This window comes from Euleptes europaea, chromosome 12, assembly GCF_029931775.1.
Source record: "Euleptes europaea isolate rEulEur1 chromosome 12, rEulEur1.hap1, whole genome shotgun sequence".
In the NCBI taxonomy this organism is placed as follows: Eukaryota; Metazoa; Chordata; class Lepidosauria; order Squamata; family Sphaerodactylidae; genus Euleptes; species Euleptes europaea.
Window position 1 is genome coordinate 50,139,298 of NC_079323.1, and position 144,179 is coordinate 50,283,476.

The 144,179-nt window shown below is 42.3% G+C and overlaps 1 protein-coding gene across 3 annotated transcripts; it reads right to left on the reverse strand.

Annotated features, from left to right (window-relative positions):
* Window positions 1–6,788: 6,788 nt before the first annotated feature.
* Window positions 6,789–111,218, reverse strand: SAMSN1 (SAM domain, SH3 domain and nuclear localization signals 1). 3 transcript variants are annotated; one of them, XM_056858318.1, is made up of 16 exons: window positions 111,103–111,218; window positions 104,521–104,658; window positions 95,173–95,213; window positions 92,573–92,610; window positions 87,822–87,908; window positions 82,217–82,293; window positions 74,419–74,475; window positions 64,786–64,912; window positions 63,722–64,101; window positions 29,077–29,148; window positions 28,370–28,525; window positions 25,757–25,895; window positions 23,644–23,795; window positions 20,680–20,886; window positions 16,335–16,485; window positions 6,789–7,077 (listed from the first exon to the last, which is right to left on the reverse strand). In XM_056858318.1, exons 1-16 carry the CDS (start codon window positions 111,124–111,126, stop codon window positions 6,878–6,880), a joined length of 2,046 nt encoding a protein of 681 aa, XP_056714296.1. In that variant the 5' UTR covers window positions 111,127–111,218; the 3' UTR covers window positions 6,789–6,877. The 3 variants fall into 3 exon arrangements, with proteins under 3 accessions (XP_056714296.1, XP_056714297.1, XP_056714298.1); XM_056858319.1 differs by lacking the exon at window positions 87,822–87,908; XM_056858320.1 differs by lacking the exons at window positions 63,722–64,101; window positions 64,786–64,912; window positions 74,419–74,475; ... (4 more) ...; window positions 104,521–104,658; window positions 111,103–111,218 and adding an exon at window positions 55,827–55,845.
* Between the last annotated feature and the right edge of the window lie 32,961 nt (window positions 111,219–144,179).

Sequence of the window (144,179 nt, forward strand, 5' to 3'; positions counted from 1 at the left end):
GTCAACCTGTTCTAGCTTGAATGTGCCCCAACTAGTTTTGTATTCTACGTTTGTTACTGAATAGAATATGCTTCCTCGCGACCCAGCTTTGTGTGTCTTACTGAGCGAAATACATGATTAAAAGCAAATACCTTGCACACACCCCCTCTGTTATTGTTTCTACCTCTTCCAAAAAAAAAGAAGGCGGTGGCGTGGATTTTGACCAAACAAATGGCTGAGCACAGGGCTAAATACCCTGACCCTAGACACTTAACCTGATACCAGCCATCTGATACCATCTTGATGCAAATTAAAATCCTTGGAGAGGTCAGGGAGAGGAATCACCCCCACCTTACCTCAGGTGTTGAAGCAACTGCAGGTAGTCTTTAATGGTGCAATCGTAAACAGAGTTATGCTGTTCTAATTCCCTTGAAGACTCAGAGTCAGTGGGTTATAGCCAATGACCCGTGAACAGCATATGTTCGCAGAATAAATTTCTTCCCCTTCCTGCATCCATCCAAAAGTTGCTTTTGAGGGCTGAGGACATTCTGAACTAGAATATCACGTGGAGTTCAATAAGGGACTTCCTGAACTCTTCCACAAATACAAGTGTTTGCACAAGAGTAAGGGAGTTTTTGGTTTACTTCTTCTGGCTGAAGACTATTCAGTATTATTTCTATTCTTGAAGGTCCCCTAACCCTCAGGACACCTTTTTTTTGGGGGGGTGGGTGGGAGGTTGCACAGGGCTGCAGGAAGAAGGGGGGGGAAGAGAGAATTCTGTGAACAGGTTTGGTTCATAGGTCATTGGATCCAGAACCAACAATGTAGACTTTACGTTTACAAAATAACAGTTGTTCAGGGAACTTGCTATATCCATGGTGTATGTATTGTGTACATTACAATGTATACAACAGTCTGTTCCAGTTCCACCCTCTCTGATATTTGTGTGAGTTGGTTTAGTCTCTTGGAGTGGAGGCCCTTCTGGGTTTTGTTTGTATGTTAGAATTGTAGCTTTCATGATCTCTCTTGTCCTGAATCCAGTTGCTCACATCCCTGTATCTTCTTGCTAATAAATGGAAGTTGTTTTGAACAGACACATCTCTGCAGTGTGACCCTAAGAGTGAGAACCTGAGTACCCTATTCTTGATTTGCAAACAAAAGGAAACATCAAAATATCCAAACTCCACATTTGAACCTCATACTTTCCTAGGAAGCAATGCAAAATTTTACTGGGCTATTTAAATCTTCAATGTGATTTGGAAAAAGTGATGCATACATTAAAATCTAATTTGTTTGCTGACAGATCAGTAATTTTTTTTAAAAAAAATATTGAATTAGAAAACAGTGTCACCAACTTCTATTACAAGGATACGCCAACACTAACAGTCTTATCAGGTTTTGTTTGTTTGTTTTAAAAGATGACCTGTAGACACAGATTGATATGAAATCTTGTCTTGACTGTTGTGATATGACAGAAACAACCAAGGCTAATTTTGCTTTCTAGTGGCTTTTGGTTTTTTCTTGTTTAGACCTCAATAGGTTGAACACGGGGTATGGATAACTGTATTCTGGTTATATGCCAGACTTTTTATTCCAAGACTGGCAATGTGCCAGGCTCTATGATAAAAGGCTTGGGTTGGCTTTAAAGTTTATAAAATGATTGTTTGAACTGACAGCAGCATTCATACTGTTCTGTTCTGGGTGATGGTTTTTGAACACTCCAGTAGAAGGATTGCAAGGAAGTTGCCACTGCTGCTGGGACTTAGGCTGTTATACAAAATATTGAAAAGGCCTAGAGAATATGGTTATTTGGTTCTTGAACACTTACTAAGCTGCCCTGTAATGAATCAGACCATTGGTCCATTGAGGTCAGTATTGTCTGCTTAGACTGGCAGCGGCTCTCCAGGGTCACAGGCAGTGGCGTTTCACATCCAGCGTGGTGTAGTCTTTCACAGCCAGCGTGGTATAGTGGTTAAGAGAAGTGGCTTGGAGCGGTGGAGTCTGATCTGGAGAACCGGGTTTGATTCCCCACTCCTCCACATAAGAGGCAGAGGCTAATCTGGTGAACTGGATTTGTTTCTCCACTCCTACACACGAAGCCAGCTGGGTGACCTTGGGCAAGTCATGCTCTCTCAGCCTCACCTACCTCACAGGATGTCTGTCGTGGGGAGGGGAAGGGAAGGTGATTGTAAGCCGGTTTGATTCTTCCTTCAGTGGTAGAGAAAGTCGGCATATAAAAACCACCTCTTCTTCTTCTTCTTCTTCTTCACCTACTGCCAGGTCCTTTAACTGGAGATGCTGGGGATTGAACCTGGGACCTTCAGCATGCCAAGCAAATGCTCTGTCTCTGAGCCGCAGCCCCTTCCCTGGGTAGAGCAACCACCAAACACTCCATACTTTCCTGCAGGAAAAGGATTAGGAGCTGCTGATCTAAGAAAGCAAAGATTCAGCTCAGAAGGTAGTGATGACACAGCATGGGAACCGAATGCTCTTTCCAGGCACTTGCCCTTATTGGGGGAGAGCTTTTTTCCCAACCCCAAGCCAATACTCCTGACTCCAACCAATTGCCTTCGCTTCAATTATTTCTAAACCACCGACGGACCTTTTCGATTAGTGCTGCTTGCATAATTCTACACAAGGGCTTCCAGAGCTGCCCATCACATGGCAAACATTCTTCCCGATTAAGCAGAGGAAGAAAACACTTGATTGACTTTTGCCATAAATGCTGACATTCCCAGGCCAAAGATAAAACCTGTTTATGATCCAGGCTATCTTTAGCAAGGGATTTCAACTTCAAGAAAGGGGGTGGCAGCACAGCCTTAGATTAATGTACGTGTCTCCATTCTTTTAATAGACCCCTGTTTTTCTGATGTGTACATTAGGTGCTGAATAATAAAAAAAACCTTCATATAAAAGTACACCCAGGAGGGGCCAGTCGTTTGTTTTATTTCTCTTAAAATTATTTCCTTTTTCCAAAATTGTCTACAATCCAAAAATATGGAGCATTTTGAAGGAACTGGGCATATTTTGCCTTTGTTTGTGTACCAAAGAGCAGAGAATGAAATGATGGGTCCTCAGCTGGGTTTATTTTAGTACAAGCACGTTAACTGGAATTGAGGTTAATTGACCTTTATATAATGGATACACAGGACAGTACTTACGCTCTGCACACAGAGAGCAAGTTTATTTGAAAAGCAAATTGCATTAATTGACATTCATTGTGCAACTTTCAGTTGTTTATTGCAAGCAGCTCATGTGAATAGTTTGTTGATGGTATAGATAGGACAAACATTTGTTTCTGATAAATAGGATTTTCAGTTGAGTAGCTTTTAATTAGATGAATATTACCTGAGCTCTCATATGAAATTATAAGGCACGGTACGGTATGGAGGTAATACTAGCTAGAAATTTATATCCCTGGATCGTAACTCTTGCACTGTAACCCTTTCTGTTTCAGACCAGTATTGTGCAACCTCTCTGACATTTCCACAACAATAAAAACTTCTCTCACGAAAATGGTTGTAATGCTTTGGATGTTTTGTCTGTTTACCCAGGACGGTCTCTGTTTGCAGAGGGCTTCTATAGCATTTATTCAGCATGGTATAGTAGAGTGTCAGAGTAGGATCAGGAAGACTTAGGTTAAACCTTGTTGGATGACCTTGGGCCAGTTACTCTGTCTCTCCTTCAGCCTAACCTACCTTACAGCACCCTTTAGAACTGCCAGCACTTAATGGATATGGGCAAGTTCATTGGTGGAACCGAGGCATCTGTAGATAGGGTTGCCAACCTCCAGGGAATCTAACTAAGAACACCCTGTGCTGAATAAGGAAATAACAGGAGAACAACCAGCAAAAAGCTCAAAATCAAATGACTATTTGAACAACAAATCTAAACGACAGTCTTATGTATCTATCCACCAAAAACACCAAGTGTAACAATTGCAAGCACGAAATACAAAGTGAGTATACAATATGACACAAATAAACATGAAAAAGGTACAAGGATATATACAATATGAAACAAACAGGACTTTATTTTTGGACTTCTAGTTGCCTGTTTGTTTCATATTGTATATATCCTTGTACCTTTTTCATGTTTATTTGTGTTATATTGTATACTCACTTTGTATTTCGTGCTTGCAATTGTAACACTTGGTGTTTTTTGTGGATAGATACATAAGACTGTCGTTTAGATTTGTAGTTCAAATAGTCATTTGATTTTGAGCTTTTTGCTGGTTGTTCTCCTGTCGTAACCTCCAGGTGGTAGCTGGAGCTCTTCCGCTATCTGATCTTGCTACTGAGATTTGTCGTGATCTCTCGACACTTGCATCGTTATGCCCAGCAACGGTGATTTGCTGGTCGGATCTCCTGGAAAGGAGGTGCTGGAGAGGTGCCCACAATGTGCTCAGGGTAGATGTGACTAGGAGGAAAGTCACCAACGCTGTTGGGAGGGAAGTGATCAGACTAGGCGGAGTGATCATACGACAATGGGACATTTCTTTCCGCATAGCATCACTTTATCGCCGGGATGGCGTGCACCTCACCAGCTGGGGCATGGACCTATGGCTGCACAATGTTCGGGGAGGCTTAAGGAATTGGCTTCAGCTGTGAAGTGTGGCGGAAGCTGCAAGGGTCCGAGAGTTGAGTTCAGGTCCGAGAGTTGAGTTCGGTTTCCCTGCGGCTGCAGGGGCCTGTGAGTGAATCGGCCTCCTTGCAGCTTATTGCGGTTTAGCATGTGGATGTGTCATTTGGGGGGGGGGAAGCTCCATAGGAATTGGTCGCTTCCCTGGTTTTGGGAACCCTATCCCAAGGGTTTTGGGAGAGGCTTCTGGGACATGCCCTGGCGGCAGGGCAGGTGTCCGCCTCTTCCCAAGTGGTGGGGGATAACACCCAGTGGTGTTCGTCCTGGTGTCATCCTGGTACTGCCATCCCAGTTGCCCACAGCGGGAGTCCTGTGGGCAGTGGTTACTTCATGGCCGTGGTGGACACGGCCTGGGCGCTTGACACATCTCGCATGCTGCGCCACGAGGGTCGCAGCTGTTTGCCAATTCCAAGCTGTGGCCAATTTATTCCAAAATCAATCTAATTCCTACAATTAAATGTTTATAATGTTGTTGTTTAATAAAGTTGTGTGTTAATAAAATGTTAACTTTTAAAAAATGTTTGAACTTATTGAATAGCGGCGTTCCTTTTAATTAACCCTGGGTCAGCAATGTATATATCCTTGTACCTTTTTCATGTTTATTTGTGTTATATTGTATACTCACTTTGTATTTCGTGCTTGCAATTGTAACACTTGGTGTTTTTTGTGGATAGATACATAAGACTGTCGTTTAGATTTGTAGTTCAAATAGTCATTTGATTTTGAGCTTTTTGCTGGTTGTTCTCCTGTCGTAACCTCCAGGTGGTAGCTGGAGCTCTTCCGCTATCTGATCTCCAGGCGATACAAATCCGTTCTTCTGGAGAAAATAACCGCTTTGGCAATTGGGCTCTAGGGCATTGAAGTCCCTCCCCTCTCCAAACCCGCCCTTCTCAGACGACACCCCCAAAATCTCCAGGTATTTCCCAAACTGGAGCTGGCAACCCTATCTGTAGAACTGAGGCAGAATGAGTTCTGGAATTTGGGAAGGTGGAATGGACTTGCAACAGGCTTCCAGCTGAAAACTCTGTATCTGCTGAACCAGATCTTTCCAAAGGAAAATATATTAATTTGTATGTACAATTCTTTATTTTGTGAATAGTGTATACTGTGATTTGCTCAGTTTTTTTTGCAGCTGACAACAGACCAAGGCTGTTAATGATAGGACTTTTTGGAAGTAATTAATTAATAGGGTCATCATAAGTCAGAAGTGACTTGACGGCACTTAACACACACGCACAATAGTAGATAATATAATACACAAAATATACGCTGAATATGTTCAGAATGAGACACAGCCTTGGAAATAAAAATATTTGAAATTAAATGAATTCAAGTCATATTGGTTTATTTTCAAGGGGAACATTTTAGGAAGATTTAAAAAAACTTTGTAAAACTACAAGCAAATGAAACTCAGTGAAGGATGGACAATATGCTATGCCAATTTTAAAGGATTAGTCACTGATTGCTAATAAATAGATATTTTTATTGTCTATTTATATACTAACCACATTAAAGAAGAGTTTTGCCAAAGCAAATTCTGAAAAAAGAAAACCCCTTAATTCTAGTAATTGTATTTTCATAATCTTTACAAAGAGAATAATAGGAACAAGGAAACCCATTTTTTAAAAAGAAGCAAGTGCATAAAGTATTCAGAATACACTTTCCAATTATAAACATCATAACTGTTATGTATATAAATATTACTTTATGACATGATAAATTAGCTTAAAGTGATTACTGAATTTAACTTTGTATTATATTCAATAAAATTAAGCCTAAAGGTTTCTTATTCAGAATTCAGATATTTGGCTGGCTGCATTTTAATTTCAACAGCATTTTGGTGAAAACATAGGTTAAGAAGGACAATATAATTTCTTTGCCTTGTAAAATTACAATTATTTACACTATTTACAATATTTAGAAATGTTTTTGGAAATGAACAGTCTTAGAAATACAGAGCATTACCTAACTATTCTCATACGATAGAAAAGGAATTCGCTGTACAAATTATATATAAAAATGCAATTACTGGGTCTTTAGCAAAATTACAAAAGAAAGCAGAGGTTTGTTCAAGAGACACATATTTTCTTGTGGAAAATATTGTTAGATGAAAATCCAATAGCATAGTGCATCCCAAAATTGACTGAATAATGGACATTACTTTCCATTATTTCATTTCATGCTAACTGGTAAGTTCAGGGTGTTTTCTGAATCTGCAAACTCAATGTGAATAATTCTGCAAGAAATGTGAACCCATTTAGTTTGACTCGGTGATGGTGATTGCATGCACCAGGGCAGAGAGGTTCTCAGTATCTGGGTCATCTTTGCTGTTATCTGAATTTTCTGATGAAGTGTAACAACCAGAGTCTCTTGGACAGTCACTTAACTGTGACTTGTTAAAGCCAAGGTCAGGGCTTAAGGTCTGTGGTACTTGCTCAGAGTCTTGGTCTTGTTCATCTGCAAAAATGAAACAATATATTATATCCAAAAGTCCTTTATGTCAATGATGGGTACACGGCTACATAAACCATGGTACTTTGCAGTCATCATTTCCATTTGTGCCCATTTTCGCAATAAACAGAGACACCAGGCAGCAAACTACTAATTGCCTTTTAAGGTTGCCAGCCTCCCAGAATTAAAACTGGTTTCCAAACTACAGAGATCGCTTCCCCTGGAGAAAAAGGCTGCTTTGAAGAGTGTGGCATTCTACCATAATGAGGTCCATTCCTTCCCTGCCTTCCCAGGCCCTACCCCCAAATCTCCAGGTATTTCCCCACCCGGAGTTGGCATCCTTACATTTGATACTCCAATTCAGCAGGAGGAAACTTGCATGGAAATTAATGTTGCCTATATTTCCCAAACTCAAGAAACCTGAGCCATAGCTTTGTGTACAGGGCCACAGCCAGAGTGGGGTTACTACAATGCTATAGAGGCCACCCACCAAAGTAGCCATTTTCTTTAGGGAGATCAGTCTGGAGATCAGTTGTATCATCACCATCAAGTCTTTACTGCATTAGCAAAAAAAGCCATAGCCACAATACAGAATAACGTGGAAATTCCACCAAAATAAAATTTAAAAATAGTAAAATAATTTAAAGAATTAAACATTTTCCAGAGAGTATTAAAATACAAATACAAATTCAGTTGTAATACAGGTCTTGTTTGTGGCAGTGAAAATCTGGAACTTCCCTCCCAGGGAAATTCATCTGTTTCCTATCATTGGTCTTTTATGAGTGGGAGTTTTACCTGGGGTTCGGTTTTTGTGTTGCAAATCCCAAAAAATTGCTATGCACCAGGAAAGTCACCAAGCTCAAATGCAGAAGTGTCTGAGTCCCCGCCTCTTGAAAACACTGCTTTGTAATTGGTTGTAGTGCCTACTGTGAGGAAAACGTCCAGTTCCCCTCTCCCCTGGCGGAAACCCAAGTGCTGTTTTAAAAACCATTTAACAACCCGAGCTCTTTAAAAGGAATTGGGTGGGGTGGGTAAAAACCCAAGCGTCATTTCAAAACCCTTTCTTATGTGAGACAAACCAGGTGGGTGTCAAAAATCAGGAAGCATTTGTGTCCCTGCCCCTTGAAATGCTGCTTTGTAATTGGCTGTAGTGCTTACTGTGAGAAAAATGTCACCTCCCCCAGCTCCTCTGGCCAGCACTTTGCCTTATGCATGTAGATGAGGGCGATTTCACCCGGGCTGATCTCAGGGGAGATCAAAGAATCGGAACTTAATAGGAATGGGAAGACCCAGAATTTGTGAGGGCTGGCCGCGAGGTCATCTCTAATGGACAGAAAACTCATGCATAACTCCAAGGAACAACCGGGTCAGTCCAGGGATGAACGTGAGTGAAAGTACCCATGCATAAAGGACCGTTGTCTTCCACCAGCAGATGAACACTCTTGTTTCATATGGTATAACTCCAGTAGACTTCTATTGGCTCTCTTCCCTGTTTATGTTGTGTTTGTATTAGGGTTGCTAGGACCCCCTTGGCCATTGGCAGAGGAGGGGGGGATCTTACCGGGATTAAAATGAGGTCTAGCCTTGATGGCGTCACTTCCGGAAGTGACATCATCATGTTGATAACAATGAGGGAGATGTTCTGGTATTTGGTATCTGCCTTCACCCTCCCACTTCAGCCCACTGATCTTCACAGTATGAGGCTCCTGAAATATAGGGGATAGGGGACCCTGAAGTGAAATGAAAGGAGTCTGTAAGATGGAGGAAATGTTTCTTCCCCTTCCATTAGCAGGAAATTTAGTCTCGATCAAGCCTCATAGTTGGATTAGAGACAGCTTTCTCCTACCTTTCTCACTGTAAAATTATTGTTCTGAAGAATAGAGTTGCTGACTTGCAAGAGGCAGCTGATTATGCTGAAGTGTTGCCATCCTGGGAGGTTGTGCCCTATTGGTTTATCAAGCCAATGTGGGAACTCTAATGCCCAGTTATAAGATTTGCAGCCGCAAGACAGCAACTCATAGGATCTGGCCCTCAGACAATATGCTCAAATGTCAGCAGCAACCCTAATGCTCAAATGTCAGCAGCAACTGCTTTGCTTTGTGCCTGGAGTGGAGACCAGCTCAAGCGGGGGGGAGGAGGGAGAGGATGACACAGACACACTATGCTGGGGAGAATCAGGCCACAACATCATTGATTACAGGTTCCTCAGGTCTTGGCGCAGCACAGGCTGTGGACAATGGGTTCTGTTGGCCTCTCCAACTGCTTTTAGCACATTCCCTAACCTGCCTGCTAGGGTAACCGAGGGAAGAGAGCTGGTATTAGGACTGGAAGTGGCGGAACCTGCTGTTCCTACTAATCACCATCCTTCTGGGAGTGTGTTCAATATGTCAGCCCCTAGGTTGGCTGCCCCCCTCAGAGCCCACTCCGCACTGTGTTCCCCAACCAATAACTAAATGCCAGCAGCTAGTTGTGATAGTTACACTCTTTATAACAGTACAATCAAGCACACACAGTATATATGCACTCTTCTATGGAAAACTCCAGGGCCTATAAGCCAATCAGAGCCCTTGGTAAAAAAATTTCCCTGTCCCTGTTAACCAGCAACCCTCTGCAGACATAGCAAAGGATGGGTAGCCACACATAAATAAACTCTAAAACCATGGGGTGGGGTGGAGGTCTTTGCTGGGATAGAGGTCCTGAATGCCCACCACACCTTCAGCCCATTTCTTTTCAACCTGGGCCATGGACCACTGGGCTGTGGCTCAGTGGTAGAGCATCTGCTTGGTATGATTCAGTATAAGGCAGCTTCATGTGTTCAACACAGAACACTGACCATTTAGGGGAGGGGCTATGGCTCACTTGTAGAGCATCCGCTTGGCATGCAGAAAGTCCCAGGTTCAATCCCCAGCATTTCTAGTTAAAGGGACTAGACGAGTAGGTGATGTGAAAGACCTTTGCCTAAGGCCCTGGAGAGCTGCTGCAGGTCTGAGTAGACAATTCTGACTTTGATGGACCAAGGGCCTGATTCAGTATAAGGCAGCTTCATGTGTGTTCATGACCAGAAAGAATCTTGCAGCCCTTTGGTCCACCAATCCTCCATGCCTTCCCAGTGATCGGCTGGCTTCTGGAGACGAGGACTGCAAGAAGCTGCTTCAGAGCTACTGGACTGATACCCACTGCTGGGCCCAACTGCCCCAAGTCATTTTTGCCCCCCCTTCCCCGCCCTGGCACAAATGATGCTCCATCTTAAGTCTAAGAGCTAGACTTCCAGAATTACTGGGCATGTTTTAGAATTGTAGAGTATTGGTGAAAAGTATAAAGCACAGAGAGATGGTAAAGGCCACTATTAAATGTTGCAGATTCAGCAGAACATGGTATCTTATCAACTACTAGAAGTCATGTAATTTTCCTAAAGCATAGCAGTTTCATACAAGATAAATGGCTTTCAGTCAGAGTTGTCTGAGATAGGGTTAGCAGAGCTATGATATGCATCATTTTGACATGTATATTCTGATACTACTTTAGTCTCTAGGATTAGGCTATGGAAACTGAAGAAATATACTTCTGATGAATACACTTTGACAAGAGCTATGTTATAAATATTAATTATCTGCATTTTTGCCCTTGTTTTGCCCTTGGATCTTTTTTTTTTTTTTGGCAAAGTTACAGGTGTGCAGCTCACTATATTAGATGTGAGAATACGACTCCTTTCAAAAAGAAATATGCAGTTCCAAAGTATCTGATTCTGAATATTTGTTATAAATACTTGCTTAACCTTTATGACTTCAAGGGAACTCTGCAGATACACAACACTAGCAGATCAGGTCCATTTATAGACAAGCAGCACTTTTGTCCTAAAGCATAGTAATTTCATGAAATATAATAATCATATGGCCCTGATCTGGCAACCCAAGCAAGGGAATTTCAAGGCAAGTGAGAAGCAGTGATGGTTTACCATTGCCTTTTCCTCTGCAGAGTGTTCCTTGGAGGTCTCCCTTCCAAGTACTGACCCTGCTTAGCTTCTGAGATCTGACGAGAGATTGGGCTATACCATGCCGCTTTCCCTTTGAAGAATTTATAGCAAAAAACAAACACACACACACCAGAATGCCCACCAGAAGAATGGACTGAATCATTCAGTCAACCCAATCAGAGGAATTAGATCTACATAAGTTCCATTGAAATCAGTAGAATACGTTTGTTGTGAGTGGCTTACATTTCATTTCATTTCTTTCAGTGGGACTTAAGGATGACTAACTTTGTCTACATCAAAGCTTCTTAAGCTGTGGGTTGTGACCCCATATGGGGTCGCGTAGCTGAATTCAGGGGTCGCTAAAAAATTGGCGACAATAAAGGAAAAATTATATGTATACCCAAGAATTGTTTTAAAATAAACTTCTTTATGATTTATTATCAGTAAATGTTTGATTTGTATACCTATTTTATAAACCTGTATACCCGGGGCCGCATAAAAATTTCTTGGGTGAGAAGGGGTTGCAAGTGGAAAACGTTTAAGAAGCCCTGGTTTAGATCAGTTAGAGTTGAGTCCAGTAGCACTTCAGGAACCAACAAGATTTTCAGATTATAAGCTTTTGAGAATCAAAGCTCCCTTCGTCAGACACAAATAGGAATGGTGATCTGAGTCTTTATATCTGAGTCAGAAGGTGAAAAGGGTGTTGTAGAAAATGTGTGTAAAGGAAGCAAAGGTGCAATGCATATTGTAATCAGCTTAAATGGAAAGCCTTTCCCTAGGATGAAGAACAGGCTTGAGAGGGCTGTCTTGGAGGCAGGACATGATTTGTCTCTGCATTGAGCAAATGTGAAATAAATCCCTATTGAAACAAGCAGCTGGGAGAAGCACCTCCTAGTTTTCATACTTTCGTACTTTATCTGTAACACACTGGTACATAAAGAATGCGATTGGATTTAATATGGCTGTCTATAAGAACAACACCAATCAGACAGTTAACAATATAAAGATGGAAGTTTTGCTTGCAGGGTAAGTAAGACTGGTCTTTCTTGAGGTCGGTAAAAGTAAACTTTGAAGTTATTGCCTGAAAGACTCAATGTGATAAAGGCTTCCTTCAAACTGGTGGACATTGAGAACTTGCATTTCAGCTTTGCTCCATTTGTGAATTGAGCCAGTACAAGGTTCTATAGAAGAGCTACAGTGCTGTAAATCTGATTTTACCAGAAGTAAACTCAAGCCTATTCACAGCCCCAAACAAACCATTTGAACTGATATGCTCAGTCTAAACAACCTGGGGAACGGCTGAGCTTGTATTTTGGGGATTTCATTGTAATTCCCATAGTCAGTAACAAGATTCTTTTGTACAATTGGGTAATTATGTTTCTCACTTCTAAGCACTACAGATAATCAATTTTAATCAGGAAATCGTTTATAGTAGACAGCGTCATGCCTACTTAAGAAAAAAATATTGACCTTGGAAAGTTGATTTCAGATTCAATATTTTGTTAGAACAATGCTGTCCAGCTTTTTCAACCCAATTTTCCACTTGGGCTGACAGAAACACAGTGGTTTAGCCAAGGTCATGCAGAATTACTCACTCTGCTAAGAGTTAACCCCAGGATCACGTTGGCTCCCATTCTTTCGTTATAATTACTTGACTGAATGACCTATTATATCCCATTACACACTTTTACAGATTTCCCCCTTATCTTTTACATTACTGATCAACATCAGGGAGAAAACATTGTTGTTCTGTAGCAAAGAGGAAGGATGAGTGTTGCCAATGAGACCTCATTTTACGTTTTTTCCTTATTCGCCTACTCCTTGTACACAATGTCTCCCAAGAAACTCCATTAATATTATGGGTGGTATCACTGAATGTATTGTGCCATACATATGTTTGACCCATATGCCATATCCTCTCTTCTAGCAGCACTTTACTGTGATAGGGACATTATCCTTAATTCAGATTAATGATCTGGTGCTAGGGAATATGGCCCATCTTGTGAAGGGCAGAAAAATCATTATGTTCTTAGGTGAGTGAAATTTAGAAATAAAAATCTAGTACTGGGAACAACCCCTTCAATGAAGAAAGTTGATTTGAACAAAATTGATTCTTTTGAGATGTGGTGTTGGAGGAGAGTTTTATGGATACCGTGGACTGCTAAAAAGACAAATAAGTGAGTTTGAGATCAAATCAAGCGTGAACTGTCCCTAGAAGCTACAATGACTAAACTGAGGCTGTCGTACTTTGGTCACATTATGGGAAGACAAAAGTCACTGGAAAAGACAATAATGGTAGGAAAAGTTGAAGGCAGCAGGAAAAGAGGAAGACCCAAGAAGAGATGGATTGAGACTATAAAGGAAGTCACAGCCCTCAATTTACAAGACCTAAGCAAGGCTGTTAACGCTGGGACATTTTGAAGGATATTAATTCATAGGGTCGCCATAGGTTGGAAGCAACTTGATGACAGTTAACATATATAACATACACACTGGGAACAAGAAGAGTGCACTCGCCAACTTAGTGCTCTTGGAGAACTACACTACAGTAATATCCCCATTAAACCAATGACATGATAGTATTCATAAGTTCCATATCTAGTCCTGGTCTTGGGACATATGAGAAATGCAAATAGTTCCTTACCATTCAGTTGGCCAGACAGTATTCTGCAGACAGATACTGAGGGAACAATGTATTGTAAAGTTGTGTTTGAGTGCTTTCCTAAATAGCTTTTCTGGCTTTTCCTCATGTGATTATTTAGGATTCCTGCTTTTATAGACTACATCATTTTCTCTTATGCAATAAAGCACTGAAACACATTAGCTTTGCAATCAAGTTGTGATAGGTGGAGTTGTTCTCTTCCCTCAGTCATTATTAATACTTAAAATAGGAGAAGCATGTAAGCCATAATATGTGGCTAGCTTCAAAAGTGCCTATTTTCTTACCAACATTTTAACTGGAATGTATATGTCCTAATAGGAGCCCCGTGGCGCAGAGTGGTAAGCTGCAGTACTGCAGTCAAAAGCTCTGCTCACGACCTGGTTTCGATCCCGACAGAAGTGGGTTTCAGGTAGCCGGCTCAAGGTTGACTCAGCCTTCCATCCTTCTGAGGTTGGTAAAACGAGTACCCGGCTTGCTAGGGGTAAAGGGAAGATGACTGGGGAAGGCACTGGCAAACCACCCCGTAAACAAAGTCTGCCTAGTAAACGTCAGGATGTGACGTCACTCCATGGATCAGGAATGACCCAGTGCTTGCCCAGGGGACCTTTACCTTTTATATGTCCTAATATTAGCTAACCAAAAGCAATTTCTGCTTAGTAATCATGGAGTAACAGCTGGCCATCTATATTTTCCCTGTATGGCCAACTAAACAATTGTTTGTGATTAGTAGAGTAGCAATGGCCTACATAAATTCTGCAGTGTTTTAGGAAGCAGTCAAAATTGTAGTGTCTGAGAGTGCCTAGTCTAGAAGCTCTACAAGGCAAAAGCAAATATTGCCCAATAATTGCATTCATGGACTTCCTTTCTTACTATATGGGGGGTGATATGGATAAAGAAGATTGTTTATCTGCTTGTTCCATAAGCTGTTCCTGAATGTCAACACTTCCCTGAAGGCATCTGCTGAACATGTCACCAGGTGCAATCTAATTCAGTTACAAAATAATGAGAGATTAGCCATCGATGACCATCACAGGTAGAGTACACTCAATGTCTTCATACTGTTATTTTGCTATTCTTAAAGGAACTACTGATGCCCCTGAGGCCCTTACCCTCCACCCCATTTTTGTCATGGCTTGTTCCCTAGAATTGATAGAAGGAGCCTGAATTAAACTGGTATCAAAAGGCTGTGAGTCTCACCAAGAAAGGATTGCAGGGCAGCTCCTCTGTCAATCATGCAAATAACCACCCTAAGAGGGATTCAGTTGAGGGCCATTTCCCCCATGGACCTTGGAGCATAGTTAAATTGTGGAACTCCCTGCCCCAGGATGTGGTTTTGGCTGCCAACCTGGAAGGCTTTAAGAGGGGAGTGGACATGTTCATGGAAGAGAGGGCTATTCATGGCTTCTAGTAAAAATGGATACTAGTCGTCATGCATATCTATTCTCTCCAGGATCAAAGGAGCATGCCTACTATATGCTTTGGAACAGAGGCAGGATAATGCAGCTGCAGTTGTCTTGCTTGTGGGCTTCCTAGAGGCACCCGGTTGGCCACTGTGTGAACAGACTGTTGGATTTGATGGACCTTGGTCTGATCCAGCAAGGCCTTTCTTATGTGCCTCTTCCCCAATAATTTGATCCTAACTAACAGCCCAGATCTCCAAAACAATAAGCAACAGGCTGATTCCATTTCTTCCATATCTCAATGACCAGACAGGAAGATTCCTGCACTTCTCCAATCATGACAAGTACCCAGCCATAGATACGTACCTATCTAACTTCCAAATCTCCTCAAGGGAACATTTGTGATACTCTCAAGGTACAAAGGACCACAATACAGACAAAAGATTTCTTTTCAGGCTGGCTCATCTTCAAAAATATTAAATTTTTATTACTCTCACATTCCAGTGTCAACACTCTTTCCCCTGCTCACTCTCTGCAAAAGGGTATAAAGAGTTATCCCTCAGCCCCAGTTTTTGCAGCTAGTTTGGAATGCATCCTATTACCCCAGCCTCTTGGTTGGCCTTTCACTTTTCGGCTTCAAGGACCTGTCTCTGTGTTTCTTTCACCCGCCTGGTCAGTTCCACCCCTGACTCTGCTTTGTCACTACTGAGGACAACCCCCTCTTCTCTCCAGGAACATGCTCTTATGTCTTGTTTCCCCCCATTTAGTTTTACTCCCAAAGTAGGTAGGCAGTTTTTCTAGGGAAAGGTTTTGTGTTGTATCTTTCACTGTGCATTTTTCTTTCTGTAATTCCCATTTTACTCTGCAAATTGCTTAACTTAATTTGGCCTCTTTTCTGTTTAGTCAATAAAAAACATTTCTGCTTAAGAACCTTATTCTCCCTTGTTCTTTAAAGTGTTGGTCTGAATCTGGGCCTTGGTATACACAGGCTAGATCCCACGAATTGACGTACCCAAAGGGACACCTTTGCACATTTCAGGTCCTTCAAGTGCATGCTGCTTTGGATAACAAGCTGTTTTTTTACATTACTCATTGCTGAGGGCTAAATATATTGAAAGTCTTCTTCAGAGGCATACCTTCTGAAACCATGCCCATTGCTTCACTTTTAAAAATTTACAGTTATTAATTAAAATGGCAACACAATACCAAGGAAATACTTAGAACTCACTTTCATGGTCCTGTAGGCTTTCAATAGCAGACAGCAATCTCATTCTGTCTTCTGGTTTTTCAATATTAAGTTCAATCAAATGGCTCTCTTTTAGATCTTTTAAATCTTCCAGTTTCTCATAGCCATTTAGCAATAGAGTTGATATGTAGTCCTGCAACAATAATGCAAATTCCAATTTTTAAAATGACAGGCATTTTTACTCTTCCCCCACCCCATGACAGAACTTCTCTTGTTTTAACTTTTTAAAATTTATTTTGTTCTCAAACACACCAACCCTCACTATCTCTGTGGAGACATATAACTTGTTATGACACTGTCGCCACTAATTTTGATGGATCCCTTATTCTCTATAAAAGGTCAGAAATATATGGCACTCAAGAAGCTTTTTGAAGTACAACTTAAAATGGTTTTATTTGGGGGGATTTAAAAGTCAGGTTAGCAAAGCATCATAACAGGAATGTGGTTTGAAACAAAATAATAGAATTGAGGAACTAGAAATGGTTAGGTTCAAGTGACATATTGTAATTCAAAAAGTATCGAGGTGGTTCACATACAAGTGTTTAAACTTTTGTTTTCTACTGAAAGTGATTTATCTTGGCAGTTACTGGTTTGCTTCTTAAACTTGAGCTTTTTTGCACAGTTGTTCTTTAGTTGGAGGAATTAGGAACATTAACATACTTCTCCAGTTTCTCCTTTAAACTGGCCCGAGATCATTCCTTTCACCAGAGCTATTTCCCATCAAATCTTCGGAATCCCTCTATCCACCTTAGAGCTATGTCCCTAGACAACATGTTATGGATCCTTCCTGATCCAAAACCCAAATGTGTTCCTTTTCACTCCAGAGGAGTGAAATTAATTGTTGTAATTAATACATGCAAAACATATTTCATGATGGAGAAAAAATTAAACACATTATTTGTTCTCTTTTTGAAATAAACGTACCTGCCTAACTGCGGCAAGATTGTGCCTGTGTCTTTAAATTTCAGACATGCACCAAAACCTTTATTTTCCTTTAATTTTATGCATTAGAATTTCAGTATAACATAACAACATATATGCTGTTGCAACAACAAATTTCTATAAATCCCTTTCTCCTATATTTACAGTCCCATTTGATGTATTCTTCAGTCAAATTGTTGTCGTATCTTAGAAATATTTATATCTTGTTTGTAGAGAAAACAATATCAACGATATCTTATAAATAAGGCATTTCAAACAATATTATATTTTTTGCACACAACATAAAGCATATCCTTATTACCACAGAGACCTGACTTTGTTGTTTTTCATATATTTAAGCATCCATTTCTGAAGTCTGAGTATATGAGAGAATTTCATTTATGTATCTTGTGGTACAAGGTTAAAAGGAATAATTAACATGTGAAAATGGCATTGTAATTGTGAAATACTACATAAATACTGTTTATATTCACTGCTACAATGTTCTTACCCCATGGTTTAAAAGAGTAAAAGTTGAATGTCTCTCTCCCTCCCTCTTTCCCTCTCTGCCTCCCTCCCCCAGGCATTTAAATCAGCTACAAAGTGTTTTTAGTCATAAAGAAAATGGAGTGAACGATTTTATGAACCAAGCTTAACAATAAGTACACAACTGACAGGCTCATCAAATGCATTTGCTGCTTTTAAAAGTGCATTTTTAGCAGGATGGGAAAAGTTAGTAGGAGACTGCTTTCATGTCATAGAATCATAGTGTTGGAAGGAGCTATACAGGTCATCTAGTCCAACCCTCTACTCAATGCAGAATCAGCCTAAAGCATCCCTAAAGCGTTTGTCCAGCCACTGCTTGAAGACTATCAGTGAGGGGGAGCTTACCACCTTCCTAGGAAGCTGACTCCACTGCGGAACTACTCTAATTCCTAATATCCAGCCAGCACCTTTCCGCCCAAATTTATACCCATTATTGCGAGTTTTATCTTCTGCTGCCAACAGGATCTGCTCCCTGCCCTCCACTAAGTGACAGCCTTTCAAATATTTACAGAAAGCGACCATGTCCTCCCTCAATCTCCTCTTCTCCAGACTGAACATTCCCAGGTCCCTCAGCCTTTCCTTGTAGGGCTTGGTGTTTTGTTGTAGCAAGCCTTCCTAATCAGCCTCAGCTTACTCGAGTTTTGGTCTCTCTTATGGTTGACCAAAGTGCCTAGCAACCCTCAGATACTCTTCTTTAGAAGTATGTCCTCGCCTCCATGTCTTGAACATTTCCTTTTTTCTCCTTAGCTCATCATGGAGTTCTCTGTTCATCCACATTGACTTCTTGGATCCCTGACCATTTTTCCATCTTGTTGGAATAGTGATGGCTTGAGCTTGCAAAAGCTCTTGTTTTAGGAGAGCCCACCCTTCACTTGCTCCTTTCCCTTCCAGCATTCTTGCCCATGGAACGACTCTCATCATGCCTCTCAGTTCAGTAAAGGCTGCTCTACTAAAATCAAACATACACATCTGGCTATGAACTTCCTTGGTCCCCCACAGCGAAAGGAATTCTAGGAGGACATGGTCACTTCCCCCTAAGGTCTCCACCAGCTTCACCCCCCATCTACCAATTTTTGCCTGTTGGTTAATATTAAGTTGAGTATTGCTGAGCCCCTCATATCCTCTTCCACCATTTGAAAAAGGAAGTTGTCAGCCAGGCAGGTCAGAAAGTTCCATGACTTTCTGGACGATTAGCAGAGTTTGTCTCCCAGCACCCATCTAGGAAATTGAAGTCACTCATAACTACAGGGCAATAACTACAATGTCATTTCAAGGGAAGACCTTGCTGACTCACCATCGAGTAAAAAAGAAACCCAACAGTGCAGATGTGTTGCCCTGAATCCTAAACCTTGCTTCCATTTGCAGCACTTTTTGTCCATGGCCAAGGTGGTCTTCCACTCTTTCCTCTGGTACTTCTCAGCTCACTGAAAGACACTTGTATGAGTGGAAGCCCCCAACGATGGAGGAATGCATTCTGCATTCAAGGACCGCCTCTACAACAAAAAACGGTGCAGTGAAAAGCAAGGCTTAGAATCTAAGCCTGCGAGTTTATTTTCAAGTTGAAGTGATGAAAAATGGATTGGATCCTACTGATGTTCTACTGGAAATAGGTCTTTTCCCTCCTCTCTCTTCCTGCATAAGCCCCTTATTGACCCACCCAAAAGGCATTACTGAGGCTCAGAGGTTCCTTGCAGAGAGAAGCCATGCTGATTGCAGGCTGCAGTGAGGAGAGGAATTGGGTAAGATTACCCCCTTTCCAGCAGTGGAATATCCACAGGATGCAATCCATTGTGCTACTCCATCCTGTGTGTCTGATGGTAAGAGAACAGATCACAGAGACTGCTAATGCATTTGGAGCACCATGATTTGAAGCTTCAATGACTAATTTCTGCTAGTTAAATAAAATAAAAAAAACTATATAAGAAATGGTTTTTTCTTCTTCTCTGTATTCAGGTGAGGTTACCATTGAGACTGAGTTACCAACTGAAATTTAGAAAGAGTTAGTATTGAAAAAGGAAAAGAAATGGGAATTAGGAACATCTGAGATGTATACTGGAGACTGTTCCCAATTCTCCCTTCCTTGTGGGATACCCAAGCCCTGGAATAGGCACATGCTCAATACAGATCTTATTCAACTGGCTGAGATTTTCCCAGTTCCACTTCATACAACATTTTACTTATCACACAACAACATTACTTTAGGAAATACTTACCCAGATCCAGAAAGGCAAATATGTGCTTAAAAGCAGGATTCATCACACTTATTGCTTGCTGAAGACCTCTGAGCATAAACAGGTGCTGGGCATATGTTTCTTAGCTTGCTCAAGCATCATGTCAGTATTATTTAATGATCAGAGTGCTGGATTTAGGTCAATAAAGACCCAGGTTCAAATCCCTATTCAGCCATGATGCTCATTAGATGACCTCTTACTAGTCACTCTGTTTCAGCCTAAATTACCACGGGGAGTCGGTGCGAGATAAAATGAGGGGAGACCAATACATGCTGTTTTGATTTTTTGGAAGTACAAAAAAGGTTGATAACTAGATGGTATACCCTAGTGATTAATAACATCAAGGGGGAGGTTGAAACAGGTTTAGTCCTAAATATCTAACCAGCACATATCCAATAAATAGTCAATCGTTTGAGAGCATCTGTTCTATTTACTATGGAGTGATTTTATCTCAGAAGACAACAAACTGTCTCTAGTCAATTTCAGACAAGGACAATAAATGTATCCTGTGCCCCACAAATCAAGGCCTGATTTGAAACTGTAGGTGTTGTAGGCTTTAAAAGAAGAACATTTAATTAAGTATGTGCAAGAGAAATACAAAAAACTACAACTGTATTTACTTGACTGACCTGGAGATGGATTCGTTCCAAAAGTTCCTGAAGAGATTTCGGCTTGGCCCTTTTACTTCTCTTGTGTGGCTTTATCTTTCTGGATGCAGATTCTTCTTCTGCAATAAGATCCACATAAATGAATTTGAAGTTTCCCACCTTGTTATTCAGGAGCCCTGTCCACATGCCCATAGGAGTTTTGCAGATGATGTCAATAATGTCTCCTTTCTGAAAGAAGGAAAAACCATGAGAGATATCGGAAATCATACAGGTTAGAATCCCCAAGACTAAGTTACTCTAGTTGCTCAAAAAAGAGTCACTTCAAAACAAAGATCTGATTCCTCTCAAATATGTATGTGCATTTAGAAAATAAACAGAGCTCATATTACAGAAAACTAAAACTGACAAGAATGAACAAACATGACCCCATTCAAGTTTGCACAGTATCTGTTGCAGCACGGTTGCCTTCCATACCTTCCCAGTAAGAAGGAAAGACATACTTATGAGAGAAATAATATAATATGATATACAAAATATACCCTTCACTTTGGGTCTACACATTCCCAAGGAGTCAAGAAATAATAGGACTACCTCTTATGAGATGTCTTTTATACGTCCAAGGAGAATGATCATAATCACTGTTTTTAGGTACCCTAATCAAATTCAATTACTACAAAACACCTAAAAGTGATAGTTCACCACTTTTTCCAATCCCACATCCCCAATTGCCTGTCTGATGCTTCTACTTCGATATTTTATTGCCACCTGTCCAAGATGGAAATTCTCATCTTCCCACCTCCCCACATCCATTGATATCATCCTCCTCCTTGCAGAAAAGGAACAAAGCCATGGCTTTATTTTTGAACAATTGCTACCAATTTGCTTCACCATTTAGAGCATTACAAAAATGTAGCCATACCTCTCACCTTCCTTAGCAAAAACTCTGGAGCACACGTTTATCATCTCCTACCTTTGACTACTCTAACCTATCCCTATCTGGTTTCTGTTGTCACACCTCATTCCAATTACCCTCTGTCCAGAACGCTGCTGAAATTCACTTCTCTTGTCATTCTGACCATGCAACAGTCCTCCTTAAACTCCTACATTGGCTTCCTAATAGTTCCAGGTCCAGCCCAAATTCCTCATTTTTATGGTCAAACCCTCTATGGCAATACCCCCCTTTTACATGTCCTTTCTCATATCTGAATACACTCCTCCCTGTGATCTGGGCTCATGCACTCACATCACTCTTAACAAGAGACCTTGGGATGGCTACCTCAGTAGTATTTCTCATTTGCATACTTATGCATGGTACTTCCTTTCCTAACACCTGCATGACACAACTTCATGTACTTCCTTCAAAACCCATCTTTTCTATTAAGCCATTGGTACAACCCCCTTTGTAACAAAATGAACCTAAAAGGAAAGGGTATAATAGGGATGAACACATATTTTGTCCTATTGATCTCCACCCATCTCCCCTATCTTTCTCTGTGTTAAATATCCGACCATGAGTACCTAGGTGTAGGGACTTGTCTTCCTCTACTTTGTAAAATGTCATGTATGTTAATGGTGATACAAATATAAAGATCTAGATAGACAGATATTATAATATTACATTTCCTTAAACGAAGTACTAAAGCATCCAGATCAGCATTTTTGTTCAAAATCAAGATAAGTTGATCCAATAAACGTAGGCAAGTAGTGTATCTGGTTCCTGTGTCATTTGTGCTCGATTACTGAAGTTTTAGAGGAGTTACTGGTTTCTTCTTTAGATGTAAACCAAGAGCAAGCCATTGATAAGCTCCAGTAAAAACTGACAACTTAGGCGGATCCTCCATTCCCACGGGGCTCAAATTATTACTTCAGAGTTCTTAGTCAGCAATGAAGCAGCACTTAATCACACCTCACAATGCTTTAAAGATGGGCACTGGCCATCATCTTGTCTTTGCTAATATGGAAAAGTGAAACACCTCTCCCCGCACTACCCTTCCCAGCCATAATTCAAGGTCTTACAGCAGCAAAGTGTTTGGCAGTATTGCGCAAACTGGAAATCTCCAGACAATTATTAGTATGTATTTTTGGACAGACACCTTGTGAAGAAATCAAAAAACCCACGTATATATTTGTATACATATGATTGTAAACAGAATAGTATATGAATGAAAATTGGTCTTTATGTCTATTAGAAACCTGAACAATCATGCAAATGTGGGGTTTGGAAAGCTAACCAATTAGAGCAGATGGAGGGGAAATAGCACTAACTTACTGGTCCATTAGCTTGGTTAGAGAAGACCCAATCAGGCAGCAGGGAGAACACAGCAATCTTATTAGCCCCTTTAGCAACCTTTGATAGGAGCCAATCAAAAGTTAGGTGTTTCAATCCCTCTTCAACATATACGTAGAACTAGCTTAGTCATCCTAATGAAACCTGTACGGTCCCTACAGCTTTTAGACGTGTGCGCCATCATGTCAGGTTTTTAGAATTTTATTGATGGTTTTATTATGGATTTTACTGTATATTTATATTGTACATTGTTGTATTTTTTAAATGCTGTTATCCGCCCTGAGCCGGTTTGCTGGGGAGGGCGGGTTATAAGTCTAATAAATAAATAAAACAGAGGAAGAGCTCTGCAAGGACTTCAGAAAATAGGGACAGAGCTGAAATCCAGAGACTTGCAGCAGAGAATTCCCCCAGGAGGTGGAAGGGAGCCTGAGAGCTGAGGAAGCTGTAGACCAGGGGAAGGCTGGATAGCTGTGAAGAGAGTTAGGCCCCAGCAGCCTGACTACAGCCAGTCTCAAGGCAAAGTCCACAAAAGGAGCTGCTACAACTGAAGTGCAGGGAAGAGGAGATTCCCCTCCACATGAGAACACTGGTAGAAAAGGCCTCAGAAGATTGTAAGCTGGAATTCAGATAGAATAAGAACAAAGACAATTCTTATGTATCCAGTTCTGCCTTTTTCTATTGTTATCAAGTTGTCTCACCTTGATTTTGAGAGAGTCTGTGTCATAAGGACTTGGGGTGAAGTCTGTGTGCACTTTGGCTCTGCCGCAGAACGGTCCTGTGTAAGGGACTTCGTCATCAAGCCTCAGGCTGTCCCTGTTGCTGATCCCATCTGAGCAGCTTGTTACTCCACCTGAAAGTAATAAGGATGGTCACCCTTAGATGGCATCAGAGATGGATTGTGTATAATGCCAAAAGGCTATACGAGAAATGTTTTAAAAATTAAACAAAAAACGATCCCTACTGCAAACACAGAAAGATTGTCTGTGTGGTAGGGGGATGCACTTTATTGCAATTTCCAAATTCAAATCAGTGGGATTTAAAAGTGCTTCATTTGGGCTGGATCATGCCTCGCATAATTTATTAACAAATGTTGCAGGATAATCTTAATTGTGATGATGTTCTAACAGATGGGCATTGCAGTCCTCCAAGTCCTGAAACAGCACAATTGCCATTAAAATGATAAAGCCCACATCAGCAGAGAGCTGTGAAGACAGGAGCCTGGATTTTCCTTGGGGCTTGTTGAAATAAGGTTGAAACCCAACAACGTGTGCTTTTAATGCTCCAATTAAATTATCATCTGTTTAATGTTTCCTTTTTATTCAGGCAGCCAAGAACAAGAGTTTACTGTAAATGTCCTAAGCTATGCTAGGCAGGGAGCTTCCAAAGAATGAAGCATTGCAGAGGGGGAAAGCTTGAAGATCTCTAGACAGCATTTTGTTTGAGCCAAACAATCCTGCATCAGCACATTTGAGCAAGCTCTGCTACATTCCCTCTAAATATTTTTAAGATAACAGCATTGGTACCTTGAATTTCTCCCCAAAAAACAATTTAAAGGATCAAGTATTAGGAGATGTGGAAGACTTCTACCAGGAAACCTGGAGTGCCACGGCCAGTCAAAGTTACAGTACTGACCTTGATAGACCAATAGCCTGACTCAGAATAAATTAAGCTTCACGTGTTCATGTGTGTTCACATCTGCCATATGAGACCTAACTTGCTGGGTGAGTGTAAGGATTATTGAAATACAATGTACATGAAAGGCTTTGAGCACTCTGAGGCATAACACAAGTATTATTATATTGCAAAATAAAAAAAACTACTTTAAAATGGGCAATGACCACAACCCAGTGCACATCACTGTCCATATAATCTTAATAAAATCACTGAAAGAAAATTTACCTCTGTGTTGGACTGAAGCTAGTAATTTTACATTGCTTTTTTTCAAATTTAAGCATTATAGCATTATTGTCACAACAGTTCTTTCTTGATTGGGGACACCAAAAATTTCAACTATTGGAGTTTAAATAATTCTGTGGGAAAACACTTAAAAAAAATCCTGTCATCTCTAAACAGAGCTCTGTTATAAACTGGAGTGATGTATCATATCTAGTCATGTTCTCTGCTGATGCATTAACGGCTCATTCCTGAGCCTTTCAGCAGCTGGGGATGGTGTGGCCGAGGCACCACAGCGGTGCCTCCAAAGAGGTTTCCCGGCCTCTGAAAAGCTTTAAACAGCCTTTTTGAAATAAAAAAATTCAAAAATGGGGCATTTTCCCCCATTGAAAACAATGAGGCTGCCCCAGGAAAAACCTAGAACAGCAATGCTGTTGCTGGAGGGGGCATTCCTGGCCTGAAAGGGGTCAGGAAGCTGCCTACTGGCTGCTCCACCCCCTGGAACGCCTTGGGAACACCCCCTGGGATGACATTGTGGGGGCTTGCACCAGCAGGAGGTTGAGCCAGTATCCTAGGGTTGCGCTGTTGCGACAGCACAGGGGGCCGGTGTGAATGCCCCAATGCCGGCGTCCGTGCCACTCTTGGTGGTGCAAATGGCCCAGCTGCTGGGACAAGCGGCTCAGACACCGGCGCGGCCACTTGCCCACCTCCTGAGCTCTTTTGGCCCCAGAGCTCAGGAATGGGCTGTAAGGGGGTCAATCTGTTGAGTTAAAGAGATGAGCATACTACACTAGGGGTTCAACTTGATGGCATTTTCTTCCCTTCCCTATCTACAATTCTTTATGATAAATTAAGATATTAACATTGATTAAATCAGACATATTTAAGATGTTAAGTAAATAATGGTTTTGTACTTACTTGACGAGCTCTGACCGCTATTAAGACTATAGAGACTGTCCATGGAGTCACTGGTTTTCAGAGAAGCTTTCTCAGTGTTTGATCCTCCTCCAGGGTCACTGTCTCTATTAGAGCTGGAATCTTCTTTTCCTTCCTCATTCTTTAAAGGAAGGGGAAAGAGTGGTTAAACATTAGAATATATTTGATTAATACAGTTTTCTCTGGATGAGTGTGCATTATCAAAGTAGTCTAGCAGTGTCGAAAAATATGTTAATTCAGTTCACCTCCCTGTTCTTAAACTTGACCAGATTCATTAACATATCCCTAGCTTCCAGGAAATAGGGATGCTTCTGAGTTCCGTCCAAAGTCATATTTAGTGGTAAACTGGAATTATAGAGCAACTGAACTGGGATGAAGCCTGGACTTACTGAAGGTTCTGCTGTGTATTTCAGAGGCTTCCATTGTTTTACGATGTTTTAATTTTTTTGTTTTTAATGTTAGCTGCCTTGGTAGGGTTGCTAGCTCTGGGTTGGGAAATACCTGGGTATTTTGGTGGTGGAGATTGCGGAGGGTGGAATTTATGGAAGGGAAGGACCTCAGCAGGGTACGATGCCATAGAGTTCGCCCTCCAAAGCAGCCATTTCCCCCAGGGAAACTGAACTCTGTAGTCTGGAGATCAATTGTAATACTGGCAGATCTCCAGGCCCCTTCTAGAGGCTGGCAACCCTATGCCTTGGTGGGCCTGACTGCGCACAAAGGCAGCATACAAATTTTGTAAATACATTAAAAAATAGACTTGCCCTCGTGTGTGTAAATAAATAAATACCTTTGCCCTTATTCACATGTTTACTGACACTCTTAGAAACTGAATTATACTATAAGCCCATAGGTGAAGAACTGGTTGTTTGGCTCAAATCAGTATGTGTAATTCAACTGTCATCTTTCTCAGTTGTTAGTCCCCATCTCCTCTGCTTTCTCCCTCTAGCTTCCTTGTTTTTCCTTCATTGCCCAGTCTCAGCCTTCCTTCAGCTTCCTTATCTCTGGGCTTCCTGCCCTTAGCTTCTTTACTCCTTTAGATTTCTTTCCTTAACCTGCCAGCCAACGGAACTCCTATCCCTAAGGCCAAACTCCCCTTTTCCATCACAAATAATAAACATTATCTGCTCCTCATAGCAGCCTTCATTGTCACATGTGATACAAATGTTTCACAATAAAAATGCTTTCCTTTACAAAATTCATGCTGTCTCTAACATTGCTATTGAAACATTTAACCTAGTCTGTTCTTGACATGCATAGTATAGTACTAACAATACACAATAGGATAACACCCTGATTCTAAACCTTGCCCTGATGTCTTTGGCCAAAAACACATGGTCCCTTAACCCACTTCATTCCCCATTTCAGCCAGGATCAAATTTACCTGAGCTGGGGGTGGGGGACTGTACGCATTACCTTGAAAAGCAGGGACGAAACTGTGCCAATCGATCCATGTAAATAGAAAATGCGGGAGCATGAAGTTCCTGTTTAGTTTGGCACACACCTCATGCCCCCGGTGATTGGTCATTTCAAATTGACCAATGAGGGCTTTCCCTGCCCCGGGAAATGACCAATCACTGGGGGCGGGGGTGTTACAAGCTAAAAAGGAACTGTGCATATCTCCTGCATTTTCTGTTTACATGGATGGATTTGCACACAGTTTTGTCCTTTGTTTTCAAGGCAGTGCATACAGTTTTCCCCCAGCCTGGGTCAATTTGATCCTGGCTGAAACGGGGAATAAGATGGGTTAAGGGACCATGCATTTTTGGCCTCTATGTACAGAGTGGGGGACCTCGGCAGTCATGAATGCACAGTCACTTGAAGAGATCTGCTTTTGTCTTCCAGAAACACTTTTCCCGTGGAAAATCTGTGAGGAGCAGGTGAAGACTGCTCAGTTTTGGCCCTTAAAGCCAATAGCTAGAGAAGTCCTATTAGTTCCATCTTGATCTCTCTTCTCCCTCCTCACCATATGCAGTCCACCAGTCTGAATATAGAAGCACCTTCCATCTCTCTCACCCATTCCATCATATGAATCTCTCTGAGTTACCAGCCACTCTGAACCATGACCCAGACAGGGCAAGTCATACTGATTACTCAACAGCAACCACAAGAGTATCTGAACAGTTTCTTACCTCATAAGGAATTGCAAAGAAGAATTTGAGTCTTCCTCACATTTAAAGTAGATTCTTGTTTTGATACTGGTAATGTAGGGAGCTCTTTTATGCAAGCAAGGGCTGTGGGGAGGGAAGCACTCCCACTAAAAGGACATCTTGAACGTTTATTCACTCCGGTTCAATGACGCTTATGTCCAGTAAAGGGATGTACACTTAGCTGGGCATGAAGATCTCTACCCACACATCCAGGCAAACAGAGTGGGTGGGTAGAGAAAGATCCTGAGTTCAAAGCGTATTCTACAACTTTGTTTTCAAGAACTTCTCTAATGTTTGTTGCTGTGTCATAGTGTCTGACCTTTTTAGGGTCCAGAAGTTGCACACAGCTAACTATGAGGCAATGGAATAATTTTCAGAGTAGAAATCTGCAGAAAGCAAGCAGTAAACACACACACGTGATCATAACAGAATTTAGCCATCTGTTTACCATGTCCTCTGAAAGTGCCTTAATGTACTTTTTCCCCATCTTTTTCTTCATGGTCATGGAAATTGCCCGCATTTTCTTTCCAAGGCTTCCTCCATTATTTGTGATTTTATTTTGTCCTTGTTCTCCCCCATCACTGACAGCCTCTGCTTCACAAATCTGTGGTTTTAAAGAAAAATAGAAACTTGTGAAAAATAATACATGTAATGAAAAGCCAGGGGTATATCCAGGAGCAGTTTAATTCTAACATTTACAGGTTGAATGATATGGCCATAGAGTGTTTGGCCAATTATTCTTTTCTAATTCAGATTGAGGTTTGTTTATAGCAGGTGGATTATAAAAGCTCAATTGTAGCCCTAGTTTGTGTTTGGTAGAGTAGCCTAGTTTGTGTTTGGGCATGCTATTGCGGTCTTCCAAAATCATGAATGTGTCATGGATCACAAACAGTATTACAATCAGCTATTACACCACAATGTTGTTCATGCAATGTCAGTCAATATGGCACTCTTTAAGCCAGGACACCTGGAAGAAACATTACACTTGCCCAAGCAGAATTGGGTCTTGGAGTTGGGAAGATCTGTGAGGAAAATCCTGGAGTGGGAAGATCTATTCCTCTATACCCCACAACCAATCATTAGCTGGGAGCTGTGTCATTTTGACAAAGTCAAGAGAACATAGTGTAAAAGAAGTAGATGGTGCAATATACAAACCTCAGATGAATCATCTGGTTTTGATGATGACGGATGTCTGCTATGGTCAAATTTTCCAAAGCTGCTTGCTCGCTATTAAAAAGAAAAGATGTTTACACAAGCAGTCTCATAATTCATTTTATTTTAAAAAGCCATTTGATTCCAAGACACTAGAACTGTACTAAGTGCCCTTTATAGAAATTACTAGGAGGAACATTTATTAATATCTGTCATATATTTGGGGGCCACGGTGATAAAACTCATGGCTGAAGCAATCAGAGATTTGCAGATTTTGAAATTAGAGGTCACCATCTTGCCACTCTCATCCCAACAGAAGGGTTCGCTGTCAATACCACATGGATTCAATCCATGCTGTAAGAGGCCACAAACATAACGGGCAGGTCTAACTGATTCATACAAGAAAGATGAGTCACGTTTGTAATTGTCTGTACACATATAGTACACATAATGTGTGACAAAGTGTTTTTAACTAAGGTTGGAGCATAACAGCATCATTCATTATATCCAAGTTTCTTACAGAAAATTGTTTCACATCAGCCTTATAGGCGCTAAAAGGGCCACATATTATGCCACTTGCATTTCTCCCCCCCATACAATTTTATTTTATTTTAATGAATGCAAACAACCACTAACACATCAAATCATTAAAACATAAACTCAATATAACAATATATATTACATTGCTGGGAAACCCAGGTTTGAATCCCCACTCTGCCATGGAAGCTTGGGCCAGTCACACACTCTTGGCCTAACCTACCTTACAGGGTTGTTGTGAGGATAAAAGGGAGGTGAGAGGAACAACGTTAGCTGCTTTGGGTTCCCAATGGGGAGAAAGGCAGGATATAAAGTAAATAAATAAATAAGGGTTGGTTCTCTTGAGGAGGATGTAAGTCATAGTCAGACTGCAAGGACAGTGCATCTAGGGTTTCACTCAAGCCACAGCAGAAAGAATCCGCGATTTTAACTATGAGACAGACCAAACATTTTTTTATAGATAGACATTTCAGAACAAAAACTTAGTAATGAGTTGCGTAGATTTACATGAAGTACCACCAGGAGCAAAACTGGATGTGGGTTGAGGGACCATAGCACACGCACCATTTCCCTATTCCCCATGCTCTACCCCTCCCCTTCACTCTCTTGTATCTCTAAAAGATCAATAATAACAATGACGACGACGACGACGACAATGATGATAAAACAAGACATGTAGATGGGCTTTGCTGGCAAGGACACAAGATGAATTGTAAAATCTTCCATATCTGTCTTTTCCCTTTTTTTCTTTTTCTGTACCCCTTTTAAAAATGAATAAAATCATTTTTAAAAAGCAGTTGGTTCTCTTGAGGATGATGTAAGCTGCTTGGTGTCTCCATAGCTAAGGTTGCCAACCTCCAGGTACTAGCTGGAGATGTCCTGCTATCACAACTGATCTCCAGCCGATGGAGATCAGTTCACCTGGAGAAAATGGCTGCTTTAGCGATTGGACTCTATAGCTCCACAAACCCCACCCTCCTCAGGCTTTGCCCCCTAAATCTTCTGCTGTTGGCGAAGAGGGACCTGGTAACCCTATTGATAGCTGATTATGGGAGGGGTCAGATAAAAGGTAGATTGAATGTACTAATACGGCTGCTTTCTTATTTCTTGCTTCCCCACTGGCTGACCCATCTCCTTCCAGAAAGTGAAAGTGAACAAATAGAGAAAGTGAACCAATAGCAAGGAGTAGCAGGAGGTATTCCCCCGCCCGAGTTTCTTGTAGGTCCCTACTTGTCTTGTAAATCACAAATTTACTACCTATAGTAGGTCCTATATCTTTTTCACTCATTTGAAAATAAAATGATTGTTGAAATAGTAATAGGCAGTTTAGGAACGGCTTAAATTTATCCTATGCAGACTAATCCTGATATATTTTTTTTATAGCTCACGTTAATCCTAAAGTTCGGGAAGGATAGCAATAATTTCTCATATGGATCAGCAAACCCATATAATCTTACTAGTACGTACATTCCACTGAACTCAATAGGACTGATCTGTGAGTTGATATGTTAAGGTTTACACTGCTGTCCATTGTCTCAAGAATTCTTTAGGAGTCTTAATATGACTTCCATTTGAAATGGAAACTGAGGTTGAGAGAGAGAGAGAGAGAGAGAGAGAGAGAGAGAGAGAGAGAGAGAGAGATATTCAGACTTATAGCTAGCGGCATGATATCTTCTTGGTAGTAGTGATATCTTATAGTCCTACAGTAAAAATCTAAATGCAGGAACAATGCGGGTTAGGCCAATTACATGGGTCCTTTCTAATAAATCATCATCTCACTGGAACAAAGAGAAATAACTGGAAGGATCTGAGCAACTGGCCCCAGTCATAGCCCCCCTGTATTTGCGAACCGTAGGATGTAGGAACTGTGAGCCAGGACTAAGAGTCTAGGGTTGCCTACTCTGGGACATTCCTGAAGATTTGGGGTGGAGCCTGAGTAGGGCAGACTTTTCAGTAGCAAGGGAGCTCAGAGGGTATGCAATTCTACAACATCTGCTCTACAAAGCAGCCATTCCTCCAGGGGAACTGATCTCTGCAGTCTGGAGATCAGCTGTAATTTCAGGAGAACTCCAAACTCCTCCTGAAAGCTGGCAACCCTGCCTAAGACTGCATTTATGTGGAAGTAAGCTTTCCTGAAATCAATGGGATTTTTCTTTCAAGTAGATATTCTTAGGATTTAGGGTGTATGTTTGCAATCTGCATCCTTTTTAAATTATTGGTTCCCTTAATTGAATGTATTCCAGCTGAGTATTTTTATTGGCTAGCTGTTAACCTTTTTGCTTTATATAAAAAAGCTAATGAGAACTGATTAAAGAGCCCTTTAGCCTGTACAGTTAACATTTTATTTAAAGATTTTCTATATTAACTCGATGAACAATATCCTGACAAGTGACAAGGGGCAGCTCAATAGTGTGATATAACACACAGCCCTGAGGATTATGGGTCTATCAAGTAAGATTAACACCTTTTGCTGACTTTTCATCCTTGCTGAATGTGCCCCACAGCATTGTGGATAGATGGGAGAGAAGGAAAGACAACAGACGGCTGGAATTCACAACCCTGCCAGTTAATTTGGAAGCAGGCTTAAGGCACGATACAAATTTAACATCCGACACCTTTCTGTAACATTTCATAATTTCAGCAGCCCTGCTAGGACTCCCCATATATTGCTGATGCGCCAGCGGGCCACTGAGGAGCAGAGGGGAAATAATGCTTATCGCTGCTGTTCTCATAAACAGCTGGAGCTCAGGGAAATCAGTTATTCCTGCAGAGCCTCTGAACACTCTTATATCCTCTCTGAACAGAGGCCTTGGGCTCTTTTGTCATGTACTTCAGCGTTGTTCTATACTTATTAAACATTAATAAGGGCTGCAAGACGGTTTCCACCATTCGAGATAATGGGCTTTGTTCCACAAAACAGCACAAAGCAGGGCTACTTCAGCAATCCTCAGCCTTAACTTTTCTCCATTAAGCAATCAATACAGCTGCCACCTCTTAAAATGCATTCAACCCCCACGACAACGGTATAGGCGGCGGCGGGGGGGGGGGGAGGACCCACTGAAGAACTGAGTACCGTGACAGTTTTGCTTCTACTAGTGCATGTCGGCCACCACATTAAGCTTGGGCGAATACCTGCTTGGTGCAGCCATTGGAGTAATGCGCAAACCTTATTTCCAGCTTCAGGAAAGCTTTTAAAGCAAATGCAAGTCTATTGGAAGAGAATGGGCCATTGATTTTGACATGGGTATTCAGTATCCCATAAAATTAAGTGATTCTTTTTGGCAGAATGGCTGCATTAAGCAAATTAACCTTCTTGAACATAAAAATGTGTTGCCAGAGGGAAAGGGCTGCTTGCCCCCATTAAGAAAGGAGAAGGAGCAAGAATGTAGAGGGCCAAACACTCCCTTTGAGTCTTGACATTTTTTTCTGAGTGGGTGATTCATTGGGGCAATATGCATACAGAAACAAGACTTTTTGGTTAGTTTGTTTGGGCTCATGGCTTTGGCACTAGCGGATAAAAGCAGTCATTTGAATATGGGATAGTTGAATGAGTTTTCCAGCATTTCTCGTTTCTTCTTCTGCCTACAGCTCAATTCATTTATGTGGGCCAAATTGTACTCTCCCCCCCCCCATCCTGTGACTGCATTTACTCCACAGATGTACCTTAACATTAACTCCATAATTTGATAGAGGAATTCACACAATGGATTTTTAGAATATGCTCTTAGGTCTATTTTTATTTGATCACACCCTGATCTGTGATAGATCCAATACTGCCTCATTCTCTGCCATGCACAGTCACTGCCCATAACTTTGATTCCGATAAGCCAACCCTCCTTATTCTACTAAGTGGTATAAAATTGATGGCAAGGACAGTTCCCGGAAATACTGTGGGAAGGCTGGAGACCTTGGCATTGTCTTGGGAAGCTCCCATGTGATTTGCCTGTATCACATGATGCCAACATCCAAGCACTACTAAAATAGTGTGGAAACTGGAAGCATGATGTATTCATAACATATGAAGTGACCTTTAACTGGGAACGTCACGGATTGAACTTGGCACCTTGTATACGCAAAGCAGTATCACTAAGTTGTGAATTCACACGTCGCACTTAAAAGTGTTTTTCAGTCCTTTGCCTGTTGCTGGTGTTATACACATAAAAAACAAACTTGTATCTCATTTCTGAAACAACTGATGGTCAAACCAGAAACTGATTTACATTATAATAGCATTTTGACCTTCTTGTGTTTTACAATGCATGTATGGTTTGGGTCAGAGGATCAATCACTGTTTCTTTCCATGGTTGGAAGATTTTTTTAAACACAAATGTGTTTGTCACTTTTATTTGTGTTGGGGTTTTTTTCTCCTCCTCCTCCTCCTCCTTCACTTTCATCAAATCCTTTGGGAAATCAGCACATAGAACTAAAGCTGCAAACACCTATTAGTTTAGATACTGACATTATTATATTTGCATTTTCAATCCCGGTCTAAATAATCACTAAATCTCCATTGCCGGGAGTGGAGAGGGGACTGTCTGTAGCTCTCTAGAAAAGCGGGTGCTTCTGGAGAGCCGTCCAAAATTCCAGTATCGTATTCTTGAGAAGTAATAATCAGTTTCTAATAATGGTAAAAAAATAACACCGTAATGAGGCCCAAGAAAGCCATTAGCCGTACCTTGTGCTTAGTTAGATTGTTCTATCTAAAGAGTTATCTGTTTAGCTCATTAACATTTGGTGAGGGAAACAGTCCCAGTATGCTCAAGTTAACTCTTCTACCAGCTCAGTTGAAATTAATGCAGGGTGTGTGTGTTTGAGATCAGTGTTATTAGACTGCACCTGTGGTAAATATTCACTTCATTGGCTGTCTGCTGTGAACATGGCCAAGCACAGGGCTTCTTGGACCCCTGAAAACAAAGGATAAATCAGGAGGGGGACTTTTGCTGAACAGAGGAGTTTCATCCACCTGGTTTCATGTCATTGGCCTTTATTTGTCCCCAGTGCAAAATCTTGTCTTTATATAGCCATAAACTCTTTCATCACTGAAAGTACTCCTTTGGAACTAGGTTACAGCCTTACGATAACTGTTGCAAGACTGTAGTAAGCTATTCACATCTCAGATCATCAGCACTATTTTTTTTCCTTTCTGGGTTTTCTCGTTTACACCTTACAAAAATATTTTTGCCGTCATTATCTTCATTATCTTCTTGTCATATTAAAAACTGTGCATAAGAATCCAGAGAACAATGGAATATCTGTTTGACTGGAGGCAGGGAATACATCCACCTAGGGAAAACCTTCAAAAGTAGAATGAACCCTTTTAACAGTCCTTCCCAAATGTCTTTATACCTGTGTGTGTAAAGTGCCGTCAAGTTGCAGCCGATTTATGGGGAGGGTCCGTGGCTCAATGGTAGAGCCTCTGCTTGGCATGCAGAAGGTCCCAGGTTCAATCCCCGGCATCTCCAGTTAAAGGCACTAGGCAAGTAGGTGATGTGAAAGCCCTCTGCCTGAGACCCCGGAGAGCTGCTGCCGGTCAGAGTAGACAATACTGACTTTGATAGACCAAGGGTCTGATTCAGTATAAGGCAGCTTCGTGTGTTCATGACCCCTGATGGGGTTTTCAAGGCAAGAGACTAACAGAGGTGGTTTGCCAGTGCCTTCCTCTGCATAGCAACCCTGGCATTCCCTGCTTAACTTCCAAGATCTGATGAGATCAGGCTATACCATGCTTCCTTCCCTCCCATCTTTATACCTATTTGGATACCTATTTTGAATGCTGTTCTTTTTGTATTCTTTTTGTATTGTTATATTACTTGTATATCTGTTATGTATTCTTGTCAATTTCACAGAGTGATGGTCCCACCAGCTGTATTCACAATCTGTCTTTATTTGCCGGTTACCTTATGATTTATTATTGAGCTGATGAAGCCCTTCGAAACGTGGACGCAAGACTAGCCACACGTTCTCATACCTCTAGACTTGATTTTGAATCCTTTGGACCCTCTCTTTTGGGCTTATATTTATCTCCCGGAACTCCTGGGCGGGATACCTTTTTTGGAGGCTTTGTCCCGGTTGAATGAACTGCTTTGCATTTATGTATGTTTTATTGTGGTTTTGTTCTATTATTGTTTCATATTGTTTTGCATTTGCGTGAGTGGCATGAAGTTAATGCCTCATTAAACCACGTGCTGTATTTCTTTGCCTAATTGGCTTGTATATTGAGCCTTGGTGCTGCCCATTTCCTTAAACTGCTTTAACTCTGGCACAGGTGTTTTCACTTATGATATTTGAGAGGCCAAAGACACCTACATTACCTTAAAATATTTTCATCAAAACGTGTGTGTTGAGAGGTAGAGGAGAGGAAATCTTTAACGAGTTTTCCCCCCAGCACAGATCTAAGTCTAATGGGTTCAATCCTATGGTTATGTGAACAGAAGAAGCGAGATCAACGGGATGTTTTTGTTTCCCCTTTCCTTTTTCAGCCATACAAACCCACTGAAAACTCAAAAGCTGAGAGTCAGGTGACTCATGAAAAAAAGTATCATATGTAGGTTGTCAGAGTATCAACAGTTGAATGAGGAAGATCCACCCGTGTAGGGTGTCTGCCAGCAATTCCATTCACCCAATCAATCCCCAAAGCAATTGTATAACGTCTTAATGTTATTAATAAATATGTATTGGCATCATGGCATAAGCCAGAGTTACACTACAGGAAAACCTGCAATCACAGCTCTTTTGACAGTATACCTGTCTTCATCTACTGTTTCACAAAGGATTTTACTGTGGAAATCAATGTCAAGGTTTGGCATCTAATCCTTACAAATTAACTTCTGTGCTTTTGTACTTTTCCCTGTAGCCCAGTATAGCAGAAAAGTCCATACGGCTGATCACACTGCCCCTTTACAGTTGAGGTGCGCTAGCATTAACAGCTGATCTTACTGTGCTGCATCATAACAGAAGAAGAAGAGTTGGTTTTTATATGCCAAATTTCTCTAAGTTTTTAAGGAAAATCAAACTGGCTTACAATCTCCTTCCCTTCCTCTCCCCACAACAGACACTTTATGGGGTAAGGTGAGGCTGTGTGAGCTCTAAGAGAAATGTGACTAGCCCAAGGTCACCCAGCTGGCTTCATGTGGAAGAGTGGGGAATCAAACCCAGTTCTCCAGATTAGAGTCCACCGCTCTTAACCACTACACCACGCTGGCTCAATGCTCCTAGGCTAACAACAGCCACTATTTCATGGCACCTCTGGTGAGGAAAAAAAAGCATTTGACACTATCTGCCTTCTATGTATCATATTTTTTATCCTTCCTTTTTTCCAGGGAACTCAGGGTGGGATACGTAGTTTTTCCTTCCTCTGTTTTATCTTTTCAACGGCCTTTGAGGCTGAGTGGTACTGAATGGCCCAAAGTCATCCATTGAATTTGATGTTTTTGCAGGGATTTGAACCTAATTCTTCCCAATCCTATACCAAAATTACACAGGTCATAATTTGTACATTTGTATTCCTGAGACTCGCAGTACCATCCTCAGTGGCTCATAATGCTTGCCTTCCTTTCAAAGGCAAGCAGGTCTGCCCTGTATTTGCATATCTGAGCTGGAAAAGAATTCATCTCATCCTCCTTCTCACCTCCCAACACCATCTCCAAGTCACCCGAGCAAGGTGCCCAGTCAAGTAACTGGAAAGAACAAAGAGTCTTCCTCTCTTCTTAATCCCCTCTTCTTGTCTTCTGCCAGCCACTCTAAATTGCTTTGGAAGCACCCAAGATGCAAGGTGCTTCCTGGGAACCTGATAGATTTTGAGACTACAGTTCCAAGGTGCACCTAGTGGCAATTGCCAGTGCAAGGTTTGAGAATCCAGGGTGCAGTCGGAGATGGGGGAAGATTTCTTGTAGCTGCTTGTCCTTCGGCTGCCTGCACATTAATGGTGCTATCAACAATGATAGCAGTACTAATGGCCACCAGTGAAGCCAGATAATTGGGGGTGATTGGATGGAACATTTAGGAATGGTGCTTTTAGGAATGGTGCTTTTCCAGCAAAATATCAGAGTTTACTGAGACCAATTCTGAATCATGTTTTGGAAGCGGAGGATGGGTTGCCCAGGTCTAGAATATAGATCTTAGCCATCCTGGCTATCCAACAGCCTATAAACTTCACACAGTCCTAAACTCTTGATTCTCTGGAGGGGCTTGTTCTGGTGAGTTTGCAATGAGTAAGCAGCATAGCAGAACTGACTTGCTGCCATAGACTGCTACAGTGATTACATCCACAGAAACCACATCCTGCGACTTCACAACAGTGCACATCCGCAGGACTGAAGCATACTGACGCATGTATGGTGTAGTGGTTAGAATGTGGTAGTCCAGCATGTGAAATGCAGGCTAAAAATCCCACATTCATGAAGGTCACTAAGTAGCCTGGCACCAGTCATTATATGTCAGGCTAATCCACACTGCAGGGTGGTTGCAAGGACAAATGAGGTAGGAATTATGAAGCACTTTGCACTCTCAAACTTGTTATGTTATGAAATTCTATAATAAACACAACCAGTTTTCTTTTCATTTACTGGTTATTGCCAGGTGTTCTAAATTTTATTTTGAATTGTGATTTTGAACGTGCACACTGACATATACCAGATTACATATACATACGGCCACGACCTTCCTAAGAAGATAACAATATCTACCTAGCACACTCTCAATGCAATTGTGCTTCATAATTCTTACCTCGTTTATCCTTGCAATCCTTGCAATGAACTTAGAAGGGTATAACTCTGCTTTGGATTGCATTGTCAACTGTGCACGGGATTACAAATTGTGGTAATTTACTCATGAGTTGGATGGAAAAGAAATGTTTTTAGGATCCATCAAGGGTGACAAAAATTCAACTTATTTTGGAGAATAAAAGGAATATGTGAATAGTAATACTGACCCATCTAACTGAGATTTGGGAAGTTTGTCCCTTAGTTCAGAATAGCTTGAATGGAGAAGCAGCACAATTTATGGGAGGGCCAGCCATTATCCTTCCCCTACATTACTCTGCTGAAGAGCCATTGAACTGAACAGGCTTTTGAGCTACAGCATGGTGTCATGTGTAAGAACATAAGAAAGGCCCTGCTGGATCAGACCAAGGCCCATCAAGTCCAGCAGTCTGTTCACACAGCGACCAACCAGGTGCCTCTAGGAAGCCACTAACAAGACAACTGCAGCAGCACCATCCTGCCTGTGTTCCACAGCACCTAATATAATAGGCATGTTCCTCTGATACTAGAGAGAATAGGTATGAAGCATGACCAGTATCCATTTTAACTAATAGCCATGAATACCGCTTTCCTCCATGAATATGTCCACTCCCCTCTTAAAGCCTTCCAAGTTGGCAGCCATCACCACATCCTAGGGGAGTTCCACAATTTAACTATGCGTTGTGTGAAAAAATACTTCCTTTTATCTGTTTTGAATCTGTCACCCTCCACCTTCAACAGATGACCCCGCGTTCTAGTATTATGGGAGAGGGAGAAAAACATCTCCCTGTCCACTCTCTCCAAACCATGCATAATTTTATAGACCTCTATGATGTCTCCCCTTAGCCGCCTTCTTTCCAAACAGCCCTAAGCTTCTTAACCGCTCCCCATAGGACAGTTGCTCTAGTCCCCTAATCATTCCCAGGATTCTAAACTTTTCTAGAAATTCTTCTAATAGAGATTATATTTATTTTTAGGGATGTGCATTCTTTTATGAACTAATAAAAAACAAAATGAAAAATCCGGTTCATTATATTAGCTCATATTAATATTAACTTTTGAAGGCCTTCATTCTAATTTAGTGAGGTTTTTTATGACATCCTTGTTCTTCGTTTTGTCAGTAATGCTTCCTGACTATTGTTAGCTCGGGGAAGACTTCCTGGGTTCTATAGAAGCAACATTCCCAGAGATAACATTGCTTGAGTCAGTTCTGTTCTCTGAGTGTTTTCAGGTTCTTGTAGATGTATTGCAAATTTTTGATACATTGCAAACCACTCCAACAAACAATGTTTTTGATTGACCCTAAGTTGGGTGGGAAGGTGGCATCAATATGTTTTAAATAAAACGATGAAAAATTAAAAAGTCACTGTGTAACTTACTGATAGAGCTGCATGTGACAGAATGTGATGTGTTTATATTATTTATCTACTTTATTTATAGCCTGACTCAAAACAGACCACATTGTATAAAACAGTGTTGTCAGACAGCATAAGGTATCCAGTTCCAGAGGATTAGTCCACGATAGCCAAATAACAAGTAATTATGGATCACTTAAGACTAAGAAATATATTGTAGCAGACGTTTTTGTGAGGCAAGGCCCACTTCTTCAGATCCACTCAATTGACCAATGTAGCCAGTTAGTAACACTCTCTCATGTTATTTGCCATGCATGCAACTAGTGATTATGGAGTTAGACTAGGGCCTGGGAAAACCAGGTTTGACTCCCCGCTTGTGCCATGGAAGCTTGCTGGGTGACCTTGGGCTAGTAATGTATTGTCAGCCCTGACCTTGGCTAGTATTTGGATGGGAGACCTCGAAGGAATACCAGGGTGACACGGAGGCAGGCAATGGCAAACCATCTCTGAACATATCGGGGCTTGAAAACCCTATGAGGTCGCCATAAGTCAGCTGTGATTTGATGGCAAAAAATATGTAACTACTGAGTTCTTGTGCGTTACTCATATTGAATGACATCATTTTAGTGAACATGATCCTTAAATGATTGCTACCAGCCACTAATTTTCCACACCCATTGTCTAAGCACTGAAGACTTCACACCTGACTTCCAAACCTTCCTTAGGGTACTACATACAAATCTCTGTGTCCATCCTTTCCTTCTCTCTACTGTGTTTCTAAATTCCTCTTTTTTTGACTCTCTGCCTTCTTTCTTGCCAAATACAAGTGTCTGGTACCTTTGACTGCCAGGAGTGATCTGGGAAGATAAAATGGCCCTGGAGCAAGCCAAGGGGAGAGGCCCCTACAGCACTACAAGCTGAGATGGCAGAGTTAATCAAGAAAGCAGGACCAACAAATGAGCTGACCTATTGCTCTCTCCTACAAACTAATGGCAACGCAGGAAGAGGCAATTAGTGATCCCCTATCAGACCTGGCATCAGCTATTACTGCTGCTGAAGTCTGAGCCAAGTGGCCCTAGAGTTTGGTTCTGTTTGGTTCAGGCTGTACAAGTAAAGTAGGGTTGCGAGGTCCCTCTTTGTCACTGGTGGGAGGTTTTTGGGGCAGAGCCTGAGGAGGGAGGTGTTTGGAGAAGGGAGGGACTTCAATGCCATAGAGTCCAATTGCAAAAGTGGTCATTTTCTCCAGGTGAACTGATCTCTAGCGGCTGGAGATCAATTGTAATAGCAGGAGATCTCCAGCTAATACCTGGAGGTTGTCATAGGAAAAAACAGCAAGGAGCTCAAAATATGAATACAAGTGTTGTATTATACTAATAAAAAAATGACAAAACATTACTCACAGTGTATAAGTGAAAAACACCACCAGTGCAACAATAATAATACATGCAACGTATAAAGACTCATACAACAAGACAATTAATATATACAATAATATGTGTTATTTCTTCTTTCATGTACGTGGCATTAGGGCTGTTGAAAAAAAATTAGGTAAAATTTGGATTCGGCAAAATTCGGCCCATTTTGATTTGGGAAATGCCGAAGTCTGAACTCCTCCAATTCGGATCCGTGCAATTCGGCACGAGATTCTGAGTTTGGGGGGAAATTCAGCCATTTAAAGCCATTAAAAACACATTCACTCCTTTTCGTGACTCTGGGGGGGGCATGTTTGGAGAATGAGGTACCAAACTTTCAGCGTAGCTTGAGGGGACCCTTCTTGCAAGAACCCCCAAGTTTTGTGAAGATTGGGTCAGGGCACCCCGAGGTATGGGCCCGGAATGGGTCCCCCCATTCACCCATTGGAATAAAGCCATTTAAAGCACATTCATCGCTGGTAACCCTACTTCTGATATCTCTGTAATAAGATAGAGGACCTGAGAGGAGAAAGAGTCGTGGCTTGCTAGAGATTTTAAAAGAGATTAGAAAGGTAGGAGTGTGTGATGTAGGGTGGCCAGATCCCTCTTCGCCACTGGGGGGAGGTTCTTGGGCTGGAGCCTGAGGAGGGCGGGGTTTGGGGAGGGGAGGGTCTTCAAAGCCATACAGTCCAATTGCCAAAGTGGCCATTTTCTCCAGGTGAACTGATCTCTATCGGCCAGAGATCAGTTGTAATAGCAGGAGATCTCCAGCTAGTACCTGGAGGTTGGCAACCCTAGGGTGCTGGCCTGATCTACTTGTAACCTTGAACCTGAGAGAGAGATGTTTAGAGGGTGGATGGCACTCTGTGCGAGTGGAGAAGGGGCGTCACAACTGCCTTACATAGTGCAGCCTGGAGATCTCCTGGAATTTCAACTAATCTCCAGACAACAGATCAGTTCCCCTGGAGAAAATGGCTGCTTTGGAGGGTGAACTGTATGGCATTGTACCTTGCTAAGGTTCCTCTCTTCCCCAAACCTTGCCCTCCCCTCCAGCCTCAAATCTCCAGGAATTTCCCAACCTGGAGTTGGCCAAACAAAACAAGTCTAGTGGAACAACAGATAGTACAACTATCCCACTGGAATTACATTTAAAATGCTGAGCAATCCTATCGTATTTGAACTATATTTTCCTGACTTTGTACTAGTTTGAAACCCTTGTGGAATCAGCAACACTAAGCCATTCCCTCTACATTTTTCTTTCTAAGCACCAGCTTGCTGAAGGCAAGATGCAACGTCAGCATTTGTTAGGCTTCCAAACTTTCTCCTACAAAGACCTGAAGAAGAGATTTACTCATTTTTTACTCATTCTTTACTCATTTAGGATTACATATGGCATGTTTGCTCTGCATAAAGCTGTCATTGACTTAAAAATAAAAATAAAAACAAGCTTCAGATTCCCAAAAAGCTGGGAGGTTGGTTGTGGCTTGAGCATGGGATTGTTTATATGCTATACTATATTCATTGCAGCACCCAACCTCAGGTGATATAAAGCATGCAAAAAAGAACTTTCTGTCAGTTTTATTATTTCTAAAAAGGTTCCCCTTGAAGGAGAAGAGTGACCTTGTTCTGCTGAGCTGACATGTGCCATTGAATTAATGGCTGAGCTTTGCTTTAGGGAAGCTTGCAGAAACATTACAACTCTAGCGGCTGAGTTTGCTGTGCACATTAATCAGGTAAACCAAAATGATGCATCAAACATTCATTTAAAAGTAGTAAAAGTCCTCCCTCCCCTCGCCATACTTAAAAAAGAAATCTTCCTAAGAATTAGTATACTGTTGGTCATCTCCACTGGTCAAGGGCATTGTTGCATGGATACAGTAAAACATAGCAGAGAAGGTTGAAATGTGTATTAATCTCCAGAAACTAAGCAGGCTTAGAAGAAAGTAAGGTGAAACAGAGAGGTTACAGCCTTTATTTAATACAAACGTTTATCTCCTAGAACAGATTTCCTCTCATTTCTCCATCCATTAAATGTTTGACAGACATTTTGATTCATACCATATGGATAACATGATATCAAGGAATTTAAAAGTTGCACCACACTTCGTTCAGTGATCAGCATTAAATCACAAAAATCACAAAATCACACAAGGTTGGAAGAGACCACAAGGGCCATCCAGTCCAACCCCCTGCCATGCAGGATCCCAAAATCAAAGTGCTCCCGACAGATGGCCATCCAGCCTCTGCTTAAAGACCTCCGAAGACGGGGACTCCACCCTGCCCCCCCCCCCCCGAGGCAGGGCATTCCACCGTCGAACCGCCCTCACTGTCAGAAAGTTCTACCTAATGTTTAGATGGAATCGCTTTCCTTACTTTAAATCCATTACTCCATGTCCTAGTCTCTGGAGCAACAGAGAACAAGCTAGTTCCCTCATTAACATGGCATCCCTTCAAATATTTAAACATGGCTATCTTGTCACCCCTTAACCTTCTCTTCTCTAGACTAAACAAACCCAACTCCTTAAGTCTCTCCTCATAGGGCATGGATTCCAGACCTTTGACCATTCTGGTCACCCTCCTCTGGACACGCTCCAACTTGTCAACATCCTTCTTAAATTGTGGAGCCCAAAACTGGTTAATTGTGGAGCCCAAAACATTAGTTACCAACAGATTCAGACACCCAGTTTTAACTGGCAGTATACACTTTTGCCTCCCATACTGTTGATTGCACAGATTGCGATCATCATTAACTGGGACTTCTCAGGAGTTTTTACAAGACAAACTTTTACAAGACTTTTACAAAAAACAGAGTTTATAACAGAATTGAGTGGAAAGCCCTGCTGTGTAAATCTCCTCAAAATATAAATCTCAGCATAGTGCAAAAAAACCTCATTCTAAAGTCTTCAAAAATATATCTTGCCATTGGAATGTGGAAATAAAAATGAGTTATGAATTTAACAGTGAAGAGAGTGACTAGGTATTTTGTTTATTTTGCTTTGCTACTGATTTCAACGAATTGACAGAACAAACACAACCCATTACAATATATTCATTCAAAATAAGCTTCATCTTAGTTCTTTTATCATCTCAACTTTATTTTACAAATTTGGGTCAAGTGGGGAAAGATACTTATCTTTCCTGTAAATTCAATTAGGAAAAATTGAGTTTAAATACTGACGTTCATTAGCTCCCCCCCCCCACAAAAAAACCCATAAAGCATTCTATGGCACTGTTCAAGCATTCATTTGGGTACAAACTGATTCCCTCTGCTCTCTGCAAGGTGTTATAGCACTGCATTGCCTGCATCTTGGACCTATGTCATCTCCCGCCTACACATATATTCTCTGTCCTGCCTAGCTACCAGCCCACCAGTGTGTCTCTTTGTTGGGCAATCAGGCAGGTTGGTGCTTCAGGTTGCTGGTCTCCAGGTGGTGGCTGAAGATCTCCCAGTATTACAACTGGTCTCCAGGTTACAGAGATAATTTCTCCTGGAGAAAATAGCTGTTTTGGAAGGTGGACTCTATGCCATTGAACCCCAATGAGGTCCCTCCCCTCCCAAACCCCACCCTCTCCAGGCTCCACCTCCAAAATCTCCAAGAATTTCCCAACCCAGATTGGGCAACTCTATTGGTGTTGCCTCTCTATCAGAAGGGACAGTAACCTCTGTGCCTTCTAACACAGCATTTCTTTGTATTAACTGCCAGGAAAGCAGGGCTATGGATCTAGAGCTGGGAACGGAGGAGAAGTTGTTGCCCACAACAAAAGGCAGCTCACCTGCCTTATAGACACACTGAGGCATTTTTTAAAATTTGTTTGTTAAATGTTAGAAATAAGAAATACTGTTGGACTGAATTCCTAATTCAACAATGCTTACTTCTAATATTAAGCAATCTGGCTGACATTTAAAAAACGAACTATAACCCCACTTCAGAGGGGGTCAAAAGACTAAGAACAAAAAAAATGCAGCTGTATAAATATTTGTTGAAAGTACACTGAATAAATAAAAACTAGAAGTACACTGGCCAAAGCCAAAAATTGGGAAACGTTTTAAAATTACAGCAGTGGGCTGGTGTAGCAACACTCCACATCTGAGAAAAATCTGCAGAGCAAAATAAGCAATGCTTGGTTCTTCATTATTGGATATTTCACTATTGCAGTTAGAATGGTCAACTGACCGTAATAAATATATATTCATATTCACTATTGCAGTCATTCACCTCTTGGATTTTCCTATCCAGATAGTCTATCAGACTAACATCCCATTCCTGAGGTGGGGGGCTGAAAGTGGTCTGGAGGTGGATTGACCCTGCTTCCAGCATAAGTGGCCTCTTATCACAGAATAAGGGGCAATTACGCTGGTGGTAGGGGCAGTTCCATTGGTGCCTGGGTGCCACGGAACTGCATGCTGCTCCTCCGATGCCGCAGTCTTTCCAGGATCTAAATCCTGGAAGAGATATGTGGCGCCGGCGTGGGGAGGCATTTCCAGGGGCGGAGCTTCCAAAGCCCCTCCAGCCTGGGAACACCCCCTAGACCAATAGCGTTGCTGCACCAGGTTTTTCCTGGCACAGCAGTGTTGTTTTCTAGGGGGGGGGGGGAAACCAATTTTCTTTTAAAAACTTAAAAAAAAGCTTTTGTAAGCCTTGCGGCAGCCAGGAAACCTCTTTACGAATGCCCCAGTGTTGCCTTGGCTATGCCATCCCTGGCCGCTGCAATGCTCAGGAATCAGATGTATAACTACTAAGACCACTTATACTACTTACATTATGTATACATTTCTGCAGTATTCATCTGTATTTGTATTTATTACTTGCATGCTTAAATTAGCCTGCAGTAAATACAATGGGTTGTACTCCCTTGAAAAGATTTGAATGCTTAAGGCACCCAATCAGCAGTTTTCACCAATTCTTTCCCTGCTGTGGCAGCCCATCAACTCCCTCTCACGCTGTTCCTAGGGGTCTCCCATCCCCCAGCAGCAGCATTCAGGGGGCTTTTCAGTCCACATAGGAAATAGGGAGGGGGGGACCATAGCATTTACATGAGATCCAACCTGACGGGATCATCGATTATGAATTATCGGAACATTTTTGTTGTAATACCCAACCTTTCACTATTTTATCTATCACTATACAAACTTTTTCAAATAACAGCCCATTCCTGAAGGGGGGAAGCTCTTTAGGATCTGGCGTGACCCCATGCTGGCGTAGGTGCCTCCTGAATAAGGTGGCTCCTACATCGGCGCAGGGGCAAACACGCCGGCATCCAGAGCCAGTGGCCCCTGCCGCCAGCACAGCCATTCCAGCATCAATTTCCCAGGAGGGAAAGCCCGCACCGGTGGTGGGGGGGCATTCCCATCGGCGGAGCTGCCTTTGGGTAGCTTCCTAACCCTGTTCGCTCGGGATTGCCCCCTCGAGCAGCAGCATGGCTGCACCACCTTTTTTGGTCATGCAGCCTCACTTTGCGCAATGGGGCATTTCCCCCGTTTTTCTATTGATTATTTTTAAAAAGTCTTTTTTTTGTCTCCATGGCGGCCGGGAAGCATCTGAGGAGGGGGCATTGCTGCACCTCTCTCAGTCGTCGCAGATCTACCCCCCTCTTCAGGAATGGGCTGCCTGTGTTAAACAGGTATATCATGATGGATGTGATCCAACGTTAGAGGGGAGGGGACACAAAAATGTAGCACTGATCCAAAATATATTAAGCATCTTTTACATTTTATACATCACTGCAGAGTTTACTACAAAATCATTATGAATTTGTTATGAAGTTGAACTTCCGTAGTCAGAAGAGTTTGAAAAACTGGGCCTTTATCATATCTTGCTACAATATAAATGGGCTATTGTGTATAATAAAGTAAGTAAAGGTCCCCTGTGCAAGCACCAGGTCATTTCTGACCCATGGGGTGATGTCACATCCCGACGTTTTCTAGGCAGACTTTGTTTACAGGATGGTTTGCCAGTGCCTTCCCCAGTCATCTTCCCTTTATCCCCAGCAAGGTGGGTACTCATTTTACCGACCTCAGAAGGATGGAAGTCTGAGTCAACCTTGAGCCAGTTACCTGAAACCAACCTCCGTCAAGATCGAACTCAAGTCATGGGCAGAGCTTGGACTGCAGTACTGCAGCTTACCACTCTGTGCCACGGGGCTCCTACATTGTGTATAATAAGCTCCTAAATAATCTTTTAAAATATGTTTCAAATCCTCAAATTACAGTATATAAAAAGTCTTCTTTTGATGCTAATGAGATGTACATAGTAAGTTAAAAACATGCTACCACCGGTGAAACCTACAGAGTACAACCTACAGAGCAATTCTCTTGCACAGGCTCACTGGGAGCTGCTAAAGGGCACAGCTTTCAGGATACTGAATCGAAACTATTCAGAAATAAACACAATAAAAGATGCAGCCTGGTTGGCTGGGGAAGTTTTAGATAATAGACCACACATACACAAGTGTATGTGATGCAGCAACCATTGTTAGCTCTGACCTAGTTTATTTACAAGGCCTGCAGGAAACAGGAAATCCTTATCTTAAATGTCACCTGCAGTTCTTTTTATTCCTGTGCATATGCAGACTTGTTTCTACAGTACTATATGTGTGGACCTCATCTGATAAGGCTTACAGATATTGCCAGTAGAAATTTTCCTAGCTGAATCTTATCTGTTTGGGTTTTTTTAAAAAAGGATTTGCAAATATCTTGGCAGTTTTTTTAAAAGATTGTGCTAAAGACCTTTGATGACAGCCCTACGTGCCACCTTTGTCTATGAGGATAAATTTTCACAGTAGGAATCCAGGAGAAAATACATTACCATCAGCTCATCACCTTTCATTATTGTTAGAATAAAATGCAAATGGAGAAAAGGCTCCTGCCAAATAGGTTGTAAAAACTGGCATCAACGGTAGGTAATTAATTATTGGCTTATTTTATTTTAAAAAAACCAGACTAAATTTACTATTTTAGATATGAACTTCAGAAATGCCTTTGACATAGAAAGCTCAGCTTTACAACATCCAAACACATAAAACCTTGTTAATATTCATTAATACTGAACAACTACCACACAGAAGACCTGACTCTTCAAAACCTACAATTATCATTTGAATAATGGTGTACGTTTAGTTTGACGTTACCTTTTTATTTTATTTTTGTAGGTTGTTTGGGAATATACTTTATCCACCGTAATACAGGGAAACAGCAGTAAGAAAAAAAATTAAAAGTATCTGCCTAAACACATTTACAAAATGCCACTAGATTGAAGTGCACCTAGACTTTTATCAAAGATGGATATTCATAATTTGATAATTACAACATCAAACAATGAATTTGCATAGGTGAATAAGTCTTCAGTGACATAAAACAACACATTCTGTAGGATCCTACCAATTTTTTCCACTGGTGCTGCAGAGAGAAGGGTCCCTTTTGATCCCTGTAATGTCTATGCCAGGGGTCACAGGACCCACACGATCAAAAAGTCATGCATGATGCAATGAACTGGGGAACCAAGTGAGATTGCATCTCCTCCTTCTTGGGTTATCAGAAAAGTTGGTAGAATCTAACCCACAGAACTTCAGAATTAGTGGAGTCACATACTCAGTAGCCAGTCATCAAATGCAGACATATTGAGTGATGCAAATGCATACGCGAACCAGTCCTTGATTCAGCAACTTTTCATGTAATTCTCCCTATTTACCTATATATAGAATTAATATCATTCACCTCACTGAGCGCTCACTCCATGCATAGGAGGTAAAATATGCATGTGCTCTTCCCTAGGTACTTCCAAGGACAAACCAGTTCTATAAGTGCTTTTGATTGTGAAGCTTCTTCATCTAGTCATTAAAGTGAATAGGAAAATCTTATTTATGTTGCTCATGATGCTGTAGATCAGGGACGAAGCATCTCGTGAAACAGAGCAGTTTGTATTTTAGGCGGTGACACGAAATTTCTTTCTAATAGTTTTCATGTAAAGAGCCATATCTGGCCCTTTTCTATACAAGCATACCTAAGAGATACTGTGGGTTCGGTTTAGAGTTGCCAACCTCCAGGTACTAGCTAGAGATCTACTATTACAACTGATCTCCAGCCGATAGAAATCAGTTCACCTAAAGAAAATGGCCACTTTGGCAATTAGACTCTATGGCATTGAAGTCCTTCCCCTCCCCAAACCTCACCCTCCTCAAGATCCACCCCAAAAACCTCCTGCCAGTGGTGAAGAGGGACCTGGCAACCCTAGTTCAAATATCGCGATAAAGAGAGTCACACAAATTTTTTTTGTTTCCCAGTGCATATAAAAGTTATGTTTACACTATACAGTAGTCTATTAAGCATGGTGTAGCGATAGAGTCAGCATGTAGAGAGCAAGTGTACTTGGGAACCAAGTGAGATTGCATCTCCTCCTTCTTGGGTTATCAGAAAAGTTGGTAGAATCTAACCCACAGAACTTCAGAATTAGTGGAGTCACATACTCAGTAGCCAGTCATCAAATGCAGACATATTGAGTGATGCAAATGCATACGCGAACCAGTCCTTGATTCAGCAACTTTTAATGTAATTCTCCCTATTTACCTATATATAGAATTAATATCATTCACCTCACTTAGCACTCACTCCATGCACAGATCTCTTTAAAGGGCACCCCAAGCCCCTTCACGGGGCTTCCCTGGAGAGGCGCGGGGTGCCCTTTAAACAGATCTCCGCCTCCCAGCTGGGAGGCGCAGATCTCTTTAAAGGGCACCCCGCGCCCCTTCAGGGGGCTTCCCTGGAGAGTCGAGGGGTGCCCTTTAAACAGATCTGCGCCTCCTGGCCCAGGAGGCACAGATCTCTTTAAAGGGCACCCCGAGCCCCTTCAGGGGGCTTCCCTGGAGAGGCGCGGGGTGCCCTTTAAACAGATCTGCGCCTCCCAGCCGGGAGGCGCAGATCTGTTTAAAGGGCACCCCGCGCGTCTCCAGGGAAGCTCCCTGAAGGCGCGTGGGGTGGGGGAAAAGGCCCGAATCGGCCGAATTTATTCGGGAATACCTCGAACTCGGCCAATTCGGCTCCCCGGTTCCCCCCCCTTTTTGAGTTCAGTTCGTCCAAACTGAAAAACGGCCGAATTGAGAGAAATTCGGCTGTTTTTCGGTTCGGGCCGAACCGAATCAACAGCCCTAAATGAAAGTCCTCCAAATTTTCCTATCTTTGACAGCCTTGCTCAGATCTTGCAAATTGAATTCATTATATACGTAGCTAAATTAGGGATACTTGGCATGGCAGAGTGGTGATTCAAAGCTAATGCTTTTTAGTAATAACAGAAGTCTAATTGCCCCAGTGAGTGAGTGTAAAGTGCCGTCAAGTGTGTGAAAGTGAGTGTAAAGTGCCGTAAAGTGAGTGTAAAATGCTGACAAGTTGCAGCTGACTTATGCCCCCCCCCCCAGGGTTTTCAAGGCAAGTGAGTAAGCAGAAGTGGTTTGCCATTGCCTGCCTCTGCAATGCATTCCTTGGTGGTCTCCCAATCAAGTACCAACCCTGCTTAGTTTCTGAGATGACGAGATCAGGATATGCTGTACCATTCCACATCCCCCCAGTGAATAGCCATCTGGAAAAAGATTTTTTTAAGTGCGTTGTCCAACAATATTAAAAATAAAATATTTATTCAGGATGAGAAAGAAGACAGAATAGGAGAAGAAAGGAGAAATCTCAAAAACAGCCAACTTGTATTACAAGGGGAAAGGGGGGGGAAATGCTTTGTAGTAAAAACAGAGCAATTGTTTCCAAATTAAACTACAACAAATGGAACCTGCTGTAAAATAAGGATCAAAACCGTATGGAGTGTAACAGGTCACAACATTTGTAGAACAAAACTCACTTTGCTAGCAGGAAGACACAAGGAAGTCAATTGTGCAATTCGGCCAGGGGCTTTGTAACAAGATGCGTGCTTTAAGCATTTCCCAACCATATGGTGAGTTTGGTAAATTGCTTATTCAGAGGAAACATTGCAAAATTCAGCATGACAAATGTAGGCTTGGTTTTAGTTTGTTTCCCCCCTAAGCCTTCACATCAAATATTTAATTCTTAAAATTGTCTAATTGTCTCCTTATTTTAATAACAGGCAAACGGAATTTAAAAAGGGGTCTGAAACAGAGCAGTGAAAATATACTTTCATAGTGTCTTGCTAGCACAATATGGCTTTAATAATTTCTTCCACTATATTAAGTAGTTTAAGAATTTTAGCACAAACACACTCCAGATTAAATGAAGTTTCTTTCCCATCATATGACCTAGAACTAGGGTTACCAGGTTCCTCTTCGCCACTGGCGGGCGGTTTTTGGGGCGGAGCCTGAGGAGAGCGGGGTTTGGGGAGAGTCCATAGAGTCCAATTGCCAAAGTGGCCATTTTCTCCAGGGGAATTGATCTCTATCGGCAGGAGATCAGTTGTAATAGCAGGAGATCTCCAACTAGTACCTGGAGGTTGGCAACCTTACCTAGAGCCAGTGTGCTATAGTGGTTATATCTTAGAGAAACACGTTCAGATCCCTAGTGAGTGACCTCGGGCTGACCAGTCCCTCTCTGTCAGCCTAACCTATCTCATAATATTATTGTAAGGATAAAATGGAGGAGGGAAAAACCAAGTAAGCCACTTTGGGAGACAAACAGGGTATAAATAAATAAATCTAAACAAACAAATTTAGGCACCAAATGATTGGAGACCTGTCAAATTTTGTAGAAATGTAGGGGACATCAATTCCCAATGTCCATACTGGTAGTTTGCTGAGTGGCAGGCATTAAACATTCCACATTCACAATGAATGGCATATTACTGAGTTCCATGCCTCCCTACATTACCGAAAGGTAATGCTGTTGCTTGGAATGTCTGGAAGTACATCTTGACATAAGGCCACCACAAGAGAAATTATTAAAGAGAGGTTTAAAGAGTCATCCACCTTTGACATTCACTCCATTTGCTGAATGCTGGGCTGTAGAGATGCCAACCTCCAAGTGGAACCAGTTCTCCCAGAATTACAGCTGATCTCCAGATACAAAGGTCAGTCCCCCTGAAGAAAATGACAGCTTCTGAGTATGGATGGACTCTATTATATTACATCTCTACTGATCCCCCCTCTTTTCCCCAAAGTCCACTCTCCCCAAGCTCTACCCTCGAAGCTCCAGGAATTTTTCAAATAGGATTGCCTGGAGATTTTGGGGGTGGAGCCTGAGGTGGGAGGGGTTTGGACTTCAATGCCATAGAGTCCAATTGCCAAAGCAGCCACTTGCTCCAGGGGAACTGAGGTCTATCATCTGGAGATCAATTGTAATAGCAGGAGATCTCCAACTAGAGGTTGATTACCCTATTTTTTATGCCAATAAAGGCGTTGTTGTTGTTGTTGTTGTTGTTGTTGTTGATAACCCTATTTTCAACCCAGAGTTGGCAACCCTATGTGGACCCACTTTTATCTTCAAAGAGCCAATACAATTTCACCAGTGAACACATGAAGCTGCCTTATATTGAGTCAGACCATTTATCTTTCAAGGTCAATCTTATCTGCTCTAACTGGCAGCAGTTGTCCGGGGTTTTGGGTAAAAGTCTTTCACATTGCCTGCTACCTGTTCCTTTTAATTGGAGATGCTGAGGACTGAACCTTCTGCTTGCATGACCTTCTGCATGGAAAGGAGATGCTAAGTGCCATAGTCAGAAACACCACAAGGGGTAATGCTTTTTTAGAAATGCCTGCCTATGAATTTTCAATGTAGTGTCCTTAAAGCAGGTACATGGCAAAGTTCGAGGAGTCTGCTGGACCTACCAACTGTTTGGTCAGTTTAGGGACCAGGGTATTTTTCATAGGTGGGACATTTTTGTTACTTTGCGGATGGCACACTAATTTAATTCAGTCAGGGTGTGAAAAAATGTGCATGATTGTTTCTGTTAAAAGAAAGACTTTTCCTTTACAGGAGAAGAAGAGTAATAATAATGAAAGGTAAGAAAACAACAGTCCTTCCCATTGCTTACCAGTATCACTTATTCATATAATTCCCCTTTCCTCTCTCATATAATACAGGTGCTTATCTACATAGTATGTTTAAAGGCAAATGAACCAATCTTCAGTTAGAAAAGAATCTGGAAGAGATGTTCTTCAGGGATTTCTCAGTGAGATGATACTATTACTATGTATTAAAATTCAGTTCAATAATATTAATACAGTTCCTCAAGTAAGTAAACCAGTATAAATACTGATACCAATTATCCACCTGTTATTTTTACTGTGTCCACTATCTTTTTAACCAATGAAAAGATGATTTATTTATCCATTATTTCCCCCCAGAAAATCTTTTCCCATGAAAATGACTATACAAAAATCAGTTGATCTATTTTCCTCCTTCTCCATGTCTTGTACGACAGGGAAGATAATGGAGATGAACCTGAGAAAATCCACAGAAAGTTAGCAGCCTGCCCACAAACTGCCTTCCTGCCTGATTATACCATCCAGTTTGGTATAGTGACTCTCTGGGCCTCCTGTACAGAACTCAACAGATAACCCCTCTGCTTCGGTCCAAGTGGCTCCTTGTAAAAATGGGTGTATTTTTGTGTATTCAGAGGGAGGGCTGGAAACGATAGAGAGATCCAATCGACAATTAAATGTACTGTCATGGAACTCGATGGGATAGGGGAACAAACTTCATGACTCTTAATTCCTTCTGTTCCTGCATAGATTTGACCTTTTGCGTTTACAGGAAACATGGATGCAGGAGTCAGGCTCTCCAACCCTCCAGGGTTATCACGTCTTTGCTGTATCAGCTGTTAAAACATGTGCAAAAGGTCGAGGAAGCGGGGGTTTGGTAACGTTTGTTTCAGTTGACTTAAACGTAGATGTCCAGCTATTGGAAAAGGGGTCCCAGGACCACATACAGGTTCTACTGATTCAAGGTCAATGTATGGGTTCTCTTTTCTGTGTTAATGTCTACATTCCTCCTAAACTTTTATAACCGCAGGGCACTGAGAACTTCTGGGACCTTCTGTCCACCACCCTTGACAAGTTATCTCTGCAATTCCCTAATTCCCATCTTGTCTTCTGTGGGGATTTCAATGCTAGAACAGGCCCTGGCATTTCTAACCCCTTAGTTAGCGTCAACAGTCAGGTTGCAGTGCAAGCCTGTCTTTTAGACCAATCATCACAAGACCTGACTACAAATAAGTCAGGCCTAAAATTACTAGAACTGCTATCCATCCATCAGTTGCATATAATCTGGGAGCTCCAGGCTCAAATTCCCACTCCACTATGAAGCCTGCTGCATAGCCATGGTTCAATCGCTCTCTCTCAACCTCACATAGAGGAGTGGAAAATGATGTATGCTGCCTTGGGTGAAGGGCAGGATAAAAATATACTAAATAAAACAATAAATAAATGTATTATATTTAACATCAGAAAATCAGTCTTTGGGAATCTGTCGTTGGAATGAGTTTAAATTTTCCAGAGTATAGGACTTTTCTCACTGAAAACCTGCCCTGAAATAAATGAAATTATTTACAAAATACCAGATTATACAATTTAATCTATAGCGGCAATACCAAACCATGAACAAGGTGGTTATCTATGACCCCAAAACACTTCTTTTTTTAAAAAAAATCAGCTGTTTATTATTCAGTCCCATTACCAGAAATGCCCAGAGAACCTTTCCTGAAAAACATTTCCGAAGACCAGTGGCAGATTATACTCCAAGGTAGACAAAGCGATTACCAGAAAAGACTTGGCACAAAATAGTTAATTGGTAAATATCACATTGCCCATATTCCCAACACACATATCTTAAGCTTTTAAACAGAAGCATTTACAGAAAGTGCAGCTGGCAAAATTCTTTTTAAACCACTTCCTCTACTGCTTAAAGAAGGTTTGTTTGTTTTTTAAATGAAAACAGAATCATTGGCTCACACCATCAAGTTAGGTGAAAATACAATCCGAGAAGTATTGTGGTGTTCCTACACAAGCCACACCCAGTTCACAAGCAGTCATGTACCCAATACCCAAATCTTGGGAAGAAAATACAATCCAGCTTTTTGCCAAAATAGGACTGAGATGCTAATTTAATTATTAATATTATATTCCTTCCGGTTGTATCTTTTTCCCAACAGCTAGTACTAACAAGATGTTTCTAAAAAAGCAGCTTTGGCCTAATCATCTAAGGGGCACACGTGCATTACAACAGGCTTCCAGTGTAAATACTTTTAACCTGCTGGACTACAAACATGTGTTGTATGCACAGTTCTTAAAACTATATTAGGAACCTCACATTCAACCCCCAAACAAATTGTCGGTTTTGTCAGCACTACCCATCTGATGGATAGATATATCTTTCTGCACATGTGTCTTTCGGAATAAGGGCCTTCGTTGATTACTTTATCCACAGTTCAGATCTGTTCAGGTTAACATCTAGGACAACATGTTGAAGAATCCACATTTCACTTGCTTGGAACATAAAGCATGTGCCTGCATAGTCTGCATAAAGTGACTTTGCAATTCCAATTTCATGTGAGGGGCTGTTTGTGAGGAAGTTGCCCTACAAGTAGATCCAAAAAGTTACCCTACTTAAGATGACTTTGGAAGTTAACATGAGATGCAGTCCTCATTCACCACAATCTCAAGAAAGTAGATTTGGGAGTGCAAGCCTATAGTTATAAACCATCGTAAGCACCACAGCGCTGTTTATCAAACAAAAGGATATGATTTCAAAATCTAAATTCTCTTACCTTTGGCTTTTGAGATTTCTCCTTATCTGAAACATTGGAAGTTTTTCTCTTCAGCATTTTAAAAATCAGATTTATTCAAAATAAGTTTAGAGAGCAGAGTTGGTAGACTTCTCAGATAAAAACGCCACAGTGAATGATTCACCAGAGCTCACATCAGCTAAATAAAACTTCCTTATTTTAGGGTACTCAGCTCTCTGTTAGATGTGGTTGAAATATTCATGTCAGCGGAAGGAAGACAAAAAAAAAAGAAGAAGAAGAAGACAAAGAAGGGGTGTGGATAGAGAGCATTTTTTCAGTAATTCACTCTTCCCCATGTTCATTTCAGGGTAGCTTGCAGAGAAATAATGCTGGATGCATTATGACCTTGAAAAGCGGAAGAAGTGACAGAATGAATCAACAAACCTCTTAAGTCTTTGATTATACTTCAACCTACATTTAATACCACCCTGAAAAAACTCCTGTCATGTCTGGCCTCACCAGATCATTCTATAGGAGTTTCTATGTAAAGCAAGCCTATTGGAACAAAGGTGGAGGAACCAGTTGATTCTCTCCCATCTATTATTTTTTCCCATAGAGAGTAAGCTTACAAATAGGAGGCTTGGCTGACTGTAATTCGTCTTCAGGATCCCTTTGCACAAAAAATGTCTGATTCAGCTGACATGCTGCTTCCTCTTCCCTAAACTTTCCTCTTGACTGCCAGAAATGAAATGATACTGTTTTTTTTTTTAGTTGCATGATCCACAACAGAACTAAATCAGGTATTTCATTTAAGGGTGTTCAGTACATTTGATATCACTGGGATCCAATCATCTTCATTCCTAGTATTTTTATTTATCTGGGCTGTAAAGTAACCTGACATGTTATGTTACACTGCACCACTCCTAGGAAAATCCTTATAAGTAGATAGGGCAGGTTGCATAAGACCATTTGTTGATGCACTGAATCCATAGTATTCTCTTCACTGTCCAGGGCAAAGGTCCTTAGTTATGTTAGGTATTATATTACAGTGGAGGCAAAGGCTCATGACCAAACTTTGTTGTTACCCCCTACTAATTGCACTCAGGGAGAGTAGGCTAAATGCTCTTGATTTCTGGGATTCAGATTTTGAGCCAATGTAGATTAGGATCTGGGAGACTGAAGTTCAATTACCCACTCTGCCATGGAGTGGCAAGCTGTATCAGGAAAAGTGTTAGAGGGTGTCATGGAACCCATGGACACCATGTTGGGGACCCCTGGGTTAGATCATAAAAGGTTTCATGGGCACAGTCTTGAAGGAGCATACTGTAAGTGGGGCTAGTGTCTAAAAACAAATCAATTCATTCCAATAGAGAATATCAAGAGGAGTTTCCTATATACTGGACTGTAGGCGCATCGCACGCCGGCGCACCATGCCAGGCACGCTCACACATTGTGCGCTAACGCCACGGCCCCGTGAAGCTCCCGCCGGTGTAGCTGCGGGGCCTGGCAAGCCTAACAATCCACCTAGCAATATATTCATCGTACTGTTTTTGAAATGTACATTCTTTGTTCCATAGTCATCAAAATGGAGTGCATCCTATTTGCAGTGTATTTGTAACACTCTTACCCATTTAAATAGTGTATACAGCTTTAAGACAGATCAGACTACCTTGATAATTTAAGCATTAATTCCTTTCCTACTCTTTCAAAATCTGTGTGATTAATAAAAAGAGCATACGTGTGCAGAGTAATATATGAGCCTCCTTTCACTAGAATATTTATCGTTAAACATGAAGAAAGAGACCATTTCAGGAGATATAGTACCCACCCACATCTATTTCCTCTCTTCATGCATCAGAAAAATTATAGCAGCTTGAAGGCTGACCTGATTATCTCCTTGTCCTTGAAAGTTTGACCTCTATACACTAGTTGTAGAAAATACCAAACAGAGTGAAAGACCTAGGCTGGTAACATTACAAGCACATAATTTAGTTAAGTAGGATTCTTGAGTGAATTTTAATGGTTTGGAGACTAATGCAGCCTGTGATTTTTATCTTTTTAATTCACAAATGGTCTTTAATATCAAGAATGGATTCTGTAACATTGATCATAAGGTGGAGCAGGAGATTGGGCAGCATGTGAAGTAAAACCTTTTAAACCAGATTTTAAGGGCTGATTGTAAATAAAGCAAATGACACCATCATACCTCAGATTACTGTAGTATTTTAATTACCTAATGTTTTGTATGTCTTTATGTATGTCTCTATATGGCAGAGGCCTAGATATTTACCTCCTTTTCCACTTGAGAAAAGGGGTAGGTGATTGTAATTGATCCCTGGGAGCAGGATGTTGGAGACCATGGGAATAGGGCAGCTGGAGGGTGAGATATTCAAAACAGATAAAAGGAAGTATTTCTTCACACAATGCACAGTTAAATTGTGTCACTCCCTGCCCCAGAATATGGTGATGGCTGCCAACTTGGAAGGCTTTAAGAGGTGAGTGGACATGTCCATGGAGAATGGGGCTATCCATGGCTACTAGTCAAAATGAATACTAGTCATGATGCCTACCTATTCTCTTCAGTATCAGAGGAGCATGTCCCTTATATTAGGTGCTATGAAACACAGGCAGGCTGGTGCTGCTGCAGGTGTCTTGTTTGGGGGCATCCTAGAGGCACCTGGTTGGCCACTGTGTGGACTGCTGCACTTGATGGGCCTTGGTCTAATCCTGCATGGCTTTTCTTATGTTCTTATGTAGGTTTCCTGATATAGCAGTCTTCCCCCCACCCCAGCCCTGCTGCTGCCCCTGCTGTTTAGAGGGAGCAAAACTGGGAAGTGTCAGTGTTGTGACAATGCTGCAACAGCATTTTCAGTGTACGCCTGAAATTCATATCACAGAAGTCAAGTCACTCTAGAGTTTCAAGTGAATCCTAGAGAATCACTTTCTAGAGAGCTTCCAGAGCCTTTGTCCATCATCTTCTAGACCTCTTGGAAAACCGGAGATGTACCATAAGACTGGAGGAGGGCAAATGTTATTCCAATTTTCAAAAAGGTTGGAGGGATGACCCAGGAAACTGCAGGACAGGCAGTCTGACTCTGTCCCAGGGAAGATACTGGAGCAGATTTTAAAATGTTCAATGTGCGAGCATCTGAAGGACAACTTGGGGAAGTCAGAATGGGTTTATTCCCAACTGGTTCTGCCAGACCAACCTTGTTTCCTTCTTTGATCAAGTGAGGAGCTTACTGGATCGAAATAACGTTGTTGATGTTGTTAACCTGGATTTCAGTAAAGCTTCTGACAAAGGGTTCTGATGGGTAAACTGGAGGACTGTGGACTGGAATCTAGGATAGTTAGGTGGGTTGGGAACTGGTTGGAGAACTGCACTCAAAGAGTGATTGTCAACGAAATTTCATCTGAATGGAGGAAAGTGATCAGTGGGGTGCCACAGGGCTCAGTTTTGGGCCAGTACTTCTCAATATTTTTATAAATGATCTGGATGAGGAGGTGGAGGGACTACTCATTAAATTTGCGGATGACACCAAATTGGGAGGAGCAGTGAACACACCAGAAGATAGAAATAGAATTCAACAAGATCTGAACACACTGTAAAGGTGAGCGAATGTGAACAAGATGCAATTCAACAAGGACATGTGCAAAGTTCTACATCTAGGTAACAAAAATGCCAAACATGCATACTGGATTGGGTGGCATACACACATACACCTCTGGTTAGCAGTGTGTTTGAACAAGATCTTGGGGTATAGGTGGATCGTAAGCTAAACATGAGCAGCCAGTGTGATGCCATGGCAAAAAAGGCTAATGTGATCTTGGGGTGTATCGACAGAGGTATAACATCCAAATTGCAAGATGTCATAGTCCCGCTGTACAATGCATTGGTCAGGACATGGAGTGGTGTGTGCAGTTCTGGGGGCCTCATTTCAAAAAGGATGTAGGTGGAATGGAGCGGGCGCAGAGGAGAGTGATGGGAATGATCAGGGGCCTGGAAATCAAGCCCTATGAGGAAAGGCTGAGGGAATTGAGAATGTTCAGTCTGGAGAAGAGGAGGTTGAAGGGGGACATTTGCTGGGCTGTCATTTGAAGAAGGGCTTTCTTCTTGAAGAAGGGCTTTCTTCTTGAAGGGCTGTCATTTAGAGAAGGGCAGACAGCTGTTCCTGTCGGCAGCAGAGGATAGGACTCACAATAATGGTTTTAAATTACAGGCAGAAAGGTATTGTCTGAATATCAGGTTTTTTTTTATTTTTACAGTAAGAGTAGTTCAACAATAGAATCAGCTGCCTACTGAGGTAGTGACCTCTCCCTCTCTGGCAGTCTTCAAGCAGTCACTGGACAAACACTTGTTAGGTATGCTCTAGGCTGATCCTGAATTGAGCAGGGGGTTGGACTAAATGGTCTGTATGACCCCTCCCAACTCTATGATTCTAAGAATGTAGATTTGAATTTTATATGGAGCTTAACTTCTTATTTATTCACTGGGAACATGGTGACTTTGTGAACGAGCCACTAGAGATCTTTGATATCACTGTACATCAACTCAGGCATAGGAATGAAGATAGGTCACACATTTAGCTAGCAGCCCTCAAGCAGTAACCAATGAGTAATGTACATAAGTTGTATGTAAACCAGCCTGCAATACATAATTAGCAGAATGCAGCTGTCACAGTTCTATGAGCAAATCAGTTATGTTTATCCTAGGTTTCATCACAGCGTGGTGTAGTGGTTAAGAGCGGTGGTTTGGAGCAGTGGACACTAATCTGGAGAACCGGGTTTGATTTCCCACTCCTCCACATGAGTGGTGGAGGCTAATCTGGTGAACAGGGTTGGTTTCCCCACTCCTCCACATGAAGCCAGCTGGGTGACCTTGGGCAAGTTACAGCTCTGATAGAGCTCTCTCAGCCTACCTCACAGGGTGTCTGTTCTGGGGAGGGGAAGGGAAGGTGATTGTAAGCCGGTTTGAGTCTCCCTTAAGTGGCAGAGAAAGCCGGCATATAAAAACCAACTCTTCTTCTTCTTCCATAGTGGACCACGGAAAGGGGCGTGCTTTGGACTTACACAACTGTTGTATACAGAGTCAGAACTAATCCATTATTACCATTAATATCTAGGGCTATGCATATCAATATGCCAAAACTAACACCCTCCCCCGAAAATACCTTTTGGGTATTTTTCAGGGTTATTTAATACCAAAAAAAAATGGTGGCAATAAAAGGGAGCCATAAAAGCAGGTCCCGAATACTGCCGCCATGGCCCCGCCGCCATTTTTTATTTTTCCCTCCCTCTGCCATTTTTAATCTCCCCTTCCCCCACTTAGCTGCTGTTTGCTTCATACCAGCAGCTGAACTCTGCCTGGAGATCGGCTGCGATGGCAAAGCACAACTGAAGACGGGGCTGGCTAAAGTTTCTTACTGCCAAAGCTGAACTCCACATGGCATTCAGCAGTGGCAGGATGCAGAACTGAAGGATGAGCTCTCTGCGCTGTATTTTTTGGGTTCAGGTTTATTAACCTAAAATTTTCAGATATCCAGGAGAAGCCGAATTAAGTATTCAGGTTTTTTTGGATGTTTTGAAAATTTCCGTGCCTGTTAAACCTGAACCTGAAAAATACTGACAAAAAAATTGGTGCACACCCCAATTGATATAATTCCTATACCACCTCTGCTCCCAAGAGCACCCAAGGTGTCTTGCTAAAATATAAATTAAAATAATAAATTATAAATACATAGCATTAATAATGATGATGCAAATACAACCATCACTAAAGTTAACTGGAACAGCTATGAAACAGCAGCAGGCAATAAAAGCTTTACTGAAAGAAATAAACTCAACTGTAGAAATTTCTCCATAATAATCATATTTTAAATTTCCAACGAAAGGTAATATGAGCTGGGGCTAACCAACATCCAGAGGCAGAGCTTACCACAACCTTGGGGGTTGGGGAGCTAAAAAGGTCTTGACACAAACCCTTCCGGCACACTGGAGTTACTCCTGATTTTCTTGGGAATCAATCCACAAGCATTGGAATTGGTTTGGGCAGGGTTCTTCTGCATGTCTACCCCCTTGTGCATTTTTACAGTTGTGGAGTCAGTTTATTTTCTTCTGCACATGGCTTAAATAATGAGGATTTTCAAGGGAGGGTGCTGTTGTCATCGGTATCATTATCGGTGTCATCAGTGCATTCCCCTTAATTTTTTTTACAGGCCCTAAAATAGCGCTATGATGCTGATGTGTGACAGTAATCGTTTAAGCAGGTTCTCTGAATTCTCAGCTTTCATTAAAAAAAAAAAAAAATCTCTAGCAGCTTCCCTCATGGAGATATAAGGAAAAAGGCACATCTACAAGAGGGACAGGACTAGAGACTTACTTTAAAAAAAAAAAAAAAGCTGGGAATTCACAGGACCTGCTTAAACTACCATTGCAACACTGCAGCATTATTTTGCTATTTTAGGGCTGTTTAAAAAAATTGAAATTACTTATCTGGGGGAGGGAAGGGAATGACAGTTTAATCATTAAAAGGTGGGTTAGAAGAGGGTGGGACAAAGAAAACGGATAGAAACATTACGCACTAGGAAAAAGCCAACTGAAAATCATCTTTCAGAATAGCATAGGAGTAAAGGTGGCCTCAAAAGAGCCAGAAAAAACCCAGGAGGGAAACAAAAAAAACAAGTGAAAATTAAAGGCACAAAAATTCACACAGAAATCAGAAAATAAACCCAAGCCGTTCAGAGCCAGAGCCAACAATAACAACAACAAAAAACATGCAGAAAAGCCTCTAAATAATATCTAGTCTTAATGGCAGCCCCATAAGGAGTGCATTACAGTAGTCCACTTGATTCAGGAACAGCATGCCTAGTGAAAGGCATTACTTTTTCTCTTCCATCTGCTGATCCTGAGGCAGCAATGGATATAGAAGCACCTGAAAACTGCGATCCTGATATTTCAGGAGATGAAGGCGCTGTTAATGAACCATCTAAACAACATTCACATGGGGTAACTTTTGTAGCCTTTTCATTTTAAAAAACTGCTTCACAATATGACTTTTCAAGAGGCAAATGCGATGCTATTGGACTGCCTATCTCTGATTAAAATCAAGATCAACAGATGTTTGCTCTACACAATGGTCAGTCTCTTATCAGGAAGATCTTTTAAGCTTTCACCAACTTCTATTAGCAAGCAGCTCAACCAGAATTAGTTACATCATATCAGAACATCAAATTGCTGAACTATCACAATGTTAAAACAACTGCTTAAGCACTAACTGTAGAAGCCCAGCTATATTTTAACATTTAATAAGTGGAAGAAAACATTCACTATTTTCATCACACATTATTTCATGCAAGTGTGACTGTGAGATATTGGTTAGAACTTTAAAAAAAAATCCAAATAAGTAGTAATCTTTTCTAAGTAATTAGAATATATAACAACAACAACAAAAAGTATAAATGCTAAAATTCCATGTCAGGCTTTCATGACACAGAGTCTGAAGAAAAGGATCTTTTCTTTTACATGTTAAATGTTAAGGAAATGCAAACACATAACACATGTGACAAATTTATTCTTAGAGGCTTACATCTCCAACACCTACCTGAGTTGATAACCTCTGTGTGTATATATATATATATATATATATACAGATTTGTTGTGTTATTTGATTGTAAATTGCCCTGAAAGCCTTTTCATCTGAGAAGTAGAGTAAAACCGCTCAAATACTAAACAAAGTACTTCTGTAATGCACATGTGACATGTATCATCTGTCCGGACAATATATGTAATCACTGTAGGAAGATTTGGGGTGGTGTTACTCTTATGAAAAGCCATCCATCGGTATTTTTTGATACTTCAATCTGGCCACAGTTAAACTAGAATACATGCAAAATATAGCCAAACACTAAGCTATTTAGCTGGGGGAAAAATCAACTTACCCATGACAACGGCAGATCCACATTGGTAAGAGAACAAGAAAGACGGGGCTGGTGAGAGCAACAAGTACATTTTTCCCACTCCTCTATTCTGGTAATCAGAAAATCGCAAGGGCATAACTGATTGTCGGGGAAGGGCTTCCAGTCACTCCAGAGTTGAAATTCAGTTTCTGAACGGATGGAAACATTGCCCACGTTGCTCAGTCTTGAAGTATAAGATCTGCATAAGGAAGCAGAGGTGAGGTCTGCTCGAGTTTCGCTTTCTTCCTTTCGTCTTGTGCTCTCCTTCAAGACTTTCTTGTCCTGTGGTTTTGTCAGTTTCATACAGGATGTCAGAACTTCATCCTCCTCTTCAGAGAGGCAGGCATGCTGTGGTGGCGGATCTGCAAAAAGTTTTTAAAAGATTGTGGTTTAAATGTGTGAATCAAACACACAAACAATTAAACAATGTGGGTAGATGCATCGGCAAGTTGTGGGTAGCCACTTTGGTATCAAACACGGAGAATCATTTTTTCCCCTTTCTTTATTAAAATATTTATATCATATCTTTCCTCATGGGTCAAAGTAGCTTACAGGCAGGGCTGCCAACCTCCAGGAAATAGCTGGAGAGCTCCTGCTATTACAACTGATCTCCAGCTGATAGAGATCAGTTCACCTGGAGAAAATGGCCACTTTGGCAATTGGACTCTATGGCATTGAAGTCCCTCCCCTCCCCAAATCCCGCCCTCCTCAGGCTCCGCCCCAAAAACCTCCACCAGTAGCGAAGAGGGACCTGGCAACCCTATTTACAGGCCATAGTTAAAACTTTATGATGTTGAGCCATGGTGTCTCTAAACATGCTTCAACTGCCAGTTTGAAAATTCACACATTCTTTGAGCCCATGTGGATAACACTATCTTCTCAGTAGTTTACAATGATAATATAACACAAGAATAATAACAAGGTGGTTCACATCTGAATAAATCAGGCTTCGCCTTTACTCTACTGTGCTTCTACATTCTGGACTTGTTCTCAGAACATGAGATGAAACTAGCAGAGATTGTATGCAATCAGAGACTTTTACTTACTGAGAGGAGCCAAGACATGCTTGATGTCATCCAAACTATGTACACTGGCTTTCTTGGTTCGGACTAATTTCTGCAACCGTTTTAAGGTTCCCATAATTTCAGCTTTGTTGTCATCTGCATCTGCAACCTAGCATAGCAAAAATAAAAAATAAAAATGGAGAGCTGGGGAAAGATTTAAAACATTGTGTGTCTCAATTATTTTGAGAAGCAAATAAATGTTTTCAAATTCCTTTCTTAATGTAATTCTGAGATGTTGTCTGAATGACTATTGAGGTTATTTCTCCCTCATCTGTCTCACTGATCTGATAACAGTAGCATTAAAGCATTGATTGTAAGAGCATAATCAGCAAAATAGCCCTGGTGAAAAGAATGGAGTTCCACAGATCTTTGTTCTATAGCTATACTTTTGCTTTTCAAACTGCAGAATGATGCAGTACTGTGAAAGCCTCCAGTAAAGAGGTTTTTGCTGGGTACAGTCTCTAGATTTAAGTAGCTGTGGCAGTTACCTGGAATCCTGTTTATTTTGTAGGGCTTTGAAGGAAATTAAAAGAGGGAATAGTCAGCATTTGGCCCATAAAAATAGTGCCAATGTGAAAGGATCTTAGGTAGAAAATGTCATGGGCCATGTAAGCTTGGTAATTAGCAGCACGTTGCAGGCTGAAGAGCCCCGCAGCTTTTTTTGAGTTTTGCATGCTGAACGTCATTCAGGAAGTGACTGCGAAGCCGGCGCATACCTGCTTCACATTTCTTAAGAGTCCCTTTAACACAACCTTTTGTGTTTGCTCCGACCTCGCCGCGAAGAATCCCCTCAAAGAAGCATGCAAAATTCATAGCTGCGAGTTAGCTATGCAAACGGAGGTTGCTAATGGAAGGAACAAAGGAGCAGGCGAGCGGGGTGGTGGTGGAATTTCTCCTTTTGCATTGGGACCGTGAATAAGCATTTTAAAGGTTGCATTTAAAAAACCAGCTTTGAGCAAGTGGAGCATCAAAATTGACCCTGCATAAATGGCCATGATCTCCATAATTAGCGATACAACATGAAAGAGTTTTGGTGGGTAGTCCAGTTGTGCTTATACAGCTCACATTATTGCAGGGACAAAAAGATCACAAGAACCTAAGAAGAGCAGTGCTGGCTGAGATTGATTTTATTAGTGTAGGTTATTGGCTGTGATGCTGCACAGAAGTTTGGTTGCGCTATGGGTAAAGGCAGTGGCCCTTCCCGCTTTTAACCCCCATCATCATAAAGTCTGAGCTATCATATTAAAAGGGATTTTTTGCCTCTTTGCCACTATATCTGATAGTGATAGTAAGCACACTTTCTTTAGAAACATTTTCTTGGAGGAGGGAATCCTAATAGAAACCAGTTTCCTGTCTGAGAGTGGATTTTGAATATTAAAAAGACAGAATAGCTAGAACCCACTTTAAATTACTTTCTGTTGTCACTGCTTCATTAACAGTGGTTTGTTTGTATGCAGCAACTCGCCACTCAGATCAGGTCAATATTTCCATTTTACTGTAAAGCTCCATTCTGCAAAAGATTGTGCCAAAACAGTGCCAAGGTGCTTTAAACTGAAACACAACCAAAACTGGCCTCCAATCAGCAGCAGTTCTGTATTCTTCAGATCACTAGTTTACAGATATTTCAGACTTTGAGTACCAGTAGTTCTGTCACAAGTTTGCAGAATATTAATATGAAAGTGTATTTTCATGGAATAAAATACCTTGTGAATAGAACACAATAAATATGTAATATATTAACAGCCCATTCCTGAAAACTGGGCCGGAAGTCTTCAGGAGGTGTTGTGACCTCGCCACCAGCATAAGTGCATGTAATCGCATGTTTAAACACATGCTGGTGGCGAGGCCAGTCCCACTGGCGGCAGAGCACCACAGGACCGCGCCTCCCCCCTCCGCCAGTGTGGCATCTTCATGGTGCAGGCCATGGCGTAGAGAGGCCGCGCCGGCGCAGGGGGGCATTCCGGGGGGGAGGAGCCGCCAGGTAGGCAGCTTCCTATCCCATTTCGGCCCTCGCCGCAGGTGCCGGGAATGGCGGTGCTGTACTTGCTTTTTAACAGGCACAGCCTTACTGTTCCCTATGGGGCGAAAGGCCCCGATAAAACAAAAAAAACCGCAAAATGGCTTTTTGTTTGTTTTGCGGCGTGCGCGATTCGGCCAACTCCGCACGCCGCATTTTTAGGAATGGGCTGTAACACTTTGAATAAATGAATGTAAGACTTATGAAACTAATGGTTTTTCAGCCTAAGCCACACTACACAAATCATTTGAGGAATGGGAAAGGGAACTATAATGGAAAACAGATTACAAAATAATAGTATCCTAAGATGTAATACAACATAACCAATTGTGTTAAGCCAAGCATCACCCTCTGAAATAAAAGAATGATTTTACATATCTAAGAAATTTTCATCAGAATATGCCTTGGGAGATTAAAAAAACAGTTTACAGCTTTACATAGAATTAAATTTAATTTGAGGGATCCATAGCGAGTGCATAATGGCACAACTCAGGTTGTTTCGGAGTTTATGGTTTGGATGAAATGTAATATCACTCAACACCATCTTACCGAAATATTCAGAAGTCTACATATGAGTGATGCTTTCGTGTTTACTTAAAATTTCAAAGCCACTTGATTAAATTAGGCATGCTCATTAAAATACTATGATGTGCACTGAAGTAGTGGAAAAATATTTCTCAAGCAGTAAGCCCCAGTAAGGGTAATTTTCAGCTGATAGTCCTCATGGCTCAAATACATGATACACCCTAGGAAAGACATGTGAAGCTAGAGAAAAGATGCCCCCCGCCACTCTTTCTGCTGGCAAAAGTTAGACAGGGGGGAAACTAGAAGCTCCTTCTCTCCTCTTGCAGCACCCCCTCACAGTGCCAAGGAAACAAGCACTGGTTAAGGTGAGTTCCTCTGATGTACCTCTGACTGTGAGCCCAGTCACATACCCATGACTTGACATGTATCAGGTGTATTAGGTACACCTACAGTGATACAAGCAAACTTACATATCATGATATTCTAGCTATACTGCATTTCAAGGGCCTCAGTGTGTTAAGCACATGCACATACACACATGGGAGCTATTATTTGTATAGTCTCATCCATTAGTTCACAATATGACCTTGCACCCAGATCACAAGCGATGATCTGAAGTTTTCACATGTATTCACACTGAGCAGGGTGTTAGACAAGATGACCTATAAGGCCCTTTCCAACTCTTAAGTGCTGTATAGCCCCTTTCAGATGACATTACACTTGCTGAAATAAGTGCAGAAGGGGTGTGGGCATGAACATGCTAGCTGTCTCCCACTCCTACAAATAAGTGCTAGATCATGAGCACAGTACCTCTGTATACACATATAGCCTCTGTCCTTATGATTGGGAGTGCTGCTTTTCTGAACGCTCCCCAACATGGAGACAGTGCTTACACAGGCACAACTCATATGCCCATAGAAACCACATTCACAAGCCAACGCTCATGCACAGACATGGGAGAAGGCCACTAGGCTCATGCTCAATGCACACTGATTTCAGCATGCATAATATTGACTGAAAAGAGGCTGTCAAGGCTGAGCATGCCTTGACACAGAAACGTAACCAAGCTTTACCTGGGTTTGGTGTCAGTAGCTCCCTGAGCAACACACACCATCAAGCAAAAAAAAAAAAAAAAGGCTTTATTGAAGAAATTCAAGAAAGTGTATTAAAACAAGGCATATAGTAGTTAGTTCTTAAAGCAGAGAGTTCCAAAGCATAATACAACGATCTTCTTGGGAGCAAGGAGGGGTCGAGAGAAAAAGGTAAAAGGGGATAACGGTTCTTGTCTCTAACTATACTTTTAGAAAAACACTGGCCATAACCTCCTGACCTCCTCAACCAATCACCGGACAGTATCCATGAAACTTTCTCGGGTGAGGTGACTTCCCCCTCCCATACCAGAGTCAGAGCTGAACTGTGTGACCTAGATAACATGCCTGAGTAGATGGCCTTAATGAATAGCTGCCAGTGTGGAGGGGTTGCTAACATCTGCAGAGAATCAGAGAACAGAGAACTTATCTGGGACTACCTGGAAAATTCCTCTAAGGTGGCTTCTTTCTTGACAGAGGCTTAGGATTTTATACATCTGGGCACAAGCTAGGGCTCCTCCGGTGGGAGGCTATGGGGCTGTGGTCGGGATTGCACACTCAAACTAAGAGGAAAAGGCCCCTCGCGAGCCGGCACTTCCGGTGTGTACGCACCTGTGCACTTTTGCTCGCCGACCTTCAGGTGGTCGACGGGCAGAGAGGCCAATTGCCAGGGGTTTGCCCGTCACCACCGGGCAGCTGGCAACCCTAGCACGGGCTCTTTGCAAAATATGTGTCAAATTGTTACAGAAAGCTGGCAACTGAAGAAGAAGAGTTGGTTTTTATATGCTGACTTTCTCTACCACTTAAGGAAGAATCAAACCGGCATCCCACACAAGGAAAAAAGTTTTCGTGCCACAAGAATGACATTTCTTGGTTTCAAGTTTGAGACAGTGTCTTAATTCAGACACCAGATCAAAAGATGGTTAAGGAAACTTAACAAGTACTTAGGTGGCTATCTAAAGAAATTTGCTGGCAACCCCTCAGAGATCATGGTCTCAGGTGGGTTTAAAAACTATGGTTTGTCCTAACAGTGGTTCAGATTAGAAGAAGAAGAGTTGGTTTTTATATGCTGTCTTAGTGTCTTTCTCTACCACTTAAGGAAGAATCAAACCGGCTTACTATCACCTTCCCTTCCCCACAACAGAGGTAGGTGGGGCTGAGAGAGCTCTAAGAGCTGTGATTAGCCGGCTGGCTTCATGTGTAGGAATGGGGAAACAAATCCAATTCACCAGATTAGCGCCCGCCGCTCATGTGGAGGAGTGGGGAATCAAACCTGGTTCTCCAGATCAGAGTCCACCACTCCAAACCACCGCTTTTAACCACTATGCCATGCTGGCCCTCTTGAATTAGGTAATGCTCAGCAGCCCAACTGCACGGCTGTAATGATTCAAAAGTAACAAGCCCATGAATGCTGGACATGGAGGTCTGATTTTGGAGTTGAATTGGAGGAGGGGAATACTCAAATCAGTACAGCCTAATCTACTCAAATAATTGTACTAATGGGTGAAATGTAATCCTCTTTGTTTTAAAAGCAGATAACGGGAAGAGGGAAATATTTTGTTAGCTAAAGCAATGTGACCAATATGATAAATGCATTTTTTTTCATTTATAGAAACTCATTAATGGTGATTGGGGCTGCAGATGCTGTTGTCTCAGTCCCTACTAGACTCAAATAAGGCACAGGACTTTTTGGTTGGACAACAAACTCCCTAGCCTATGGGAAGGGCCCAAAGATAAGCTATGTAAGAGGCTTCTTGCCCTTCTCATGCAGGTTTTTACTTTGTGCTGCTACTACTCCCTAAGCAACAGGGGACTAGCTGGTTGCTTTGAGGCCAAGCAGGGATTTTTGGGTGGTCCTCTATGATCGGCTTATTGGGGATTCTTTTGCCTGCTTCATATTGGTGGGGGTGGAAAAGGATAATTGCTTTGCACACTTGTGCAACATAGAAGCCAAACAGAAAATCAAGTCCATTGCATACCAAATACACACACATATAATCACCTGCACATGGAATCTTTTTGAGGCTATTTCTTATGGCTTTTACACTTCTGCAACATGAAAACAAAACAAATGCTTTTTGGAACACCAAGAATTAGGTTTGTAGAGATGTATTCTCTTTTTGTTGTTTTTTATGTGGCACAATACCCTGACCTGGATGGCCCAGGCTAGCCTGATCTCGTCAGATCTCAGAAGCTTAGCAGGGTCAGCCCTGGTTAGTATTTGGATGGGAGACCACCAAGGAATACCTGGGTTGCTATGCAGAGGAAGGCACTGGCAAACCACCTCTGTTAGTCTCTTCCCATGAAAACCCCAAAAGGGGTCGCCATAAGTCGGCTGCGACTTGAAGGCACTTTACACACACACACATGTGGCACAATAATCAGATACTCTGATTTTGACATAATGTGTTGGATCCAGCCAGCTTTTTCACTCAATCTCATCTTGTTCCCCTCCTTACTATAGCCCGATCCCATGTAGTTTTTATCTATGCAGGTCCCATGATGTTCGGCATAGCCATATTGGCTATGAGAGGGGACCCCTTCTCCCTTTTTCACCAGCTGAAAAGCTGGTTGAATTCAACCCAGTGAGTTTGGCTGTAGCAAATACAGAACCTCAGATCCAAGCAGAAACTTGGCCTGGAAAGAATTTCTAAAGATTCCTGCCGATTCCTGCAAGCCACACAGAATATATGGCAAGCAAAGCCAGATCTCCCAGTATTCTCCACAACAAAATATCTTTGTTGACCTCAATATGTATATATTTTTAGCAGTGTCATGTTTTTTCCCCCTGCAGTTTCCTTGCTGTAATGGATGGATAGTATTTAATGCAGAACAAGCTTTTTATTTATACAGTTTATTAAAAAGTTTACTTAAAGGCCCTTCATCATCATTTATACAGTTTATTAAGAAGTTTACTTAAATGCCCTTCATCATCATTTTTCAGATACACAAAATCCCAAAAATGATTTTTTATTTCTATATAACTGGGAAATCACTCTTCTCTCCAGGGAAAAGCCAGTAAATAGAACTTTTATCTCAAAAAGGACCTAAGTGATAAAAAAATATTGGAGAATAATTGCAACTAACTGGAATTTTTGGACCCAAAGTTAGTCAAATGGCCAACACCTACAATCTACTATACAAGGAAAAGTGGATGGAAAGGAATGGAGACTCTCAGACATATTCAAGGGGCAGCAAGTAGGAAAAAGAACACTTGCAAGTATGCAGCAAAGAGAGTCCTAGGAATTAGCTCAAGGCCAATCAGAGGAAGAAAGGGAGCACTCATGGAGAGAAATGTGTTACTGCTGAATGCAATCTTTCTCAAAATTCTGAGCAAATGCAGTAATCAGACTGACTAAATATTAAGAAGAGTATTATTTTCAATTAAACTGAATTGTTCCATTAGAACTATTTAGTTATACTAATAAACATTACAATAGAAAAGAAGGTGCCTTCTCATCAGCGTACACTATGGATAATAGTATAGTACGTCTAAAAAAGGTAAAGGTCCCCTGTGCAAGCACCAGGTCATTCCTGACCCATGGGGTGATGTCACATCCCGACATTTACTAGGCAGACTTTGTTTACGGGGTGGTTTGCCAGTGCCTTCCCCAGTCATCTTCCCTTTACCCCCAGCAAGCTGGGTACTCATTTTACAGACCTCGGAAGGATGGAAGGCTGAATCAACCTTGAGCCGGCTACCTGAAACCCACTTCCGTTGGGATCGAACTCAGGTCGTGAGCAGAGCTTGGACTGCAGTACTGCAGCTTACTACTCTGTGCCATGGGGCTCCTATAGTACTTCTCCAAATGCAATTTGAAGAATGTCCTGTATGGTAAAACAGTTCCCACAAGTTCATCTGTTTTAACATGGGAATAGAAAGCTGGCCAAGTCCTAAAGTAGAAGAATATGGACTTATGAAGCTACATTATATGGACTTATGAAACTACATATGGACTTATGGACTTATAAGCATATGGACTTATGAAGCTACCTTATATGAAGTCAGACCAGTGGGTTCAGTATTCGGTATTGTCTACTTAGATTGGAAGTATATCTTCACAGTCTCAGGAGAAGATATATTGCCAACTCCTCCTACCAAAGGCTCTTTTATAGGGTATCATAGAAAGAGCCTGATACCTTCTGGATGGAGAACCAGCATAGTGTAGTGCATGTGAGACTAGGATCTGAAGACCTGAGCTCAAATCTCCACTCTTCCATGAAGCTCCCTGAGTGACTTTACATGTTGTCTTGAGGATAAAATAGGGAAGGAAGGGCCATGCAGATCACCTTGATCTCCTTGCAGGAAAAGTGGGCAAAAATGTACTAGACGTATTGGAATTCTATCCTCCAATAGAAATAAGTATTTTTTAAACTACGTACACTAGCAGAAAAGGTGCTCTTGCCACCAAATAGCTTTAAACTTACATGTTGGAAATTTCCAGGCAAAACTAGTATCTTCTGTATGCCTTCTCTGACAGTGGCTCTACTCAGACATGACACTTTCTGTGTGTATGCTTACAGGTAACTTGTAACGGAAGTGTCTATCTGATTAATGGCTGCTTTCTTTGAAGTGATGCAAAGATATGAAGCCGCAGATCCTGCTTTGTGAGCTGCCAGGGAGCAGAAAGAAATATCATGTCCTGGGTGAGGCAGTCGAACTAGAGGAGGAACCGAGCAGCTTGAAAGGTCTGGGAGCCTGTGAACTTGGGTGGGGAGGGCTCATTCAAAGGGTGGAGAGGGTGGTGCAAATCTCGACAGTGGCTGGCTGAGGTCATTGGACCCAGTGAAGAATGGCCAGTCCCAGCTGGCTCAGCAGCCATTTAGTTTCCACATGCAGGGTTATCCTGCAGCTGTTTCTTGTCACTGGTTCTGTTTGGCTACCATAAAAATCCACTCGTCTCCTCCACCCTCAAAGGACAGTGCCACCCAGTTCTTCAACCCATCTATGCCTACAACGCTATAGAACAATTCTATTCTTTAGCGCAAACATCCAGAGCAAAGTATCACAGACCACTTACCTCGTTTGATCAAGAATGCCTCCAGAAGAAAAAGGACCTACGTCAGAAATTTCATGATGCAAGACAGAAAGAAGACTACCACAGCTGGCAGGAATATTATTACACTAAATCAACCTATAGCAAACTGATTTAGCTGAAAAAGAAAAACTACTCTGATCAGAAATGGGCATCACTTCTGACCGTGGCAAAATCCAACCATACAAGAGAATTCTGGACCTGTGTGACAAAAGTTTTACAACGCTCTGATAAAACACCAAGTCCAAACATCTCCGAATCAATATGGGTCCAGCATTATACCAATATATTCAACGATTATACACAGGCTTTGGTTAACAATAACAAAGTAATTTCATCCTCCATCCCAGCTTGGCTTCCAGTTGACACCGAAGAAATTTTATCATTAATTAACTCACTGAAAAAACACAAATCTCCTGGCCCTGATGGCATCCCAAATGTACTACTACAAAATTTAGTGGATTGGTGGGCTCATCCTCTTGCGAACTTTTTCTCTCAGTTGTTGTTGCTCCCAGGACTCGCTATGGTAGAAATAAACCACTAACCATATGTACCATATACCCTTATACATGGTTAAACCACAAGTATCGACTCATTGTATGGCCTTGAAACAGCCCATATTTACAAATAAATTGCAGTTCTTCCAGTCCAAGTCACGGAGGCTAGGCTTCCTCTGAGCATGTGCAGAGTTAAATAGTTCTTTTCCAAAGGTGTGCCATTTCACCACAGCCTGGTCCTCAAAGATCTCAACCCAGGCACAAATCCTGCTGAAGCAACTAAGCTATGATTGACCAAGCCCTCTGAGAATTTAATCCATAGATCTGAAGATGTCTGCCTCAATAATGTGAAGTATGTAAATCAGTAAGAGAAGTCTTGTCCAAACACTCTTATATTGCAGCCAACTAAGAATGCAGAGCAAATAACAAGAATATAAGCAGTGGTAGCTCACCATATCACTAGATGTCTCATGATTCTGAGGTGGAATCCACTGTTCCAATGTCATTACCTTGACCATGAAAGGTAAAAAAAAAAAATACAAGAAGCTTAGTAACTTTAATATTACTCAAAGACTTGCATGTTTTAAACTGTCATAACAGATTGAATATTACAGAGATTTTATAGCAAGTCCTGGCCACATACATTTAAGCCCAGATCTGCTCCCAATCATGTAGAAAGAAGGGTAGATCCAAAGGGGGCGTGCAGACATACTTCACTCACTGCCTACCTGCCTAGTCTTCTGCTGGGCACTTGGCTTTTAGTTGAGCACCAGTACCAGAAGTAAGGTAGTCTGAAGCCTTGTCTATACGTGCAGCAAAACGAGGTGGCGAAATCTTGAGGTGTTACAGTGGACTGCACCATTTCAGACTGCAAGCCAATGGACTAAATGAACGTTTTAATGGTACCCTGAATCACATTCTTAAGACATATGCTGTGAACCATCCTAATGATTGGGACCAGAGATTGCAACATCTTCTATTTGCCTATCAGGAAGCGCCACAGGAGAGCACGGGGTTCGAATGGACTGAACCCCGTGCTCTCCTGAGACGCTTCTCAATAGGCAAATAGAAGATGTTGCCATCTCTGGTTCCAATCATTAGGATGGTTCACAGCATATGTCTTAAGCATGTGATTCAGGGTAGCATTAAAACATTCATTTGGGGTCCATAAAGCTGGGGAAACCAGAACAGAATCTCCTTCCTTCCTTCTCCCTCCCCCCACACTCAGATTTTTAATCTTCTCCATGTAATAACTCCCTGCAGTTAAAAATGAACATATCAGGGGAAAGGGTTCTAGCCTCAGTCTCCACTTGTTGTACCAGTTTTTCACTTTCACAGAATTGTTAAGGTGCAGCATCAGTTGGGACAATGTCATCCCTCAGCTGCAGTGTGCTCCAATGTACCATTTAAGCACTGCATTACACCATCTTAGCACTGTGCTGGGTGATTGCCACTGCATACCCCCACATATTTAGATGAGGCCTAAGGAAGACGTACTCAGGAACAGGAACAGTGGAAGGAAGCTGTGGGGGAGATAACATTCCTGCACTCCTCCCACGCACGTTCCCTCTGTTTCCAAGTTATTCCTGGAAGATTCAGATTTAAAATATGGATATTCTAAGGTTGCCAGGCCTGGTCTGGCAACCAGTGAGAGACCAGGTGGGGCAGGGAAGTGAAAGGATGGCCATCAGCGGCAACATGGCATTGCTTCCAAGAATCGCTGATGGTGACTGTGGACCCAGGAGGCAGGGAAGGGAGCGAGGGCAAAGAGAAATGACACCTTACAGACCAAACTGGGGAACAATAAGCCACAAATTTGATTGAATATAGCAGAAGGAGCATTGGCACAGCATGGAGACAGATCCTGCATTGGGCAACCCGCCTGCCGCCCAATGTTATCTATCTCCCCAGCTCGCCTGCTGTGGCTGGGGGGACGGGGGACTGTGGAATGGCAAATTCTGGGATACCACTTGGGTGCAAGCCGCTGTGTGGTTCCCTTGCCACCTGATGGTGAGAGGCATCCGACGACAGCCCCCAATCTGGACATGCTACTGAGTGGCTCTACCTACAAGACTCCTGAAGAGAGTCCCCAAGCGAGGGAGGCGGGTATTCAGGCACAGACTCCCTCCAAATGGATCGACCTCAATGCCCAAACCTCCACAAGAGCAGGGCAACCCGCCTGGCTCCTGTTAATGCTCCTACGACTGCAGCCAACAAAGCAGTCCATTTCGAATGCTGTGAAGGCAAATGTCCACGTCCCATTCAGAGAGTTGGATGTCATCAGTGGTGAGCAGGGCTGCCTTCTTGAAGGTAGTATCTGGGGGCCATATCAGAAAACCATCTGATAATTCTATGAGCTGTCCTGCCGCACTGCTGACCTTCCTCCTGATCCAGTCCACTTTGTCCAGAGAGATGTCCCCGTGCCACTCGCACCACTCCAGGAGTTCCAACCATAGCGGCTTCATCTTCAGGAGTCTGGAGATAAGTGACTATAGGTCTGGAGCCACGGTAATGGGGAGGGTCACCTCTTTTTGGCATGGGAGATTGTCCTTGCCCAGTTGGATGATGATGGCATCAGGGAGACCCAGGCAGAAGACGTAATTTGAAATGGTAGCTAGAAGAGAGGCTCAGTGCATACCTCTATGACCCATCCAGGTGATCTGAAAGCAGTCACAATGTCCCGAGGTAGCTCCCCATTTGGAGGATGCCACATAGGTCCCTGCCCACTGGACGATGCTATGACTGATGATCCATACGGCCTTGAGATGCCCTACAGGAGCTGAAAAGATGCTAATTACCTGCCTTGGCTTGAGGCATATTTAGGTATGTAGGACCATCAGTGCCCGATGGCTCTGATATTATCGGGGGGGGGGGATCCCGCACCAATCCAGAAAGGTGTACTGCACAGTCCTTCGGGGAAGGCCTAGCACCACAACGCTGGCCTGTATGATGCTGGCAAACTGAAATCTTGAGAGGCAGGCCCCAATGGTGTGGATGAGAAAAGGGCCAGGAACAGGGGTCCTGATGGCCAGGTACTTGGGGGTGTAGCAAACTGGGCAGGGCTGGCCAGCTGGCGCACCCCAAAGGAGAATCCAGGACCCACGCCCCTGCTGGTCTGTCTTAGACCTACACAACATCATGTGGAGCTTGGAACCCTGCACAGAGACCTCCTGTAGCCCATGGGGCCCACCCAGAGTGGTCAAGGCATGAGGCTGCGGACAATTTGCTGCTGCAAAAAGGCCCTAAAAAATGCCAAAGTAAATGCTGCCTGGAAGAGGGAAGCCTCAAACTCATACCAGCAGATAGATGGTAGGTGCTGCAGCAGACCAATGAGCACCTGAATGGTGATAGGCTTCTGGGAGTCTGGCACCTGGGGGGAGTCCATCTTCCAGCCCTCGATGGCCCACTGCAAGGCAAAGGAATTGCAGGGGCCAGGGAAACTGAGAGCCTTGCTGTAAAAAGAGATGTCCATCAGGTGGGTCCTCATAGTCCAGGGTGCAAAACAGGTCACAACGAACTTGTGTACGAACCGCACAACCTGCACAGTGTAATGACTGTTACTTAATCACCCTGACCATGGTCAGGTTGTCGCATCAGAACACAACCCACTTGGTTTTGAAGAGCTCCCTCTCAATGAGTACCACCATTACGGGTTGCCAGGTCCCCCCTTGCCATCGGCGGGAGCTTTGGTGTGTGTGGGGGATTTGTGAGTACACAGTGCACATGCAATAATGTCCCTTCTGGGGTAAATCCAGAAGCAATGGAAATGCTCTAGCACATCTCTCAAAACCTATGGAAACCATACAGGTTTTGGAGGAATGTGCTAGAGCATCCCTTTCAAACCCGGAAGTAATGGGGATGCTCTAGCATATTTCTCCCAAAACTCTATGATTTCCATAGTTTTTGAGGGATGTGCTGGAGCGTCCCCATCACTTCTGGGTTTACTCCAGATGGGACATTATAGTGCCACACTTGTGCCCTTGTGGGGACCGTCTCCCCCCTTTAGCTGGCCTGTTTTCCCTGCTGGCCAACTGAGAGGCGGCAGGTAGGCCTGTTACTTGGTAGGCAATTGCCCGCCATTAACAGGCACCGGGTAACCCTAACCGCCACCAAAATTGTAATCAGCTTGATCAGAGGATAGGAGGAATGCTTGGTGGCATTGTACCTTTGCATCCGTTACAAGCGCTCTTTACAAGACCCCTGCCACCCGAATAGGATAAAAGGACTCCGATCTCCATTTCTACTCTACTGTATGTGACGAAGGGAGGTCTGACTTTTGAAAGTGTATATCCTGTAACTCTTGCTGGTCTCTAAGGTGCCACTGGACTCAAATCTGTTCTGTCGCAGACCAACACGGCTACTCTCTGAAACTGGTTTATAAAGAAAAATACTGGTGAGAAAGGGCACAAATCTCTTGTAGTTTCTAATTCAATCACTAATTCCAGAGCCAACAGCAACCATGCTGTCATTGGCCTCACCTGCTTCTGCTGTGCCTTCTTGTTCCTCAGTGTTCAGCACTAAAGAATCATTAATTACTTTTATAATATTATGCACAGGCCCAAGGGTCAGGCTTCCTTAATTACTCATACTAGTGGGTTAATTAATGTAGTCTTCTGAAGAAGAGTGCCTGGAGACACAGTATATGTTTATAAAAACGGAGAAACATTCAGGACACATACACCAAACTGTAGCTTGCCAGATTGATTGAAGCACTTAGTATAGGTCTGTGTCAGATAAAATCGTAGCCAGCTAATTTAACAGCAGGCTAGTTATATGGGGGGGGGGGGGAGACTGAAAAGCTTTTCTTCCATCTACATGGGTTGTATAAAATGAACAGTAACTCACAAAATGTGAAGTAAGACAACAACACTTAGGGCCAACCTAGACATCACGGCGACATCGTGGGCACCAAGAGGGGGCCACCACCATTTTAAACTCATTTTAAAATGTTTTGAGGGCCAGGCCCTTTAAGGACCCACAGCGCAGTGTTCTTGTTTCACCTCTGTGCCTTTTCAAATGCCTAAATAGCATGGGAGATTGTCCTTGCCCAGTTGGATGATGATGGCATCAGGGAGACCCAGGCAGAAGACTTAATGTGAAACGGTAGCGAGAAGAGAGGCTCAGTGCATACCTCTATGACCCATCCAGGTGATCTGAAAGCAGTCACAATATCCCGAGGTAGCTCCCCATTTGGAGGATGCCACATAGGTCCCTGCCCACTGGACGATGCTATGACTGATGATCCATATGGCCTTGAGATGCCCTACAGGAGCTGAAAAGATGTTCATTACCTGCCTTGGCTTGAGGCATATGTAGGTATGTAGGACCATCAGTGCCCGATGGCTCTGATATTATCTGGGGGGATCTAAATAGCCTCAGGGTGGGGGGCCGTGGCCCTTTCAGCACTTGACAGGACACAGGGGAAACCATACTGCCTCAGCCCGCCACGCTGCAGGCGCCCGTACGGCATTTTTTGAAATGGAGGCAGCATCTTTGTGGCAGCCATGAGGATGCCATCAGTTCAAGTTTGGCCCTAATTCCTTAGTTATTTCAGCAGATACAGAAGCATACCTAGCATAAATTGTGGCAAATGCACTGAACTCAATAGTAACAACTTTTTATTCCACCAGAGTGAAAGAATAATAAAAAGCGGTCTTGCTTTTTTACCCCACTAAAGATGTGCATGCAGAAAATAACTAATCAAAATCTGAACCAAGGATAGCCAGTCTGATAAATCTGAGAAGGATAAGTAATCTGAACTAAATTAACTCCAGCATTCATATCCCAAATAACTAGACCAGGGCTGGTCCTTTTCTGGTTATGTTTTGTAATCTTCAGCTGCATATTGGCATGTATCCCATGGGTCATTTCCAGTGACTGGCAGGATTTCTGTCAGCAGATTGTATTTTTCTCAGCTGCCCCCTCTTGGTGAAGCCCTCTGAAATACCGCTTGTTCATAGAATTGCCAGCCCCAGATTCAGAAATTTCTGGAGATTTTGGAGGCGGAGCTTGGGTAAGGCAGGGTCTGGGGAGGATAGGGACCTCAGCAAGGTATAATGCCATAGAGTCCACCCTCCAAAGCAGCCATTTTGTCTAGGGAAACGGATCCTCATAATCTTAAAATAGTTGTAATTCTGGGAGATCTCTAGGGCCCGCCTGGACATTGTGAAGACTAGTTGTGGAAGATAGGGACTCCTAGAAAGAGCATGGAGGGTTGTAGGACTGCAGCGGGGGGAATCAGTGAACACTGCCTGCACATTCATTAGCAGAACATTTCCACAGGATCTAACCGTCTAATTACACTTTTCATTTCCCTGCTGTGGTAAGTAGGAGTGGGTCAGCTAGAGGGAGTGAATGGCAGTAGATATGTACATGACAGGCACACTAGCCAACTTTAGGAATTTGCATTAGGGTTGTGCATATCGATATACCCGAACCGAAAATAAAACAAAAATTAGCCATTTCGGCAATATTTGGGTTTTGGGTAGATCAAATATCAAAACCTTGGAATCTGTCCGAAGCCAAATAGGCTTTTTCGTGTTTGGCTATTCGCCTTTGCTCAGATGTATGGCTCTCTACTTTCTCCCATTTTTCTATCTTTCACTGGTTTTGACCCCTTTTAAAGTAGGGGTCATGTAATTAGAGCCAACTTGGTCTGACCAGCCATTACCATTCAGTGGGTTAATCTGGATCAAGCATAAAGGTTATTTAAAAGATGGGGCTCGCCCAGTCCCACCTGGAGTGATACACCTTCCAACTAAAAAGGACCAGCTTCGACAGCTGCTCACACCACCAGTCTTCCGAAGGAGACTTCCTCACCCAGGTGGATGAGCAGTCTCTGTCAGAACAGCCCCCGTGGTCGAGACTTCAGTTGGCTCCAATATTACAACCCCTACCCCATGAAAACCTGCTTTCAAAAAGAAGGTCACTCCAAGTAGTGGCTTCGTTTCTCCACACTGTGACCATCTCTTCAAATCAGATTTTTGATGACTATAATAAAGGACTGTTCACAGGATGTCATTTGCCACCAAAAGAAATGTTTTCCATGCCTTATTTTTCTTGCATTTAAGCCTTTCTCCTCAGTTTGGAAGCTAATTTGCATGGACATCATGCTATGTGCCCCAGATACGAAGGGAGCCCCAGACGTTGAGGCACTAGCCTGCCCATTGGCTCTACCTCCAAAAATACCCCCACAGGAGGTTTAAAAAAATCCTCACAGACTATAATGATCCCAATTTTTTTGGTTAACCTGGAAATACCCCTTTACCGGTATGAGTATTCAGTTTATTCCGGGTTTACCGAAAAAAATCGGGCCCAATAAATCCGAACCTGAAATTTACCGAATTAAGGTGCCCAATCGGGCCCAATAAATCCGAACCTGAAATTTACCGAATTTATTTTTTGCATGACCCTAATATGCGCGCCAAACAGCATTGTCTGTGATGTCTGTGCACATCATTTCACCCAGTTACATTGATGGCTCATAGGTTTGGGTAGGGCTTTATATAACCAGAGCATTCCAGCTATTAAGCATGAAACAGATGGGAGGTAGGGACAAATGCCTCACTTTCAGCTGATGGCAGCATGGAAAAGGTGGTCTGGCAGGGACAGAAGAAGGAATTTTTGGCCTCAGCCAAAAGAGGCCAGTGTTGCTGCACTCCATCCTGTCCCTTCTCTCAATAAACACACTGACTGATATGCAGAGTAGGGGCTATTAGGTTTCTAACTGAAACGTTTAAAAGAGAGAGAGAGAGAATACATACACAAAAGGGTAGGGAAAAGAAACAGCAGGATCAAGTATCTCTTCCTGTTTTAAAGCAATCTTGGGAAAACCCAATTATGCAGAAGTCCATCTATTCATAGAGCAGGAACTAGAGAAGACAGATGTACTTGTAACATGAAGGCAGGGAAGGTAATGCCCTCCATCTCTGGCACCTCATTTCACTGTGTGAAATATTTAATTGTCTCTAAGAAAGTCAGTTATATCTTCAGCAAACACTGGAAATAGGTTCATTTAAGCAGAGAGCAGGAAGAAAATTGTTTTAATGAATGAAGCTAGCACAAGGTTCATTTATGTGCCAAGTGTTTAGAAACGCTTGCTGTTTCTGTTTAAAAACAGGCTCCCACCCTATGCCCACATTAAGATTCTAATGGCAGGAAACCACAGATGGAGCAGAAGCATCAACCAGCCCAGGTAAGTTTAGGACAAGGGTACCTATTACCCCGGTCCAACTACTATTTCAAAATTACCTGACATGTTGTTTCTTCTATCCTTGTTCCTTGCAGTAAATGCAACCGTTCACCAATAATAAAATCTTCATTCATTTCTGGAGGAGAAAATTAGAAATTCAGTAATATAATTACACTCAGGTAGGCTTGCTGATGACCAGACTGGGTTTGGAGATCTCCTGCAATAACAACTACTCTTCAGACTACAGGGATTAAATTCTCTGCAGAAAATGGCTGCTTTGGAGGGAGGACTGTACGGCATTACAACCCTGCTGAGCTCCCTCCCCAACCTCTGCCAACTCTGCCCCAAACTCCCCAGTCTCCATCCCCCAAATCTCCAGGAATTTCCCAACTAGGGTTGCCAACCTCCAGGTGGTGGCTGGAGATCTCCTGCTATTACAACTGATCTCCAGGCAACAGAGATCAGTTTTCCTGGAGAAAATGGCTGTTTTGGCAGTTGGACTCTATGGGGTATTCTTCATGGAGATTTGCTGCTGTTTCGACGATGTTTTGCGTCGGAGGCAAATTTTGGTTATTCACTGCAGAGCCATGTTTTCCCCCACTGAGCAAAATAAGCCGGTTTAAAAGAGAGGCAATCCAAACCACTTCTGAGCCGTACTTTCCAGTAAAAGAGCATTTTGTTGCTCGGATGCCCATGAAGAAATGTTTGCTTCGCTCCCCGGGACGTCTCCTTTCTCCTCCCCCAAGAACGGTGATTGGCTGGGGGAGTTGCCACTCTAACAGCATCGCACCAGCAGGAGGGAGACCCAAAGCAGACTGGCTGCCCCTCTTGAGAAGGGTGATGGGGGTTTTGGCTTGGATTTGCCGCTCTCAGGATGCCCCTCCCCAACACACACACACATAGGATCGCACCGGCTGGAGGGAGACCCAAAGCAGACTGGCTACCCCTCTTGAGAAGAGTGATGGGAGTTTTGGCTTGGATTTGCCGCTCTCAGGATGCCCCTCCCCAACACACACACACACAGGATCACACCGGCTGGAGGGAGACCCAGAGCAGACTGGCTGCCCCTCTTCAGAAGGGTGATGGGAGTTTTGGCTTGGATTTGCTGCTCTCGGGATGCCCCCTCCAAACACACACACACAGGATCATGGGAAGAGTGGGCGGGATTAGGCGGATTTGGAGCGGTGAGTCATGAGCGGCAGCAGACGTAAGCAGCGCAGAGAAGTGCGCTGTTTCTCCTGTGAAAAATTGGGATGGGGGGAGAATCTGCACTGCCATGAAAAAGCTATTTAAATCAGTTTATTATTTGCTCCGATTCGAAACCGAAGCAAAATCCACCGTGAAGAATACCCCTATGGTATTAAAGTCCCTCCCCTCTCCAAACCCTGCCCTCTTCAAGCTCCACCCCCAAAAATCTCCAGGTATTTCCCAACCTGGAGCTGGCAACCCTATTCCATCCCAACCCAGAGTTGAGAAACCTACACTGATGAATCTATTTTTTTAAAAGCATGGTTGTCTGAGTTCTACTCTATATGCCCAAATATTCTTTGCCAATTATCAAATTAACTTTGCATGCTTAAAGTTAAGCCTGTAGTTCAGTGTTTTGATTCATCAGGCTCTTGTGTTTTGTGGGGTTAACCTCTGTGAGGTTAACTAGTGAATAGTCACATCAGTTCTCTTTTTAAAAGAGGGGGAAAGAAGGGGAAGGAATAGAAGAGGTGACTGTCCCCATTTCATTTTCACAGGAAGCACAATGGTGTTTTTGCTAAGGTACTAGCTGAGATTTGCCAGCATCATGTGTCAGCCTTTTAAAAAAATATGTGAGTAGGCCAAACTCTGAAAGCACCAGTAGGCATTTGCTGCTCAAGCTATTCTGTACTGCAGCAAGTTAGGGCTTGTGTTTGATATTAGCTTCCTTACCTAACCCGGAAAGGTTGAAAAAGGCAGCCACTCAAATGAGAGCTGCTGGACTAAACCAAGTTTATGGCCAATGTCTGTAATAAGTGCAATTGACTGGATAGATGAATTTCAAGATTTCTTTAGTCCTCCTTTGTTATTGCTGTCACCCCACTGGGGCTCATCATTGGCAAATGTGCAATAAAAGCTTTAATGGGCAGTTGCTAGGGTTTATTTTATTTTTAATAAGAGAAAGACCCCTTGGAGTCAATTCATAATTTCAGCGCTTCTGCAACAATTCCAATGTTTGTTGTAGCAAATATGTAACAGGACCAAAGCTGAACAGATGACATTAAGGTTGCCAGGTTCCCCCTCCCGATCAGTGGGGTTTTTTAAGGGGGCGTGGTTGGGGCGGCGAGGTGCAGGCGATGACGTCACTTCCGGTTTTACTTCCGGAAGCGCCACATCACTCAAACCCGGCTGCGGCAATGCAGCGCTTCCAAAAATAAAAACGGAAGGGATGTCATCGTGTGTGATGTCACAGCCAAAACCACCCGCCTGGCAACCCTAGATGACATGCAGGAAACTGTGGCCTCACAGTATGTCTAGCGCCAAGTATCTCCCATTTACACTGCATGTGTGTACTGCACAGGGTTGTCAGCTCTGGGTTGGGAAATACCTGGAGATTTTGGGGGTGGAGCCTGAGGAGGGCAGGTTTTGATGAGGGGAGGGACTTCAATGGGGTATAATGCCATGCAGCCCACCTTCCAAAGCAGTCATTTTCTCCAGGTGATCTACCCCCCTTTCCTTTCCTTTCCTTTCCTTTCCTTTCCTCTCCTTCCCTTCCCCCCTTCTTCCCTTCCTCCTCCCCCTCCTTTTCCCTTTCTCATTTCTGGGGCTGATGTTCCTATTCTAAACCCTTCCTTCCTCCAAATGTCTGGGTCCATTGCCCCCCTCCCTGAGATTTGAGTTTTGTATCATGGGCATGACGCTGTAACAACTAGCCCAACCATATCATCATCATTCCCCGCACAGGAAACTGGGTGCCGAGGTTAGAGTCTTAGCAATACAGTGTGCTAAGGTTTTATTGTGTTTTAGAATGTTTTTAAATATGTTTGATTGTTTTATTTATATTTTAAGTAAATTTAAGTTTGTATTTAACTCTGAGCATTTAACTTTGTTGGTAGCTGCCCTGAGCCACACATGAACGCACACATGAAGCTACCTTATACTGAATCAGACCCTTGGTCCATCAAAGTCAGTATTGTCTACCCAGACCGGCAGCGGCTCTCCAGAGTCTCAGGCAGAGGTCTTTCACATCTGTCTAGTCCCTTTAGCTGGAGATGCTGGGGATTGAACCTGGGGCCTTCTGCATGCCGAGCAGATGCTCTGCCACTGAGTCAAAGCCCTCCTTGGCCAGGGGAGGGCGGGGTATCAGTAAATTATTATTGTTGTTGTTATTATTATTATTTGTTGTAATAGTGGGAGATCTTCAGCCAACACCTAGAGGTTGGCAACCCTAGTACTGCAGCAAACACAAGCATTCCCAAAGTGCCATATAAAATGTGAATTCATCCTCAATTTGGGTTAATTCTACATCAGTGGTGGCCAGTTTACCATAGAACAGATTACACGATATACAAATCACTGTACGTATGTGAAGCATTCTTCTCCCACCCTCCCCTGTCCCATGCCTTAATGTGATTTTTCCTCTAGTCTATTTAATTGGAAACAGGCTAGTAATAAAGACTCTGGCAGCTAGGGCCGTGAGCTTCTACTCTTGTCTAGGAGTGCCATAAACCCCTGCTGCCTGTGGCTGTTGTCCTATATATCAGACATCTATGTTTAAGCCAGCAACCTCTAACGTGGCACCCACAGGCCCCATGGTGCGTACGGTTGCCAGGCCTCCCACTATTGCGGGAGACATCCCGCCACCATGGTGCCCAGGGGGATTACGTTGGAGAACCTAATCTAGAAGTAAACTCCACTTATAAAAATGAGACACTGCCAACTTAATAAATGCATACTAGAAGTCACAGGGTTTTTCCTCATGGTAATTTCCCCATCACTTCTGGCCCCAAACTGTTTTGGTTTAACCCTGATTTCAGCAAGCATTTTTGTGTGCCTTTAGTTTTCACTTTGGTTCTGTCCCACCCCCCACCCCACCCCCGGGTTTCCCCCCTGGTTCTTTTGCAACCACTTTTACCCCGATGTTTTTCTGGAAACCAGTTTTGAGTCAGCTATGTCTTCATGCATAATGTTTCTGTCAGTTTTCTTTGTCCCACCTATACCCACCCACCTCCAGCCCACTTTTTGATGATGGGACTGTCATGGTCAAACCACTCCCTTTCCCCCCAAAGATGAGTGGTTTCATTTTCTTTTTTTTTCTTTTTTTTAAATAGCTATAAATTATCAATATATTGCTAGAGCATTGTAATAATAGGCTTTGCAGGTTCTCTGAATTCCCAGCTTTCAGTAAAAACAAAAAGTCTCTAGCCCCATTGTGGAGATATGCCTTTTCCCTTATATCTAACTCCATAAGAGAAAAGGATAGAGACTTACTTTTTTAAAATAAAAGCTGTAAAATCAGAGAACCTGCTTAAACTATCATTACAACACCGCATCAGTATATCACAATTTTAGTGCCTTTTTTGGGGGGGGGGGTTCTGTGATGCCACCCATGAAACCACCGATGACAACAGCACCCTTCCTTGAAAATCCTTGTTATAGAAGGCACATGTGGAAGAAAATAAACTGTCTTCACACCCGTGAAAATGCAGAGGGAGGGCAGATGTGTGGAACAACCCATGCCCAAACTGATTCCAATGCTTGAGGATTGACTGCCAAGAAAATCAGGAGTAAGTTGAACGTGTGGGGAAGCCCTCAATTTGTAACTCAGTTTGTAACTATGAGCTTTCTCTTGGAAATGATGCCTTATTTCTATGTTCTGAAGATCACCTCACAAATTAGGTTGCAGCCAGCCAGCATTTTAAGCCAAGCTCCCCCATATTCCTCTTTATTACATCCCCCATTCCACATGGCTTTTATACATGCAAGTCTAACATCCCTTAGCATATATTTTTTTTGGTAGCAAAATGGACCTCTTCTTCCTTTTCCAGCAGCAGAAAAGCACACTGTCTTTTAAAGGGCTCATCCTCCCAAGATTTTGTCAAATGCCCCTTTAAAACTATCTATACTAGTGACCAGCATTACATCCTATACCTGTAGCAGTAAATTCCAGAAGTTAATTACACATTGTGTAAAGAACTACTTTCTTTTGTGTTCCTGAACCTATGTCCATCAACTTCATCAGTCATTCCTAAGTTCCAGTAGTTTGCACCTCCTTTCTTATAACCTGAAAATCCCCCAAATCTTTAGCTTTTATTTATAGGAGAGGTGCCCAACCCCTTATTCATTTTGGTTGCCCTTTTCAGTATGTTTTCTAGCTCTACAATATGCTTTTTGGGATGGAGGGACCAGAAATGCACCATAGTATTCTAGATACTGGCACCTTTACCCCATCTGCCTTGTGCAGCAGTAAAGAAAACTGCACATAGCTTTTACTCATCTACAGGAAGCATTTCATACCAGCCATGCAGTTCCTTACTTCAATTTCTTCCTTATTTAAAGTACACATTTTCCCCCTTAGGGAAGAGTCAGCCCCTCCCCCAACAAAGGCCTTGACAAATTATTTCACTATTTTCCTCAGTGCCCTTTAAAATGTTTTGTAGAAAATGCAAAATCAGCTGAAATGCGTTTTGCAATTACCTTCAGACTGACAGTGCCTTCTGAAGTACAAATCATTCTCTTGCTTCTTGGGAAGCTGCCCGACTGTGCCATTCACATTTTTTCTATCTAAAAGTGAAGCACAGAAAGCGGTTTCTAGAATTCGTATTATAATAGTGATGGAAATGAATACCTCTACACAATCAGCTTTGGGATGTAAATCGACCAATTCCAGTGGACAACTTTTCTGCAAAAGCTTTCAGAGTAACAAAAAAAGTTGTGGCCGATTGCCATTTATCCATAACATGTACAGCTTGAGCCTCAAATCAGCATTGAACTGGCGTAGGGAGTTCCTAAACCAACGGAAGGGGCAGGTGAGCTCCCTGTGCTCGTCTTGTTTGCATGATCGCTACACAAAGTGGCTTGGATCCCGTGTTCTTGTGTTCCCTTTTCCTCAACAGTTGCCTTTCAACTCCTGAAGATTATTCCTGGAGTTGTGGGGCCTGGATGGAGAAACAGTCAGGTGGGGTGGGGGGCTGTATTGAGGAAGGAGCCAAATCATCTGCAAACACAGCCCTCATGATGGAAAATGAAGAAGGGCCCATTTCACTCCTTCAGTCTCCTCACTGCAGCCCCCTTAACCCACATGACTTTTGTCTGCAGGTCCTGCAAGTCCTACAATCATCTTTCTGAGGGTCAAAAGAGTGTGCTTCTGAGAAAAATGTGTTGAAAATCTGCATTTGCCAGTGCCTTCTGCTGATGGAGTATTGGAACTAAGCCTTTGTCCATTTGGCAATTCAGTACAATAACCAAAATCGATATATCCCTCAGAGAACATTACAGTCAACTGTAAACAACTTGCTGGTGGTCCCTGGCCCAAAGAGTGTCTGTTTGTCCTCAACCAGAACCAGAGTCTTTTTACCTCTAGCCCTGGTCTGGTGGATCTCTCTCCTTTTTCTCTTTCCTTGTTCTCTTTCCTTTACTTCATCCCCTTTGGTTTAGTCCCACTACTGTGATGTTTTAAGGGTGCCCCTTGAATTTTAATAGATGTTGGAGAATTTTAATTGTAACTTTTTATGTTTTATTGTTTGGAATGTACTGTGAGCTGCCCCAAGCCCAGCTTTGCTGGGGAGGGGTAGGATAAAAGCCAAACTAACCAACCAACCAACCAACATATACCAGCTGGTAACCTGCATTCAATGCCCAAATCTTGCCAAGAAAATAAATATGGCCTATGTTGGTGACACCATCTCCCTTATTTGTGGAAGGGATGGGGTGGAAGATGTGCCAGATAAGATCGCTGGGTGGGTATACATAATTTATTTATTTATTTATTTATTTATTCATTCATTCATTGCATTTATAGCTTGCCCTCATCCCCAGCAAGCTGGGCTAAGAGCAGGTCACAATATTATAATCATAAAACATAAGTTAAAACATACTTTAAAATTACATTCTCCATACAATACAATAAAACCAGATGGCATACATTAGTCATGGATAGCAGCCACTAGAGAACCTGGACAGGCAGTAAAGCCCCCACCCCCAAGCCAAGTTGGCAGGGAGGATGGGGAGGCCAGCAAACTATGATAGTGGAAAAACTTGCGGCTGCCATCAGTTGTAACCCTGGCAGAACAGTTCCACTTTACAGGCCCTGTGGAACTCATTTAGGTCCCACAGGGCCCTGATGTTACTAGGAAACTAGGCTGATGTTACTAGGCCCCTCTGGGGCCAGGGCCAGAAAAGCCCTGGTCCTTGTCAAGGACAGTCTCACATTCCTTGAGTCAGGGACCACCAGCAGATTATTGTTCATCAAGCATAAAGCTCTCAGGGGAGGGCATACCAGGAGAGGCGGTCCCTTAGGTACGAAGGTCCCAGACCATGTAAGGCTTTAAAGGTCAAAACCAGCACCTTGAGCCTGATCCAATACTCCAGCTGGAGCCACTGCAGTTGTTTCAGCACTGGAGATATATGCTTTTGCAGCGAAGCCAATGTAAGGAGCCTCGCCGTGGTGTTTTGCACCAGCTGGAGCCTCCTGATCAGCCCCAATGGCAGCCCTACATAGAGTGAGTAGTCTAGCCTAGAGGTGACTGTCGCATGGATCTCTGTGACTAGATTGGGATGGGAGTGGTAAGGAACCAGCTGCCTTGCTTGGCAGAGGTGGAAAAATGCCACCTTGACCACAGTTGTGACCTGGGCCTCCATTGATAAGAAGGCATTCAGGATCCCACCCAGGCTCTTGACGGTGGGTGAAGGTGTTTATTGTACGCCATCAAGAGCCAGGAGCCAGCGCCCCACCCGTGAGCTGCCTTGGCTGAGCCAAAGGGCCTCTGTCTTTGATAGATTCAGTTTCAGCTGACTTTTCCTCAACCAGCCAGTCACAGTATCCAAGCACCTGGCCAGAGTGTCCGGGGCGGAGTCCAGATGGCCATCCATCAACAGATAAAGCTGGGTGACATCAGCGTACTCATGACAACCCAGCCTGAAACCCCTGACAAGCTGGGCAAGAGGGTGCATATAGATGTTAAATAACATGGGGGAGAGGATCACACCCTGTGGCATCCCATACACCAAAGGGTGTCACTGCAAAACATCCTCTCCTAGCACTTCTCTCTGTCCCCGACCCTAGAGAAAGGAGCTCAGCCACTGAAGGGCTACATCCCGAATCCCTATTTTGGCAAGGTGGTGGTCTAGAAGATTGTGGTTCAACATGTCAAAGGCTGCTGATAAGTCCAACAGAACCAGCAGCCCTGACCAGCTTTGATCCAGTTGTCGACAAAGATTGTCTGTGAGAGTGACCAGAGCCGTCTCCATCCCATGGCCAGACTGGAATGGGTCCAACACCAATGTGTCATCCTGGAATCTCTGCAGTTGCTCAGCGACCGCTCTCTCAGCTACCTTCCCCAAGTACAAAAGATTCAAAATTGGGTGGTAGTTGGCTAGATCTTTAGGATCTAGTGATGGCTTCTTTAAGAGTGGTTGTACCACGGCCTCCCTCAATGCCTCCAGGAAGGTCCCAGAAATAAGGGACAAATTAATAATCTCTCCCTTGAGGGGCCCACACTGCCTCTCGACAGGACTTAACCAACCAGGGAGGGCATGGGTCTAGGAGGCATGTGGTAGGCCTAGCAGCCACAGGATCCTGTCAACATCAGCTTGTGAAAGCTGGCTGAAATGGTCCAAAAATGGACCAGAAGATGGGCAAGGGGCCTCTAGTTCCCTAACTGTATCAAGGTTGGCAGGGAAGTCATGAAGAAAATGACAAGACCTTATCTGCAAAAAAGCTCACAAATGCCTTACAGCTATAAGCCGAATTGGTAGTTAAATTTGGTTGTCCGTTCAAGGATGTCAGTGACCTAATTATTCTAAATAATTGTGCCAGGCGAGAGCTAGTGGACATGATTCCAGCTGCATAGTATTCTTTCTTAGCAGCTAGGGTTGTGTATGTTGATATACCCAAACCTCCAGGCTCGCAAATGCTTGGAGGATGGGGGCAACCCCTTTGCTGTTCCATAAAATTGACTCAAAGTTCGCCAAACTTTGGTGACCATCTAAGAAGAGTCACTTGCAGCCACACTGCAAATTTGGTGCCTCTACCTCCAAAAATGCCCCCACAGGAGCTTTGAAAAAATCCCCATAGACCATAATGGGCCCTAATGTTTTTGGTAAACCTGGAAATAAAGCCGGAATACCCAGTTACCGGTATGGGTATTTGGCTTATTCCGGGTTTACTGAAAAAAATGGGCCTAATAAACCTGAAATTTACCAAATTTTTCTTGCACAACCCTATTAGCAGCCTTCACCGCCATCTCATATGCCTTCATAAGAGTCCTATAAGATATTATTGTAGCCTCGTCGCAAGTTCGACTCCAAACTCGCTCTAACTGTCTAAGATCCCACGTCATCACCCGGAGACCCTCAGTATACCAAGGACTCCAGGCTCAGCAGGGGCAAAGAGGGTATCTGGGTGTGATTTCATGAATGGCAAAGGAAAGTCGGCCATGCCAATCATCCACTAACACATTGAGAGAACACTACACAGTTCAGAAATGTATTTAAGGAAATTGCCATGCAGATATCCAAGGATCACTGTCTATGTTGCATGCTGATTGTGGGCCAGTTATATCACACCAAAGATCACGTGAATGGGTGGCAATTGTGTGCTACCTTACAGTTTGTTATTGTACCTAGTTTGGAAATAACTTTAATTAGAAACCATAGACAAGTAAATATTTGTTTAATGTGCAAACTCAGGAAGGATAGTTGCTTCATGACATAAAGAAATAAACACTCCATGTGATAAGTCAGATGACTTGTTTGCTATGAGCAGGGAATCAGCTGCCAAAAGCTGGCTGTACATATAGACAGGCAGTAAAAAGCTGAAAAAATGTTGATTACGCAGTGGAGGAGATGATGTGGATTACGCTGCAAACTGAGACCCACTCCATTTATATTCCCCACATTTCAACCTGGGAATTTGAACTAGACTCCTAATATACCTAGAGAAGTCTGGAGTAACTCTGCATAACACTGCAGTATACCCACCCAACTTACATTTTTTTCCCATTTCTTTTTGAAGGTTACAATTTGCGAAACACCACACAATTTCCAGCCATTACATGTCCAAGATGTAGTGAAAATGAACAGACAGTCTACAGGGGAACAGTGTTCCTTTGCCTGAAATAGTTGGGTTTCCTTCTTTCAGTAAAAGTAATCGGGACACAGAGTGTTTTTTTTATTCACATCATGGTAAGAAACAATACAAAGGCAAAATAGAGTATACTTGTAATTACCCAATGCTTCGTTCTCTGACATGGACTTCTGGATGGACCTAGGAAAGAAAAAGAATGTGACCTAATCAAACATTTTTAGTTTCAACCTCATTCTCCAGAAGATTGAACAAGGATTTTAGCATGCTGTCTTTAAATGATGTTTGAATATACACACCACAATGGATCCTGTGATAAGACTCTATCCTACAACAGCTCCACCCACAATAAGCTTGTTAGACTTTCTAAGGTGTCCTAGAATTACATATCATTTATCATAAGGCTGGTCTGCTTAGGATGAATAAAACCTTTCCAGCCTGATTCTAATTTTCCTCCCATCTATTATTCATCACCAAGCATTTACCCAGCCATTGAGGGAACCAGACTTGTTCAGGTTGTACATCATTCATAAATAATTGACTTATATTATTCATTACATGTAATGATTGGATGGCCATCTAAAATACATACATTTGAAAAGCTGGGAGATTGTGTCTAAGAGCTGGGCAGAACAACCAACCAAATATTTTTTTTAATGTGATAAGAAGCTTGTGTATACTAGCTATAGAGTGTCCTGTGTGTGATGAGGGGGGCAGTATTGGTTGACTCTACCCCGCCTCCCTCTCAAAAATTCCTATGAATGCTCATTAGAGTACTGTTTTTTACAGCACTACAAATTTGTGACAGGGCTAGGTGGGAAAAATGCCCTGAATGCTCTCTGTCACTCCAAAGTCTTTTGTGCAACATCCTGGTCTGCACAGAGTCCCCCCCCCCCAGCAGGGCCATGGGATAAAGACAGAAGGAGGGAGTGTCTACACAACACAATCTGATGAAAAGAGAACAGTGATCCTTCGTGTTTAAAGAGCTGGATCCCATGGATGGGTAAGGGAGAGAAACTCTTGCGAGAGAATCTCCCCCAATTTCCCGATGCATCCTAAAACCCTGCAAAGAGGATCATGGGACTACTGTGAATGTGCCGTATGGTATGGGGGGCACAGTGAGGGAATAAGAGGCAAATCACTCCTCCCTCACTATTGTGTGAGCGCAGCAAACTCAGCTAGAAACTAATTCCACGTTCATAAAAGAGAGGGGGCTGTTTTACCCACCCCTTCCTCACTGCGGCCTCCATACCACAGGGCACTTCGTTTATTAATGTCTCCGGAGCCTCAGCAAAGGGACTGGGGGACAACAAGAATAAGGGCAATCATTTTAAGGAAGGTACACCACCCACAGGATCCAGTCCAATAGCAGCGGTTGTATCGGTTAGAAAAAACATCACAAACTGTACCTTTCAAAAGCCAATGACAAGAAATGCTGCATCTGTTGAAATTTTCTCTTGTGTACTAGTGCTGATGAACCAGAAACCCTGTTTTTAACTGATTATTTTAGCCTCTGAAGCCTATGTTCTATTCTCACTGTACACTGTACACCTCAAACAACGAAAGGCATACAAGTCACATGCCAATATTCACTTGCCTTCGGGAATCCACTCATGTTTTAATCAACATCAATTGTGTCTGCAGATGCTTGAAAATAAGTTTTTAAAACCACATGAACTAAATAGAATGCTTGTTGATGTACTCCAACTAATATTTTTGTTAGCCTATTATCATTCTAATAGGACAATGAGCCTTTCATTTAGCCTGCCTTGACTCTGAAGTTGAAAGACGCATGTTACTAACTGACAACAGTCTAGAACAGTGATTCCCAACCTTTTTGAGTATGAGAAGCCTTTTTTAATATCAATAAATGTCATGGTCCTCCATGCAACAGCAGTTGCACTTTTAATATTCATTGATTGAGAAAATACATTACATCAGTAGGATCCAAATGATAATACTCAGCGCACATATGGATTCACAGAACCCCCATGCAATAACTCTGTGGCCCCCATGGGTCCATAGCTCACTAGTTGGGAACCACTGGTCTAGAATAACTGAATCCTCATACAAACACCCAGGGATTCAGATGGCTCAGCACTTTCCGTATCTGTCACCGAGAGACAAATGAGCTTTCAGATGAGATTTCAATGGAAAGAGATGCCACCAACAAGGCAATAATATCCTTCCACGGGTTGAATAGAATTTTTTTCCTGCTCCAGTGCTTATCTACAAAAATTAGTACTTACTTATCATTAGCACAAATCATAACATTGGCCACACGCATCTTAGTCCAACTGAGCTGCTGTCATGGAAACGATGAAATACAATCTGGCCTGGTGCTTAAGCCAAATCGTATTCAAACTATTTTTTTTTTATTGGGATAAAAGAGAGGAAAGCTGCTAGATTATCAGGTCAGTGGTACAAACATGCTCGGAAATGGGTTGCCATTTAAGTCTTTTTTTGGGGGGGGATGGACATATGGCTAAACCAAGCTCAGAGATTAAAGACAGCTAACTGCATCTGAGTTTTGATGTTCTTGCTTCTATTATTATGGATAGAAAACCTCTGAGAATATAGGGGAAAGGTTAAATAGTGTTTGTAACGAATTACAAACCTATTTTGCTTTTAAACTGCACTCTCATTCGCACATTTATATGAAGAGTATGAAAGCCTAAACGATACCAAGCCTAGATAATAGCAGGTAGAACAACAATATATACAACATAAGTAATTTCAGCTTACTTTCTTTTTTTCATCGATGTCACTTCAATATCAGAAAATTCCTTTGGGAGGAAAAAAAAGAACAAAACAAGCAAGTTTACAATTTGTTTTAAACTACTATTTCGATAACTAAAGCCTGTTGCTGGGGTCGCTGTAAGTCAGCTGCAACTTGACTGCAACTTGACTACATACACACACACAAAAACACACACACATAAAATATTTATTCAGCATGCTTCTTAAAGATTTATTTAGGATTCTTCTCTAACATAAGAAGTAGATCAAGGCAGGCCCAACACATTTTGCAACCAGAGGTGGAAAATCCAAATGGTATCCTACAAATCTAGCAACCAGGGATGCGTAGATGCCCCACATTCCGTTCTGTTATGCCCCATTAGTTCACTCAGCCCCACCTGCCACCCTACCTGCCTTCCAATTTAATGTGAAGAATTTCTAAAATTGGACAGCGGCTGAAATTTGCCATTGCTTTCCATTCACTCCTTACAGGTTAGTGATGCATTTCAGTAGATATAATCATTGATTAAAGCACAATATAAACAGGGATTTATTTATTTAAAAATATTTCTATGCTGCCTCTTCAGAGTCATGCTCAAGGCAGTTTACAATTAAGAACCACACAAGCCATTAAAAATTTAAAATACAAGCTATTGGACATAAGCAACATAACAACTATCCATAAAAGAGCTAAGATTAAACCCTTAATTAAAAGCCTGGGTAAAAAGATGTGCTTCAGCTTAGCGTCCAAAAGAATGTAAAGTAGTCACCAGGCAAGTCTCGAGAGAAAGAGTATTCGGAAGGCGAGGTGCCACCACAGAAAATGCACTGCCTCTAGTCACCTCCTGCTTCACCTCTGAAGGTGGGGACATAGAGAGCAGGGCTTGAGAGGTAGATCTTAACTGGCAGTTTGGATAGTATGGGGGCAGATGGTCCATCAGGTACTCTGGCCCCAAGCCATTGAGAGCCTTGAGATTTATTTAGCAAAACATTACGTTTAGGAGACACAGGACTCCACAGTGACTCTTTAGTAAAGGATTGAGTAAAGTGTCTAACTGTTGACATTGTAACTCACAGGACACCTCCCTTAAACATATGCTCTGGGCATATCCAGCAGTTTGATTTTTCTGGGAGGAACTTATTACTCATATACATTCTGTAATAGAATATTCATTGATTTTTTTTAGGATGCTTGTGTATTTTTAAACTATCTGGGAGCCAGAGTGGTATAGTGGTTAAGAGCGGTGGTTTGGAGCAGTGGACTCTGATCTGGAGAACCGGGTTTGATTCCCCACTCCTCCACATGAGTGGCAGAGGCTAATCTGGTGAACTGGATTTGTTTCCCCACTCCTACACACGAAGCCAGCTGGGTGACCTTGAGCAAGTCACATTCAGCTTCACCTACCTCACAGGGTGTCTGTTGTGGGGAGGGGAAGGGAAGGCGATTGTAAGCGGGTTTGAGTCTCCCTTAAGTGGTAGAGAAAACCGGCATATAAAAACCAACTCTTCTTTTTCTTCTTCTTTTGGAGGCTAACCGATAGCCAATGAAAATGGACCCTCCTTGCCCTACTACTGCTAAAAGACTTGTATTATGACACTGGAGAGATAAATGTCCACTTCCTGTAAATCAATGGGTCGGGGACCTTACAACTTTATCAATATTTGAATGCATAGCACATAGACAACAATTGTGCGCAGACTTATTTTTAGCTATTTGGAAACCTTTCATAGAAACTTCTGTGTAGATCTGCCACCTCTGTTATATTTTTGTTTCTACTTTATATATACAATTTCCCTCCTTTTTATTAGTTGCTGGATTTTGAGTTTTCCTCCCCTTCTTGTTAGTTTTTTCTATTTTTTTTAAAAGAAAGAAATAATTTTTAAAGGTAAGAACCAACACTTTGAATTGTGCCTGGAAGCAGATGGATAACCAGTGTAGATCTTTTGTCACAGGGATTATACTTATTTTTATGCTTTGTATCCACTTATTTTTATCCACTGCATCAACAACCATTTAAACAAAGAGATTGGGCATTATAAAATAATAGTCTCTATACTACTACAACTTTTGAATTATACAGCACGTGTAGGATCCAAGTGATTTAAAAAGTACCAAGAATTTTTGTTCTTTAGCAAAGATATGAAAAAGAGCCCTTCAAAGGCACTATTGTTCAATTCAGAATCAATTGGAGGGGGGTGGGGTGGAAATAAATGCCAGGAAACTGACTGGATATTGTATTTGGTTGTAGGTTTTTACACAGTACTTTCCACAGTTGGTAGAATTATTCTTCAGTAATATGCAACAGACATTTGAAATGTCAGAACTGTCAAACCATTATAGCTGATAATAAAATATGCTGCCATTTTTAGCTGATCCTGCAGCTCTCCCTTGACAATTAATGCGAGATTCATTCCAACTCAATATTTTGGAATGAAATTAAGATTGGTGCTTCCTGCTTCCCAAGATTAAAAAAAAAATCAAGTGCTGAGCATAATTTATCAGAAAGGAGCTTCTACTGCTTTTATTTTAGCAGCTGCATGCCAGTAAGGCATCTGGAGGGTTTGACTTCTATCACTGTGCTGCATCGTCAGCCATAGCTGGTGAACTTCTGTAATAATAATCATTGGGCTGAAGTAGTGATAAGTATGTATGTGAGGACAGGTCATCAGGTCTTTCTGTGTTGATATTTCTGACTCATAAATGGTAAATGAAATGTACAGCAGTCTGCTCCAAGCACAAGTACGGCAACATAGATGCAAGCTATAGTTTAAAGGTAGCAAAGCTCAATTTCTCTCCTGGTCAACAGTGCATATAAGTAGGGTCATCAAACACATAATCACATGAGCGGCTGAAGGAGAAAATGTTCCTGATGGCAAGACTCAGCAAATGGCCAGGTTTTGTAGATCTTTACCCTACATCTTCTCAATTTCCCCAAACAAGACTAGCGTATGAAATATGGCATAGCATGTGAAGTATAGCATTAATTTCTAAAAGCAAGATTCTAGTCTTTATGGAGAAAAACAAAATGGGCAGTACCTGGTGCAAAGAGAAGGACCAGAAAAAGATTTCAAAATGGCTGTGGTTTGGCCCTCTTCACAGAATCATTTTTTTTTATTACATCTTAGGATGCTCCAGAGCTAGGGTTGCCATCCTTCAGGTACTGGCTGGAGATCTCCTGGGATTACAACTGATCACCAGGTGATAGAGATCAGTTCACCTGGAGAAAATGGCTGCTTTGGAAGGTGGACTCTATGACATTATACCCCATTGAAGTCACTCCCACACCCAAACCCCACCCTCTTCAGGTGCTACCCCAAAAATCTCCGGGTATTTCCCAACCTAGAGCGGGTAAATTTCGGGTTTGAGTTTATCGGGCCCAATTTTTTTCAGTAAACCCGGAATAAGCTGAATACCCATACCGGTAAATTTTGGTATTTGGATTATTGCCGGGTTTACCAAAAAATTCAGGCCCATTATATATGGGGATTTTTCCAAAGCTCCTGGGGGCATTTTTTGAGGTAGAGTCCCCAAATTTGCAGCATGGCTGCAAAGGACTCTCTTTGGATGGTCACTGAAGTTTGGTGAACTTTGGGACAGGGGGTCCAATTTTATGGGCCCGCAAAGAGTTTGCCCCATCCTCCAGGAATTTGCAAGCCAAGCTGTCCATTGGTTTTTAGGTTCAGAAGTTCAGTGTTGCTGAGGACTGGAGGAAAAAACTGATTGACAGGCTGGCACCTCAAAGTCTGGGGGCTCCGTTAGTATGTGGGACGCATAACATGATGTCCATGGAAATTAGCTTCCAAACTGAGGGAAAAGGCTTAAATGCAAGAAAAATAAGGCATAGAAAACATTTCTTTTGGTGGCAAATGACATCCTGTGAACAGTCCTTTATTATGGTCATCAAAAATCTGATTTCAAGAGATGGTCATGGTGCGGGGAAACAAAGCCACTACTCGGGGTGGCCTTCAGTTTGACAGCAGATTTCAGGGGGGGGGGAGGTTGTGATATCGGAGCCAGCTGAAGTCTTGACCATGGGGGCTGTCTGAAGGAGATTGCTCATCCACACGGGTGAGGGAGTCTCCTTCAGAAGTCTGGGGGTTAGCAGCTGTCGAACCTGGTTCTTTTTAGTTGGAGGGTATATCCCTCCGGATGGGATTTGGTGAGCCCCATCTTTTAAAAAACCCTTATGCTTGCTCCAGATCAACCCACCAAAAAGTTGGTCAGACTAAATTGGCTCTGATTACATGATCCCAACCTCAAAACAAACAAAACCAGTCAAAAAGAGAAAGAAAAAGGGGAGAAAGCACAGAGGTGCACCTCTGAGTAAAAGAGAAGAGTCGAACATGAAAAAGCCAAATAATTATTTGGCTTTTTCAGGAATCGCCTATTCAGCTTCGGGCAGACCCCCAGGTTTTGGCATTAGGTAAACCTGAAGCCTGAAAATTACCGAAATGGCTAATTTTGGCTTTATTTTCAGTTTGGGTTTATCGATATACACAACCCTAGTCAGATCTTTGATATATCTTTGTCCAGCACTACTTCGATTGACATCTGGTGTTCAAGGTTTCAGGCAGACAGGTCTTTCTAAACCTTGCTATCAAGGATCCTTCTCAACAGGAAATAAAAGAGATTGAACCCGAAAGGGCTGTACAGTGCTCTCAGGTCCCTATCCCTAAGGACTGTTGATCTTCAAAACCCTAAAACAGATACAACCTGTTGCTTTTGGAGTACACCAACACTCCCTTGAGAGTGTCAAGTAATGATATTCAGATGGCAACTGACAGAATTCAGAATGAGAGTACAAGCAGTTAATACGCTTAGTTAATACGCTTAGAGTTGCAAATAAGGTGTAGGCCTAATAGCTCTCACACTAGAAATAGAAGATAGGAGATTATACATTGTGCTTTGTTCTAAGCAACATTTTTCCACAGGCCTCATTGCTGAACCATCACTACTAATCTCGTTTTCCATTTCTAGAAACTATTTTATAAATAACCATATTGATTTGGCAGCTAACAGAGTGACACAGCAGAGAGCCGTTATTTCTAGTTAACTACTGTACTGAACATTCTCTAAAACAAAAAGACAAAGACCCGATACATTATTTATGTCTTTCATTAAAACCTGTTGATGGTGAGTAATTTGTTTCTCTGATTTAGCATTTTTTGAAGTTGGAGAAGAATTTAATTAGTAGTTTATAAAAGGTAAGCTTTAAAAAAAATCCCTCCTCTATCAGCGAATGACAGTGGAAAGTACCCAATTGTTTTTGACAGTATCACACATGCATCTTTGATATGTATTTACATGCTCTTTGCTGTAGGAACATTGGAAAACAAGAATGCAATTTCTGCAGATGAAAATTTTCCAACAGCCATTAAATGAAACTCCTATCAGACTCTCACATGCCCCATTAAAAAAAAGGATATCAGATTGTTAAGACTAAAATTATTGTTCAGTTGTAACAAGTAACTGCCCAATTCCTTGTAAAAATGATAGAACAAGTCTTATCTTAATACAGTGAAACGGGGGGGGGGGGAGAGATCCTTCTGCCATCAGGGCTTGTTATAGCAAAACAATGCATGTAAGGCAGCATCAAAGTTCCAGTTCAGTGGCAATCCCCAAATGTCCACTTGCCTTACGTTAAATAGCTATTCATGTAAAACAGTTTTGCTCCACTTGCAAGAAAAGCAAAGGTAACTATTGCCATTTTTTAAAACCAAAAGCTGTCACTGAGGAAAATGTAAGCATTATGTATGATTGGTCTTCAGAAAGGAAGATGCTCAGAATATGTGAACCAATATTGAATCAAGGATAATTTGTTAATCTGTTTATGATATATTTGAGACCTGAATTCCACTTCAGATCTACTTCCAAAAATGGGAGAATTGGCCCTCTGTGGAGGGCAGCCATGGACTGGAAAGTCAAAACGGCCCTGGAACAAGCCAGGCTGAGTGGCTCCTGCAGGCTGGGAACCTCGCTGGCCTCAGGATCAGTGGCATTGGCGATGGGGAGAGATGTGATTCCCCCTGTGAGTTTTGCGGCCCCCCACTTATATGGATATAACATTATAACAATATATGCAGCAGGTTCTCTGAGACCCCAAAAGCACACTTTTTGGGAAAAGGTGGGGGATGGCCATTTCAAATCTTTTCTTCAGCCCCAAACAGTAAACATATCCAAATCGTACCCAATAGTAAAATCTTCCACTCTGTTCTCAGTCCCCCAAGGGATACTCTAAAGTGAAGTTGACTTTTTGAAGAAAATACAACCTTTACTTGAAAGAACATGGCAATTGGTGCATTGAGACTGCACCTTACTTAGATTGTACATACTGTATATAACTTTGATTGTTCTTATATGTATCTTTCACTCTTGTATTGTTGATGTTACATGTGTAAGCACCAATAAGAATTTTTTGCTACTTTTGTACTGGAGACTCCATTGCAGATTACCTGGAGGCTGGCAACCGTAGGTGCTGGGGTAGGGAAACAGCAGGGAAAACCTGTCATGTAGAAGCCCCACTGCCAATGCACTTTATCAGCAGCTGCATCACTCTCGAAAGCTCACACCATGAAATCTTGTTGGTCTTTAAGGTGCAACTGGACTCAAATCTAGCCACTCTTGTCAATTATTGTACCAGCAATGCCATCCATTCATTTTTATTAATGTTATTATACAATGAATTTTTAGAAATGGAAACTTTACCATCCCACAGATCTGCAGGAAACTGAAGCATGGGTCTCAACAGTTGGCTGAGCTACTTTAACAAATTCTTACCTACCAACAGTCATTCAGAAGACACAAAGAAACTGAAAGCTACTGCAAGCAGCCATTCTTCCTTGTCTCACTGCACTTGGGACTGTTTGGCTATGCCTTATGCCACAGTTTTAATTTTAGTAAAATACATGGTGACCTGATTTCCAAGAGATAACTGAAATAGGTTCAGTAATAAACAGTAATACCACACACTGAAAATAACATCTGTTGATTCATGCTGTATACAAGCAAGATCTGTCATCTTGTTATCTTTAAAATAATATCACTGCAAAACACTGTGCAGATGCTTGTAGTATTCCTGCAAATAGTAACAAGTGCTTCAACAGATCGGTTTTCGACACAATGTAGGAAGTTATACAGACACTTCATTTTTTCATTACACAATTTTCTACTGGCTAACAGCATTCTGTTTCATAATTTCAATGCCTCCATCACTGCAAAGCATTGCATCATTTGTTGACTTGCTGTGATGATTTGAGATATGAGCCTTCAAGCAGTTACTGATGTATAGCTCTGGGTTGGGAAATACCTGGAGATTTTTGGATCAGAACCTGAGGAGGGTGGGGTTTGGGGTGGGGAGGGACATCAATGCCATAGAGTCCAATTGCCAACACAGCCATTTTCTCCAAGTGAACTGATCTCTGTCGGCTGGAGATCAGATGTAATAGCAGGAGATCTCCAGCTAGTACCTGGAAGTTGGCGACCCAGTGATGTATAAACACTGGATCTGACTGTGAAGCGCTGGTTCCCTTGCATGTCAAGGAGTTTGTTTACCTTGGCATTCTTTTTTCCCATAACCTAAATTGGAATGCCCATCAAAAAGCAGTTTCCAACAAAATTAAACCTGGGGTTGGTGCTATTGTCAACATTTTCCACACCAAAGGTGGCAAATATATCCCAGGGGCTATTCAGGCTTTTAATCTAAAAATTATCCCAATTATTCTTTTTGGTGTTGCCATCTGGATAACAGTTGTCAATGAATCTATAGATCATCCATTTCTTCAGTTCTTACGAAAACTCCTAAACGCCCCTCGATGTGTTGCTGGCGTTACTCTTCGTTTCGAGTTTGGCCAAATGTCACTCGAAGCTAGGGCATGGTTGGCCGCCTTTAAACTACACCTTAAACTGTGCTTTAGCACTGAGGGGTTCCTAGCTTCTCTGAAGCACGGCCCTTTTAAATTCTCATGGCAAAAAATCTTAGATGAGAAACTGTCATTGTTGGGCTTCTCGCAGGATATGTTATTAGATCTTGGGAAAACTGAAGCTTTCACCAAAATTAAAAAGTGCATTAAAGAGCTTGATTATAACAGTACTACTTTTCGTGCTCGCCGCGTTTGTTCATCCCAGTTCTTCGGAATACCACCATCACGTGGTTTGCCTGCTTATACATATTATTTGACAACTCCTCGTCTCTCTAGAGCCTTCTGTTTAACTAGATTGAATGCTAACCCCTCTATGGTTATGCAGGGCAGAATTTTGAATATACCATATCCAGGCAGGACCTGTCCTTGCTCTACTGGCTCTATTGATTCACTAGCTCATGCCCTTTTGGGATGCCGCTTTTACGAGGAACTTCGATCACATTATATCTCCCCCCCTTTTAACATACAAATCTAATGCCTCTGTGTCTGACATAATGCCTTTTCTACTAAGCGATAGAGATCCCAAGGCTACATTGTCAGTGGCAAGATTTGTTTCAGTCCTTATATCCCTCCAACACTAGATACAGTATATGCTGCTCAAGATCAATGGATCAAGGAGCTTCTAAGGGATAAAAGGAAAAGGAAAGGTTCCCTTGCACACAGCAAATTCTATGCTACATGGCATGAGTGTGAATTAGTGTTTTGCAAAAAAGAAAAAAACTTTTTAGAAACAATTTGGAGTTTACCTCCCCCACAAAAAAACTTACCACTAATGTGTTCATAGGGTTGCCAACCTCCAGGTACTAGATGGAGACCTCCCACTATTACCACTGATCTCCAGCTGATAGAGATCAGTTCACCTGGAGAAAATGGCTGCGTTGGCCATTGGACTCTATGGCATTGAAGTCCCTCCCCTCCCTACACCCTGCTCTCCTCAGGCTCCGCCCCAAAAACCTCCCGCTGAAGGAATCAAACCAGCTCGAGTTGCAGAGGCCATTTTGGTTTGCCATAGCAACCACTATGCACAAGGAAGTTTCTGCCTTGCTACTCAATAGAGATTCTTGGAGGCAGACCCACAGCAAAGAGGAAGAGGCAGGAGGCAGTGAGGCGGAGAAAGCAAATATAAAGGGTGAACCCCCTCTGACAAACCCACCCACCCACCAAAATGTATACCCTGCCTTTCTGCCCTCCTCAGGGCAGTCTAGGAAATCCAGTTGCAACATTGCTATCATAAGGACTCCCAAACTCATGCATGAGAGAGAAGTGCTTAGTATGCAGTATGGGAATTGTCACACTTGTGTGGAACTTTTATGCCTCACAGAAGAGAGTAGGAAACCCTATTCAGGGAGGATCTTGGCCACCATCTTGACCTTTACTACGAGGTATTTCACTTTTTTTCTGTTTCAGAGGCACAACGTTTTTATGGTTACTTACCAAAGACTGAGATCTCTCTGGAGGTCCAAACTTCATTGGGACGTTTACTGGGGTGTTAGCCCGGCTGGTCATACAAATAGCTTCCCGTGGCTCTTGATTTTCTTTAACGGGTTCATATAAGCTGTCCATGGAGCCCTCCTGAAATAGAAGAATAGTGTAACTGCCATACTAAGCTAATCTCCTTCTAAAGTGATTGGGGAAGTAGATGCTTCCTCCCCAATAGCTCCCATTGCCCACTTCACTGTCCCAGTTTGTATTCATAGTATAGCAATCTTACATGCATGGATTAAAACGTTGGAAACACTGCAAGTAGTTAATGAAATTTCATTCACTTATTCCTGTGCTCTGCGTGTGTAAAGTGCCGTCAAGTCGCAGCCGACTTATGGCGACCCCTTTTGGGGTTTTCATGGCAAGAGACTAACAGAGAGGTGGTTTGCCAGTGCCTTCCTCTGCACAGCAACCCTGGACTTCCTTGGTGGTCTCCCATCCAAATACTAACCAGGGCTGACCCTGCTTAGTTTCTGAGATCTGACAAGATCAGGCTAGCCTGGGCCATCCAGGTCAGGGCTCCTGTGCTCTACCCAACAGCAAATAGAAGCTACTGCTACTCTAGCCAGGGCAAGACAGGCCAACTCCCTAGCAGCCTTGGCCTGGTCAAAAGCAGGCAGGGACAGAGATCTTTTGTGAAGTGATCTCCTGCAGGTCTGAGCTGACTCTGACCTCCCTGCCTCATAGATTTGGATAGAAAAAGCAAACTAGTTGGAAAGGCTATGAAAAGAAAGTTCAACATAATCTAAGAATACAGTGTGGGGAGTGAATAAAGCATAGAGTTCTGGCCACATACTAGAGCACTCCTAATAATGCTCTGATGTCTTTTCTGGTTGCCCCGGAAGTGATGTCAGCCCATTGCTGCTGACATCATTATGTCACTGGGGAACCCCTCCCTCAGCAGTGAGTCTCCTGCCAGTTGCCATCCTTGTGCTGGCAATCCTACTTCACAGGATTGTTGTGACAATAAAACGGAGAAGGTGGCAACTCTGAGTGTCTTGGAGGAAACATAGGATAAAAAAATGTTAGCAATAATTAATACAGTAGTGTATAAAATCAAAACCAGCACGAATCCAATAACTGGGAAGGATTTAAACATCCTCTACTGGGGGAGGGGTTAAGTTGCTCTCCACTTTCCCAGCTTCTATCCAGCCGGGTGCTACAAAAATTGGGCCTCTGTTATCTTAATGTTATCTGTTTGGCAGTTTGTTATCTATCAACTGTGGTTCCACCGTTGGTCCCACTCTGAGCACAAAGGCTTTCTGCACCTTTTGGAAATTGCCACTACTCACAGCTGCAATAATGTTATACCTGGACCACAGTATAGGAAGTTAGTCAAGCTTATGCAGTCACTATGGCAAAGTTAAATGAATACACATATATAAAGAGCCAACAACAAAATTCTTCCCGTGAGTGTAGTATATTTTTTAGAGATTTTTCTTTGAATATTTTTTTTGGTTTTGTTACTATATAGTCCTGATTTATATTTATTTTTGTTACATATAATTTCAATTATTGTTGTTTCCATGAAAGAGTGTACAAAAACATACTGAATATATGGTGTTTGTGCAGTAACAAAACCAAAAAACTACTCACAGCTGAGCTTCCCAGCCTTATAGGTTGAACTATCTTGCTCATCCAAAGTGTTCAGAATAATGACAACCCCTTACAATTATGGGATTGGTGTAGAAATAATGAGATTGCAAACAGCATATAGAGAGATTGTCTTCATGTAGTATTTGAGCCACAGTGGCATTTTCAGTTTTCCATTATATATTATTTCATTACCTTACAGGTTACATTCTATAGAGACAACAGCGTTGTCTTTGAAAAAGGCATATTTGTATGTCAGGGGGACACACATGGCTATGAGAACTTGAAATATGAATTTATTGGAATCTCAGCATGACTTGGGAGCAGAGCCTAGCAAGTGGTGGGAGCTACAGAGGAGGAGGAGGAGGAGGAAAAGAGTTGGTTTTTATATGCCAACCTTATCTACCTTTTAACGAGAATCAAATCGGTTTACAATCTCCTTCCCTTACTCTTTCCACAACACACACCTTGTGAGGTAGGTGGGGCTGAGAGAGTTCAGAAAACTGTGACTAGCCCAAGGCTTCATGTGTAGGAGTGGGGAAACCAACCCGGTTCACCAGATTAGAGCCCACCGCTCATGTGGAGGAGTGGGGAATCAAACCCAGTTCTCCAGATTACAGTCCACCACTCAACCACTACACTACGCTGGCAGAAAGGTTTTGAAAGTGTGTGCAGGCACAGCCCAGTACAAAAGACTTTGCTTCTCCTAAAGTATACAGCTTTTTAAAAAATGGTGTATGGGGAGGGGTAAGCCCAGCTTTTCTCCTTGCATTTCTACAAATTGGTCCCAAAATAAAAAGATGGAAAGATATTTGTTAGGGACCCTTGGGGTGGAATGGAAGTTCAGGTGACTTCCACATTGTCTTGTCATGCTTCCTGTGCAGTGTTTATAGCAAGAGTCACATCTCCTAACATCTGGACCTCGTGCTCTCGGTGCTGAAGAAATTTTGTACAGGAAAAGTGAGATGGGATAATGAGCTTAAGCTTCTTCTCCCCAACATGATTGAAATGTGTCGCATTGCTGAACATGTTCCCTCTTGTACAGTGAGACTCTCCACTACATTGCTGTACCTGGACTCCCTGCTTCTGTCCAGCGAGAGTTATATCCTAAGTCTAATAAAACATCCCGACATTTGCTAGGCAGACTTTGTTTACGGGGTGGTTTGCCATTGCCTTCCCAAGTCATCTTCCCTTTACCCCCAGCAAGCTGGGTACTCATTTGACTGACCTCGGAAGGATGGAAGGCTGAGTCGACCTTGAGCCGGCTACCTGAAACCGACTTCCGTCAGGATCGAACTCAGGTCGTGAGCAGAGCTTGGACTGCAGTACTGCAGCTTACCACTCTGTGCCACGGGGCTCCTAGCTCTCCGTTTAATAGTATTACCAGTTAGGGGTGTGCATTTGGGTGTGCCCAAATTAATTGTCTTGGGTCAGCATGGGGATAATTGAAATGTTACCCTAATTCCAGGAAAAATCAAAAGCATGTCATGGAATTTCATGAGTGGTCACTGAGGACATTTCCTCCCCCTGCCACCAGGGGGCTTTAAAAACAACATCAGCAATTGAATAGTGTTATTCCAATGCAATGCGATATGTATCAGATACATGTGTATCAGATTCTCTGAATTCCCAGCTTTAATTGTTTTAAAGTAAATCTCTAGCCAATTCCATTGTGGATATATAAAGGAGATGGCAAATCTCTACAAGCAAAGGGTCTAGAGACTTACTTTTTTCACCATAAAACCTAGAAATTCAGAGAATCTGATACACATATTGCTATCGATACAAAGCTATCCAATTGCTAATTTTAAAAAGTCGAAGAAGTTCCCCCACTGACGGGTAGAGGAAACTGTTGTTGCAGCAACTAAGCCCTCTGGGACTTCAGAAGCCTGCCTGCCATTCTCTAGCTGTGGGGTGGACTCTGCCACTCTGTTGCCAGTAGTGGGGAGAAACCTCCTATGGGGATGATGCTGGAATGGTCAATATGGGGCTAGCTTCCTCTCTTTGCCTCCCGCCCTCCTTGCCCCTACTGTCTTGGTGAGGGTTTGTCTGTGAGTCAAATATGACAAAAATAATGATCCCAAATTCTTGAGACCCCCCACCCCAATACTGCAAAAAATAAATAAATCCTAAACTGGTAACCACATTCCTGAAAAAGCAGGCTAATGAAAACAGTGTCCTACCTTAAATCCTGATTCAAAATTAATATGAACTTCCTTTGAAGAGCACACCCCTACTACTACTAAGTATGCATAAGACTGCTACCATAGATAGAACTGGGGATTTACTGTTTACAAATATATACTCCTTGGTTTCAAAAATGGTATTTTAAGATCCAGAGTATATTCCACATTACTTACATAGAATTCAGGCACAGAGCTTGTCAATTAAGTTATTGAGCAGCCATGAAAACAAAGATAACCTGTTTTAATTGATTAATGAATTAAGTTGTTCCAGTTCCTTTAAAAATCATATAATCATTGATATGAAATTTCACCGATACAGTCATAATTAATGGGGTATGAAGCTGGGAAGTCATGATATTAGTTTTATTGCAGCCAAGTGCAGCCATACGTATTCATGAGCAAGTTCCTCATCCTATGTACATCCGTATTTTAACGAAACATAATAAATATTCCATACTTAATTGCAGTGGGTTTGTCCCTTCATTATTATCAGGAAAAGCATTACTTTTGGCAGTCTTGTAAATTATCCTGGTTTGCTTAGTTAATCTCATAATAATGCTATAGGGGTGAACTATGTTAGTCTGTTACAGCAAAAAATTCTGGTGGCATTTTAAAGACTAACATTTATTCCAGCATAAATTTTTGTGGCCCTCTGAAGTGGCTTCTAGCCATGAAAAGATTAAAAAAGGTAAAGGTCCCCTGTGCAAGAGCGGGTCATTACTGACCCATGGGGTGACGTCATATCCCAACGTTTCCTAGGCAGACTTTGTTGATGGGGTGGTTTGCCAGTGCCTTCCCAAGTCATCTTCCCTTTTCCCCCAGCAAGCTGGGTCCTCATTCGATCGACCTCGGAAGGATGGAAGTCTGAGTCAACCTTGAGCCGGCTACCTGAAACCGACTTCCGTTGGGATCGAACTCAGGTCGTGAGCAGAGCTTGGACTGCAGCTTACCACTCTGCGCCATGGGGCTCAAAAGATTATACTGGAATAAAACAGTGCTTGTGCCAGAGATTCCTGTGTATTAATTTTTTTTGCTTTGTTTATTGTAGTGCTGTGGTTTGGGTGGTTAATCTGACTAAGCTGAGCCAATAAATATTATTTTGATCTTAATTATATAAGGAAGAATACACTAGTAGAGAGCTTTCACATCACCTGCTACCTTTGAACTGACAACATGAACCTTGACTCACAAAAGCTTATGCCCTGGGAAGTTTTGTTGGTCTTTAAGGTGCTGTTGAGCTTGAATTTTATTGTTCCTTTTAACTGGAGAGTCCAGGGATTCCACCTGGGACCTGGTGCCTACCAAGCAGTGCCATTACTCCACAAGCAACATCATAAGGGATGCTGGGACACAATCTTCTATTACAAGATGATCTGAGAATTTCAGACCGTCATACTGGGGCATGTCTTTCAGACTAGTTGTGAATGCATTCGACCGCGAGAGAGAAAATGCCCCAGGACATCCTGAAACATATCCCTGTTTTCTGTAGTGAGATGTATAACTTACAAATATTTTCTACTATTGTATCTTTTAGCTTATCCACACACTGCTCTATAGACCAGTAGCCAGTGAATAGCATGAGACCGGTAATCGTTCTAAACTAGTATTTCTTCAACAATTTATAGTTCTAGGACAGTTCATTGGGGAAACAATCACAAACAGGAACACTGCCAAATGTTTGCTTTAATGCTACATTTATTAAACCCATTCCCAAGGGAAATATATAAAGTCTATTCCTTTCTTAGTTTTTAGGACATCAGCAAGGGCCATAATTCCTTTCGGCCACAGTTTTGAAAGTAAGAAGCCACCCTGACATGCATTATTAAATTATTCGTTTTACATGAACTTGTTCTTCATTAGTGTTGTAAATTTGTTGACGGTAACCATACTAGTATTTTATAATGTTACATAGCAGAATGATGTACACTCTTTGAGGAATAAAGTGTAAGTAAGAAATCTAAACTTAACTAAAATTAAAATATGCAAATTAAGTTGGATCAAACAGGTCACCGATTTTCTATAGATACATCATTGTTCATAGAGAATTAACTTTAAATAACGTTAGACTTTAAATAACATTACATTTTGTTTTCTCCATACCAAGAGCTCAACAACACCTAGATACAGCAATATGAAATAACTTCTGTAAATGGGAGACTGACAGTGTGATATAAAGCATATATACTCCAAAGTAAATCTCACTGAATTCAATGGGATTTACTCCTTGTAAAGCATGTTTAGGATTGTGGTCTGAGTTTTCCAATGATGCTCACAATGTGAACGTCAAAAAATTGTTTTTTTTTTTAAGTAAAGCTTTATATAAATAGATATGCATCGAATGTATGGAAAGTGTCAAACTCTGTCAAACAGATGTATCTTGCAAGGACAATATTGAAGGATCCTAGTTGGCAGGCACCCTTGTATATTCAAATCGCTGGGTAAATAGAGAGCACAAATAGAAATTGTTTTCTAACTAACTATACTAACCACACTAACAATCTAATAATATCATTTCTATATTTATCAAACCAAGTATTCGTCTACCAGATTTCCTACCAACTAGGTTATGTTTGGCAGGAGATCCACATCTCCCCACCCCCCTTGTTTTTAAAACTTATTCTTATCTTCCTTACTGGCCTAGATAGCGTCATATCGTACACTGAGACATCTCTTTCCAGTACCTTTAATCTTTGTCACCTGATTTAGCTTAGGCTGACAAACTAATACAATCAAGGAAGACCAAGGAAAGACTTACCAGTGAAAAACAGAACAGATTCATTTTGCTATGCAGATCTCTACCACATTTACGAATAATTATCCAGTGTCAAGAAATTCCAGCCACAGAATGCTGTTCCTTCTTGTCCTACCCAGCTGTTTGTACATTTCTCCCTAGAGATTAGGGTAAGATAAAATCCCTGCAATAATCCACTGGATTCCCAGTCCATTATCAAATGAGATAGGATTGCCTGGGCCAGCACAAGCCGTGCCTCAAATTAATGAACAATGTTTACAAACAAAACCAGAAAAAATGCGAAAGGAATGGGACAGTGATGTCTCACTCGATCCTAGAATGGTGTGTTTCTGTGACTCATATAAAACTACCTCCATGTGTTACTCAAATATTTCACTACAAAAGGGTACCAGATTTCTTAAGTCAGATTGTTGTAAAGGCAGAAATGCAGTGGGTACAACTTTCCTAATTTTTGCATACTCATGCTGGGGGGAGGTGGTGGCCATTTTATTTCCGTGATACATACAATGATTAATAGCACTGTTTGTAGGGACAGGGGAGAAACAATCCTAAATACAAATGCTCGGTGTTTAGTGCCATTGTAACTCTAATAGATGAGCATTATTTGGCATGCTAATATTTTTAAAAGCAATGTATTTCAGCAAGGTGCTTTAGAATATTTTATTTTTTTATGTACTTGTTAGAGGTGTGTGCTCTAGGCAACCTGCTAGCTCAGTGTGCTCACAATATGTGATGGTGGTTTGAATACTGAAGCAGCAGGTCTTCCTTCTGTCAGAAGAGCTGCAACAATACCAGACGACTCATCAGCAAGAGTGATCATCCTTTTTTGCTAACTGTAGCCAAAATTATATTTATAATAAACGTCATGCCAAGCCTTTCTCCCCAGTGGGGACCCAAACCAGATTACATTGTTCTCCTCTCATTCATTTTATCCTAAACACAACCCTGTGAGATTGGTCTGCCTAAGATGTCGCCCCAGGTCAAAAAAAATTGCCAGGTTTGCAGAAGCAGCACCTGTAGCTTTAAGAAACAAATGCCCTCTGTGGCTACTGCTAGGCAACCACCACATTATTGCCAACCTTCAAGCCTTGGTTTCTGTCAGTAAAAAGCAGGGAGAGGGGCACATACTATCCAGGGCTATTTTGGCTTTTGAGGGAAGACTCATCAGGGACATACCTGGCATCAATCACTGGATGAATTGCTACTACCCGACTTACATGACTGACCCTGGCCTGGCTGCTTGCTACAGTTCAGCAGCAGTTCCCTCACAAAAGGTGTAGGGGTTAGAGTTTCAGGCTAGGATCTGGGAGATCCAGATTTGAATTCCCTCTGCTATAGAACCTCACTGGATGATCTTGGGGCAGTCACACATTCTCAGCCTAACCTACCTCACAGGGTTGTTGTGAGGATAAAATGGAGGAAAAGAGAAAGATCTCCACTTTGAATCTCCACTGGGGAGAAAGACAGAGTATACATGGAAAAATAAATAATAAATATAGCTGAAAATGAGGGACAGATGTAGGTTGCTTTCTGGGTTAGAAAGAGAGAAGGAAGTGAGGAAAGGTAAGGATATGGGAATAATCAGGAAGAGAAAAAGAGGAAATAGTGTGGAGAGGGGGTTACAGGAGAAAGTGAGATGCTCCCTGCAGGTCCTTGTGGTAGGGTTGCCACCTCTGGGTTGGGAAATACCTGAAGATTTTGGGGGCAAAGCCTGAGGAGGGCAGGATTTGGAGAGTGGAGATTTCCTTCTATTACAACTGATCTCCAGCTGATCGAGATCAGTCCACCCGGAGAAAATGACCACTTTGGCAATTGGACTCTATGGCATTGAAGTCCCTCCCCAAACCCCGCCCTTCTCAGGCTCCGTCCCAAAAAATCCAGTTATTTCCCAACCTGTAGCTGGCAACCCTACTCTTGGGGTTGTGGTCAACATGTTAGCCCTGAAGGTGGCTGTCACACCCCTCACCTCCAAAGTCCCTTAAGGGGACCCTCCTTTTAGGGTCATGCAAGGAGCCACCTCTGTACACACACTACTATGTCCCCAGCGAATGCCTAAACACCGCAGGAGTCATAACCCTTGAAAAAGGCATCCCTTAGAGGCTCTTAACAACTATTGTCTGGTGGCCAATATTCCATTCATGGCCAAGGTGCTTGAGAAGATGGTGGTTGCAGAAGTTTAGTTGGTCTTTCATGAAATTGATTGTCTATCGGTATCCATTTTAATCTGAATTCAGTATTTGGCTTTGGGATGGAAATGGCCTTGGTCACCCTGATGACTATCTTTGAGTAGAGTTGCCAACTTTCAGGTGAGGCCCGGAGATCTCCCAGAATTACAATTGATCTCCAGACTACAGAGATCAGTTCCCTTGGAGAAAATGGCAGCTTTGGAGAGTCAGCTGTATTGCACTAAATCTTGCTGGGGTCCCACCCCAAACCCCACCGTCCCCAGGCTCCACCTAGGGCTGTTGAATTAAAAAAAATTCGGTATAGTTTGGATTCGGCTGAATTCAGCCCGTTTAGATTCGGGATATGCCGAAGTCCGAACTCCCCCGCTTCGGGTCCGTGCAATTCGGCGGGAATTCAAAGTTTGGGAAAAAAATTCGGCTGAATAAAGCCATTAAAAACACAATCGCGCCTTTCCACGGCTCTGGGGGGGGCATTTTTTGGGGTAAAGGTCCCAAACTTTCAGAGGAGTTTCAAAGGACGCTTCTTGAAAGACCCCCCAAGTTTTGTAAAGATTGGGTCAGGGGGGGCTGAGATATGGGCCCCGAAAGGGGTCCCCCCACCCTTAATGTGTATCTCCGAGCAGAGCTTGCCACCCACGCACAAAGCTCCCAGCCCCAACAAACAGCTGAGAGCAAGGGCGGGGCAGGTGTGAAAAAATTTGCAAAGCAATACAACTGCAAAGCAACACAAGCACGCAATGCAACACCTTTGCAACAGTGCAAAGCAACACCTGACACCTGGGAGTTTGCAAACCATGGAAAGGGACAGCGGCAGCTAGCTATGCATAATGAGCAGGAAGGGGTGGAATTTCTCCTTTTGCATTGGACTTGGGACCAGGCAGATGCATTCTTTAAGTCACCATTTGAAAACCAGTTTTGAGCAAGCATCAAAATAACCTAACTGATCTTATGAATGAGGGAAAACCTGAAGACACAAAACTGAAGTCTCCCCTCAAACCAGGGAGAGAGAGACTGGAGGGGGAACACATACCCCAGGCAGAACCAGCAAAAGCCCCCTTTGGCTCCCCCCCACCCAAAGAAACTGCTTCCTCCCCACACACACACAGACTCTGCTTCCCCCTGCCCCACACACACAGAGAAAGGAAAAATTATAGATTAAAGCCCCCAAAGGGGTCTTACTGTGGCTGTCTTCTGTTCCATCAGGAGGGGCTGGGAGGCTGGGTAATCCAATATGATTCCATTTGTATCCAATATGAGATCCATATGTATGCATCTCTCGAGGGTGATCCATTCATCCCAATAGGGAAAAGGGGAAAGCCCATATCTCGGGGGGCCCTGACCCAATGTTTACAAAACTTGGGTGGTCTCTTAAGAAGCCTTGTCTGAAGCTCCGCTGAAAGTTTGGGGTCGGCACACCCAAAAATGCGCCCCCTGCAGCCACGGAAAGAGAAAAGGGGGGAGCCGATATTTCTGCCCCCACTGAACCCATCTTTACAAAACTTGGGTGGTCTCTTAAGAAGGATTGTCTGAAGCTATGCTGAAAGTTTGGGGGCTGCACCCCAAAAAGCGCCCCCTGCAGCCACGGAAATGGAAAAGGGGGAGAGGAAAAAGGGGTGGAGCCCATATCTCGGGGGGCCCTGACCCAATGTTTACAAAACTTGGGGGGTCTCTTAAGAAGGCTCATCTGAAGCTCCGTTGAAAGTTTGGGGTCTGTACCACCAAAAATGCGCCCCCTGCAGCCATGGAAAGAAAAAAGGGGGAGCCCATATCTCGGGACCCCCTAACCCAATGTTTACAAAACATTACAAAACGTCTCTTAAGAAGGCTTGTCTGAATCTCCGCTGAAAGTTTGGGGTCTGTACCCTCAAAAATGCACCCCCTGCAGCCACGGAAAGGAGCGAATGTGCACAAGCACACACCCCCCCACACAGGAGGATTTCCCTCTCTCTCTCTCTCTCTCTCTCTCTCCCCGGCCGGGCCGCACATCAGCTGATTTCTCCAGTATTCAATCCTGACTGATTGGCCAGAAGGAGACCCAGCTTGGCCACCAATTGGCCGGGGGAGGAGAATGCTGCTTACTGACAGTGATACTGCCCCGAATTTGCCGGATTTATTCGTGAACTCCCGAACTCGCTTAATTCGGCTCCCCGGTTGCCCGCCAGTTTTGAGTTCGGTTTGTCCCGAACTAAAAACCGCCGAATCAGGGGAAATTCGGCTGATTTTCAGTTCGGGCCGAACCGAATCAACAGCCCTAGCTCCACCTACAAATCTTCAGGAATTTCCCAACCCAGTGCTGGCAACCCTAATCTTGAGCGATAAAAGCTCTGCATCCTAGACCTCTTGGTATTTTTCAGTACCATTTGACCAGAGCATCTTTTGGAAGCAGCTGGCTCAGTTAGAAGTCAGGGACATAGTGCTTAAGCAGTTTCTGGTTGGCCACTTTCAGAAGATGGGGTCAGGGCTAAATTTCTTGCCGAGTTGGTTTCTGGCCTAAATACCTGTCCTAGAGCCTAGAAACTAGTATTTTTGTTAAAAGATACAAATGGGTTTGTCTCTTATAGGACTGCCCTGTATGGCTGCTAAGGGAGTAGATCCTTCAAGTTGATTTTAATGGTCGCTAGGCCCCATTGTCTGATTGGGACACCACCACAATTTTTAGCTATCATTTTGTTGTTTTGTATGCATTGTTTTAGCAAAGTTTTATTATGTATATTTATTATTAATCCAGTATGTTATTAATCTAATATTTTATTATGTATTTGTGGTATCCTTGATAAGGCCTATAGCTAAATGCAGATAAAACCATTCATTCATTCACAGGAGTCAAACTTTTTGAAACGCCCTGCCTGACTCCAGCTTTCTTTTTTTTTAACATGCAGTGTGGACCAAATTGGATCCTGACTATTAGGTCTGCTGGCTCTGCCCCCTGCATGATGTATAGCTGGCTAACATATAGCTGGCCAAATGGCGATGGGCTGTAGAAAGCAGTGTGACAGCTGTCCCCAGCTGAGGCAATGCTGGGCCCAGGTGTCCAGGGTCTTCTTTCCCCTTTCCCCATTCGCCACAATAATCGCTCCAGCTCAAAGCTGTTGGCAGGCCTTCTCCCTCATAAGCCTGAACAGGACTTTCAAAACAAAGGTTTCATCTGAATGTGGGAAAGGTGAAGTCCTTACAGCTTCTGTTGTGATACTATGGACAGTTTCCTAGATGTAAGCCCCACTGAACAGACTCACTTAGGATTCTCTGAAGATCTGCTTAGGATTGCTGACTTAGAATAGTAACTGAATTATATTTAGGCTTGCCAACCTCCAGGTACTAGCTGGAGATCTCCTGCTATTACAACTGATCTCCAACCAATAGAGATCAGTTCACCTGGAGAAAACAGCTGCTTTGCCAGTTGAATTCTATGGCATTGAAGTCTCTCCCCTCCCCAATCCCCGCCCTCCTCCGGCTCCACCCCAAAAACCTCCCACCGGTGGTGAAGAGGGACCTGGCAACCCTAATTATATTGGGGAAAACAATAACACATAGGTGTCACATCCCAGTTATTGCTTCCTAAAGGTAAGGTATGAAGGTAAAAATAGTTTGTGTTGGACTTTGTGGGCTGCTTACAACTTTGTGAAAAATTAGGATACTTTCATCCTGAGGCCAAGTGGAAATGGTTGGTCCAACAGAGTGACCAATAAGAACTTACAATTATTTTAAAATGTTTATAATAAAAAAGGTATATTATATATAGGGCAGAGTTTCTGCCAGGATATTGTTTTTGGCCATCAAATTGCAGCTGACTTATGGTGATCCCATAGGGCAGCGATGGCAAACCTTTTAGAGACCGAGTGCCCAAACCTCAACCCAAAACCCACTTATTTATCGCCAAGTGCCAATACGGCAATTTAACCTGAATACTGAGGTTTTACTTTAGAAAAAACAACTCATACATTCACATATTTTGCGCTAAACGAAAAACACAATAACAGAGCTTTCAATGATACAAACAACTTTTTGTTGAAAGGTAAAAGTTTGCATTTGGCATGAATCTCTCCAGGACTCGTCCTCTGCTCAGCCACCGGACATTATTGTACATAAGTAAACAATTATACTGTGCCTGAACCTCCTCAAGAAGCGCTTGAAACTGTCGACAATTCAGAGCACGAGCCATGATGTAATTCACCATTTTTGTGACATCTTTGAGGACATCGTCAATTTTTTTCAACAATTAATGTGATTTTTGTTGTTGTGTGCATGCTGATAATTTGTCTACCCTTGGCTCATACTTTGTAAGTTTGAGAGCAACACATGCAGCACTCAGGTCATCTGTTAGGCTGTTTCTGGTGTCAGATTTTATATAATTCAAAGCTGAAAACAGCTGCTCACAATCATAAAATGATCCAAACAAAGTAAGGAAAGCAATCCCAAGTTCTTTCATTGACTTAAAATTATTTGGCAGAGAATTCCACACTTTAAGGATTTCATTTTCAGAACTAACTATGCTGTCCTTTGGCATCCTTTCTATCTTCTCAAGTGTTTCACGCAGGTCATAGAATTTATTTTTCAAGATAGAGCTTTCTTGAAATTCTATTAGCTCCATTTCCAGATTTTCTAAATCTAACCAGTGTAGGCAGGAAAGATCAAGTTCTTCAAATTTGGCTTTATCTGGAGAAGTAAGAAAACACAGGGTTGTCTCCATCTAACGGAACTGTAAAAATCTCTTACTAAAACTCACCTTTGCAGCTGCTACAATGCTAGAAAATTCCTTGTAGATTTCCTGATGGCTTGTAGGATTGTCTGCAAATGTTGTAGAATTTTCTAAATGCTTTTTTAGACGGGCGGGGCCCCAGACAAACTGAAGATGGGTGGGGCCCCGCAGCTCAGATGAGAGGGGGGCATGCTGGCCACAGCCTCCCGGTCCAAACTGAAGAGGGGCGGGGAGGTCCAAACTGAGAGGGAGGGGCTTGCCCCGGGTGCAAGGAGAGGGAGGGCACCAGAGCAGGCTTGGGGAGCATGGGCTTGGGGAGAAGGAGCACCGCCCTCAGCGCCCTCACCATGGCAACACGGCACAGCCCTAGGCAGACACGACGGGTCCGCGCATGCCCACAGAGAGGGCTCGACGTGCCGGCTGCGGCACGTGTGCCATGGGTTCGCCAACACAGCCATAGGGTTTTCAAGGCGAGAGATGTTCAGAAGTGATTAGCCTGCCTCCATGTCACAAACCCGGTATTCCTTGGTGGTCTCTTCCAAATACTGACCAGGGCCCACCCTGCTTAGCTTCTGAGATCTGATGAGATTGGGCTAGCCTGGGCTATCCAGGTCAGGACTTCTGCCAGGGTAGGAGGTACAAAAAAACCTAATGAACCAGAACTAGAAAATTCAACTGTCTATCACTACCTAGGAAAAGAGAAGTGTTTTTACCTGACAGTAGAAAGTCAACAAGGTGGACAACAGATAAATGCTTAAAGAGGTAATTCGAGAGATCTGCCACCTCAAGAGATCTGATAGTTCCCCGTACCACTTCAGAAATCTCATAGCATAGGAATTCTGATAAAACCTTAGTGACCAATTCCCTCCCTAGAATCATGCTGTAGTCTGATTGCTTTGCAGATCATTGTGCACAGGGGTAGTATGAACAAGATGTTTTTTGGATGAAAATGGGGGAAAGAGGTGGGTGCTTTCTTTTCTTCTCTTTTTAAATAACAGGAGGTAGACATTCAGTGAACTGTTTGCACTGTGAAAATAATCTCCTGTCTCCTTTCATCTTGTCCCTGCCCTGGCTGCTGCTTGTCCTGCAGAGGAAAATATACATGCACATGGGGGGAGTACCTGGGTATGTTTTTCCTTCAAATAGAAAACAACAGTTCCAGCCGTTTCAAAAGCAGCAGGGCAGAGGGAGGAGAAAATTCATCAGCAGTGCAGCCTAATACGAATCCCTCCATGCTTGACTTATCTTTTTAACATTTTAAAAACAGTGGTAGATCTGAAGCATTAGTCTTCTAACTCACATATAGTTGACTGTTACAATTCACCTTTCTTTTACACAAAAGCTAGAAAGACAACCCAGTGATCACATTCCAAATAATCATTCCAAATTGTTAATTATGTGTGCTGCATAATGGAACAAAGAGTTAACTGCTTGATTGCTGGGATGATTCTGCTTTCACAGAGCATGCATACCGAAATCAGTAGGCAGACCTTTGCATGGTATGATGCTAGACATTTCCAAGTGCTAATTACTGCAGTTTGGGCTGCTTTTAAAGGGGCTGCTACAAAGAGGTGGCATTAAAGGTAGAAGCCTGATGATGTGAATTCAGACCAAAGCCTTTATTCCATAGGAAGTAGAGCTTAATAATGCAGAAAAGCTCATTCAGTTCTGATTTTCCCCATCAAGTCCTGAAACTGTGAATGTCTTTTAGCAGAATTCATTAGCTCTGTAGATCTGCTAGATGTGTGCGTGTGTGTCAGGTGCCATCAAGCTGCTTATGACTAAACTGAGGACATCGTGCTTTGGTCACATTATGAAAAGACAAGACTTACTGGAAAAGACAATAATGCTAGGAAAAGTTGAAGGCAGAAGGAAAAGAGGAAGACCTAACATGAGATGGATTGATTCTATAAAGGAAGCCACAGCGCTCAGCTTGCAAGACCTGAGCAAGGCTATTAACAATAGGACATTTTGGAGGACATTAATTCATGCAGTTGCCATGAATTGGAAGCTACTTGACAGCACTTCACACACACACACACACACACACACACACACACACACACACACACACACACACACAAATTAATGACCTCCACAACATCCTATCATTAACAGCTTCGCTCAGGTCTTGCAAATCGAGGGCCGTAGCTAGCTTCCTTGATTGAGTCAATCCATCTCATGTTGGGTCCTCCTCTTTTCCTGCTGCCTTCAACTTTTCCTAGCAATATTGTCTTTTCCAGTGCCTATTGTCTTCTAATAATGTGACCAAAGTACGATAGCCCCAGTTTGGTTATTTTAGCTTCTAGGGAGAGTTCAGACTGGATTTGACTTAGAACTCACTTAATTGTCTTTTTTTTTGGGGGGGGGGGTGCTCCACAGTATCCGTAAAACTCTCCTTCAACGCCACATTTCAAAGGAATCAAGTTTCTTCCTGTCAGCTTTCTTCATTGTCCAACTTTCACACTCACACATGGTAATGGAGAATACTATAATATGAGTGATCTTGATCTGGGTTGCCAGCGACACATCCTTCCTTACACTTAAGGAATCATTCTAGCTCCTTTATGGCTGCCCTTCCAGCCTCAATTTCCTTCTGATTTCTTGGTTGCAGTCTTCCTTTTGGTTGATGATTGAGCCAAGGAATACAAAATCGTGAACAATTTCAATTTCTTCATCATCAAACTGAAAGTTGTATAATTTCCCAGTAGTCATTACTTTTGTCTTATGGATATTCAGTTGTAATCCTGCTTTGGCACTTCCTGCTTTGGCACCTTAGTTGTTTCAATTCTTCACTATTTTCTGCCAGGAATGTGGTGTCATCTGAATATTTCAAATTGTTAATGTTCCTTCTGCCAATTTTCCACTCCACCTTCATCTATATCGAATCCAGCTTTCCTTATAATATGTTCTTCATGTAGGTTGAACAGATAGGGAGATAAACCACATCCTATCTCTAACTTGCCCTTTCTGGGCAAGGTGACTGAGAGAGCATTAGCAGACCAACTTCAGGTCTTCTTGGATAATTCATCTTCTTTAGACCCTTTTCATTCTGGTTTCAGACTGGGCTATGGGATGGTGATGGCTTTGCTGGCTTTAGTTGATGACCTCTGTCTAAATGTAGACAAAAATCAGGCCTCCATGTTGTTCTTATTGGATTTATCTGCAGCCTTTGACACAGTGGACCATACCACTTTGTTGAGGTGCCTGAAGTAGGCATTGGGGTTGTGCATTGGACTGGTTCAAATCATTCTTTGTGGACCAGACCCAAAGGATTGCCATTGGAACTACCCTGTGGAGTCCCACAAGGTACAATCCTATCCCCCATGCTCTACAATTTTTATGTAAAGCCCTTAGATCAAATAATTCATAGTTTTGGGGTTGTCTGTCATCAATACGCTGATAATACTCAGTGCTGTATATCCTTATCCAAATCTCTTGGTGATGTGGTAAAGATTCTAAACCTCTGCCTGGCTGCTGTGGTCAAATGGCTAAGAGTGAACAAATTGAAACTAAACCCTGTAAAGACAGAAGTAATGCAGGTTGGGAAGGCAGAGGTCTTGAAGGACATTATGCTCCCTACTTTTGATGGGGTTAAGCTGACCCTTGCCGACTCAGTTAAGAGCCTCAGGGTTGTACTGGACCCAATATTATTTCTGCAGAAGCAAGGTAATGCAGTTACAAAAAGGCTTTCTTCCAACTCAGCCTAGCTCAAAAAATGGCCCCTAACCTTGAGAAGGCTGATCTGACCACCTGGATCCAAGCCACGGTGACATCAAGACTAGACTAGTGTAATGCTTTGTACATTGGTCTCCCCTTATAATCAATTTGGAAACTGTAGTTGGTGCAGAATGCTGCAGCTCAGCTATTATTGGGGGCTAGATGGAGCATGCATATTACTCCCATTCTACAGTTACCTCTCTAGCTGCCCATCAGTTACTAGGCTCAATTTAAAGTATTGGCCATCACATACGAAGCCCTTCATGGCCTTCAACCCTCATATCTGCAAGACCGTCTCTCCTCATCTGCTACACCATGACAGCTTCGCTCATTCGAGCAGGGCTTTCTACAGGTACAAACCTGCAAATGGGCAAAATCAACAACTGCCCCTACACATACATACATACATACATACATACATACATACATACATACATACATATTTTTCCAACACTTTTGTCAATTGGAAACCATCCTGTTTCCCCGTATGCTGTCCTAACAGTAGCCTCTTGTCCAGGTTACAGGCTGCACATCAAGACAATCAGATGTTGGGGCACACCCATTTCTTTTAAAACCAGCCATAGCTTTTCATGATCCACACAGTCAAAACTTTTGTTCTAATCTATGAAACAAGCTGATTTTCTTCTGAAATTCTGTCATATGCTCCCATAATCAAGGTAAATTTGCAATATCACCTCTAGTGCCTCTTCCTTTTCTGAATCCAGTTTGAACATCTGGTATTTCTCGTTTCATATATGGTAATGGTCTTTATTGCAAGATTTGAAACATCACTTTCCTCACTTGAGAAATTAATGTGCTGGCCTGATAGTAGCTGCAGTCTTTGACATCTCCTTTTTTTAAAAACTGGAATGTAGATTGAGCGTTTTCAGTCTATGGGCCATTGTTTTGTTTTCAATATTTGTCGGCATATTCTTGTTAAGATTTAGATGGACACTGTTTCTGTGGTTTTAAATAGCTCTATTGATATCCCATCTACTCCTGGTGATTTGTTTCTCCCAGTTGCTTTGAGTGCAGCTTTCACTTCACTGTCTAAAGAGTGGAGGAATCATTTAAAAAAACACACAAATGTATTTATTCGTTAAAAGGAAAAGAAAAATAGAAAATAGAAAGTAAAAACATAGGTCCTTTTCTTATAAAGAAAAGAAAAAGAAAATTATACATAAAAGACACTATACAATACTCGATAACCATAACAATAATGTTGTACAATATTATAGAATAAATGATGATAAAATAAAATATGGTCAGCCTGTTCCTGAAGGGGGGGGGGGTAGATGCATGGTGGCTGGGAGTGGCACAGTCACAGCTCCTAGGCTTCCTGGCTGCTACAAAGGAAATAAAACAATTTAAAATGTAAAATGGCCCCATAGAAAACAGCGAGGCTACACCACCAAAAGAGGTGGTATAGCAACGCTGCAACTTAAGGAGGTGTTCCCAGGATGGAAGGGGTTGGGATGCTGCCTAAAGGAAGCACCGCCCCTCTGGAAGGCCCCCCCCCCATGCCGGTGCAGGCTCCCAGTTCCAGGATTTCGCTCCTGGTGTGGCTGCGCCGGCGGCAGAGTCCTGCACAGCAGTGTGGCTTACTGGTGCCGGCTTGAATGCCCCCCATGCTAGCGTAAATACCCCTCAGCCTGGGATAAATGTGCACTTACATCGGCGTGGGGTCACTCCGGATCCTATGCTAATTCAGCCCCCCCCCCGCGCCTTCAGTAGTGCACTCTTAAAGCGATGATGATTATAAATCTAAACATAAATTTCAAGAATTATTTCCCAGATATTGAAAATTTGGTTCATATATTATTATCATCTATCCATTAAATATTTAAATGTTTCCCCCTTTCCTCCTTGTCACCTTTTAAATAAAATATAACAAATGGATTATTGGTTCTTGTAGGTTATCTGGGCTGTGTAACCGTAGTCTTGGTATTTTCTTTCCTGACATTTCGCCCGCAGCTGTGGCAGGCATCTTCAGAGGAGCAACACTGAAGGACAGTGTCTCTCTGTCCTTCAGTGTTACTCCTTTGAAGATGCCTGCCACAGCTGCGGGCGAAATGTCAGGAAAGAAAATACCAAGACCACGGTTACACAGCCTGGATAACCTACAAGAACCAATGAACTCTGAAAGTGAAAGCCTTCGACAATAAATGGATTATTAGTAATTCATAAACGTTACATCCTCCTCTGTTCCCCATTTTTTAAAAAACAATATGAATAATATGGGTTCTATTTGTCTTGAAATTATTCACATAGTTTGTTAGTTTTGCCATTACTGTATATTCAGCTAGCTTACTTTCCCAATCCTCCCACCATGGACAATCTTCTGATTTCCATTTAGATGCAAATATAACTCTGGCAGCCATTGTCATATATCTAAACAGCTCTTCTAAATCTTTCAGGATGTTTTTGGCCACAATGCCCAGTTGCATACTCTTGGCTTCCATAGCAAATAATTTTTTTTAATTGGTTCTTGTAGGTTATCCGGGCTGTGTAACCGTGGTCTTGGAATTTTCTTTCCTGACGTTTCGCCAGCAACTGTGGCAGGCATCTTCAGAGTAGTAACACTGAAGGACAGTGTCTCTCAGTGTCAAGGGTGTAGGAAGAGTAATATATAGTCAGAAAGGGGTTGGGTTTGAGCTGAGTATTGTCCTGCAAAAGTATTGTCCTGTAAGTATCAAGATAATGTGCTAATGAGGGTATGGTATGTTAATATGGAACCATTGTATCCTGAAGTGATCTGTTAATGTGTGTAATCCAAAGCTAATCTGTATGGCTATTGTTGAATGTTGTCTTTGTCTGGAGGTTTTTCAGGGCAGGAAGCCAAGCCCAGGAAAAACCTCCAGACAAAGACAACATTCAACAATAGCCATACAGATTAGCTTTGGATTACACACATTAACAGATCACTTCAGGATACAATGGTTCCATATTAACATACCATACCCTCATTAGCACATTATCTTGATACTTACAGGACAATACTTTTGCAGGACAATACTCAGCTCAAACCCAACCCCTTTCTGACTATATATTACTCTTCCTACACCATTGACACTGAGAGACACTGTCCTTCAGTGTTACTACTCTGAAGATGCCTGCCACAGTTGCTGGCGAAACGTCAGGAAAGAAAATTCCAAGACCACGGTTACACAGCCCGGATAACCTACAAGAACCAATGAACTCTGACCGTGAAAGCCTTCGACAATTTTTTTTTATTTTTTCTGGATTTCAGCATGTATTTCTTTCCAATATTTTTTCATATTTTTGCACATCCACCACACATGATAAAAGGTACCATTGACCACTTTACATTTCCAACATTTCCCATTATAGTTCTTGTCTACTGGACACTGTTTCTGTGGCTTGAAATTGTTCTATTGATTTCTTTTCTTCTTTGCTCCTATTGATACCACATCTACTCCTGGTGATTTGTTTTTCGCAATTGCTCTGAGTGCAGCTCTTACTTCACTTTCTAAAATTGGGGGTGGAGGAGTCCTTGAAATGTAGCTACTGGGCAGCAGCAGTAGTGCAAGGTGACAATGGTGGAGAATCTATAATAGACAATGAAAGTGACACTTCAGCTAACCCTGGTTAGTATTGGGCAGAAGAAGACGATGGTAAACCACTTCTGACCATCTCATACCTTGCAAACCCTATGATGAGATCTGCTATGTATGATACTTTATAAGTGTAAAGAGATAGAAGAGGCTCCTGATAGAAATTCACTGAAAATATTTTGATGGGTTTTAAACTCTCTGTATCTATAATCATTTTGTAAAAAAAGAAAGGTAAAGGTAAAGGTCCCCTGTGCAAGCACCAGGTCATTCCTGACCCATGGAGTGACATCATATCCTGACGTTTCCAAGGCAGACTTTGTTTATGGGGTGGTTTGCCAGTGCCTTCCCCAGTCATCTTCCCTTTACCCCCAGAAAGCTGGGTCCTCATTTGACCGACCTCAGAAGGATGGAAGGCTGAGTCAACCTTGAGCCGGCTACCTGAAACCTACTTCCGTTGGGATCAAACTCAGGTCATGAGCAGAGCTTGGACTGCAATACTGCAGCTTACCACTTTGCGCCACAGGGAATTTGGACGGTACTACAAAAACAAGACTCTACAATAATCTGCCACTATAGGTGGCCTATCTTTTGAAGTTAATTGCAGTTCTGCAGTTAGTTTTTTTGTCTAGTCAGTGTTGTCTACAATTTCTTAATGGTTTCCAAGTGATGTTATTGGCATTTAAGATGAGAGATGGGATCTGTACAAGAAACTACTGGCTAACTCAGGTCACAATGTCTTGCGATATCTCTGTTTTCCAGCAGATTCATGATAAGAGTTGTAATAGTTTAGCTGTATGTTGGGACTAAATGGCACATCATGTCAGATTTCTGTGGTTGGAACTGCTTTTCCCATCATCATGTCTCTGACCCATATTGGGTCTCCCTCCAGCTACTTTTTAGTGTCAAAATATATGTCTGTAATTCCACTGATGGAACTCCAACATCATGTGTAGTCTGGCCCTTAGGCGCTTTTAATGTCATGTAAAAAAAGTGATTGGAAGAAAAGTGATATGAGTGTTCGCACGTGGTAATTATTAGGAACATAAATGGAATACTCCTATTTCCCTTTTACTTTTTTCAACAGTGTAACTCAAGAAAGGCAAACTAAAAAAAAAACAAAATTGAAAAGGCTGAAATGACGTTTTTTGTTGTTGATCCATGCACACACTGAAGGAAGTTACCACCATCTGGATTCTAACACTCCACACAGCTAATAGTGATATGGTCTATTGGCATAAGGTTCCTTTGCACCAGTGGAAAGATCCTTGACATAACATGTTGATATTTGTTCCTCATAGGATACAACTCTCTATGCCCCTCTAAACAGAATAAGGATAAAATTGAGAAGAAAACCCAAAGGTCATGAATATCTGGTTATGTGTTGTGTGTGTGTAAAGTGCCGTCAAGTCGCAGCTGACTTATGGTGACTGTTACAGGCTTTGACATTATAGAGCACATGAACATGGTATTAAAGTTGTACATATGCAGAATTATTCAAAATATAAAACCCAATTACACATACAAACTGCACAGAATATAGGAGAGGTTTAATTTCCTTTTAAAAGGAAGGAGAATATTCTTTGTCAGAGGCTTCAGCTTCTATTACCCTGTCAAAGGCTTCAGTAATTTTCCAGCAACACATTCCGTTTATTTTTCTAAGACCTTTCCCTATGAGAAATGGTTAGCTAATGAGAAACTGTTAGCCATTCCTTATATAACTATTGGAATGCAGAAACTAAGATTCCTACCTTCCAATGACTTCAATGCTCTACACCCACTATATTCAAGGATATGTGATGCTGTAATGATGTAATGCAAACAATAATTGTATTTTATGATTTAACCATGAAAACAAGATTCTAGAAATTAATGAATGGGTTCAATCTTAACCTTTTTTCCTGGAGATGAGAATGATCCTAAAATTGATTATATAGAGTGATGATAAAGCTTAAAACTGATTGTTTATAGTTTAGCAAAATAGCCTCCTGAAAGAGGAAGTCCTTATTTGGCAATGCAATGGGAGGCCACTGAGCATGTGCAGTAAAAATGAAAATTGCTTGATTCTCAGTCAACCTCATTGTAGGTGACTGAAACAGTATAAATACAGGCAGGGAGAGGGCTAGTACTTCATACCTCTCTCAGAGGGTCTCAGAAGATGGTTTTGGTATGTATGGCTTTACAAATATATTATTCTAGAGTGTGAATTAGATACTTTGAACTAAATCAGACTTCTTTAACTGTTATATTTTAAGTATTGGATTTAAAAACTGAATAGTATGTAGAACTTGCTTGCTTTACTGTATACATTGTTACTGAATATTAAGACTTTGTAATACTTGCATATACACATATATATACACAATTACATTGGAGTACATCAATAAAAAGACTTACTTTTTAAGTGAGTAAAGTAGTTGAGTCCTGCTTAGTAGGTGACCATCTGAATAAGATAACATACCACTTCTCAGGAAGGGGTCAATTCTAAGAGCATAGTCACTTGAAAGGCACTGACCCGCTTCAGCGACCCCTTATGGGGTTTTCATGGCAAGAGACTAATGGAGGTGGTTTGCCAGTGCCTTCCTCTGCATAGGAACCCTGGTATTCCTTGGTGGTCTCCCATCCAAATACTAACCAGGGGCGACCCTGCTTAGCTTCCGAGATCTGATGAGATTGGGCTGTACCATGCTGCCTTCCCTCCCTGGTTATGTGTTACAAGAGTATATTATTTAATTAAAACTTTGGATCCTCATAACAACTGTTAGAGCTACATTAGAATTGGAGTAAAAGGCAGTGATGGTTATACAAAAACATCACTTTTGCTTGTTTTAAAATTTATATATTTAATTACTAGTATCATATTTGTTCAGCAGGAAGTTCTGATACAGGTCTTTCATATTGCTACTCTCGACAGCTACCCAAGGCATGCTATTATTATTAAAATTATATTCTTTTCCTGGAAATTAATACTGGTTCATACATCTATGCTTGTCACTTGATAACTGCATCAGTTGACAAGTGATGAATATGCTATGTGTAAATGGGCCATCAGAAATCTAACTCTACAATCGCACACAGACACGGTGCTTTGCAATGGAGACAGTTCACATTCAGATGCCAGTGATTGTACAGAGAAATCAAATGATAGATGGGCATGAATGAAAGACCTTTGGAACCTCTGTTTTTCAATCCATATTTCCAATTCAGATATTTTATAGAAGCAGGAGTTTCCCAAGTGAGGATCACTTAGGCTTCTGATTAGCCTTCAGTACGAGTCCTATAAAACATCTGAGTTGGCCCTGACTGTATAGGGTCAGAAGCCTTGGAACACTCTGTTCTAGAATACACACATACAACCAGAGGCCTTGAGCTACACATTGCTAAACCATTTGGAATGGACCCATGAAAACACTTGCTGAAAATCTAACTCTTAAATGTTATCGATTTTCTTTTTTGGAAAAAAGAAAAGAAAAAAGAACCCATTTCCATTTAAACAGCTTTTTAAGTTTCTTCTCCTCCTACTCAGCAACTAATTGAACAAGGTAAAAGGAACATTTTAATAACTTCTTCTTAAAATATTTCACATGGCACTCAGACAATTTACAATGGCACTCATAGAATTGCTCCACTGACCAATCCCTGCAGCTGCTAATTGAATTCCGAAAGAGCAACCCTGCTCAAATTGATAGTTACTTCTAACTAAATTCAGACATAAAATGACACTAACTTTGCAACATGACCCCATTATTTCTACTTAATTTAGACATAAAAATTACACTAACTTTTTTCATGCGATACAGAAGAGCCGCTGCCAGTTTGAGTAGACAATACTGACCTTGATGGACCAATGGTCTAGTTCAGTATAAAGCAGCTTTATGATGTTATGTAGTAGCTACATGTAGCCTGGTGGGGTGTCAGTGTGTGCTACTTGTCTACTCCCATCCATTCCCCCTCCTGTTGTAACTAGAAGGAGAAAATACAGCTACATCATGGCTGTCACCTTTTTTTCTATACAAGGCTAATGATAGCAAGAGGGAGTTGATGAAACTGAGAAGAGGAAGAAGAATTAAATGTCTCTCAGGGCCCTATGGATGGGCCAACTATGGATGTCATCCATAGTTGGCCCATTTCTGAGTAAAGTAATACAGAGATGGGTGTTTCATACAGCTCATTTCAGTCTATGAGCCATCTCTCAAGTGCTCTGAAGTGCTCTGGACATTTCAAACAGCGCAGCTTCCCCCACCCCTTTTCTTGCAGCTATAGCACCATAGCAATCCAATGCATCCCAGTGCTGGTGATATAGCAATTCAGTGCTATATCACCAGCATTGAGATGCCTTGGATTGCTGTGGTGCTGTAGTGCTATAGTGCAAATCTCAGAATGTTTAAAAAAAGGCCAAAAAAGAATGCACCGTGAAAAAAAGGTGTGTGGGGGAGAGCAGTCCTTTTGGAAGCGCTCCAGCCATTTTAAATAGCACACTGCAGCAGTTCAAAAGCACAAGGAAAAACTGAAAACGGGAGAAAGCACTTTTCATTAAAAAATTCTGAACCCTGAGATGCCAACAGGACACAAGTATCGGGGAGCCAAAATTGTTGTGTTTGAAATGACTCAAAAATCTGTTAGCAACCAGCTGCTAAAGCAGATTATAAGGGCAGTTTGAAAGGGGTCTTCTCTTATTTTTGGGTTGTATCCAGCCAGATTTTTCAGGCAGCCCCCCCTCCTTACTACAGCCTCCTTTCCACACTACTTTTTGCAGGCCCCATGATACCCAGCATGCCATTTTTTGGTGGGGAAAGGGGAACTCTCTTCTCCCTTTTTCACCATTGGAAAAATAGGTTATATCCAACCTCTTAAATGGAACAATTTCAGTTGGTCTTTCTTACAGATAAACATAGCAATGCAGACGTGTGGAGGGTGTTTTGTACCATGGGGGAGACTACATGAACTGAAGCGTCCAGTAAATGAAGACCAACTGGGAGAATCTGTTCCCTTTACTGGTTTCTGATGCATCCACAAGGAAAAGCACACACCAGACTTCCTTAAAGGAAGTTGGAAAGCTCCAGCTAGTTGGCTAGCAGTAGCTGAATGCCACTGTAGTCGAGTTTTTCTCCTATCATTGCAAGTATTAACTTTAGCTGTGGCCATAGGCAGAAGATGAAGGGCCCTTGGCTTATGGCCTGAGGCCTGCATTAGCAGCTTAGTGAATCTGGACCCTGTACAGATATGCTTGTTTTTGGTATAATCTGTTTATTTAACTTGTATTACATAAATTGACTATCTGATTCTGATTCCCCAGCCAGTTACTATACAGTTGATCCAGTGTCAAAGCTTGCCCACCATTCTGTGGCATCATGCCCTTGCACGCACAAACACACACACACAAACACAAAGGACCGGCAAGAAGTTGCGGAGGGCACCTCATTTTCCCCTCCCCTATTAATCCCTATTTTCCTTTCCTGAAAGCCTCCATAGTCTCCTCCCTTTTCCTGCTTCCTTCTCTTCTTCCTATCTTTTCTCCACTGGCAACCTATACCCAAGAAAACTATGGCCCAGTTGTGTGGTGCTGGCTGCCGGACCGAGTCCAGTTGCACAGTGGGGAACCCACAAGGACTTGTAAGGGCACCTCATTCCCCCCCCCTGTATCTCCTTCCTCACACTATTTCATCTTTCCCTTCTCCTGGAAACCCAAATTTCCTCACCTTTCCCTCTTCTTTTTCTTCTTCCCACCCATCAACTGTTTACCCGCTCCCCATTGCGAGCTTTATTATTTATTTACTTTGCTTACTTCATTAACTTTCCAGCTTTTACACAATGGAGACCCAAAGAACATCACATCATTCTCCTGTCCTCCATGTTATCCTCAAAATGACCCTGTGAGAGAGGCAAGACTAACAGCACATTCCTGAGCTGTAAGGGCGAAAGCCCTTAGGAGGCCAGGAAGGCGCTGCAATGGCATCTGGGCCCCCGCACTGGCATCTGGGCAACTTATGGTGGCGTTAGGCCTGGACACTGGTCGCCGGCTGCTGCCGCGGCAGCACCACCCTGGGATGCCGACGGGGCCTTCTACTGGCGTCCGAATACTGTCAAAGCCTGCGCCAGCATTGCAGGAGGCATTCCCGGGGCGTTCCGGTGCCAGGCTGGGGGAGGAGCCACTGTTAGGCAGCCTCCTAAGCCCTTTTGGGCTGTTAACGCCTTTTTTTTTTTTTTTGCAAGATACGCCACCTTTCTAGGTGGCATATCTCCTGTGCAACCCTATGAAGGGTTGCATGGATGTTTAATGGCGTGAGGAGGCAGCGCAGCCACATTGCCTCCAACGACCGGCGCAGGCATTCCTCTCAGGAATGCACTGCAAGAGTGTGCGACTGTCCCAAATCACCCAGTCCAAATGGGGATTCAAAACCAGGTCTCCTAGATCCTAGTCTGAAACTCTAACCACAACACACTGGCTGTTGCGAGGTGGCTGCTGCTGTTGAACAGGAGCAAGCAGCCAGGCCTTGATGAGTCATGCAAGTTAGAGGGCAGCAAGTCACCTTGCAGTTGCTGCCCCCCCGCCCCTGATGGATCACCCCCCCTCCCCAAAGGCCAAAACAACCCTGCAAAGGGCCCTCCCCCTGCCTTTTACTGATAAAAACCAAAGCTGGCAATACTGTTTTAATTGCCTAACAATAGCTACAGAGGACATTTGTTCTTTAAAAAGACAGGTGCAGCACCTGCACATGTTGTGGGGGGGGTAACCCCCTATTTTGATATTTTTATTTTGCGTTCACATTTTTCTGTAAACCTGGGTTGATTTTCAGGGTTTTTTTTTTTTTTTTTTTTTTTTTTTAAGATCTGTCTTGTCATGGCTATTCATGGTTCCAAGTCTCTGAATTTAAGTGTCCACTGATTTGGCCATGTTCAGAATCAGGTATATTGTTACATAGCAGCCAGGTGCAAGCCAGGCTGAACAGCTTATGTTGCCAGTGCTGCTAAGGTCATTTCAGCTTACTATTGACCATCAGCAGCCTTCCAGGCAGTGGCTCATAGTAAACGTTCTTAGGAAGATAAATGGCCCGACTAATTTGTGAGAAGAAAAGAAGGGCCGCACACCAAGGCAAAACAATGGCAAGGAAACAAACGCTGCAGAGGGAAACACATTCTTTAATACTGTTTGCAACCCCTATGCAAAAATGATTAACGAAGCTGCGCGTGAAACATGTAGGGGTTGCGACAATTTTAAAGACTTCTTTTCCAAACTAATATGCACAAAATGTGGCAAATGAATCCAAGAGGATTTCAAATCCAAAAGGGACCGGCAAACCACTCCTGAATGAAGGCAGTGGATAAAAGCTGCAGTTTCTATTCAATTTTTTAGTGGTCTCTTGTAGTTCCACTGTATTAAAAATAATCATCTATGTTATCAACTCCGTGAAAAGTGGAATAGTGGCGTGGGTTAGCCAAAAACACTTTTCAATTTCATTAGTAAAGTCACTGGATCAACTTCTTCCCTCATGTAGCTTTATTGAACGCTAGAAAACGTGGCCCATAAATTTGTTTTGCAATACAGAGTGAAAACGGTTAAGTTCCATCTTCAGGCCTATTCATATATTACCTGACAAAACTGATGTCTGCAGTGAATTATGGGTATAGCAGCCATTATCTTCCAGGAGCACCTTGAAAACGAGATGTCTAATCTCAATAATGCAAGTTTCCTGGTTAAATAAATCCCCTGTGCTCAGTAATTCTTGCATTTATAGAAGAGATGTCAACTCCCCACCTCATCAGACCTTAAAAAAACATTTTAAAGCCTCAAGGGGATTTGCATCCACACTAAACAGAATTGATTTCTGAACTTACTACTTAGTATTCTCTTAATCACATAGTTCATGCATTTCTCTTCCGTAATGGACTGGTATCAGCCAGCTTCACAAACGTTTGCTACAAATGTAGTGCACTCAGCCTTCTTGTTACTTGCAATGGCGTTTTGATTTTGAATACCTTCTTCAAAAACATCATTTTCCTGAAAGAAAGAAAAAAACACATGGCAGAGGAAGCTTAGACAATACTGGGCGCCTGTCTTTTTCATCCCATGCTAGCCAAGGTCTTGGGTACGTGTTCAGAAATAGAAACTGAAAGGTGTTGTAAGGTTTTCCAGTCCACTTTGCAAGAAAGCTTACCTCTCTTAACTTAAATGTAACTAGCATTGTTAGAGCTTTATAACTCTGTCCTTGCCTGTATGTCTCGAAGAAGACCTGAATTATCCTGTCAATGCTATTTCCCATATAATTATAATGTTGTCCTACAAGTGAGTTCCGTGTATGAATTATAACTGCTAGAAAAAATCTGTGCAAACATCTATGGATGAATGTGCTCAGTTCGTAATTTAACTGATTTTGTGGGGGGTGATTATCATGAAGACTCAGCAACGGTGGGTTTTATTCAGAAATCTAAACTCCAGTTTTAGTATCCCTGAATACTTAACAGCCAACCTACCTTTATCTGCCCCTCAGTCTGAAGTTTTCCATCTCCTCCCCCCACCCTCGCAGGAAGCTTCGACCTAGGAAAACTGGGGCCCAGTTGTGTGTCGCTGGTTACTGTGCCAGGCCCACTTGCATGGTAGGGAACCCTCAAGAACATGTGGAATGGCACCTCCCTTTCCCCTTGATCACTCTCTTCACGCTATTTCCTCCTTCCACCCTCCTGGCAACCCACATGTCCCCTCCCCCTTTCCCTGTCTCATTCTCAGCCATTCAGCAAATTACCTTTGATCTGTCTCCCATCTTCAGCTATATTTATTATTTATTTACTTCATTTTTACCCCACCTTTCTTCCCAGTGGGGACCAAAGCAGCTTACATTATACTCCTCTCCACCTTTTTATTCACAAAACATGAGGCAGGTTAGGCTGAAAGTATGTGACTGTCCCCAAATCACCCAGTTCGTATGCTCAGTAATATGGGGATTCAAACCTGGGTCTTCTGGACCCCACACCTAGGCTTGCCAGGCCCCGTAGCTCCACCAGCGGGAGCTTTCCAGGGCCGTGGCTGCGGCACGTGACGTGGACGCTTTAGCGATCTCGGCCAAAACTCTATAGTTTCCAAGATTGCCAGAGCATCCACGTCACTTTTGGGTTTACCTGAAAGTGACACGTACGCGCATGTGCGTGCGTGCAGAGCCCGCTGGCCATCAGCTGGCCAGCGGGCAGCCTGGTGGATTGGCAGGATTTTACCTGCCACCACCGGGCACTTGGCAACCCTACCTACACCACACTGGCTTTCATAAGGTGACTGCTGTTGAAGAGTAGCAGGCAGACAGGCCTAGTTGAGTCATGAAAATGGGAGGGTGGGTATCAGGTCACCCAGAGGTTATTGCAGGCCTAGGGTTGCCACCCTCCAGGTGGTACCTGGAAAACCCCTGGAATTACAACTGAACTCCAGAGAACAGAGATCTGCCCCCCTGGATAAAATGGCTACTTTTGAGGGTGGACTCTATGGCATTATACTTTGTTGAGATCTCTCCCCTCCCCAAAACCTGCCTTCCTTGGATTTCCCCCCAAAATATCCAGGAATTTCCCAACCTGGAATTGGCGACCCTTGCTAGGCCAGGCCCCAGTAAGTCCCCCCTCAAAGGTCAAAACAGCCCTAGAAAGAACCCTGCCCCCTCCCTCTGCCTCTTGCTGAGAGAACTAGGCCTGGAATAATGTGGCTGCCTAGCAACGGTCACTAAAGGAATCCATTTGTTAAAGTTACAGGTAGGGCTGTTGAATTAAAAAAAATTCGGTATAGTTCGGATTTGGCTGAATTCGGCCCATTTAGATTCGGGATATGCCGAAGTCTGAACTCCCCCACTTCGGGTCCGTGCAATTCGGCAGGAATTCAAAGTTCGGGGAAAAAAATTGAATAAAGCCTTTAAAAACACAACAGCGCCTTTCCGCAGCTCGGGGGGGCATTTTTGGGGGTAGAGGTCCCAAACTTTCAGCAGAGCTTCAAAGGACGTTTCTTGAAAGACCCCCCAAGTTTTGTAAAGATTGGGTCAGGGGGGGCTGAGATATGGGCCCCGAAAGGGGTCCCCCCACCCTTAATGAGCATGTCTGAGCAGAGCTTGCCTCCCACGCACAAAGCTCCCAGCCCCGACAAACAGCTGAGAAGTTTGCAAAGCATTGCAACACGACTGCAAAACAACACGACTGCACAGCAACACAACCTTGTAAGCAACACCTTTGCAACTGTGCAAAGCAACACCTGACACCTGGGAGTTTGCAAACCATGGAAAAGGACAGAGGCAGCTAGCTATGCATAATGAGCAGGAGGGGTGGAATTTCCCCTTTTGCATCGGACCCGGGACCAGGCAAATGCATTCTTTAAGTCACCATTTGAAAACCAGTTTTGAGCAAGCATCCAAATAGACCTAACCGCTCTTATGAATGAAGGAAAACCTGAAGACACACAACTGAAACCCCCCCTCAAGCCAGGGAGAGAGAGACTCGAGGGGGAACACACCCCCAGGCAGAACCGGCAAAAGCCCCCTTTGGCTTCCCCCCTCACCCACAGAAACTGCTCCCTCCCCCCACACACACAGACTCTGCCTCCCCCCCCCCACACACACAGGAGAAAAATTATAGATTAAAGCCCCCAAAGAGATCTTACTGTTGCTGTCTTCTGTTCCATCAGGAGGGGCTGGGGAGGACTTGTAATCCAAGACGATTCCAATTAGGCACGGGACGTTTTGCTCTGGAGATGCATACACGATCAGCTGATCCATTCATCCTAATAGGGAAAAGGGGAAAGGGGAAAGCCCATATCTCAGGACCCCCTGACCCAATGTTTACAAAACTTGGGTGGTCTCTTAAGAAGGCTTGTCTGAAGCTCCGCTCAAAGTTTGGGATCTGCACCCCCCAAAATGCACCCCCTGCAGCCACGGAAAGAGAAAAGGGGGGAGCCAATATTTCTGCCCCCACTGAACCCATCTTTACAAAACTTGGGGGGTATCTTAAGAAGGCTCATCTGAAGCTCCACTGAAAGTTTGGAGTCTGTACCCCCAAAAATGCGCCCCCTGCAGCCATGGAAAGAAAAAAGGGGAGCCCATATCTCGGGACCCCCTGACCCAATGTTTACAAAACTTGAGTGGTCTCTTAAGAAGGCTTGTCTGAATCTCTGCTGAAAGTTTGGGGTCTGTACCCCAAAAAATACACCCCCTGCAGCCACAGAAAGGAGCGAATGTGCACAAGCACCCCCCCCCCACACACACACAAGGATTTCCCTCTCTCTCTCTCTCTCTCCCCGGCCGGGCGGCACATCAGCTGATTCCTCCAGTACTCAATCCTGACTGATTGGCCAGAAGAAGACCCAGCTTGGCCACCGATTGGCCGGGGGAGGAGAATGCTGCTTACTGACGGTTATGCTGCTTACTGACGCCCCGAATTGGCCGGATTTATTCGTGAACTCCCGAACTCGCTGAATTTGGCTCCCCGGTTGCCCGCCATTTTTGAGTTCGGTTCGTCCTGAACTAAAAACCACCGAATCAGGGGAAATTCGGCTGTTTTTCAGTTCAGGCCGAACCGAATCAACAGCCCTAGTTACAGGTGCTCCTTTTATCATTTTCAGGGGTTTTAAACACCCCATTTTATTTTATTTTTTTAGATTTCACATTTTTCTGCAAACCTGGGGCTTTTTTCAGGTTTGCAGAAATATCCGTCGTGCCCGTTCACAGCTCCAGTCACCAGATTTAAGTATCCAAAGATTTGGCCAACTTTGCTATTAGAATGTAAGATTGAATCAGCTTGAATATGTATTTTTTATCCTTGTTATTGTGGACGGTGTAGACTGTTAAGCATAGTTTGTTTTATAACTTGGACATATGCTGTTCTGTTTGCAATGATTTTCCACTTCTTCCACATTGTGAATAATTTTGTAAACCTCTTTCATAGGTCCCAGTCTCTTCAGTGTTCTCCTAAGAAATATGTTCCAAACACCTACTCAGTTTAGCTGTCTATGTTTGTATATTTTTCAGTGTGATGATGTATTTTTGAAATGGAGCAACCAGAACTGTGTACAATATTCCAAAGATGGCTGTTCCACATATTCATAGAACAGATTTATATGATGCCATTATTAATATGATGGTGTCTGTTTTATTTTCAGTCTGCTTCCTAATAATTCTTCACAATGAGTTTGCCTTTCACTTTATGATAGACCACACTGATTAAAAGAAAATAACTTTTAAGAAAATGGTGGTATGAATTCCCCCAGAGTCAAAGATTGATTGACTGTTCCCCTTGATAAGACATTTGGGAATCTCCACATTACAATAACTTTATGAAATAAAGGAGGGCATGGTAAAATCAGTACATAGGTAAGCTTTGGGTAACAAAGGTTCACTCTAGGAGACAAGGAAAATGCATTTTTTTGCCACAATCCAGTATGGGTTTAAGAGTGGTTTATGAAGAGTGCTCAGTTCATTTTAATAGAGTCTTGAATTTCAAGATTCTAGCCTAGACTCAAGAAGAAAGAAGAGAAAGACACTTTTGAAGGGAAAGAAGAACAAGCTTACTACTATCGGAAAAAGCTGCCGACAGCTGAAACACTTTAGATCAAAGACTTTCACATCAAAGGATGACCCACCCTCTTTGCTTTATTTTATCATAAGCCTCCAAAGATGGTTTCATTGGAAAATATGACATTTTTATCCTGGATAACCAAAGACCTGCAGTATTTCCCATAAAACTATTGAATCAAGATGTGGCCCCCAACCTGTTCATTCAAATACACCAAATACACATAATGCCTTGGATGGATAGAGGTGTCCATGAAGAACCTCAGACATCAGTCGAGAAGGGGATAATGAAATGCATACATATTTGCTTAGTGCTGCAGAGATACTGTACACCTCTTTCTGAGTACCACAATGTTGTTAGCAGTGAAATGTGAATGCATGTGGTTTGGGATGAATTTTGGTTACTGTCATAAAGAAGAGTGTTTCATTGTAGTTGGTACGAATGGAACAACATGGAAACATAACTTGTAGAATGAATTATATGAAACAAAAATTAAAATATTAGAAAAAATGCATTAATTGGTGCTCAGATAAATGGTGAAAGACATGGGAAGTAGTAATTCTGTGCTTCATTTGGATGACATAGGTCATTTATGAATGGTCACTTTAACCTACTTTATTCACCATTTCAGCCAGGATCAAAGCAACCCCAGTTGGGGGAAACTGTATGCGTTGGCTGGAATGATCAGGGACGAAACTGTGTGCTAATGGAGGCATGAATACAGAAAAGCAGTCTCCCAAGCTCAAATCAAGTCCCCTTTAAATGCTGCTCTGTAATTGGCTTACCTCGCGAGAGAAGTTTTCCTTCCCCCCAAACCCATCTGCTGCATAAAAAAGCATTTTAAGAACAAAAAAACAAAAAATGGAGCAATCTGAAAGAAGTGGGTGGGGGGTCCAAGCCTCATTTAAAAAAGAGCTCCAAGGTAACAGGAAGCAGGAAGCACTTGAATCCCTGCCTCTTTACACACTGCTTTGTGATTGGCTGCGAGAGAAGCCAATCTTCTGTGCTTCCCCTGTTTGGCTATTTGCATGCTGCCTTGAAGAGGGGTTTGGAAAAGGATGGGGCGAAGCTCCACCCGAGAAAGTTGTACGCTCGCTCAGTGATTCTGGAATGAGCCAGGATGAATGGTTTAATTGAGGCCAGAAGAGGAATGGGAAAAGCCGGGTTCATTTTGCGTTGAAACTAGATTGAGCCGACAAGAAATGAGATCATGTGCATACAGAAAAATTTGATCCTGGCTCAAACAGGGAATAAAGGAGGTTAAAGTGACCATGCATAAATGACCATAATTGAGCAGCTTAACCATGATTAAATGGCAAACATTTATATATACCTAGGAGATGCAAGAGAAATCACAATTGATGAAGGATCTGCTAATTTATCTATACAAGAAAGAGCTGCCAATTTAGGATCTGAATCCTGGGTGGAGTAAAATTCCATTGAAGCTATGCATTATAACTATTTTATCTGATATCGGATTAGAGGATGGGTGTGCATAAAGTGCCATCAAGTCACAGCTGATTTATGGCAACCCCGTAGGGTTTTCAAGGCAAGGCTCTAACAGAGGTGGTTTATCATTGCCTTCCTCTGCATGTGTGTATAAAGTGCTGTCAAGACTTATGGCAACCCTTTTTGGGGTTTTCATGGCAAGAGACTGACAGAGGTGGTTTGCCGGTGCCTTCCTCTGCACAGCAACCCTGGTATTCCTTGGTGGTCTCCCATCCAAATACTAACCAGGGCCGACCCTGCTTAGCTTCTGAGATATGACGAGATCAGGCTAGCCTGGGCCGTCCAGGTCAGGGCCCTCCTCTGCATAGCAACCCTATAGTTCCTTGGTGGTCTCCTCTTCAAATACTAACCAGAGCCAACCCTGCTTAGCTTCTGAGATCTGACAAGACTGGGCTATCCAGGTCAAGACCAAATTAGAGGATACTTTTTACTAAATAAATCTCTAGGCTCCAAAAGCCTAATTATAGCCCAAAAAAACCTTTTAAAAGAAAGTGATAAGGATTTTATCTTTAGATTTAAAACAAATAATCCACCCATATATCAAACTTTAGTTGTGTTTCTTTTAAAAGCTCATTTTTGATTGTATTAAAAGATGCCTCTGTGTGGAATGAAAAGGCCCTAGAAATAAGAATATTAATGCTAACGTTTTGTCATCTGTTCTTGTAGGTTATCTGGGCTGTGTGACTGTGGTCTTGGTATTTTCATTCCTGATGTTTTTCCAGCAGATGTGGCAGGCATCTTCAGAGGAGTAACACTGAAGGACAGTGTCTCTCAGTGTCAAGTGTGTAGGAAGAGTAATATATAGTCAGAAAGGGGTTGGGTTTGAGCTGAATAAGGCTTGGCTTCCTGTCCTGAAAACCTCCAGGCTAACAAAGACTACAGTCCACAATAGCCATGCGGATTAGCTTTGGATTTCACACATTAACAGATCACTTTAGGATACAATGGTTCCATATTAACATATCACACCCTCATTAGCACATTATCTTGATACTTACAGGACAATGATTAGCACATTACCTTTGATACTTTTTGCAGGACAATAATTCAACTCAAACCCAACCCCTTTCTGACTATATATTACTCTTCCTACACACTTGACACTGAGAGACACTGTCCTTCAGTGTTACTCCTCTGAAGATGCCTGCCACAGCTGCTGGCGAAACGTCAGGGAAGAAAATACCAAGACCACGGTCACACAGCCCGGATAACCTACAAGAACCAATGAACTCTGACCGTGAAAGCCTTCAACAATATTTTATCATCTGTTGGAAATATTAAATTGTTTAGAAAACAGGCAGCCCATTCCTGAAAGGGGGGGCTGAAGCTCCTTAGGAGCTGGCATGACCCTTGAGCTGCGGCGGGGCGGGGCCACCTTTTTTGCTGGCGCAGCCTCGCTTTGTTCAATGGGCATGTCCCCCCTTTTTTAGTATTTTTATTTTTTAAACCTCTCTTTTTTGTCTATGAGGTGGCCGGGAAGCCTCTAATGAGGCAGCGCGACTCTGCTGCTCCCGGCCGCCTTGGATCTACCATCCCTTCAGGATTGCGCTCTTAAGACCCCCATTCCCTCTGAGCATGAATACTGCCTGAATGCTCTGTATGAGACAGGCAGACACTAGAATTCAAAATATTAACAAATATTTTGGTCATAATGACAGTAACAATTTGGGACTTGTAATGTCAGTATTTGCATTCCCCAATATATTAATGCACACCTTTAATATAGAATACTACATCCCAAACCTATATATTTTCAGAGTGATTTCCCTATATTCATTTCTAATATTCATTTCATATAAAACCATTTGAGACCTGGAAACCTCCTCAGAAATGTCCTCAGCACTAAGCATACTTATAATAATTGTGGCCCTAATAAGTATCATTTCAGTGATTTGAACCTATTTACCAAGAACTAACACAGCACCCCTTAACAGCCCCTGCAGCCCCACTAAATTTATTCTTCTGCCTTCACCTGCCCTATGCAACACCCCTGTTTCCCCAAACATAATAAACTCTGAATATAAATGACACTTTAAAGTAGCAGTGCAATCCTAAACTAAGTTACATCTTTTTAAATCCTTTGAAATCAAGAGTTTTAGAAGGGAGTAATCCTGTTTAGAACTGCATGGTAAATTCCTCAACACCACTTCTAATAATCTCTCTCATACTTACCCTCATAGAAAGTTCAATAATTTCACGAACAAATATATGCTAGAAACTTAACTGGGGGACCGGAAAAGCCAATCCCAAAAGAGAAGGACATTTGTAGTTTTTATGAGACATCCCATTGGCTTTTGGAACCCATCAAATGAAGTAAATCAGCAAAACCTATAATAAGGGGGATTTACAGAGCACATTTGACTTCCTGGCTAAACATAAAACACCATCAGTGTTGGCTCCCTTTTGACCTTGAAGAAGAAAAAGAAGAAGAGTTGGTTTTTATATGCCAACTTTCTCTACCTTTTTAAAGAATCAATCCCCACAACAGACACCTTGTGAGGTAGGTGGGGCTGAGAGAGTTTGGAGAGAACTGTGATTAGCCCAAGGTCACCCAGCTGGCTTCATGCAAAGGAGTGGGGAAACCAACCCGGTTCACCAGATTAGAGTCCGCCGCTCATGTGGAGGAGTAGGGAATCGAACCCGGGTCTCCAGATTAGAGTCCACCCCTCTTAACCACTACACCATTCTGCCTCTCTTTACTTGTGTTAGGCAAGTAGCAGACAATAAAAATATTTAGAAAATTAACATAATATTTCTATTAATTAAAAGGTTATATGTATGGACACAAATATATTGTATGGACACAAATATATTAGACTGTAGTAGGCTCCAGAAATCTTCAGGTTTTTTACTAGTCTGGATTAACACAGATTCATAGTGATAGCCTTATAAATCTGTGGGGCCCTACTTCCTTCTTGAGATGGAATTCTACCAACCCTGGATACTGTGGTAGCAATTGGATAGACCATGGTGGCAAGAGGTTACAAGAGCAATGCCATAATAATAGTACAAATGGGATAAAACACTGCTACCTGGACTGGACTGGACTGGATTGGACTGGACCGCCTGGCTGGTATACTTCATTGGGTCTCTATCAACTTCAATCGAAGTGGCTTGACATGAGTGGATTGTGGCTCAAGCTGATTGTGATGAAGTTACTACATGCCAGCACTGCAGGCAAAATGGAAGAGCAAAAAGTGAAGGTGACTTTCTCCTTAGCTGGTCATTTCTGTGCTTTGAAGTTTTTTTTGAATTGTTCAGCAGTGTGTGACCTGCTACAACCTTAACTTCACCAATCACATTATAAGAGAAAGTCAGGTTGATGGGAAACGGGGTGTTCATTATTTTGTATGCTGTAAAACTTGCACCAACACTTAGATAAATCAAGGTTTTGAACCATGCAGTTCGTAATGATCGACCGATATGTATATGTGTTATATCTTCTAAATGAACTTGACACCCGGATGCTTGTTTCATTCTAAAATCTTTAGGAACTGATAGATACAATAGAACTCACGTATAGAGGTAGCTGAATTCAGGCTTTATTTGCATAAACAAAATTCTTGCAGTGTGACACATTATTTTTATTTTAGTCCTAGATGGCTATTGCTAATAAATAAACTCCAACACTTTCCCTCTTATAATATATAAACTAGATAAATTGTTAATAGTTATCAACTCCCTAGGTAGTAATGAATGACACAGTTTTCTGTGTTATCCCTGATAACGTTTAGGATATGGAAAGCAGTTTAATCCTCTTTCCTCACATTCCATCTGTGCTTTAGAACCAACAGAGTGAATTACTGGGTTGCAAAGCACTGTTGTAGGCGTAATTCTATCCCCCCCCCCCCGAAAGCTTAGATAATTTAACTCTTCAGTATATTTTAATATACTGCAAAAAGGTAAAATGCCCAAGGAAGCCTTGAAAATAAAACTGTTACATTTAAGAGATAGATGTAGGCTTTCGAGAAAATGGAGCATCATAAACATTGATTGGAGTATAGCGCTAAGCTAAATTAATCACTCTGTTTTTAGAGCAGCTACATAGCAAACTCGCTATTAATCATTCATTATTTGTAAGCGATGTCAATGATACAACTGATATTCACAAATATGGCTGAAAGCACTGTTTTAATTATACTTTACGTAACTGGGAAAATTCATGCAACGGATCCTCCTTTTTTGTAGTGCAATATTTTTATTACATGTTTTCAGGAATGCATTTCTTCATCTTCTTTTCCATGTGAATACAGAATATTTGAGTAGCTTTTATCTGCTGCTTTGTTGTTGTTTTTCCTCTTTCTGCTCGTCGGTTTTATATATTTTATTTTATTTTTATTATAAATTGCTTTGCATACATATGTAGCAATGTAGTATTAATTATTTATTTACTTACTTATTTAGACAATTTCTATGCTTCTTCTTCCCGAGGCCAATTTCAAAATACCACATCAGAAAAACACACCTCATAAACTCCAGAAATTGTTAATTAAAACCCAGAATTAAAACTCAGCCAGAACATAAAAACATAAAACATCACACAGCTTAAAATGAGATTCACACTATTCTTGAGCAAGAAACAGATTATAATATTGATGTCAAAGATAAATTAAAAGGGTAAAAATAATTTTTGCCTGATGCCTAAAAGACAGCAGTATCTTTGCCAGCCCTTTCATACCGAAGCCCTGTCTCTGGTCACCACTTGCTTCTCATCAGAGCCAGGGGCACAGAGGGCCGGGCCATAACTTGGTTTAGGATTCTGACTAACTCTGTAACCAATCTTGCCACGTCCACACCAATATTTAAGCTCCAGTCATGGTCATGTAACACACAGCACAGGACTACATTGCTCTGGCAATGTGTCAA

What these genes read in the sequence shown, in the direction of transcription:
- SAMSN1 (XM_056858318.1), bottom strand. Translation starts at nt 111,126, where the DNA reads ATGAATCTGTTCTGTTTTTCACTG. An exon ending in AAGGCACTGTCAGTCTGAAG is followed by an intron (nt 82,294 to 87,821) that starts GTAATTGCAAAA and finishes TTTCTCCTCCAG; the next exon opens with AAATGAATGAAGATTTTATT. An exon ending in CAGACTCTCTCAAAATCAAG is followed by an intron (nt 20,887 to 23,643) that starts GTGAGACAACTT and finishes TCCTTCTTTCAG; the next exon opens with AAAGGAGACATTATTGACAT.